This window comes from Camarhynchus parvulus, chromosome 5, assembly GCF_901933205.1.
Source record: "Camarhynchus parvulus chromosome 5, STF_HiC, whole genome shotgun sequence".
Taxonomy (NCBI): domain Eukaryota; kingdom Metazoa; phylum Chordata; class Aves; order Passeriformes; family Thraupidae; genus Camarhynchus; species Camarhynchus parvulus.
The window spans coordinates 50,035,149-50,179,327 of NC_044575.1; the positions used below are offsets into that span (position 1 = coordinate 50,035,149).

The 144,179-nt window shown below is 39.6% G+C and overlaps 1 protein-coding gene across 3 annotated transcripts; it reads right to left on the bottom strand.

Moving 5' to 3' along the window:
- Positions 1 to 2,125: 2,125 nt before the first annotated feature.
- On the bottom strand, positions 2,126 to 115,766 carry BEGAIN (brain enriched guanylate kinase associated). Of its 3 annotated transcripts, XM_030949856.1 has the most exons (8): positions 115,398 to 115,766; positions 75,601 to 75,690; positions 61,897 to 62,058; positions 60,250 to 60,306; positions 55,655 to 55,721; positions 11,069 to 11,176; positions 7,392 to 7,475; positions 2,126 to 4,161 (listed from the first exon to the last, which is right to left on the bottom strand). In XM_030949856.1, the coding sequence occupies exons 1-8, from the start codon at positions 115,409 to 115,411 to the stop codon at positions 2,788 to 2,790; spliced, it is 1,956 nt and encodes a 651-aa protein (XP_030805716.1). In that variant the 5' UTR covers positions 115,412 to 115,766; the 3' UTR covers positions 2,126 to 2,787. The 3 variants fall into 3 exon arrangements, with proteins under 3 accessions (XP_030805716.1, XP_030805718.1, XP_030805717.1); XM_030949858.1 differs by lacking the exon at positions 75,601 to 75,690; XM_030949857.1 differs by lacking the exon at positions 60,250 to 60,306.
- Between the last annotated feature and the right edge of the window lie 28,413 nt (positions 115,767 to 144,179).

Here is a 144,179-nt window from a genome sequence, read left to right on the forward strand (position 1 = left end):
ATTAGCAAACTTACCATCAGATTTTCTAATTAAGGAGAAATTTAAATCTACACATTACAGCTGAAGAATATTTATAGCTATTTTGATTGATTCAGTTGAAATTCATTAATATATTTTTCTGTAACAGAATTCATTACAGAAAAATGTTACAAGGTTATGGACTATTTCACAAAAAACCCTGTACTAATTGGCTGAAAAGGCTGGGTTTAATCTATGTATTAGTGCACATAAATTGAGAAAAAGAGTTAAGTCAAGCATAGAAGCAGACTTTGAAACTGCAGTAGTATGAAACAATATAATAGAACAGGATATTAAATAATCAGAGATATAATATCTAGAAGAAATGTAATTTTGTATAATTGCCAAAGTAGCACTTTAGGTCAAATAATGAACAATATTATAAAAGGATTAGTTCTGACACTGTGTTCCAGTTCATAAATGACACAATTTACTGTTTCATAGCTTACATATTTTCTTAGGTGAGATAACAGTTAATTTTCACCTCTTCCATACAAATCCTTATATTCATTGACCAGAGAAATTAGTGTCTTGCCTTAGGGATTGTCTGAATTTATATACCTGAATGAGTCAACAGTGAGGTTTTTTCACATCTGTTTTCTGTCTTGGTGTTTCAAAGGGGAAATAACAGCTCTCGTGGATCTCCAAGTCAATTTACTGCAGGTCACATCCTGCCATAAGTAGCTCTTGGCCTTTGGAAACCTCATTGTATGTGTTTATTATCGACTTCATGGAATTATTTGCAGCCTGCCCTACCTCTCACACTCACTGTGAGCAAGTTTGGGAGCATAAAATCACAAGGCCTGTGACAGTTTTGTACTGAAATGAGCACCGCTTTGGAGCTATCTCGTGCCTTACCTGTGAGATATTATTTGTGACCATTATTCTCCATGGTGCTGCAACAGACCCTGAAGGAACTGCAGGGACTTGATGCCTGATCTTCCAAAGAGCACAGCAAGTACTGGCACACATCAACAATGGACAAATTTTATATTGTACAAGGTGGAAATAGAGAGCAATGGGAGTTATGCCAAGTGCACTGAATCTGTGGCCCCAAGATGGAAGATACTTATGTGGGAAATGAACAGTTCTGTAGTCCTGGTTTGTAGTCAGTTGCCAGGTAACTGCTTTCAGAGAATCAGCAGAAAAAGTATATTTTCTTAATACCTATTGAGTAGATCATTATTTTAGCTTTACAAGGAGCTAGTTTATATTTCCACAGTGATCCCACTGATTACTACCACATACTGCACTAAGAAAGGTCTTTCCTCATACATGAGCTGTCAAGAGTCAGTATTTTAAGTATAGGATATGTGAACATGACTTAAAATAATTATTAAATATTTACTGCTGCATTCTACCTCTCACCAAGCAGGAATACTGAAGCTGGGAAGAAAATCTTCAGGATTTCCCTTTCTCTCCTTTTTGTTTTTCTCCTCCTTTCGTTTTGCTCTCTCCCTTTTCTTCCTGTCCCAGTTGTATACTCCATAATGGTGAAATGGTGAGAAACAGAAGAATTGCTGGAGGAAATGCCAGAAGTACAGGTAAAAATACATCTTCTTGGACTCAGGAGTAAAGGCTACAGATTTTCCAGACTTACCTTAGGCTTCAGAAAAATCACTGTTAGAAATACCAAGCTGCATAAGAAGAAAGGGCAGCTGTGGAATGTAACAGTCCTAAAGGCATAAAAGATTGTGTCAAGTATGTGAGTTAGAGAGGAGGAACTTACATCACTGGTTTTTGAGTAATTTTCTGCTCTCATTCCGTATGCAGAACCCTGTCTAGTGAACTCAAGACTGTGGATAAACATTTTTTTTTTCCCTTGCTTACTTTCAACAGGCTGATGAGAAGTCATCCTCCCACACCCAGAGGCCACAGGCTGTGAACCAGTTAAACTCTGGGGCTTACAGAGAAAGAGAGACTCCTTTAGAAAGCAATCCAGTTCAGGAGCTTTAGCCATTAACTTTTGCTGGACTGATGCCCCTCAGAGCAATTCCATGTTCTACTGAATGAAGAGAAAAACAACCCCAACATATATCCACTGGTGTCTTTTATTAAGTTATGCAAAATACAGTATTAATTATGACACTGCATGCATTTTAGACAATATAAATGCAAGCCTACAGAAAATGTGACAAAGAAACCCTCAATTACTTTTGAGGTAGTATACAAGGAAAAATAGGAAAGCAGAAACACAGTGGATTAAAAGAACAAAATATTAGTATCACTTTGTGCATACATTAGTCACTCATAAATACATTTGTATGAAATAACTTAAGATACAATTCCATTCTTGTTAAAAAATATACTTCTTGAAATTCACCATTCTTGGTTTTTTTTGATTTCACATGACATTTTATGGTATTTTATCAGGTGGGTTTATTTTTTTGTCACTGTCATCATGATTTTACCCTTTTCCTCCAAGAATTTAGGCACAGATGGCCTCATGCACAAAAATAAATAAGAAACCTGCTTGAAGGGAAAAGAATTCTGCTCAAATAGCTTAGGATAGTCTAATAAATACATTTTTGTTTATAAAAATATTTCAGGTTTATAAAAGAGGGGAGGGGACAGTCTCCCATGTGGAAAGGATGTCAAGTGAAAAGTGCTGTGTAACGTTTTTGAAGAGATTTTGTTTTAAACATATAGTACCGTTATGAATATATATTTCATAATAATCCTGTTTCTTAGAACCTTATGGTTTACTAGGAGCATCAAATGCTCTTTCCTTCCCTTTGTTTGCTGTCTTATTGCCATGTGGGGAGGTGCCTAGTTCAGAAGGGTTCCGTATAACTGTGCTTTTGTAAGGCTGTCCTTCCGACTCAGCCCAGTGCTCCCCGTCCGCTGGAACTGCGGCTGTTTGCTGTGAACCCCTGGATGGCTTCCTTGATCCATGGAAGACTGGTGGATTTCTGGAGCCTCCACTGAACTCTGATTGAGTGACTCTGCTGAGCTGTTGGGGCTCACGTCCACGTATTCTCTTTTCAATACCGGGCTATTTTCGATGTTTTTGCTACTGCATAACTGGACGGTGATCCTTTCATTTTTTTGGTCTCTTGGTTCTTTTGTTTTGTAAGTGGGCAATTTGTCCTGTTTACAGCTTGTGCTGATGTCAATGTTCAGGCCACTGTCTGTTCTCAGGAAGCAAGAATCCACAAGTCTGCTTTGGCAGATGTCATCTCCCTCTGAGCAGCTGTCTGCTTTGTAACTAGCATAGATGGGGCTTGTTCGACTGTCCCCCTTCTTGATGGGGCTGCTGTAGTACTGCTCTGAGAAACTGCAGGGCGACAGCCTGCCAGCGTTCCTGTAGGAATACGCTCCAATGTCCTCCACGCTCAGCTGCCTCCATCTCCCTGGCAAGTCTTCTTCTGAAAGGTGGGTGCTCCTGCACTCGTTCCTCATTTTCTGGTTTGCCAAAGCCTGCTGTGGTGTTATGGCTGAGAAATGAAAAGGTTCGTTTGCATACGGGGGCAGAGTCCTGGTAAAAGTGGGCGAGTTCTCGTTGTCGTCAGCGAGCTCCATGTGCTGCGCGGGCTTGGGCTTGGCGAACCTGGGGCTCCCCTGGTGCTCGTACCCCGCAGGCGACTTCCTCTCAAAGAGCTCCTCGCGGTTGCTCATGTAGATCGCCTGCTGGGAGGCTGTCAGGGTGTTGGCTTGGGCGTTCTCCTTCTCCTCTGACGTGACGCTGAAGCTGGAGTAGGAGCTGGAGGTTGGCAGAGAGGTGATGTACTCTGGGAAGGCTTCGTGGGAGAAGCTGGAATGGAAACCGTCTTCTTCCACGGTGCTGTCCGTGGAGTTTTGGGAGCGCAGGAACCCCACGTCCTTCACCTGCGTGTCCACGCTCTGCCGCCTCTCCCTCCTCCTCTCCTCGGGGCAGTAAAGGGCCGTGTCACTGCAGTAGATGTCAGACTTGTACTGGGGTCTTTGTCCCACTTTTCCAGCAGAGTCCTGAAAATTGAGATCCCTCGTGGATGGGCTTGACAGGTGTGAGGACAAGCTGTGTGGGTCTGGTTTCTCCAGCACTTTGGCAATGACACAGGTGGGAATGGTATCGGCATAGGAAGTGTGGCACAAGGGGACAGAGAGGCTGCACCCGTGTTTTTCCAGGTGGATGCTGACTCTTTCCTGAAAGTCAGTTGGCAACTGCAACATAAAGAGATGGCAAGGAGAGAGGAGAAAAGGGTACATGTCAATAGAGGTGTCAGATGAGTGCTGTTTATGACATTACACAGCTCACCATACCTGGTTCTTTGTGATGGCCACAATCTTTGTGCATTTCTTGAAACAAATGTAATCAAATGCATTTTGTTTTTTACTTAACATTTCTACATCTTCATCTGCTTTTGCTCACGGATAACACTGTGAAACTGAAATGTTTTCTTCCAAATTAATTCAGGTTGGATAGGAATGATCATAGAATTGCTCAGGTCAGTAGAGGCCTCTAAACTCCTCAAGTCCAGCCATTAACCCTGCACTTCTTGGTTTATTTTACTGATGTAAATAAAGTATGTAGTAAACAACAATCTTAAAAAGGCAGGAAGGGAATTACAGCCGACAGAAACACTTTCCAGACTGTGTGCTTGGGTGTGATTTGCAGTTGCAGTGTGGGTGTGCAGAGGTCTCTGTGGGAGTGAGAAAGGAGGAAGAGATCATATCTATTCTGTTCTTCTTTTGTCTTTCCTCAAGCTCATCTTGTCTACAACCCCATGCCAAATTGGCTCCTGCCCTCCAGCATCACCTTTGATAAACAATGCTGTTTGAAGATGCAGAGAAGCTGACTGACACTTATAGAAGAGGCACTGGCTGCTGTGACAGGATTATTCCTGTGCTGGGAAGAAGCAGATCAAGCTGCCTTCCTTGCCCCTTCAGCTGGACACTGCTTGTCAGATCAACCATCCACATAAGCCTCAACACACTGGCAGAAAAAAGCACTAAGACCTGAATTCACATTGTGATTCCTGTGACAGAATTAATCAATAAGTCTGTTGTGTATCAGAAATCATATAGGTTTTTTTTTAGAAAGTCAGGACCAGGGCTGTGGATGATGGCTTCACCTGCCATTCTGTCATGTGGACCAGAAGAGAGAGAGAGATGACATTCCTTAGTGAAGCCTACTCAGGTATCACCAAGCACGCTTTCCTGACAAATTTTATCTGCCTTGCTCACTTGAGATCTCTAACAATGATCAGAAAGCAATATGAGACAGGTTGTCTCTCCCTATTTCTTGCTGGAAATCAGAATTTTTGGATGCATGTTTGGAATAAGTTTTGAGTTTGTGATTTTGTTAGCTCCTTTGATATTCCTGTTGGTTTATGCCACTTGGGAATTAATCCCTTTGGTGCTGGGCTGAACTGTGATTTATTCAGCACTTTCTTTTTATAACTAGAAATCAAGTTCCTCTTTACAAAATAATCAATGGTTAACCTTATGACCTTAGCAATCTCACTTCCTCCTTAAATTTGTTCCTCTAGAGGAGAGAACACTACAAATACCTGCAGTTGTTCCCCTTCCCACTATTTTTGACAAAGGAAATTGAAGGTACCTGCTCCTTGTCATGGCCTCACATTTTGTAAGACATGGAGATCCTCTTTTAATTTCATTGGGAAGTTTTTAAAGCTATTTTAATCCACAAACCTCACCATGTTCAAAATATGGCATGTAGTGAAATGACATTCCTGTTATTTGTAGTAGGATGAGTGTTTTTTCAACCAACAGACCTTCCAGGATATTTTAGATTAATCATTTTGTTGCTAATTAACTCATATGTCCTCCATTGGAAATAAATGATATTGCCAGTCTGCTGGCAGGCAGCAACATTAGTCATAGTAAGTACAGATGCAACAAAGATTGAATAAACAGGTTGTAAAATAGGCCTGGTGTAAAAAGCCATAGAAATGAGGAAAAGAAATACAGTTAATTTAATGTGAAAATGCTGTATGGGGCAGCTCTTATTTTAGTATCCTGTAGCACCACTATTTGATCTGTTTTATACATGTTATTAAGATTATGAAATGTGTTAAAAAGAACATTATTTTGTGGGCACTGCACTGGAAACTGGAATTACTAAAATGATACTACTATCGCATTACTATATTTTACTACAGTTTAGGTTTCTGGATAACATACAATAGTTTATCAGGCAATATTTGCATTTTTAAAGAATTTATTTGCTGTGACAGCACATTCACAAGCTAAATTAATAAATGCTTGGACTAATGAGTGAAGATGCCTATTTAACTGAGTATATGACAGTCTGGGCAACTGGAGGAAGATCTCACATTTGTGATAGTTCTCTGCAAATAAACAATTAAATGCTTTAAAGGTCCTAATTAGAACAGGTAGGGTGCTTTCAAGTGTGAGTAATGTAATGGTAATTCCTTGATAAAATTTGCTAAGGGAAGTCAGTTAACAGGAAAAAATAACAGGACCAAGATAATGGTTAATTGGGAAGTTCTGTCTCTGTTCCATAAAATCTTTGTCTGGTAGACAGAAGAATCTTGCTCCATCTTTATTTGCCAGGGTTGTTCAGTGCTCTGAAGCCACCTACTGACTTAGAGATGGTTTGTACATTCCAAATTTAATTTTGCAATATTCCATTGCAGAATTGCACAAGTGGGGCCATTTGGGGGGATGATGTTGACCTGATGGGACTGAAGAAGGAAAGGCTATTCCCTGTAACCTTCACTGAAGGTTACTGTGTGAGGAAGGTGCTATTGCTTTGTGCAGGGCCTGGATCCCTAAAGAAATGTCTTCTTTACTAAGATAATATTTGCCTCCCCTTTGTGGAGCCTATTCCTCAAGCCTCGTTTCCTTGGAAGCGAGGATTATTAATTAAAGTCTACACCTTGGAAATCAATCACTCGCTGCTCTGGTTTCTTTAGAAAAAGATATTTGTTCTGGCAGTCCATTTTAAAATTCGGGTTTGGAAACTAGCTGGACTGGAAAATAGCTTCAGGAGGAAAATTGATTATATCAGAATCTCTGACGCCTGTGGCTTGTCATTTCCCTGCTCTCACCCCACTGCTCCTGCACAGCGTTTTGCACTCTGGAGTTCACAGCACTCCAGCGTTTTACAAAACCTTTGCTTTACAGGCAATCAGTGCAGACCCATCCTACGGGGTAGGAGAGGTCTGGGGAAAGAGAGTTCTTCAAGCTCCATCATGGGTGGAACAACACCACATTGGTGCTGTGATTTTGTCAGCACCTCCCTCGACTGCACAAACACCAGCAGGTGCACGACACCTCCTGCAGTTAAAGGAGGGTGTGTGGAGGAATAAAAGCCTTAAGGGCAAACAAATTCTGGAATTGAGACACGCAAAATAACCTGTTTTCCATACAATATTTATGTCATAGAACAAGTTTGGTCACATTACCTCTGAAAGTTTATGTGCCCTGTCATAGTTCTTGCTGCACTGGAGAAGCTGAGCAGCTAAATTGCAGTCCTTCCTGTAGAGCTCCTGGAAAAAAACAAAAAATAACCTCTTCTTTAAAGCTTGCAAAGTGCTTGTGGCTTTCAGCCTTTCTCCCATGCCTGATCAATCTTTTCAAAATTCACTTTGGGGAGATTTGGAGCATACCTTGATTTCTAAACACAATAAGATGCTTTGTTGTTTCTTGCACAACCTAGAGATATTTCTTCCTTTGCTCTGTGAGGGCTGCTAAAATTACTAAGAATAAACTTTTGAGTCCTGTTACAACAGGACAGTAATCTGCATTTCAGAAGATGGATATTTACCATTAAGAACTGAATTCTATACTGTTAACATGCATGCTACTGTGAAGGCTAAAAAACCATGATCTTTTAAGCAAAAAAGAAAATTTTTACTGGCTATTATCCAATTGAGCACTAAAATACTACTTTAGAAAGCGCTAAAATAATCTTATGAGACTGTGGGAGAAATTAATTACAGAAATATACGTTGTGTTGATTTTTTTAAAAGGGAGACTCTCCTTTTGATATTTCTGGATGGTTCCTGGCTCCTTTAATATCTTGCAGAATGCAGCTATAGAAATATATTAAATCTCACTGCAAATATTTGATACTGCAGAATAGAATATTTTCACTGGGCAAGAAATCACCGTGAGAATTCCACACAAGGAAGGAGAGAATTTAAGCAAGCTTCTTATACTATCTTGGTATTGAATGGCTCCCACAGCCTATTTAATGGGAAAATTCAGCACACAGATTTGCCCTTCACTTAAATTTGATTTAGCACACATGACTCTATAACTGTATCCTTCAACCAGTATCTCTGGCTCCCTGAAGGTAGGAGCTGTATTTTGTTTTTCCTTTTCCTTATCTAGTAGCATTAAAACCAAGGTTGGCTTCAGAAGCTGACTTTTTAGGTGGGCAGAGATGAGATATATGAAGCATGAAAGTGCTATGAGCACTTGGCTGTGTTAATCTCTAAAAATTAGTATGTGTTTGTAGACTAAAGGTGTGGAATACTGATATAATTTGGATTTTCTCTGATGTTGATGTCATAATTTTATTGCATGCCAGTTTTTATGGCAACATTAATTCTCTTAAAATCTTATAAAGAAATTTTCGGTGAAAAAGAAAGTTCCTCTGTTTTAAAGGACAATTTTAAGGTATTCTGTAATAAGAGAAGCAACAAGATGTTCTTGTGAGTCTTTCAGTGATGGGGATAGTTGTCCTGTGAACATTAGTTCATATTTTTTCACATTCAAGCACCTTTAGACACTTTTGTTTTGTGACTTTTTTCCTCTGTCTTTGTGAGATTTTATAAATGCCCCTTCTGCTTCAGATGTACTATATTCATTTATCTGCATCTTAAATTTTATATTAAGACACACTATTTTCATTCCTGAAAAAGAACCCAAGAATTCAATTTAGAAGTAAAATCTGTTCCATGTGCATGTGACTTGGATATGTTGCATATACATTAAACCCAATATATAGTGCTGCACAATGTACAGCACAGACAGGTACCCCGAGTCCCATATGGCCTTTCCAGGCACACAAAAATGGGATCTCTCCAGAACCTAATCCTTTCTTCAAAAGCTCTGTGCCCCTCTTCCTGCTCAGTGGTTGTCATGGAGAGCACGAAAAGCGTTTCTGACACTTTATTTTTAGCAGCTTTAAAAATTACTACAGAAAAAATTACATGTGAGCTACATGTGCCACGTGTACTTTGTTCTCAACCTGCTGGGCCAAGCCATGTGACTGGGGTGACCTTCTCCCCTTTAATGTTTGCCTGAATGGAAATCAGCCATATCTGTGGCAACTGGAACAATAACCGGCAATTAATGCCAGAAGAGTTTCCCACAGTTTAAAATATGTTTTTGTATCAAAAGCATCATCTTACATTTCTGTCAGAAGAGAAAGGGAAAATATAATTGAAGAAAGAAATATTGCTGAGACAAAAAACATTCTCCCCATGTAGGATTCTTCAGTTTATCACTTTTGTACTTACTAGGTATAATATTAGTGGCTTGTTTTGTAGTCCTTTATATTACAATTTGGAATATAACGTTGACTCTTATTAGTGATATTAGACATAATCATAGATGATCCTGAGCTGGAAGGGCCCCACAAGGCTCATCAAGTCCAACTCCTGGCCCTGCACATCCCCAAGAGTCACACCCTGTGCCTGAGAGCTTTGCACAAACCCTTCCTGAGCTCTGTCAGGCTTGGGGCTGAGAGCACAGCCCTGGGGAGCTGCTCCAGAGCCCAGCCACCCTCTGGGTAGAGAACCTTTTCCTGACATCCAACCTAAATCTCCCCTGACTTAATTTTATGCTATTTTCTCAAGACCTGCAAGGGCAGAACTTTGTCCATGGGCCAACCCCAAGTCTGAAGAGGTGGTACTGTTATTTGAGGCCTCTGGACCATGTTCTAGTGCTCAGAGTAAAACTATCAGTACTGAAAACACCTCAAATGTGGGTTCAAACCTGACTCCATGAAGGAGTATAAATGCATGCATACTTGAAGGGAGATTTCTGCCGCTTTCTTCCACCTCTATTTTAAATAAAAAATAACTCCACTGATTTCAAGTGAATTAATTTGGAGTTGTTCCTGTGCTTCCAAAACCTGGATGTAGCCCATTACTTTTACCACACTCCATTACTTATAGCTGTTAGAGTTATAAAGTAAGTCTTTCAACTCAACTTCTGTGAAAGTTAGGGGTCAGATTGGGAACTTTTTACTTCAGTTGGAAAGCTGTTAATTGCACAGGCAGAGTTCACATCAACAGGCATTTTAATGAGATTAAATGCTCCCAGCTATGATTAAGAGCTCATGTGAAATATGGGAAGATTGAATGTAAGATGCTGGAAAATAAGTGCTTACAGAAACATGTCTCCTGCAGATGAATTTTTTATTAAATGTGGAAGAAATGGCACAATAATGAACTAAATGCCTGCAATATTCCTCTCTTTGCTGTCTTTGTAGGTTTGTCTCAGGAAGGATTTAATGAGCTTGTTGCCAGCTGCGCTACTCATGCCATTTTTCAGTAGTGTTTAATGAGATGGAGGGTGACAATTGCCAGAGATGTTCCCTGTTTTGTCCCACACAGAGACAGGCCCATTTTTACACATGAACAGCTGCTGGGGAGAGCCTGGCTCCTGCTCCCTGCAGGAGTGGTCTGAGCGACCAGGCTGGGTCAGTCCTGCCTGCTTCCAGCAGAGCTGGCTTGTGCTGAGCTTTTTGGTGAGCAAAGACCAAAAGATTAAAGAATGGCAGGAAATGTAGGGCTCTACTCCGTGCCTAAAGTCCTTCTGATGAGTCCCCACTCCACACACGTGTCCCTGCAACAGCTCTGACCATGTGCTTGCACCAATTTGCTGTACTGATGGCAAAATCAATGTGGGAATATTGCAATCTCTTAGAATATTTTTTCATCAGTTTCAGGCATAAGAACTGGATTTACAAAATGATGGGAACAAACAAAAAAGCATGAATTTACACTGTTGAGGTGACAGGTTACCTTTTATACAAACATAAAATACTATTCTATAATTTCATGGGAAGCACAAGACCCAAATTTGTTTCTGAATATAATCTCAAAATGAATAATTAAATACTTACATTGTCTTCTGACAACTTATCTATTGTCACCTTGGCTTCTATTAAGTGATTATTGAGTGCAATTATTTCATGGCTCAAAGCCCGTTTTTCCTCTTCGTAATGTTGACCCTGCGTATAAAATGGAGTAGTCAGTGTTTTTTCTACTGTCAGAGTATTTCAGATAAAGGTCCACTGGTTGATGTCATTCTCAAATCCAGAGAAAAGCACAACAGACCAACATTTCTTTTTTCTTTCTTCCTGCCCCCCTCTTATTAATGTTCTCCATTATTTTGCTTAGGAGATGAAGTAAAGTTCTTTAGAGCTATGGAGGTCAGACTGAGCTCATTTAGGAACCTTCACAGAAGGCTCCAGTTAGCCTGTGCAAAAGCATTCTGTTGAGCACCAATCAATACACCCCTTCTTAGTCACAGGACAGGGTCTCTAACATGGAAGAGACTGGAGCTGCTCTTTACTACAAGAATGTTTCACTTAAGCTGTTATTTCCCCTCCTCATAAGGAAGGAAGGACAATATTTAAACAGAAAAGCAGTTGTGTTTGAGCCAATTTCATTTTAGCTGTTGACTGTTCTGGCTGATTTAAAAGCCCTGATTAAGGTTGTTCATTTCTCAAGGTGAATGTTTACCTGATTGCAGGGTTAGCACTCATTAGCAGAACACAGTCCACTGTGGCATATCAGGAAAACAGTCTGATTCAAATTTCTTCCTGCCCACTAATTTAATCTTGTTACTAGTAGGATGTAACTCTTTATTATAAATGCAGAAAGATCAGTGGAAAGAATGAAATGCCACTAGCCCTTCCCACCTTTGGTTTCATTTTGATACACAGTGCTTATTTACTGCTTCTTGTACCAAAAATCCTTGGGTACAGTCATTTATAACCCTGCCTCCAGCCTTACACTGGTGTTAAAAGGTATGGCAGCTTCTGGGTGCTCTGAGATCAAGGCATCCTCTGTGCACTCACAGCTGCAACAAGAAGGTTTCAAAAACATCTTGGGGGTGTTTCAGAAAGGTACATTTTCATAGGAGCAGAAAGTAGGGCAAACCCTAATACATGTCTGTTTTGTTTAGTGAACTCAACCCAGTGACAAATTCTCAGTCTCAGTGGTGCTGAGCAATAGGACAAGAGGCAACAGGTGGAAACTGGAACATGGGAAGTTCACCTAAACGTGAGGAAGGAATTCTGGGCTGTGAGGGTGGCTGAGCAATGGAGCAGGGTGCCCTTAGAGGCTGAGGAGATATCAAAAATCATCCCGGACACTATTCTAAGTGCTCCAGAGTACTCCATTTGAGCAGGGAGACTGGACTAGATCTCCAAGTGGATCTAGTGGATCCACTTCACTTCTAGTCCCTTCCAACCTCAACCATTCTGTGACTCTGTGGATGTCACTTCCCATTTTTAGTTGTGAAGGACTGAAATTTCCCAAATGCCATATTGCCAGGGTCACACAAAAATCTTCTATCAACACACACTTGACATTGTCAGCTAATTGACAGCAAGGGGAATTGGGTGTTTTGAAGTCCGAATGAATATCAAGGTTAATTATCCAGCTGCAAAGCACCAGCCTGTATTAAAGGAGGGTGATTAAATTGGAAGTGGCAGCTCTCATCCTAAGCTGCTATTTAAAGAAAAACACCTTCTCAAATGGTCTAAGCAAACCCAGAGCTTGCTTTAAAGCGTGCAGATATGACTGAAGTGTCTTTGTGAAGGTCTGGGCTGGCCTGCTCTAGCGTCAGTTTTCTGTGGACTGTCTGTTCCTGCTGATGCCAGCCCTCTGTCCTGACAGTCCAGGTCTGGAGGCTGGCGCAGGCTTGACACCTCTCCCCTCCTTGTTCCCACTGATCAGGCACTCCTGCCTGGGGACTTCCTCATGGAAGGCCAAAATGCAGCTTTGAGAGCTTGCAAGGCTCCAACTTTAGTGATTTCAACCAGACACAGGGCTGTGTTTTTAATTAGGCAGAGCAATGTGGTTTTATATGAGACCCTTAACTCTCGTTGATTTTATAGTGAACTAAACAACCAGGCACTTTGTAAACCTCCTGGCCATCTGTGCACCTCTAAAAATCTGTGTCCTCTGAGACTGTGACTGAAGATTACATTTTCAGAGGTATTTAGCTGTGTAATGAGGTAGACAAGTGACTACTTAAGTACCCACAAAAAATATGTCCCCTCAATTTTCGAAGTAATTTCATGCTTTTGAAGGATCCAGGTCCACTGAGTACAGACATAATCTTCCAAATAACCACTTGTAAGGAAGATTTTATCAGTCCTTGTATGACAAGTTGTCATACCAGGACAGCTGACTTGTAGAACTCTGTTGCTCTAAATCTCTCCGATCTCAGTAACTGCTGCTCTTGCCTAGCCAAATTGAACTTTACTCATTCTATTTTGCAGTTCAGGAGAGAATATCTGATCAAGGATTTATAGTTTTCAGAAGAGAAACTAATAAGGCAGCAGATTCAGGCATTGGAAGCACTACTTTCCACTGCATTTGAGTAATGCTGAATCTGGCTAAATTATGCTTTCATTTTATTTCACTTATGATAACGTTTGGATGACATTTCCCAGACTTTTTATCTACTCAAGTGTGGCTTTTAAAGGTATTCTACATTTATTGAACTGTAAAACTCGCCTCAGTTCAGATTTATGCTGTACAGGTCAGCAGGTGGACACCAAAGTAATAAACACCTCAGTAGTGCTGTGGAGAAGAGGGAATAAGAAGGAAAGGCCAGTCCCAATCTTCTCCATCATTATTAGTTCACATCTTTCTCTTGAAATCAGTGTCATTGACAAGAGCAAAGAGTCTGTTTCAATGTGGCAAAATGAGGTAGCCTGAAGGTGGGCAGGACACTGAAATCCTTTGGCATTTTGGCCACATATTGTGTGTCCATCTTTGGAAGTTCAGGGCATCAGGCAGGCATTATTGTGGAGCAGTGGTGGCAACAAGAGGACAAAGGCTTAATCCTGACACCACCCATGGGAGAACAGTGCAGCTGGAAGAGACAGGATGGTAGTGTTGGATCACTGCATTAGAAGGACTGCTGGTCACTGGGGGCTGCAACTTGAGCTCTCCACTTGCAGTCAAGCAATTTTCAGCATCAGATGTCAGAGAGGCATGAAGGGAGGATGGGAACCATAATATCAATGCTATGATCATGAGTTACAAATATAAATGCTTATTTTACTTGTAACCACTTTTGGCAGATCCCTCTATTTCTGGTACCTTATAGAAGCTTGGTCCTCCTACTCTAGCATAAGGCTTGTGACCCCTCCTCCCTCCTTTTGGCACTGCTTTCTGCTCTGCAGGTGCTAACACCCAATCTCTCAAAACTCAGTAGTGAATTAAATCAGTGGTGTTATTGAGATGCCAATAGCTTGCAGCTGGGCTGAGGTTTCCTGAAGTCCACTCCAAAATGCCAGAGCTACAGACTGCAGTGGGCTGAGTGGCTGCTGGATCCTTGTTCAGAAATCTTTGTTGAGTCAGCTCTGTGCATCTTCTGCCCCCCTCATCCCCTGACACAGAGCCAGCACACAAGAACACAGCTCTGTAGCGTCTGACTAACACAAGAGAATTACAGTCATGTGCCCACATCTGAGTCACATCAGATTTGTTCTGCTGGGTGAATCCAGCAGTCACAGCACCTAGGCTGGGGGCACCTTGCTCCTCTCCTGGATTTACCATGACCCTCAGTGCATCCTTATCAGATCTGAGGAAGAAATTGAATAGCTATTCTTCACAAAGGAACCAAATTATATAATAAAGTATATAATCTCTGTCTGGAACCCTAGGGCCTTTTTTATAATTTGCATCTATCACAGTGAAAACATCCTTCATATATATATATATATATATATAGATCCATAAAAATATAAGTTGATGCTTTCAAAAGTGTTTGGTGCCATCTAGTCCCTACATCTAAAATCTGTGATATAAGTGGGGTGAAAAGAATTTTGCTAGGTTGATTCAGCATGAAATAATTCATAGATTTGTTTATTAATTTTAAAAGTAACAAAAGCTGGATGAAAAGATCTGCTTATCTTGCATATTAGTGGATCCATAAAGGTTACTACTCTAGTCCTTCAGCAGAAATGGGCAGGCTAAAAGCTCTCTCTCTCTCTGGTAATCTTTCAGCCTCCCTTCATTGCTTTCCAGCAGCTGGAGGGTGTCCTACCAGAAAGCAGTGTCAGCCCATTAGTCAAGGCTTGGCTGCTTGCTGTGGTCTCTGCTGTCCTGAGGGAGCTCTGGTGTGTAGAGTCCTTTGGAAAGCAGCCTCAGATTTGCAAATGGGAAGAGCTGGTCTGTGGAAGTGTCAGACTTTTCAAACATGGCAAAGTAAATCTTGATGTTCCTGTAAGGAATGTTCCTGTGGATGCAATTTCAATGCTACAGTGACAATAATGTAATGGTGGTGCTGACCAGCAAGGTATTAGTGGGCAGCAGTATTCCTTTGGGAATACTTCTTAATAAGTAAGGCCCAAATGATAGACAGAAAGAGAGGGAGAGACTTTTTCTGTTACAAATACCACCAGAGTGATACTGGTGTCCCATTCTGAATGCCTTGACAGAGGCTTACTACAGTGTTTTTGGATGAGGAATACAGGCAGAATTTTGTTCCCTTTTTTCTCTACTGCTCTACTTGTCCAGGAGGAAAATAACACTCTGACAGGAGAAATTCCCCACCTTTGTGGACCAGTGTAACACTGCTAACTCAGTACTTTTCTCCTAGACCAGCAGTCACAATCTTTTCACTGCTCATGCTTTGAGGTATCTGCTAAGAAAACACACGGCGTTGACTGTCCTGTGGATTGTAGCCAGCAAACAAGGGCTGACTTTACAAGTGGGGATATACTTTCAAAACAAACTCTGTGCGTTTTACGGTGATATTTTATAACCTCATTGAAATCATCTTATGAAGGACAAAACTGAGCAGCTGAAGATGACAAACTGGGAGGAGCGGCTGGTACAGCAGTGGGTGGTGCTGCCCTCCCCAGGGACCTCACAGGCTGGAGAAATGGTCTGACAGGAACCTCTTGAATTTCAACAAGGAGAGATGCAAAATCCTGCACCTGGGAAGAGCACCCCCTTGCACCAATGCATGCTTGGGGCCACCCAGCATATCCTGCAGCTTTTCAGAAAAGGATTGGGAGGTCCTGGTGGGAACCAAGTTGAGCACAAGCCACCAGTGTGTTCCCTTGCTGCAAAAAGGGCCAGAGGTTACCCTGGGCTGCATTAGGCAGTGTGGCCAGCAAGCTGAGGGAGATGATTCTTCACTTCAGCACTGCTGTGGCCACAGCCAGAGCACAGTGTCCAGTTCAGGTTTCTCAGTACAGGTGGATAAAGACTTATTGGAGAGAGTCTTAGAAATGGCCAGGAAGACAAGGGATTGGAGCATCTCTGGCTGAGGAAAGACTGAGAGAGCTGGGACTGTTTAGCCTGGAGAAAACACAGCTCGAGTGGGATCTCATCAAATGTGAATAGATATCCAAAGGGAGGGTGCAAAGAGGACAGAGCCAGGCTCTCTTCAGAAGTGCCCAGTGACAGGACAAGAAGCAATGGGCACAATACCAGTGGCACAACACACGAAACTTCAGCAGTGCCATCTGAACATAGAAAACTCTTAAACTGTTGAGGGTGACTGAGCACTAAAAAAGGTTGCCTAGAGATATTGTAGAGTTTCCACTCCTGGAGATATTAAAAAACTGTCTGGTTCTTGATGACCTGCTGTAGGTGTTGGAGCAGGGAGTTTGAAGCAGATGATCCCTTCAAACCTCAACCATTCTGTCCTTCTGTGAGTTCTGTGATGTATGGCTACCACGTCTCACTGCTGAGATCACTGGGGTGGTTGTGATATAATAGTTTAAATTTCTGTTATTAGCAAATGCTGATATTTGCATAGAAGTAAATGCTCTTATTGTTATGGAGAGATGCTTTAATAAACAGCTAATACATCTCTAGATCCTAATAAAATTGAGAACAAGTATGTATGGAAGTTTACTTATGTTTTTCCCTGGCATTCCATCAAGATCTCAAACAGACCCCAGATTTGACTTGGTATGTGTGAATGCCTGTCTTCTGGAGTCAGTGATGCAACATCTGGTTATTACTGATAATTACAGCAATCATGGAGGATGTGAGTGTGTTATCTACCATGAAGAAAGGGCCCCCAGATGCCCTGTGCATTCCCAGTGATCGTTCAATGACAGCACTTCAGTGATGAGTGAGGATGAATTTGTTTTATAGCATCTGTCAGTACATATCTTGTATGCTGCTGAGAAATTAATAAAAACAACCATTCTTGGTGGAGTGGAAGATTGGGAGATTATGCAATGGTCTCTCCCACCAGGTGTGGAAATTTTCAGTGTTGCAGAGGGTACTAATGTGGGTTATTTCAAGGTTAGGTGAAATAAACTCTTCCTCCCATGCAGGTGTGTCATGGTCTCAGCTGAGCAAGTCAGTGGTCAAACCAAGGAACCTCTTATCTTGTAAGCAGAGTCTTAAATAGAAACGTATGTGGTGGTGGGCCTGGCTAGGCCAGGGTTATAGCCAACAAGGTAAAGAAAACAAGAATAAAAAATGTGGTGGAAATAAAACCTTTTTTCCGCCTGTAACTCTGAAAGTTAACAGCTGCTCTATTTGCAGTACTTCCCTGCAGACCATATGCATAACTTGTTTTATCAATTGGCTCATAAAGAAGCAAAAGATGGTTTAGATTTGCAGGAATTACTGGATATTCTCTGCAGTAATTCCTGATTTTAAGCATGTTAGTTTCTGCTCTGCAGGTCTTCATGTTTTTATGGCAGATGTTCTGCAGGCAGATGTGTCTGTTTATGGATGCTCTGTGTGAGTTCATCTGCCAGTGAAGAGCAGTGGATATCCCCTACTCACACTCACTTGCACCCATGGGCAGGAACTGTAATAAAAGGAGTGAATTGACAAGATCAGAAGAGCAAATGATAATGAAAGACTTTTCAATGAATAATGAGATTGTATCAACTGATACCAGTTCACTACATGATCCTTGGGGTGCAGGATTTGGTGCTGATAATTGCAGCATGAAAGCAACGTTTAATACACATTAAATTTTTAGTTTTACTTCTCTGCTTAACAATCTTATTTTGGTTTAACAGTAAAATGAGTATCCAAAGGAGCTGTTCACTTACAGATTCACTGAACCCACAAGTCTATTTAAGAATGTGCATCTTTACAAGCAATAGAGGAAAAGAGCCAAATGTTTTGCAGATTTATGAGGTAATTCTTTATCAAGTTACAAACAAAACTGCAGGAATGTGTAGGGATGTAGAGGCTGTGGCAGCATCCTGATTGCACTTCATCATCTACCACTGTCTCATCTTTGCTTCCCACTGCAGTAATCCCCAGGACACCCATCCTTGTCTCAATACCTCTTCAAAATGCTAATAGAGCCTGGCTTTCAGGAATTCTGCTACATTATGGTAAAGAGCAATGACTAATTCATTATATTTATCCTAAAGAATATTAGATATTTATTTAAAGTGATTTTCTGTTGCCAAGCTGCCAAGGTTGCAGACAAGGCTGCATTCTTCAGAGACAAATGTATGGCACCATGGATTTGAAAACACTCATTTTTATGAGCAGGTCTGAGAAAATATGTTGTTGATGTGTCTTTTGCCTTAGGCTTTACCTACTGCAAAAATCTATGTCATGTTGGAGTTCTTCCACATAAAGAAGATAGTGGCAAGAAGATTATTCCAATGTGACAGGCCTTTCTTATGATGAACACATGGGATAAAAGGAAGTGACAGATGTATGACTCTTGGGTTGGCTCAGGAAGAGACTGGATTGTCTGTCCTTGCCCACAGCTGAATTATTTTTTTTAATTTTATTTTTTAACTCCTTCTAGGAGCTCAAAAAACAATTTAAAATAATTACATGGTCATCGTGTAATGAAAGGAATGGAGACTTCAGCCGAGCTAGTGGTAAGGAGCAAAACATTTTGCAAAAAGAAAAAGGAGTTGTGTGAATGGGTAGAAAAGGAGAAGTTCCTCTGCTGCAGGCCACACAAGATGGGTTCTTCAGCCTTTTAATTTGAAGCTGTCACTCTAAGGACTGATTGCCTGACATTCAACCTTTCCAGCAACAGAGGCTCCTCTGGAAATGGAGAAGTTACTGGAGACTGGATGCTACTTAAATGAATACTTAGATGGTCTAGAAAGAGGAGGTGGTACTAATTTCTAGGAGTAAATAAGTAAAATGATCTAGGAGGAAAACTGTCATGTTCTAAATTTTGGAATATTCATTCATATTAATTGCAGATTATTTTAATATGCAAGTGAATTCTAATTAGAGTTGACTACCTAAACAAGGACAATTTCCCAACCAAATAAAAATAGTAAGGGTTAGATTATTTACAGTACTTTACTCTTTAATAATTTGTTCTGCTCTAGGAATTTTGAGATTCATATTCCTGTCACCTTTTGACACTTTTTAATAATGAGTTGTTTAGAAGAAAACTTCAAGTCCCTTCCTTTCCCCCTGTGACTAAAGGAATGGTTTATCTAAATGCTTTCTTGGGAGCTAAAGTATTTCTCTTTTAGAAGATTTTTCTCTGCTGTATCACACTCCTGTGGCAAGGCTGACTTTTCCTCTCTGGGTTCATCCCTGCACCTGAGTGCCCAGGATCTGTTCTTGCAGTGAGGAGCTGTGATGAGCTGGATTTGTGCCCAAGCCCTGCTTGGACCCTGCACAGCCCAGAGCCAGCCCAGCAGCTCTGCCCTTCCCCAGAACTGCTCACAGGGGCAAACCTGCTCTTATTGCTGCAGCATTGCCATGCCTTGGGCTTCTCTCTCCTCACCACTCCACATCTTGGGCTCTTCCTCCTGTGCACTTTGATCTTTCTAAATATGTCCATGTCCAATGTGTGCATGTCTTTATATTCTGTTCCCCTAATCTCTTGTATCTGTTCAATATACATTGAAACATCCCCTGGGATATTGATTAGGAAGATTTGGTGAGCTGTCTGAAAAATTTTAAGTGTAGTACAGGGAATAAACATAATATACTTGTGTCTTTTCTGTGTGAATTAGCCTCTCTTTTTTTTTTTTATTAAAATATATCTCTGCTATTTACTTTGTAAAATCTCATGTTGGGTAAAGGTATTTAAGGTTTGGTGTTTCCCCCCCACCCCAATCAACCCCAGATCCTTGAGAACATTTTGAGAAAATCCCTATAAGCTCTTTTCAAGGCAAAGCAGGGGAGATCCATTAAAATAAAATACTCTGTTCAAATATCCAGCCCCTCAGACCCTGTTAAATTGTGTCTTTTTGGCAGCATCCCAATTCAAACTGTCATAACCAAGTATAATGACTACATTAAATAACTATTAAAAAATATAGAAAAGGAAACAGCTACTATGCAAATTCCTTGAACAATGACAGAATTTTGGTTCCAACCCTGCTAGTACTCATTACTTTGTCTCTTAATGCAGTTTGGGGGGTTGGTGTTGTAGGTATTTTTAACATGGATTTAATGGTGGCTCTGGGATTGCTGAGGAGCCCTGCAGGGAGGGACAGGTGGGGCTGTGCCAGGGAGCTGCAGTGGTGCCTGCTGCAGGTCGTGGTCACAGAGGCTCTGCTGGATGGAGCCACATTTGATGCCCACAGTGGGCACCCTGTTTCTGCTCACAGTGTAAACTCTCCTGGCAGAAGCAAAGGCTGCAGAAGGGATTGCTTGCTGCAGCTGATTGAGTTTTACTATAAGGGAAGTGCAGCACTTCCTTCCCATCTGACTGCTGGGATCAAATCCAAGGAAAATTAAAGATGGATATATTTTTGTGAGCAAGCAGATAGGAAGTTCACTGCAGTGTGTTTCTTGTGCTGCTATTCAGGATTGTCACTTTAGCTGTTGCCCCAGAGTTTGTGTAGATGGGAGAGACTGCCTTTTAATCAAGAGAAATGTCACAGCCTTTGTTCCATGTCATAAGATCAGCTGTCTTGAATCAGCACTCCTCTCCTCTGTGCCATTTCAGAGCTTTGCTGAAATTTCATTCTTCTCCTTAATATCCTGAGTTGTACTGTAACTACACAATCTTTTTTTTTTTTTTTTTTTTAAGTGAATCTGGTGTTAAAAGGCTTTTGCTGGCACATAACAGTTCATGGCCCCATCAGCTGTGCTGGCACAACTCTGGCCATCCTTAACACCAGACTGACCCTCAAAAATTGAAAAGCCCTTTGTTTGGGAAAGAGATATTTTAAACTATTTTTTCCATTAAGAAAAGTGTACATGGATTCAATATCCTTAGTATTTCTCCATGGCATTGAGAGATCTGGCTCACAGTTTAAGTATTTTCCAATGACATCCCAAGATTCAGTTTTCTTTTGCCCTGGAGCCTGGCAAAAATTTGAACACTCTGATTTCCTAATTCCATTTATTATAGCTATTCATATATTTCCTAATAATATTAAGTCTCTCAGGTATTCTTTTCACAGCAGCTTAGAAATATTAATATCCTCTTGAGAGAAGGCTAAAGCAAACCTTCCCTTATTTATATGTCAGGGGTGTCATTGCCCAGGTCTAAGCCAGCCACCTTCCTGCCTTCATTCAATCAGCATAGAGACTTCTTCAAAGCATGAAATTCCTCATTGCATGGTGACTTTTTGTCTTTTTTTGGAGGAGCACCTCTCCAAAGGAGCCTGCTTCTCTCCACTGGCTGATAAAGATGCTGAGGATAATAATGCTTCAGACATACACGTGTAAAATAGACATCTAGCATGTAGATATCTAAAAGTAGGTAAAATGAAGTTTACTTTGAGTAACCAGCTCAATGACACACAAATCATGTTTGGCAGAGGCAAGGATTGAACCCATATCTCCCAAGACATAAATCTAGCAATTCATGGGAAGTTTGCTTTTCTGGGTCTGTAACTGTCCCAGGGAAGAGCAGCATGAAGAGATTTTGCAACTAATGTGACTCTAGCTGAGACAGGCTTCAAGTACGTTGATTGTAATGACCTGTTTGATGGGAAAACCTCAAGAAATGAAGAATATGCTATTTCCCTGGATACCTGGAGCTCTATGTCTCTTCATGTGCTAACAGCTTTCTCCCTTTGAACAGGTGTGGAACCTGAGTGTACTTCTTGTTTTGTCTGATTAAAAAGCTGTCTGATATTTAGCATTTTCTCTCTGTGAAGACATTTATATTAGACAGTTTTCCTTCTCCACTGCACTAAACATGTGATCTGCCTGAGTCTCTTGCTGAGGCAGCTTCTTTACTTCTCAGTCTTTCCAATTTTCAGACAACCTGAATGATTTTACAAACCCTCTAAAAATTGCAAATATCAAAACTTCAACCACTGTCTTCAAACTGAGCTTTCTTTTGTCTGAAGCTGTGGCAAAATTCTCATTCTGCTCTATTCACTTCTGTCATGGTTATACAAATACTACTGTTGATATTTCTGTCATGGCTTGCTGCTGGGTGCTCACGTGGAATTGTTCAACCAGCCTGACTTTCAGAGTCAGTGACCCTTCCTTGAGTTCCTCCTTTCCAGAACACACCTTTACTTCTTCCTTCCCATTTTCTGAATTATGGTTTGCAAAGCACCCTCATAGATTTTATACTTTTAAATGTCTAGTGAAAGACATCTTTTGACTGAATGGGAATGTCTTATGGAAGGCACTGTTCATTTGAATTGATTTGCTTATCAACGTTCAACAACATTGCTCATCTTTTTAATCTCATTTTACCAGCAATAATTTTGTGTTTACTTTTAGGGCAGTGTTGAAAACATAGGTTTGTGCTGAGACCTGTACCAGTCACTGAGCTGTCCTGATCCTGCCCTCTGAACAGACTCTTTTAAATGGAAATACCACAGTGCCTGCTACTTTTTGAGGTGACTTTATCTGCAACCCTTCTGCTAACTGCTTTTGATATTGTAGCATGTTTATTTAGTAATCACAATGATATGAAGTGGTACTTGTCAGTTCTTACTATCCAAATATATCTACTCAATTGCCTTTACAAAAGAAATTGTGGTTCATTTAATGATTTTTCCTAAAAATATGTTGACTTCCATTACTTATACTCTTCTGATTTAATTTTCCAGTAGCTGAACAACATAAACAGTGAGTTTGTGTTTTCTACAACCTCTATTTGCCCCATTCTATGCTTGACCTCTTGGATGTTGGTACAGTTGGTTCAGAATTATCTCTACATTCAGAATCTTATTTAAAATTAACATCAGCTTAACACATTAGAATGTATTTCTAATTTAGTTTGGAGTAGGAAGCTGGGAATCTGTCCAGCTGGTTCTTTTATGAATCTTAGGTGGAAATTTATGTAGGCTCCTGTTTTTTATAAGAAGGATTTTGCAAGTGTTTGCTAAGACACATTGCTTAACATTGTCTGTAGTTTCCATTGAATTTGGAAGTTGGGTTGCAATCTGTAGTAAAAAAAATGTTCAGCCTTAAAGCAAAGAGTGGCACAAGGGCTCTGCCTCCCACCAAGGGCAGCCAAGTGAGGAGGGAAAGGTGCTGATCCTTTCCTGGCTCATGTGGAAAGGCAGGGACTTGAAACGCCATGAAATGGCCCAGCTAGGTCAGAATGAGGCATTTCCTTGCAAACCTGGTACAAGAAGCACATTAAAGCTCCTGCACACTCAGGAGGGAGCTGCTGCACCTTTGGACTGCACAGAGCCAGAAGGACAATATGGGGGAATCTTTGCCCAGCACAATTGTCCTTGAGGGTTGAGGTACCCCAACAGCAGAAGCATTCAGTAAATCTCTGGGTGCTGCATAGAGAGATTTTGGAAATTTTTTCTCTCTTTTGGTAATCTGGGTTTATTTCCCACTTCTTTAGGGGATGATCCTTCAGTCATGGGCACTGAAATAATTTGACAACTATTTCCTTCCTGCCAAAAGAATACAAAAAGCTCTGGGAGCCTGGTAGGTAAACTGTTCTCCGCCATTAAGAAAATGAGATTTAATGCCTTAACCAAGTCCTCTTGCACCGTGAAGAATACAGCTTTACTGGTTTATGGAAAACACAAGGATTGTGCAGGTTGTCAGGCCCCTGAACCTACCAGAAGAGGAAGGAAAAAGACTCAGAGTTGTTTACTCTGTTGTGCACTCTTTAACCCTTAGGGCTTTGATCTTAGGAAAGAACTTTAGAGAGACTCTTTTTAATCATAGTTGAGGATGAAATGAGAAATATTTGACAGTGAATAGACCCTACAAAACTGAAGATTAGAAGCCAGACCCAAATGCACCACTCTACAAAAGCCCTTATCCTTCTGGTCCTGTTGATTGCCTTCTGGTTCCTTAAGATGTTTCTTAATTATGTTCTAGGAACATAATTTTAAATTCAGTGAAACTTTTAATCCAGTTAGTCTGATTTTTGTCCTCATTGTTTATGACTCTTGTTTACGACTTGGTTTATTGGCTTTTGTTTTCCTTGTATTTACACACTGCTCTGTTTGAATTTATCCTCTACACAATGTAGTACACTGCACATACTAGTTGTCTTCAGAATTGACATCTAATTTACTGGTCCTTTTTTTAACACTTCCTGTCAAAACATCTTATGCTTGAAGAGTGCAGATATAATTTGCTTTTCAGCTTCTGAGGTTTATTTATTGAGAGAAATGTGCTAATGTGTATGGACACTGAAGAGCTGTGTTGATTCTCATTAGTGATAAGAAATTTATGTCAAGGCTTTAGACAAAATCTCTGATTGTTAAAATGGTTCTTTTATCCCAGTTTTTAGCTCCATCTTTGAATCTTAACAAATATCCTTCCTATTCTGCCACTCCAAAATAAGAGAATGAATACTTTCCCCAACCATGAGTACATTTTGGGTGAGTTAGAGGCCAAACTTAGGTAACCTGACAGCTAGAAAGTGATGTTGGATGCCTTTGCATTAGACTCAAGTTTCATCAGAAGTCATAAGAGCTGTACTAAGAGATAAGGAAATCCTGTTCATTCTGAATAAAAACTTTTAAAAATCTTCTTCTGTAACGTGCTGTGGTAAGGAGACCTCCTGATGTGCTCCAGAATCTAGCTCCAGTGAATGTGTAAAGTCATCAGCAAAACAGCAGTTTGGTTCTGTCTCAATTAATCTTAAACCACTGTAGGAAAATATAACTTAATATAGATGTTTAAAATTCTTTCAAGTATATTTTAGTCGACATAGGTAGGAGGAAAAAACTGCTTTCATTGAAGGCAATAGAAGAGTTATACTATTTAAACCTCATCACAGCCTGTGCTAACTGGTTTTGGTGCTAAAACTAGGCACTACTGGAAGGTACAGAAACACTTCCTACCACTCTGGCAGGATTTCAAAGTCCATATTTTCCAGCAGATTAGATACAGGAGGTTGATTCTAAGCAATGTCTTAATTGCTATTTGATAGCTAACAAAGATGCAGCTTAAGAGCTGGCAGGAGATGCCATGGCAGATTTTAGGTTCTCCAGATCTGCCGGTGTGAAGATCCAGGCATTCATAAATAATTTAGCCAACTCAGTCACAACAACTTGTTTTTTTAATAGTTTTTCTATACCAGCAAGAAGACCACTGTGATCACTCATCTGATCCATCTAGCTCATGTAATAAATATTTCAGTCAGCAATTCTTGTGCTTGAAGAATACAAATTTTGTTTTCTATTGGTAACTGCTAGAAGAACCTGCAGAAAGCTGGCTGACACTTCATGAGGAGATTGTTGCCTAGCTGGGGAAGGCTGAGGCTGACACGTGTCCTCTGCATGTCCTGGCTCTGTAAGAACCACCCTGGAGGCATCTCAGTGCTCCACGTGGCTGAAGGTCATCACCAGAGCAGCTTGTTTAGTCCTGGGCTTGGCATCTTGTGAGACTTTTGAGCTGTGGTGCTCTGCTTTGAATGGACATATGAGCCTGTCCAGTGTTCCCTGGGAAGTTCTTGTCAGGATTTACCCCATGCCAGCCTCAGAGAGAAGAAAAGCTGCCCTTGAACAAGGCTTAGACAACTGTAGGAAAACATAACTTAGGTCTTAGGTTATTCAGGGCTTTGTCATGAGGGTGGATGGGTATCTGAGGACTATAGGAGGAATGGAAATGAAAAATGCAAGTGAAACAGCGAGATCTTTAAGCTGTACAACATGCCATTTTTACTGTTTGTCACTGTCAGGTGACCATGGACATGTTAGAAGCTTAGAAATGAAAACCTTAATGTCTTCTTTATAGGAACAAAAGCCCCTGAAATGTTCCTACTACAGGTGACTCAGCTTCTAGTTGCATTATTTAGAGTCCTATGATATCAGTCTGCTGCTATGGAAGTGCAATCTATACCTCCCCTTTTCCACTGGTGTGTCTTTACAAATCCTAAATCTAATCACAATCATCAAAAAAAGTCCTACAGAGAGACTTCTGCAGTTTGCATTCATCTTCATCCACCTTTGCAGCTGCCTCCAGCAGTGTTTTCAGTATACACCAATGTCACAGACATCTTTTTCATTAAAAATCCTTTCTTTAGGATCTTTCCTTCTGAGAAGCCGTGGCCTCAGAAACAGATGTAAACAATGGTTATCTGCTGCTGTGGAATGCAACAGGTCCATCTGGATTGGCCCATCTTGGATGTTTATAATTAATGGCCAATCAAGGACTGAGCTATCTCGGACAGAGTCTGAGAGAGCTGCTTTTGTTGTCATTCTTTCTTTTCTATTCTTAGCTTAGCAACTTCTGAAGAAACATTTCCTTCTTTTTATTTTTAGTATAGTTATAATGTAATATATATATATATATATATATAATAAAATAATAAAACAAGCCTTCTGAACATGGGAGTCAACATTCTTGTCTCTTCCCTCAATCAAGAACCTTTGTGACCACTGTCACACACCAGAACTGATGGTGGCTCCTTTCTAATGAAGGCTGGAACCATATTTGCATTTCTAGTCTATGAAAAGACATTTCAAGAATACCTAAACTCTGCTGAGGGATTGTCTGGGAGATGTGGAGCAGCGTCAGAACAGCAGTTTAAGATGCTCAAGTGCTCTGTGAAAAGGAAGGAAGAGGTGGAAACAGAACCTTGCAAGTTTGAAATACATGCCAAGACAGAGCCCTGTGCCTTGTCTCAGGGCAGGATTTTAATGATTATGTGATGCAGGTGCAGCAAAAAAAGCTTAAATTATGGCTTATCTTCAAGATTCCATCAGTAAACCACTGAACAGAAGCTACACCTCTCATATCACTTGAACAACTTCTACACCTCTGGAAGGTCACAGAAATGCCTGGAAGGAACCTCAAAGATCATCTAGTCCAGATATGTATTTCTTTTTGTTGTTGTTGTAGTGTTGCTTAAATAAAGTGGCCTGAACATATTAAAATATTCAGGGATTATCTCTAAGGCTCATTTCACATTATTAATCTGTTACTGTGAGGTTTTTGTCAAACTGACACTACAAAAACTCTGATCTGTATTTCAAAATGCAATGGACAAATCAATTTTAAAATAGAATTTGCTTTCCAGGTTTAAAACTGAAAGTTATTACCCTGTGCTTATAGCATGAATGACATGCACCACATTTCTTTCAAGAGAGGATTACAAATCAGCAAGCTCATTGGGATAAATTATGGTGCCAGAGCAAAGTTGATGAGAGAACCATTTTATTATTGTACCACTTGTTTGGAGGATGAACAGGAATTTCCAAATTAAAGAATCAAGAGCGTGTGTGAGTAAAATCCCTCCAGCCTGAACCTCTTCATAACACTGATGTTAATTTCCCTCTTCTCTCAAATTTCATTTTTAAAGTCACTTTTAATGGCACTCTTTAAAGTGGAAAAAAATATGACTGGCTATTTCTACAGTGATTGCAGATGATGCCACCTCCTGACTACTGGGAAGAAGTGTTGGATAAGAGTCAGAACAGAAAATGTGTTCATTTTTCAGCTCCCCAACTACATGAAACAGAACTTCCTGATGATATTTACAGGCCCCATTCTCAAAGTTACTCTAAGTTATTCTGTATATTAACCTGAGCAGGGACCTGAAAGCCATATAGTTGCCCTGGTATTTCTAACTATGGAAAATGAAGGGTTAACTGAATATATTTGGAAAATGAATGGCATGAGAGTGCAGAGGAGCTAATTAATGCTCCTGCCTTTTCAAATGCCTGTTGAGACCAGGACAAGAAAACATGTGTTTTGCCCTTTAAGAAAAAAATTGAAAACAATGTCAATTATGACAGTAGTATTGGAAGAAAAAAAGCAGCTGCCATATGGTGTTATGGCCCACACAGGCACTACAAGGATGATTTTTCACTAAAATGAATAGAAATTTACTGATGGGATGTTACTGCTTTCCCTAGCATTGCAGTAGTACTTGAGAGATTTATTCATGAACCAGGACCCCAGTAAAGAGCAAAATGCCATGTAGAGAAGAAAAATGAACAGATCCCAGGTTCCATGGGAATCAGCCCAAGCATACCTGAGCCAAATATGATTTTCTAGTAGAAAGGAGCCTGGTTTTGTTTGTTAGGAGAGCCCTTTAGGATTTGTGCTTCAACATCTGCGTCATTCTTTTGAATTCTTCCTTGAAACACGACTCTTGCCAAAGACAGAGAATTCTTTGACCTCATCAGCTGCTGGAAAATCTGTCAAGTTTCTGATATGTCAGCTGATATTTATACATTTTGTATGAACAGAGCTCAAGAGTGATAGATGGAGAGTGCTGCCTTGCACAGGAGATCTGTGCTGTCTCAGAGATGCTGATGCTTACCTACGTGTGGTTACATGGTCATGCTCAGAAGAGGAAAAATAACTTTTTGTGCTCTATTTTAAGCATTTCTCTGTCTTTGTCTGGATATAATAATTCTGTATCAAAACTGAGTATGTTGATAACTCTTGGTGTCTCCTCTTAGCCTTCCTATTTGTTTTGCTGTGGTGGTGTTCACAGGGGTCCCAGGACCAGGGAAGGATGTTGACTCCATGTTTCAGAAGGCTGGTTTATTATTTTATGATATATATTATATTAAAACTATACTAAAAGAATAGAAGAAAGGATTTCATCAGAAGGCTTGCAAGGAAAGGAAAAAGAATGGAATGATAACAAAAGCTCTTGGCTCTCAGAGTAGGAGCCAGCTGACTGTGATTGGCCATTAATTAGAAACAACCAACATGGACCAATCAAAGATGCACCTGTTGCATTCCACAGCAGCAGACAATCAATGTTTACATTTTGTTCCTGAGGCCTCTCAGCTTCTCAGGAGAAAAAATCCTAAGGAAAGGCTTTTTTATGAAACATGTCTGTGACGCTTTGCTTTGCTCTGTCCCCCCACTACCTCCTCTTTCAAACAACCAGCCTCTGTCACTTTTGCCTTAGCCAGACTCAGCCTGCAGCCAGCTGGCTTTCAGCTCACTCCCTGACTTCTATGAAATATTCTGTGGATTTCTCTAGCTTAGATTATTTGTTGTAAGCCCTCAGCACACCTTTATTTTCACTTCTGGCACAGAACATGGTCCCTGAAAGAGCACATGATGTGAAAGAAAAGCTGTCATCCACTGCTGAGTCAACACACTCAAGTGTGTGAATCCAAGGACAGAAGTCCTACAACTGCAGAACACTTCCAAAAATTTGGCCTTTGTCTCCATGAGGCATGAAGGTCTTTGGAAGTCTGTCACTGTCCATATAAAGTCGTTGAATACAGAACAATGCTTGGAAACCGCTGAGCTCCCAAAGAGAACTGGTGAAGGCCAAAGGTGCATTGGGCTAGAGAGGACCCCAGGAGTTAATGACTCTCCCTCCTGGCAGCTCCAGCTGGGCTGGAAGGGCTGACCCTAAACTGATCACACTTCAGCATCATTGTGATTAAGCAATGGAACTGAGCCTAATAAAAGTTGTTCTAGTCCTCTGGGGATTTGCAACCTTTGTCTAATATTCAGGCTAAATTTATTAAAGGCTAATGAGTATCCATTTGTTATTGCAGCAGAAGTGTCTTTTAGTTTAAATAGCTTTTAGCCTCTGCTAAGTTTACAGAAACTTAGACTGATGAGTTTATAGGAAGCAGTCAGAATCCCCACAACTTTTATTCTCTTAGGCCGCACAGGCCAGCATCTTTTAATCTCATCTCAGAAGATAAATTCTTCATTTCCTTGATTATTGTAGTTCTGTTACACAGTGAATTAATCTTCCTTGCATCTGGATGCCTGAGACTGCATATTGTATTCCAGATGGCCTCATCATGGTCTTGTTCTCTAAAAATGCCTCACAAGGGACATCTGAAACCAAATGATTTTTCCAACTATGATTGACTAATCAAGCCAGAATTTTATTGCTTTCTGGCACCTCCAGTGGGCAATCCCCAATTTATAGCATATTTTTTTCATTAGTTGAGAGCACAGTTTTGTCCTGCCTGTGGGTGGGAACATGTCTGGGCAAAGTGGGGAAGAAAAGTGCCTTTGCTGCTCAGTAAAGTGAGTGCAGTCAGTGGAGTGACAGAGACAATTTCCCCAAGAAATTAATTTGTGTTCTATCTGATGCTGAAAGTGCCAATCTATTCCTATTGACTACAGAAGCAACAAGGGAATTTCACGTTCCTAAAACTGGTGACTTGGATAGGTGGGCTCAGCCTGGCCAAAGATGTGCACTGCAAAATTTCATCCTCTTCCTATGAGCCAGGGGCACCCATTCTCTTCTGTGCTTCCCAGTTCCCACCACAGCAGCACAACTGATGGGACTGATACAGGACTAATTGTAGGAAGGCCTTATTATATTTGCTTTCTCTGATCATACAACTCAGTTCCCTAGAAGGACAGTGGTTCAGCTGCCTTTTCTCTTAGCATGATCACATCCTGTTGCCATGTGGTAATGTTCTGTTTTGTATCTTCTGTATGACTGTGCTTCACTTCTCTTTGTGCTATCCTGAATATCAATTTCTTAATTATCCTTTAAACAACTTAATTATCCTTTAAACAAGAAAATTTATTCTTATGCTACTATTTACACAGACAAGGTTTGTTTTGCTACATGTTTTGGTTTCCATTATGTAGTCTAACATACCTTGGGTTTTGGCAATTATTTCTAAGATTTGTGACATACAAGTTTCTCCTTCCAAGCCTCCCAGACTCTCTGTTTATTCAAAATATTACTTGCATGGAAGTTGCTCATTCAGTGAATCTCAGAAATGTTCTATTCAAATTTTCCTTCTAATCTGCAGTACATAATCCTGTATCCTTGATTTCAAGAGCTTTCAGGCCTTTTTCACATTCCAAATTGTTGAATTCTTTAGTCCAGTTAAAACAGCCCTTTTAATTCCCCTGAATTGTATCACTCTAGATAAATATTCCTTTCTGATATTTACTCTTAAGTCTAAAGTCAGATCTGCACATACTAAAATAAATCTGATTACTCTGTTACTCTGTTTCTGAGGTCTCTCTCAAAAGAGAAAAGAGTGTTTTTCTATACATTATTTCCTTAATGGCAACCATTTGAGTGTTTCCCCAAGCTAGTACTGGTTGAGATTCTCAAACTACCTTTCCTTGGGGTGGATCACCTCCTCTTTACAACTGCATGGACCTTCCCTGTGCTATGGTAGTGACTAAGCAACCTCCTTTAACTGCATTCTCTGCTCTCTGTGGAAAACATATCCAACAGATATTCTGATAAAAATTAGAGGCGAATAAGGAAGAAAAGAAATGAACTTGCATTCTGCTACACTTCTAACTGTGGCTGCAACTGTTCCCATGACAATCAGTGAATTAGTTTCAGTCTAACCAGTATCACATATTTCAATTTACTGGATTTTAGTTACTTCTTCTGTTTTATTGGGAGAACTGTGGAACAAAAATCTTATATCATGGGAACTGTTCTTTCAGGCCATTCACATCACTGTGAGATGAACAATTTCTCAGTTCTCCTTCCAAGTTTATAAATACAGCTCAGACAAGATTATATCTCTTGTGGGGAGAGAATGAAATAAAAGATAGGTATTTTTTACCCAGAACTCAGTCATCTAACTGTGTGACTTGCAACTAGATTGAAGTAATTGCACTGAAATTATGAGGTGCGTAACAGCAGAAGGACTTGGAACATTTAGGGATTCATTTTTTAGGTTTACTGTGCTATCCACAGCAAGTGATTATCCCAGCTCTGATTTTTCTTACAATTTCTTACCCATTCCTTAGGTATATGTGTCATTCCTAATAGACCAGAGACTGAAAAGAGGATCTTTAAAACTCCAGATTTGAGCCAAAAGTGATCCTGTAAGGGTAAGGCTTAAAGCAGGCTTGTGTCTCCTGGTGGCATAGAGAGGATACACATGCTCATTTAAAATAAACCATGGGCTTTGGACTTTGCTTGACAGCTTATTTGGTTGACAGTTTGAATTTCTGATGTTCTCTTGTGTGCTCTCTGTCTCTCTCTCCTCCTCTTCTCCTTCGTTCTCCCTCTCCTCCCCACTGAAATTAAAGGTAGGACATTGGAGATTTGTATTTGATCATCCAGCCAAACCTCCCTGAGACATGGTTTCTTTCTCAGTTTGTGTCTTGGGATTCTTGGCTGAAAGTAATTTTATCTCCTTGAACCATGTTAAAGCAGATTTGGGATTTCAGCTATGCTTGTAGGAACTAATTAATAGGTCATAAACATGTTATTGGAAGGAAATGTTTATCCCTAATTTTGAAAATAAGGTAAATTTGAAGATTTCTTCAACCCTCACAGGAGGAAAAAAAGTTTGCTACAACGGCACTTGTATGTACCGTTTAATGAGATTATTTAATCAAGATGATTTTGATTTGAACATTATTGTTTTGTATGGCAGTCTAGAGGGACTGATCAGTCTGAGATTCAACTTCCCATGGATATCCAACAACCCTTGGCTGCAAAGCAAGATGGCCTAGTAAACTACCTGGGAAATCTCTTAAGGGCTGCCTCAGAGCATGGGGATTAATCTTGAATTTATATTTCAGCTCCATTTCAATTCTTTAACTCTTTGCTAACTGGAAAAGAAAATAAACCTTTACTGCTGTTCTGCCATTCTATGCAGGCATCTGTGTATTTCAAGCACATAGGAATTTATGTAAAATACAGGCTGGTGATTTAAATTGGGTTTAGGAAGAGCACTGGGAAAGGCTAAACAAATAAAATGGAACTAGTTCATTCATCATTTTAACAGCATTTAGCTTGCTCATAAAGAGAATGGCAGCTTCTATTGCTCATGCAAGGACTTATGCCACTATTAAAGAATGATGCTTCAGCTACTGCTGCTCTAAACTGCAGTGTATGACAAACCCCAGTGGACAGAATTCTATTTAATGGTTAGCACCTAAATGCTAACTAATAAAGCAAAGTGAAAGGGTAGTGCTTAGAAGCAACAATTGCAATATTAAAACCTGATTTTAGGGAGAACAATAATACCTTAGACAAAACATTTGGCTCTGCATGTTAAAATGTTAGATGCTTCCAGATTAAAATCTGTTGACTTTTACAAATTCATGTTGCATTAAAACAAAAAGATGTAATAGGATTAAAAATTCATTGAAACATGACTTCTGCTCTAAAAACTTAAGTGATATGACTTAGTCACTGTGGGGAATTCTTCCTGGATACTCTCCTAAGTTTTCCTAAACTCGTCTCTGACTTTCACCAATCTCTGCATCCAAGGTTTTAAAGAATATCCTGTCAAATCATTTCGGCTCCCACAGATTCAGGACTTCTGTTGCAAAAATGAAGGGTGAGCGAGAGAGGCAAACTCCCTGGTTTTGGCCAATGCCCTTTCAGAACTCTTCCCTTCAGAGAACTGCAGTGTAGAGAGCTCCTGCATATTTCTCCTTTGTGAAATGGGATCCCTGGGCTGCTGATGTATCCTGTAGTCTATTTTTGCTCTGAATCACTGTTGTACCTCATGGGAACTGTTCATTCAAGGCAGGCAGTGCAGAGAAGTCACCCAGACAAGGACCCAAATGGCAAATCCCTGAGACACTTTGGTGCTGCTTCTGACACAGAGTGTTCAGTTGAGTCTACAGTTACAAACTGAACACCATTCTATTCTAGAAAGCTATTTCCTAGATGAAAAGCTGAAGTTTGTCCTTAATAATCTGACACTGCTTGAGAAAAAGAATTCAACATCATCGTTTTGGAGATCAAGCATCATGCTGGGTAATTTTCCACTGAAAAGCAGTTTAACCAAAGCCTTTCTACCAGTTTTATAAAAAGTCTTCTAGGCTTTTATTTTCTCTTCCCACTAAGTTAAAATTACTCTCTCAGAGAACAAGGTGAGTGTCTGTCTATCTTGGATGTTCCCAGATCATATCCAAACTCTTATGAATCTTTACTGATACCTTTATTTATGTGTTTCCCCCTTGAGAATAGTTGGGGAGTAGCTCCTAACTGGCTGCTGAGGCCTCCAGTACAAATGGAGTTGCAATTTGCTAATGGGCTATGTAGAAAAGGATGGGTCAGGAAAGGCTGTGGAAGGTGAACATAAGAATGGCCAGGTAATGTATCTAACCAGGGAGGAATGAAAGACAAGCTTTTTATCTCTCACATTTGTTGTGTTTTCATGGTTCATCCTTCTGGCCTAAATGTTGCATCAGCTTATGTTATCCAAGCCATTTTAATGAAACCAGTAAAAGGTCTAAACAAGAAAAGAACTGTATTACTCAAGGCAGGGGCACATCTACTCCACTATCTGGTTGAGAGCAGAGGTGCCCAGAGTAGTGTACAAGAGCAGACCAAGCACAGAGTCTTTATTTCCCAGAAAATCCCCCAGAGTCCAGGAATTTTTAATTAAATTACTTCCTTACTTATAGCTGATACTATAACAAAGTAGTAATTTCTTATTGCTTTCTTAATCCTGATATGATTTTAATATTCATAGTATCCTGTGGCAGAAAGATCTTTACCTAGGTGCTATGTGGATAAATTCCTCCCCTGTTTTGTTTTGAATCGATCACTTGCCCCTGCCATTTGATGCTCTTTGGTTCCTTTATTGGTTATGATGAGAAATAATTTCAATTTACTTGTTCCTTGCTTTTTTAGGCATTTCATGTGTCTTTCCTGAGATCTCCTCTCTCTGCCATTTCTTCAACAAACTGGAGAGTCCTGTCTGTATATTTGCATGGAACATGCTTCAGTATTCTCATCCTGTTGCTCTTCACAGTATTTTCTTTTATTTTATATATTTTTGAGGTGGACGGACCTAAGTGGCATACAATCATCAGCTTATGGATGCACCACTGACTTTTACTAAGGGGCCTTAATGAGGAAGATGGGGACAGATATTTTAGCAGTGCCTGGTGTGATAGCACAAGGGGTGATGGTTTTAAACTAAAGAGGATAGATTCAGATTAGATATAAGGAAGAATTTTTTTACTATGAGGATGAAACACTGTCATAGATTGCACAGAGAGGTGACGGATGCCCCGTCCCTGGAATCAACCCTTCACACAAGGTCAGATTGGATGGGGGTCTGAGCAACCTGATCTGGTTGTGGATGTCCCAACTCATTGCAGGGGGGCTTGGACTAGATGACTTTTAAAGGTCCCTTCCAACCCAAGCCATTCTGGGACTCTGTGATAGCAGTCAGAATAGTTTTAAGCTGGTGGTTTATCAGAAATATCTCTTATATCTCAAGCCCATGAGTGGTAATAGCTGGTTATGAATCTCTCAGGGCATGTGTGAGGTTATTGCTGTTCTGACATGCTGTCAGTCACTGCTTGGAAACCCTTCTGGGGATTGTTACCATCACCTTTTAGCCCCATCTGACTATCTCACTGTTGTCATTGCACTGATCTACTAATTTCTACAGGCCATCTCTAAATCCACACAGACTTGAGATTGAATCTCATTTTTTTCCCTCACAAATGGACCACTTATACATTTAATTTCTAACCTTTCAACATTTCTTAACAAGAGAAAAATACAGATTTATAAGCAACATTATCAATTAAACCATAATTTAAATGTAACCACTCATGTCTTCTGTACCTTTTCTACATGGAACATTTGTTTCAGGTACAGTGATTTTATAACAATAACAATTTCAATGCCTTTGTTCTGGCTTCAGTAAGCACTGCAAGGGACATCACACATTTCTGGGGCAGACAATGTATGGGTATGGAGCTATGGATCTAGAGTCAGCCAGTTTGCTGAGATGTATGATTGTGTCATGTCTGTCCATGTGTCACGTCTGTGTCATGCTGTGTCTACACCCTTCTTTTTTTATTTTGGAGAAGTTTTGTCTTTAGCCATTGAAGACATTGCTTCTGGATCCAGCAGTCTGCTTGATATCCTGTTCTGGTTAAGTGCACGCACTGCCAGCTTAAGGGTTTAATTTCCCTGTTTTGCATAGTGTTTGGTTGGAGAAGAAGTAAGAATAATTGGGTGCAATAATGGTCTGTTCATGCCTGCAAAGTAAAATGAACACATTCACAGCCTCACTTCCTTCTGCTGTTGGTGCAGACTGTTTTGCCCAGGCTGATTTGCAGTGGAAGCTTATCTCTGGGTTCTGGCTGTGAGAAGAAAAGTAAATAAGCCCAAGCAATTAGCGTAATGCTCATGCAGGTGCAAAGAGCCTGCATAAAGCCCTATTTACTCTTGTCTTCAAACCCCCTTAATCATCATTGTGGAGCTTAAGTTGTACATGAGGCTTTTGGGTGGTGTATTTCCCAGACAGAGTATTTGAGTGCTTCTATTTCACTATAGAGATCCTCAGCCCTAGAGACATATCTGGTACCAAAATAACTCTGAACATCTTCTCAGTCCTTGATGGAATGAGCCACTTCAGTAATGAGTGGACAAGCTGTAGAGTCTCCAAGGTCATTTGAAAGTTTATAGTGCTGCTTAGTAGCACTGTAAAAAAAAAATCAGATCTATGTAATTCTACATACAATAGGTAAGTGTGACAAATGTAAAGTGGGAATCAAAACTACTGAAAAACATCCACACTACCTTGGTAATTATCAGAACATCTAATGAAGTGTAAACCTTTGTGGAAATCAATATACCACTGGGACTGTCTTTTCTGTAATTTAATATTTCTTATAAAATTATTTTTCCCTAAATTCCTGGTGGAATTTACTTTTGTTTGCTTGCCCTAATAATATTTTAAAATTGAGCAGTTAAAATGTTGGTGAGAGGATTTCCCAAAAAAAGCTGTATTCATGGTACTGAAATTCACAATAACTGTTTATTTCTTTCTCATGTGGTGCATCCTAAAAGTGAGGGATTTATCTATTAAGTTTAGATTAGTGGTGGCCCGAGGGGATAATCTCAGGAAAAAATTCTATAATATTTTCTGCAACAAAACTCTTCCTTTAAGGACAAAAACATCACAAGGCTATTGAACTGATGCTTGTATTCTCTGGTAAACTACAACAACAAAAAAAGGCAATTTTATCACATTTATTAAGAAAAGCTTTAGGTGAAAGCAAATAGTTGAACAATGTGAACGTTGTGTACTTTATTTTTGGATGAAGGATTTGTACAATTGACTGAGTCGTAGATTTTAGAGTTCAAAGATAATATTTAATCAGCTAATGTAATCTCATCTATAAATTAGTTCATTGAATTCCAGTCTTGCACTAAGACCAAAATATGTGTTGGCTGAGGAACATCTATGATTTATGCAAGCTTATGCTCTTGTGTGTGTTTTTCTTTTTTATCTTTTTTCCCTAAAACATGATGTATCTCAGACACAGAATGTAAAGGTAGTTGAAAATATTGAGCATTTATCATCATCATCTTCCCTGGTCAGTCATTAAACTTAGACTCCATCTGCTATCACATGTCTCATTAGTTTACATGCTTTTCTCATGGTGTCTTCTCTTCCCAGGCTGGCAGAATAACACATTTTTTGCTCCCAGAGGGTATTTACAGGGAGTACAGAGAAAAGGTAGCTGGGGAAATAAGAGAGAAGAGCCATCATCAAGTCAGTCTTTCCATTCCCCCTCTCCCTTTGGGAATTGAAGGCCAGCCTCATATCTGAGTATTGAAACTGGTCTAGATATCTCACGGAGGTGGGCCATATTGGGATTTGGAAGGAGTTGTAGGTGATGGGATAGAAAGAGGCAAGAAGGTGTTCCAGGGGGATCTACACAAGAGTCTCAGGCTTCTGAGCTCTTACTCCCACTCCTCAGGAGTACAGGACTTCATCTCTCCTCACTGCCATGTAGCTGACAATCCCTATAATTTCCTACAAGAGCCCTCTTGGTCTCCCTCCTTCCTTTCCAAATTCCTGGGAGTGCGTAAGGAAGGTGAGATGGGAAAAAAGAGGGAAAAAAAGGTAAAGGGCATGGAGTGGAGGAGAAAGGAAACTGTGGAGGGTGCCAGTGTGTAAGGCTTCCTGATCCTGGTACTACAGATAGTAGCAGGGACATTTGGCTTCTTACTAAGTGTATTGACCACTGTCTCACTTCCTCCATGGGCCACACCATAAATGCATGCCCTGCAAAGCATCTTCTGTTTCCCATGTCTGCATTCTCAGCCAGAACCCCAGCCAGAAAACTTCAAATCTTTTCTAGAATCAAGACTTCAGGTTTGGGTAATTTTGCACTCAGTGGTATTATTTACCCAGAATGATGACTGAACCCTGGGAAAAGGGTAATTTTGATGATTGTTTGTTTGTCACGCAGTTGTTTTCTTCTAATTACTTTTACATCTACCATTCCAAGTCTATCCAATTCCAAACATGCACTAATCTATATAGTTCCAAATCTCCCCACTGGTGCATTCTGTCCTTTTCATGGGGAAGTGATACATCATGTGCCTGAAATCCTGGAGTATCTCAGGCACATTTCTGGTGTAGAGCTGTATGTAAGCAGATCCAGGTATAAGGAACACTAGCAAGAGCACCTCACTAGGTAGCTAGTTCTATATTCAGGCCATGAGTAATATCTGAATCACTGTATAATTGCTTCAAAGAGATGCAGAAGCCAGCTGCTACAGAATATGGAGGATAGTAACTACTGGCCTTCTTGGGAGTGTTTGTAGTTCTGTACTCAAAGTATTTTCCAGTTACGAGTTCATGTTAACTTGACATGTGAAATGTAAGGTTTACTTGCCCTTTACTTTGGCTTTGTACAAATATGTTCAAATTATCCTCTTTTATTGATAGTGCAAATGTAAGGTGTGGTTTCAATTATCACAAAGAAATTGATCTTGTAGACCCCTGATTGCTAAATCTTTTGAATTACTTGATTTGCACACTTGTTTAAAAAAAAAATTAAAAATTAGGGGAGATGTAGTTGAAAAACAAATATAAGAGTTGTGGGGTTGGAAAATGAAACCGTCCTTTTCCATCTTGGACATTTTTCATTCTTCATTATGGCAAAACAGATGTCTGAGTTTCAGCAGAAAACCTAGATGATTTCTGACAGTCACTCATGAATAATCACTATTATGCTCAAGAAAAGGGTGAGGGTTTTGTCTATAACACATTTAACACAGGCTCAGCTCTGCTGAGTTGAAAAGCAGTGACTAAGTTGGAGTTTTTCTTTGTGAGCATACAGCAGCTGCAGAGATCTGTTCTGGGAAGGAAATCTGGTGAACACGGGGAAAGGTGGAAAACGTCCATGGAGGTGATAGGACAGCCACAAATGGGAACTGGAGAGTAAGGAAGAGATTCTTCAGCTCTAGTTAAGCAGCTTGCAGTTCAACATCCACACTTTGAAATAACAGGAAGTGCTTTGCAAACTAACATCTCCATAGGACAGATCCATTCCATGGAATGCATTTTTAGCCCTTTTTGTAGGAAAATTGCCGGTGAAGTCACACAAGATAGCAGAAGAAGTTTTAGGCTGGATTTAGGTGAAGTAACACTAAAACCCTCATGGAGTGCAAATTAATTGGAATGAATTTAATTGGGACCACCAGTTTACTGGGATATCTCCTGGGGAACAGATTTAGTCTAATGAGAATGGATGGCAGTATCTACTGACTAACTGGGAGAGAGTTAGCATGTATTGAGCTTAATGGGAAGGGCTCTGGCAAATCTCAAAATGTGTTCAAGGCTTTTCCTAGCTCAGAAAGATAAGGACTGCTTTCAGTTACTATTGTCAGAAGAGATTTTATTTAGGAATGGATCCTATTCACACTGTTTTGCATGCAAATTCTTCCTTCCAGCAGCAGATTACATAATTGTGATATAATGAGAGAAATCCATATTTTTGAAAAATCTGACCATCTCTCTTCCTGCAGTAAAATATAATTAGAGATAGATATGAGGTACTTTAGCAGGGGAAGGAAAAGCAATTCTCCTGTCAATGGGCATAGCAGACAAGACAGGATTGACAGATGCTTGTGATATTTTAACAGCTATATTCCTAGACTTTCTTCACTGTCTGTATCCGTTTGGTGCTAAAAAATTATTCCTACTCTGATCACTTTAGGGACTTATTATATACTTAAATTTATAGAGCTATTGAAACCACAGCTAAATCAAGTATAAAATTTTGCCTTCAAAGTTCCTTTGAGTCCCACGTCCAAGACACATCTCCTATCCTTGCTTGTACTGACTTTTTGTATCTTTTCCCTTTGAAACAAACTGTGATCCTCTAAAATTCTTGGCATCCCAATTTAATATAATTCAGAATTCAATATGCAGTGTATGATGTCATAACTATACCTTAATATCTACTGATGTTGCCCTTTAATTATCCTTAGTTGCTTGTATAAATTCACTTTAAGAGTTTTACTTTGAGTTAAAAACTCTCTCCTACTAGCAAAATGTCCTGCTGAGAAAGTTTTGGTTTAAGATCTCCCTCTGTTTAACTTGGCTCATGCTTAAATATTTGTACTGTTGAATTTTAATTCTTTGTACTGTTCCCAGGGATCGAGGGCAGAAAAATCTGAGTACAACAATAATATGAATGATTGATACAGCCTCTATCAAAGTTGCCAAGTTCCTAATCTCAACATTTGCAATGTTAATGTTTTCTACAAAATTGTCAGTTATCTTGTCTATTACAGTATTAAATAACTCTGGCTGCCAGAGCCAAGCTGTGCAGAAGTCAGCTACACAGTTATTAAACACATTAAAGTAGAAGATATCAATATAGAGCCCTTCCCTTCCTTCTGGCACTTTCATTTGTTGCAGGTGTTTGACTGTATTTCAGGAGTTCTAGTAGAAAAATCCATGTAAACAGTTTACTCTCCGAGGTCCTGTTTTACTGTAAAGACAGCAGTTTACCCCAGCATTCTGCTCCTTTTTCATTTCTACTGTCAATTCCCGTTACTTCTTTCCACTTCACAATCCAGTGCACTCTTCCAGTGTGAGGCCAGACCTCCTGCTGACAAACTGTGGTCACAGAGAAGCCATTCCTATTTTTTCCTAGCTATCATTTTCCAGACATCAGGCTGCTTCCATTAAGGCTGTCAGTCATCTGAAGACTCCTTGGATTCAACCCCTCTATCTGGACTCAGAGCTTTTTCTTCCCTGTCAGTGATGTCCTGCTCTCTCCTCGGCCCACTGTAAGAATGATTTCTTTACTTTTGTATCCACACTGTCCTCTGTAGGTCAAAAACCAGTCCTGTTTGTAACTGGGCACCTACTGAGGCCATTTTTATTGTGTAGCTCATGCTCTGCCTTCAGCTTTCTCACTGACTCTATGTGTTACCAGGACAAAGGTGCAGCACACACTTCTAATCTAGGGGGAATGTGAAAATACAGCATTTCCTACTCCATAAGAAGTGGTGTAAAATTGCAAGGATTTTCAGGCTTTTTCAGCCTATACAAAGTGTGTGTCACAAAAGAATAAAAAAAGATAAAAGCAGCAACCCCTGTAGTGAGCCGTCCAACCTACTATTTCCTTCAACAGCTGTATGCTGATGTGAGGTAGAGTTTGTGATTTGAATAGAAAGTAGGGGTCTCATTAAAAAGAAGGATTAATCCGATTACTGAGTGATTTTCAACATGAAAATGTTGCATGTGAAAGTTGACTTATGTGCCTAAATCCATCCCCTGGTATTTTGCTATTGAATCCCATACAATATGTTTAAAAATAGCTATTGAATTTATAATACAGGATCTGCCTTGACACAATTAAACCTGATTGTGCAACTCTTCTTCTTCAGCCAAATAATTGTTTGAAAATCACTTGATGGCACAGTAGCAAGTCCTAAGTAGTCATTTAGAAGACAGTGTCAGGATTTTTGATCTCTTAGCTGTGTTAGAAAATTTTGACAACATAAGCAAGAGCTGCCCATCCTGCAGTATTAGGGATCTCTGCAGAATTGCTGAGGGTATCTGTTGTTGGTGCAGGAGGAGGTAATAGAGTCTGAATAGGATGGGAAAAGATGTTTGGGCACACTGCAAACTCATCAACACCATAGGATACAGCAACTCCTTTCAAAACCCAAGAAGCTGCTACAAAGCTGAGCTGACTTTACTGCATTTTGTAGAAGGAGGACTGCAGGCCAAGATGTGAGAAAGTGGAGAGGCTCAGGAAATTTTTAAGAGGACCTTTGTAGAAATGACCTTCCTCTGAGATTTCCTACAACAGTTGAGACCTTAGAAGAGGATGATCAAAGCCCTTAGAGCTCATCAGATTTTGATTTAAAAACCTGCAGGCTTTAGGATATAGAGACACGCTTCTGTGGGTGTATAAAGTCTTTGTTCACTTCAGGTTAAATCTGATCTCTACTTCATAATGAATCCAAGCTTTTTTAACTGTCAGTCTTGGTAAAGGAACTGTTTTGTTTTAAAAATCACTGCTGGAACTACAGGAACAGCTAAACTAGGAATGACCAAAATATAACTTTCTAGGCCATTAACCAGTCCAGTTACAACAGAATATGTTTGGAGATGCTACTTGTACTGTCATCCATATAACACAATGTCCTCTCACCCCAGCATGTTACCAAGCACTTATTGGCATGAAACTTGGATAATCATGCCTGGGATATGATTATATTGTTTAGATGATCTATGTAAAAAAACAACCCCGTGAAACTCTCCTCATAAATGGCATAATGCTGGGCAGCTATCTGTTAGTGCTGCCGTGCTTAATAGAGCCCAGTAAATATGAAAAATGTATTCAGAAAAGGAAGGATCTTCACACCTTTGAGAAAAGTTCTGCATCCTTAAGTAATGATTCCTGACTTGCTTTTAGTTATTGTGCTGCTGTTCCCAGGTTGAAGCACAGTTTTCAAGAAAATAAGATTTCATGGTACAACTTTTTAATGTCTTGGACAATATGCTCTACTTAAATTTTTGAAGCCTTTGTCTTTTGGTTGGTTGTTTTTTTTTTTTTTTTTTTTTTTTTTTAATTTTATTTTTAAAGGATTCTTTTAAGTGTATTTTTCCTGTAGGACAAAAAGAAGAAACACAGATATCCAGGGGGAACATAGGGATTCATAGCTTTGAATTATGGAGTATCATCATGTCACAGGAGTCAGGTATTCACCTCCCATAACTGAAATTGATCTCACCATCTACAAGAAAGACAGTGGATAAAGCTGCTTGTCTAGTCTCTAGTCTGTGGAAGAGATGTGCCCAAAGGATGCTTCTGTCTACAGGCTTAGACACCTGTTTGAAGGTGGCAGTCATGCTGTAGAGGTGTTTCTAACTCTCACTGGAATAGAGGGGAGCCTAGGGACCAGCTGAGTCCTCATACTTAATTAATAAGCTAGAAATAGGAGCCATGAAGCGTAAGTTTTGTTCTAAGCTCTGGCTACTGCTTCCTTGTATTAATTTTGCTAAACCCAAAAAGCTCATTGACTTCACTTCCATTAGAGAACTAAAGCCAATGCACACTCCTTCATGCCTAGTAGGTAAAATATCAAAGTTATTGTTTAAATTCCTTCTAGTTACATGGACCCCAGCTACATTATTATTATACCTACCTAGTATTTTACAGGTTATTTTCCTGCCCTTTACCTATTCTCTATAATAAAAGATATTACCTATCTTTTTTCCTTCCTTTACCTATTCTCTGTGTTTCAGATCTTATGACTGTTATTGACTGCTACCAGTTCTTCTTTCTACTTGCTACTTGTACAGCTTCCATTTTATGCAGAATTTTTACTTCTCCTAAAGTTTTTTAATTATAGGTTTCTAGTCTTTTATTCCTGGATGTGAGATTTGTTTTTAGCAAAACAATGTGAACAGTGATTGATAAGTGTCTAAAACCTTTTTTCCCAGATGGCTTGCTCAAAATAATTTGTAAGATTCACTCCTTTGCCTTGAAAACAGATATCATTTGTTTGGACTTTATTCTGTATGCCAATATAAAATGTAACAAATTCATAATCTCTTTCTCTTAAGCTACAACTCATTTTAGTTCAAAGATGAGTCCCTGCATTTATTGTAATGAAGACAAGGAGCTTCATGTTTAATGCAGCATTTTCTTAATCAGGAGATTGTTACTATAATTTTTTGAACCACTGGTAAGAAACTCTGTACTGGCTGTGACCATCAGCATAGGTCATTAAAGCTAAAGATGACAGAGTTTTCCCTCCTGTGTGCTACAAACAGCTCTTTATAGAGATTATGCACAACTTGTTGCAGTGTTATAGTCTGTGGCAGGCAGAGACCAACATGAGATCTACTTCTGCTGTCTATTAATATTTGAGTTATATTCAGGACTACTATTTTAGAGTTGCCAGGCACAATACAGAGTGCTGTTCCCAAGCTCTGCAATCCATTTAGTCTATCCCAAACAAGCTGCATTAACCATTTTAGCTGCACAAATCTTTTCTGTGAGCTTGAGTAATTTTCTGTCACCAATGCATATACACGCTTCTAAATCTCCTAGTTTATTACTAGATTCTTAGTTCTGGCATATAGGCAGCTGAAGAGGCTCTTTTCATACAGCTTGGTGGCATGGTTGGTTTTATCCTTGACACCTTGATTGTGTGGCAAAAGAGAATACTTCTTCACCTTTTAATCCCCTTTTTGTTACCTAGGTTGAGGCCTGGCTGGTGTAGTTCACCAGTTTCACAGGCAAGTTTTTCCTATTTGCTGTAGATGAATACAGCTAAACCAAGCATCTTTTCCTCACAGCAAATGGATGAGGATTCCACAGAACCCAGATACTCCACCTAAAGCCATATGCCTTGCTATCAGCTCTCTTCCTGCTTTCTATTCTGTTTTCCATCTAGCATAGCCAGGCTCTCTGAGCAGGACTTGTATGAATGGCTCCTGTCTTTCAGCAGTCTGCTGGGAAGAGTTTTAGAGACAAAAGAGCAAGCTGGCATTAACACCTGTGGGGGACAAACCATTCAAGTTCCTCATTCTAATCTCTGAGCCTTTAGAACTGGATAAATCGGCTTAAGGGAGGGTGTATGTAGTTAAAATGCTGAAAGAAGCCGGCAGATTTGTGCTTCTTTAGAACTCTCTTCCAAAAGGGCTTCTGGCCTGTATTTCTTCCTCCTTATGGAATATATTCTCACTCTTTATTCTTTATCTCTGCCTATTTAGCCAAAAGAAAAATTCCTGGAAGTGGAGCAATAGAAAACTGAGCAAGACCATGTAGTGAGGATTTATGAAAAATCTCATTGCAGCAGATAAAGGCAATTACATGTGTCACCAAGGAGTAAAATAAGCCCTGCTCAAATGGAATTTCTTCCCTTGATGTTATATTTACAGAGCTCTTGCGTCACTGTAGCTGGGATGAAGATGCATTAATATAACAGCATGAAAATTCACAGAGGAGCAGAGCAGGTATTGGGGAATCATCCAACAGGGACAGAATACTGCAGTCACCCTGAGAAGGGAAGAGGAGACATCTGCTTTCCCTGATGTTGCACGGGTCTGGCAGCATCTCTCCTGCCTACAGTCTGCTTCCCTCCTCAGTGTGCTCTAGGAGGAAATGGTAACTGCAAAAAAATAAAGGGAATAAGCAGAGACATTCAGACTGAGGAGGAAAACATCTGCCTTCTCCAGCTGCTGGCAGGGGTTGCTCCTGGTTGCAGGGCTCCCAGAACTCCAGTCAAGGAAAGAAGGGAACAACTGCCCTGGGGGTGTCTCTGGAGGAGAGTTTTGCTTGCTCAGCTTCCTTCTTGTGTCAACCCCATAAAGTCACATGGATTGAGCTTTACATGTCAGAAACTTTAGTGCAGCAGGTTGACACAGCCATATTTTCAATTCTTTGCATTTTGTTACAAGATCTTCGAGTTCTAACAAAACTAATTTCCCCCTGAGACACCTTTCATTATAATTTTGAGTTGGGTATTGAATGGCTGCACCCTATTAGAAGAAATTAAATCTATCTTACTAAGATAGATTTAATCATTGGCAACTTAAACTATAATTTGCTTTCCTGGCATCTTGTATAGAAATCATAATTTTACTTTACTAAGCATCTTTTGTCTGTTTAGTCACTGAAATATTTGATACCTCTCTGTAGCTATTCTAGAAATTTGAAAGAAAAATAGCTAAAATATCTAAACAGGAAAGTACCAGAAGTTTTGATAGAAATGCTAAATAATCAGCTAATTTGAGACAAAAACATGGCCATGTTGTACTGTGTTCACTTCAATTAGTCCCTTCATACAAAAAAATTATATTTTGGTACAAGACAGAACATATTACTAATTCAATATCACCCAATATTGGAACAAATTTCATTGAAATTACTACAGTTGGTGTATAAAGATCCATTCAGTAATTTATGCTTTAAAAAATGCATTGAGAGACTTGGGCTAATTTTATTAGAGGTTTTAATTCAGATTCTCTGTCTAGTAGTTGGGTAACTGTGAAAGAACTATTTATTAATTTAAAGCTCATACAGCTGATTGATGCATGCTAATGCATTTAAGATTTAATAATCACATCTTCCTAAATTGAATTGTATTTGCTCAGGCAGAGCATATAATTAAATCAAGTCTTTTGTAATCCTTCTCATGCCAGATTATTCTATGGTACATTGGGGAAGAATAGTCAAAAGAGTGAATTGAGTTAATTTAAGCTCGTTGAAAAAATATGTGGTTGTGTGAAAGTTTAGTATATCAATCATTTTCCAAAATAAAGAGATTCATTCTTCCATACAAATGTTTTGCAATAATTAAGAAGTGTATAGAGGTAGCAAGAGTTAAAATACAACTAGAAAGGAATCAGTTGTAAGAAAATCCCCCAAATTTCTACAGTAGATAGTGAAATCCTTACACCACACGACCAGAAAGCCACTTCAGACAGTTGCTCTCAAATGCTGTTATGAAGAATGAAGATATCAGTGGGCAGACAGAGAAAACAAAGCCAAGGTATGCCTAAGAAATCAAAGAACAGAGGAATGAGATAACGCTTTACTGGACACTTCATTGTGCTTGTGTATATATTGTCAGCTGTTTCCAAGAGCCTAGAAAGGGTATTCCAAGACTATAGGATAAAAAAAGTGGTTTCAATGAGTGGGAAAAATCAGTTAGAGCTGGGGATGGATTTCAAGAAGACATGCCAAGAGAAATACAAAACAATAAAGGTATTTTTCAGGAAAGAAATGTATCTGGCAGCTGAAATTTTTATAATCGATTTTGCCTCTTTACTAAAAGGATTGTAAGAGGAGGAGGATAGAGTTTAAGCATGTAGAGGTTAACTTGTTGAACAGCTTTTTCTGATTGCTGGGGACCTTCTAATAGGATAAAACAAGAGCAACATAATTCATAGTGTGATCTTCAAGTTTGGCATTTTCGTCTTTTTATGATCAATCAGAGGAACTGGATAAATGGATGTGCTACAAATGTATCTTCTGTGCCCATAATATTTTAGAAGATCTATTCTAAAAAGCAGTGATATGGAAATAAGCAGAATCTTATTCTCTGATAAATGAGGTGTTACCTCAAGCCTGAATTATTGACCTGATCTAATTTGTCCATCAGAGTTAAATTATAGAATTCGTCCTTTGTAGTAAGCAACACTTGCTTCTAATTTTTCTGATTAAATATCACCTGCAGGAAAATCTGATTTCTGTCCTTGATTTCCCAATACTATAATTTTGTTAAAGATAACATCATGGGGCTGTATTGTTTTGTCTGAGTACTCTGATATCGTGCTCTATGGCATTTCACTTCAAGAATGATTTGCTCTTAATGTCATATTCAACCTTGTATTAGCAAAGGTCTTATAAAGATTTGTTTCCTTGACTACCCCATGAAATGTAATTCCATAGCTGTAAAAAGAAAAAGAAACTTTGACACTGCTGTTTAATTAATGACGTATCACAGCAAGAACTCTGTTTAGCAAAGTGCTGTCAAGGTTCTGCTTGTGAAGTAAAAACATGCTTTTCTTTCTGTGCAAGTGATTTGTAAAAGAAATGCAGGATAATTACTTTTCTTCCTGGTACAACAAGTACTAGTGTTGATCTTTAATGTTTCTTCATGGGGGAAGCCTGCACTGGCTGAGCAGGGTTTGTCACTTCACCCAGCACTCCAGCTCAGCACTGACAGCTGCAGGGTTTGCTCCCAATGGGAAATAATGCCAACCTCCATGGCATACAGTGTGTAAAAGGACATTATGATGAAATCTCCTTACAACTGCACCTCCTGCTAAAGGTCTTCTTGTCACAGTGTCATCTTGAAATATTCCTGAGGTTTTCAGTTCAGTGCATGTCCTGTGTCTAACATGAGCTCAGGGTAAAGGCACCTGTCACCTCTCATTCAGCTTTTTTTCTTTAATGCAAATCTGAGCAGCAAATTTAAATTATAAACAGGGATACTTTATCTAAATTCAATGAATGCAAGCAAACCTGGCCCTAGGCTGGAAAAGGGTCCTGCCATTCCTGGCCTGGGTTCTGCTTAGATGTGCTCTCTGACATAAAATATGGATGAACAGAGTATCACTACACAGGCTGGTTGCTCCTCTAAGCAGGAATTAGCAGACTGCTCATCTTTTTCAAGTGCTCAGGAATTTGCTCCAGGTGCTGAGTGTCTTTTGTGACAAAAAGTTTTTTCCCAGTTTAGAACTGTTTTATTTTGCTGACTTAGGACCTGTTCTTTGGGAAACCAGCAGCGCTGAGGATCTGTTGTTTACAAATGAACATAACCAGTTCATTACCTAACCCCAGTGACAGCAGGACAAACTTGTTGGAAGCCAGAGGGTCGTTTTACTTGCCATCAACTTCCTTGGTTTTCAACATCATTGCAATTGTGCTTGGAAAAGGTGTCCTTCCTATCATCTCCTTAGAAACCTCTCCAGCCAGCCAGTCAGCTCCACAGCCCATGCTTTCTACTGGCACTACAGATGAAGTTGACAAAATGTGCTTTTAGTATTTCCTTGTACCTATCATCTGCCACATTTCACATCAGTGGTATGCCTTGCCTGGATAGAGTTCTTCCTGATAATAAAATTCTAAATAAATTATAGCTGGAGGGAATAGAGATGATGTTGACTGATACTAATTCCCAGAAGTCAGTGTCATAGTATCTTCTGAGACTATGTTAGTGACAGGAGGCTGAAAGAAGAAATGTTTGTTTCTCGAGGAAAAAAAGAAAAAGAAAGAAGTACAGGATTAAATATTACACCTCTAGTGAGCAAAGCACATTATGCTGGAGGTACATGCCACTTGTGATAATAAAGAAAAGGTCTTATGATGTTGATGATCCTTCATATCTTTAGTACTGTTCTGTGAGCACAAAGTATGCAACCAGAAAAAGAAAATGTACTAATTCATCTTTCTCCATTCCTCTCTTGATTTTCGCCTCACAGAAGTCATTGTCTTATCGTGATTAATTCTGTAATCTCTCACTTACAGACTAAAGGAAGTAGTTTTGGATTCTGTAGATGCAATACTATTTCCAAAAAATACTTTTTTTGTATTTAGAAAAGAAATAATATGTTATGAAACAGATGATCTATGGTGACCTGGAATAAATAAGTTGAATGGTATTTACTCACTGACTACCAGTACTCTGCTTGTACATGCTTTTCTTTCTTTTTCTTTCTTTTCTTTCTTTCTTTCTTTCTTTCTTTCTTTCTTTCTTTCTTTCTTTTTTTTCTCTGTCTGTCGCTTTCTTCTCTTTCTTTCTGTCTTTCTTTCTTTCTGTCTTTCTGTCTTTCTTTCTGTCTTTCTGTCTTTCTTTCTTTCTTTCTTTCTTTCTTTCTTTCTTTCTTTCTTTCTTTCTTATAAACCCTGTCTTTATAATTTTCAACTTATCTGCAATAGGAGATAAGCAGCTGGTATTGTAAAGTGGATCTAAGAAAATGTAGGAAGTTCTTTGATTTTTTTTAGGCAGTTGATTTGGTTAGAGAACACCTAGAACTTATTTATAATTTCTTATAAATTTGCTTCTTGATGACCTTGGCCAAGACATGTCACTCTTCTATGCCCTGTTTTTCACATTCACATGTGACACCAGCTTTTGTGAAGGACTGAGATTTGAAATGCCTGCTATAGAAGGACTTTCCAGGCTTATTCTTGTTCTTGCTTTCCCTGCCATTGTGGTAAATTGGCAGATAATCACAAAGGACTGAGGCACTTACAAGAAATAGGTCAGAAACACCCACATCCCATACTTATTTCTGTTTTTTCATATTTGAAAACAACAGATTTTTCTGTTCCCTGCCAGTCAATATGGTATCCCTAGGGGTTGTCCTGAGAGACAAATCATGGAGATCAGGATGAAGAAAATGATTGAAAACCTCATGTATCAGAAATGCACATCAACAGCCAAGAGATAAGACACGTTAAGAAGGAGTTTTGCCATCATGCAACAGAGACAATGTTGGAAGTGAGAAGTGCCCATTGTCACTTTACAGCGTCCTTAGGTTGCTCATAGCTGTGGAAGACGTCCTACTGAGAGGGACAGACAGAGCAGAAGAGCCACATGCCTTTTGGAAAAATGGAAAGTAGTTTCCAGAACAGTCTCTCAAGATGTCATATTCATGTAGAGCAATTTGGGAGTGGCTGGGCTGCCTTAGGTGTCTCTTGGGAAGAGGACTGGGCAACCATCACTAACCACGTAACAATGGGCCAACAATGGGAGGTGCATCTCTGCTCAGAGAGAGAAAGGACTGAGGATGTCTGAAAGGCTGTGTGCTCATGCTCATGTTCCCAAATTACCCAGGAGAATTCATTCATTTGACTGTTAAACTCATGGACCTACTCAGTCAGAGCTCGTGTAGTTCCTACAGGTGTTAATGTGTGTAAGTCCTATTGCCTATTTGGCAATATTTTTAACTTGGAATATGAGTGTGAAAAGAGTTGGTGAGAAATTGACATCTTGAGCACAAAGTGCCTGTAAGCATAAAACCATGTAGCCTCAAGTCCTCCTAGAAATGCATTTCTTCAACTGCTATTTTTATAAATGACTTGTTCCTGTGCCATTTACGGTCATTTCCTTCCACAGAAATATTATTTTGCAGTTTAGTCCATAAAGCACAAACCTTCTCTGGCTTCTGCCTTAACTAACCAACCAGTATAAATTTCTCTTGAAATTCACAGCTGTCTTCATTGAATGTGAGTAAATGAGCCTGCCAGGTTGAGCTGACTCTAAACTTTCTTGTCTTTGGGATGCAAATCCTTTTAAGTATATTTAGGCCATCTCTATTTGATTTTCATGGGACATGGGGGAGGGAGAGAAACGTCTTCTTCCATAAAGGAAAGAAAATTAAAAAGATGGGCTTGAAATCACTCTGTTCAAAGTCACTATCAAAGTCATCATGTTCCATTCAAGAATCCAAGGATGCTGGGCTTCTCTCTTCCTTATGTTTGTGTGAGAAAAAGGATTTCTCTCCATTGTTTTCATCTTTCACTTATGATTTAAACCATATTGGGGTTGTGACTGATAGGTATCACAAGAGACTTGTGTGCATTCTAGCGACTGGTTCAAATTCCAAAGCCAAACAGCTGGTACTTAGATGTTTTTAATGCCTGACTGAAATTTTTCATCAAATTCCTCACCATTTCCCATATTCTTTACCTTCCTGGCCTGGATAACCAGCAATCTGCTTCTTTTAAAATAACATTTCCCTGACATAAGGTCTCAGAGCAACATTTAAAACTGCCCAGCTCATATTTAATTCATATTTGGATTTCCCCAACTGGAGGTGCTTAAGTAAATATTATGGCCAGCAAACTGTGAAACCCCAGATATTCAAGAGCTTGATAAATAACTCTAAATAACATAGAACATAAAGTATTTGCTGTACCTCTTAGTCCTCCTCCAACTCATAGGCAGAGGCAGAAATGGGATAAAAACCAGAAAGTGCTCAGAAGGTGCAGAATTTCAGACATGATCATCCTTAACACAAATCCCTCTTTACTGCTTGTTTGTATAATAATTTCTTCCAACTTTATGGCAGTCTCACTCCCAGCCTGCCTTAATGTAAATGAGAAATCAGACTTTGGTGTGTAATATTCTCAAAGTTCTACGGTAAAATTTAGCTGTAAATTTTGTACATTTTTTATTGCAAAAATGTAAGAGTTTTCATCTTGACAGATCATAAAACGTATAATGCACTGTGTGCAGAGGGCTGGTGCTGGCTTTGCAGAGATGGAAACCAGAGCTGATACCATCCAGCAGTCTGTCTATCAAACTTTGTAAAAAAGGCATATTTTAGGGTGTTTCTGGATAATAAGGTCTCCTGAGCTCTTTGCAGCTGGATTCCTGTGATCATGTTTTCAAGAACATTCAAAATACAGATGGAGGAGGAGAAATGGGTGCAATTTTCATTAGCAGTAGGGTTTATTAAGCAGCTATTATTAGGCACCAGTTCTTCCCAAAAGAGGATACTGTTAAAAATCTGGCTTATGGCATTAAAGGTAAAACTACAGAACTAACTGCAACCAAAAGCCTTAAAACTTCAAAAGCTTTTTAAAATACATTGCTTAACTCTAGAGAGGATCTAATGGAGAATACAGCTGGATTGAGATCATATAAAGTATTTTTTGTGGTTGGGATGATTTACATAATCTACTTGTAATTGCTGTTTGTGAGCAGCAGGACCATGGCAGAGCAGGCTCCAAAAGCTCAAACAAGTGTAAAGGAAAGTGAAGATTACTGATGGCAACTGGAACTAAATATCATAAAAAATTATTTGATTGAACAGTGCTGTGATGGAATCACAGTGCAAAATGTGAGGACTCTGCTCAGTCTTTTCCCACATCTTAATGGAGAAAAGAGTTATTAAGATTAATTATTTAGACAGACAGCCTGTATATTCCACTCCTTAACCAGTTCTTACAAGACTAAAGAAATCTTCTCCAGTTGAAGATACTTGCTGTAGTAAGAATAGGAGTTTTGTGAGGCATTACAGCAGAATTTTAACTCTGTGCCACATTCCTCTGCTGTTCCATGTGTTTAGTCTTGCCCAGTTTAATACAGCAAGCTCTTCCCTGATTTCAGGATTGCATTTTTTAGCACTTAGCCAAGTCAGACACCATGGTTCATTTTTATGTTTATACTTCAAGTTCTGATGTGACAGAGGTTTCAATTGGATACCATTTGCTGTGATCAGAAGTGTGCTTTCAAATATTTTTTAAAATATTTTATAGATTAGCACCCAAAAGGAAGAAGAGCCTAGAAGAAAAGTAACTGCTTCATCAGCTTCTTTTCTGTGACTGCTGATGAATTAATGATTATTGTTTTAAATCTCTTATACCAATAGCAGGCATGAAAGGCTTTAACATTCAGGGTACCAAAAATGCTAGAAAAGGGAGGTCACACTGGAGTCCTAGACGAGTTGTAATGAGCAGGGACCAGCCATGGGAGAGGGGGAATTGTGAGTCCCCTGTAAGGGCAGGGAGTAACTCACCTCCTGGGAGTATCCCATGTTATCTGCAGCCAAGGGGAGCAAGGCACCTCCGCCTGGGGATCTTTCTTTTCCTACTTGTTGAATTTGAGCCCACCAAATAGTAAAAACCTGTGTGTGTGTGTGTGTGTGTGTGTGTGTGTGTATGTATTCACATGTGTGTATATGGAGGGATGGGGTAGGGGAGAGAGGGAGAAAGTAAACACATGGTTTATATATTTGGATTTGTCTAAGGGTGGAGAAATCAAAAGTATTTGATTTTATAATGACAAACAAAACAAAATAAGAAATACACACGGCTGTTCCTCCTAAGCAGGAAAGGGAGAGAAAGGTATCCAAGAGCCCAGTCCACCATAAGCTGCTGATCAACCAGACCAGCTGTTATTTAATTTAACTGTCTCTGAAGGGCTCTTGGAGTGCCCTGAAAATCAAAAGGTTTGACTTATCTAAATCAGATATGGTACTTTCTTCCTCATCTTTTTCCTTTTAATGGAGTTTCTATTTGACATTTCTTTTGGTTTGTTTTTGTGTCTTCAGTTTCAATATTTCAGAAAGCAAAGCAGTCTGGAGTTAAGTGGTATACAGAGCCTGATTGATCTTCTTCAAGCCTCTAAAGCTATCTTCAATGACTGTCATATTAGTGGGATAAAGAAAGGCACAGTGCTCCACAGGACTGGTTTTCAGTTTTTCTGTGCTGTGCTCTGAAATAATTTCTTAAGGATTTAACTGGATGCTGAAACAGCAGTTTAAAAATTCTTTGCTTTGATCTGAAATACCTGATAAAAACACATGGATTTTCTGGAGTCCTTCTTTGGCTGTTTCTATTATTTTTATTTCATTTACCAGCCTGAGTGACTCTATCTTTTGTGGTGCATAGGTAATAAATGTTGGGCTACAGCTGAAGACAAAATCCTGAAGTTATTTGGGCTAAAAGAAAAGCAACAAAGGAGGAGTGGAGAAAAAAAGCAATAACCTGAGAGCAAATGTTATTTATGCTTTCACAATGTTTAAACATATATTTATGAATAAATGTCAACTACAGCCCAGCTAATTTTGCCCTGTTGTTAGCCAGTTGCAAACCCTATTCATTGCTAGCTATGAAATAGGATTCTGAGATAAGAATAATGACATTTTCAAAAATTTTTTATTAGTAAAGGCTGGTGCCTCTCCTGTATGCTATAGTCCGTGCTTACCCAAAATCCACAATAAGTTGCTCCCCCCAATCCAAGCTGCTCATCCATGCAATTGCCACCTGAGATCTTTGGAAGTTCAAAACTGTCATTCTCTCCTCTCCAAACATTCTACTCACATTCCTTTGTAGTTTTACCCCTAGCAGTGAGCACAGTGTCCCAACATCATCAGCAATGAGCCAGGGCCCCAATGGCTTTGCCATTTCTTTTTGACACCTTCAAGCTATTTTGAACCAGTGGTGCTGTGTCTTGCAAACTGGAGCACACAAAGGCTGCAGTATTTTCCTCAATTAGCCTGTGGCAGTGACACTGACATTGTGGTAGCAGACACATGCAGATTGGAAATTAATATACTGAGCTTGATAGTTACAAAGGAATTTAAAAGTCAGGCGACCCAAACTCTATTAAATCACCTAAAAAAAGCTGAGAGGAAGTAGCTAAGAAGTATGAGAAAACCTTGGATTACCTTATTTAAATTTGGTACTTAATGTAAACATAAATAATTAGATCCCGTGAAGTTATTAACTAAATTAACCAAAATTATTTTAAAGGTACAATTTGCTCAGCTAGATCATCAGTCTAGGAAATCTCTATTTAAATTGGTGGAGCTATGTCATTGTACACAGCTTGAACTCTTCATCATGGTATCTTTTCTAAGCATAACAGCTTTTAGAGCTTGAGGGTGTTTTTGTGACAGCTACATACATGTTTTTCCAATGACTTAAGAACCACAAAACCACATTTAATATATTAAAAAAAAAAAGCAGTTATGAGAACTTACCATTCTGTAAAGTTTATCCTCCAGATCCTGATTAATTCTTTGTAAGGCTAGGTAATTGTTTTGTATCCTAAAACAAAGATGATATCATGTAACCGAATGCATTGCTTTTCATTTTGTTTTATTTACCTGTATTTTCACATCAGTACAAAACCTTGGCTTGCACTACTCGAATTCTATTTGCTTATCACTCCTGTTACCAGTCAGTGGTTGCCTTTGAAATGCAATTACCACCTGCTTCCTAAGCAAACTTCCAAACTTGTCATATTTTCTTACTATATTTAGCAGCACATTCCAGCAGGAAGTGAAGATATGTTGGTGGTTCTGCACTTGTGTGCCGACACAAGTTACAGCCTAGGAACTTGCACAAGGTAATTACAGTTTTGCATCAGGCTCAAGAATAGTATGTAAGAGAGGAAGCTTGAGCTCTAGGCTGAGGCAGCACAAAAAGATTTATTGTGAAATCGCAGCAGAATCCTAATGACTGTAGCAACATGTGGGCATCAACATGTGCCTTAGAACAGAATATTTCTTCTTTCAACAAAAGTTCAAGAAGTTGCCTATTTTTTCCAGGAAGTATATTTAGATAGCTTAACTGAGAAAAGATGGGTATTTATTTTAATCAGCACTTAGGGATTGAATGAAGTCACAAAATGTGGCTTCCCTACTTATTCCAGAGCAACACACCAAAGAAAAGTTTCAGCCTGCATATCTTTAGGTTACTTAGATGGCATTGTAATGAACAAGCTGCACAGCCTGTGGGAAACCCACTGGAATTTTGGTAGTAGCTGCAGTTTTATGTCCACAGAACCTAAGGAGGATAGGTCCTTGTTCATTAGTACCCATCACCTCACCATGATGTATAACAAATGTAAAGCAAATGTTAGAAGCTCAGCTGTGAAAACTTTGTCTGAATAACTCTATATGGCTGTACTGATCAATAGGTCAAAGTATTTTCAGCAGTGAGGAGATTTTAGGAAATGTGCAAGTGTTTTCACTGGAAGAGTGAACTCAGGTGTAATCCACATTTATACAGGAAAACACACTTCCTCTGAGAAGTCTGGATCTGGGTGTAGTTTCTGTGGTTATCAGGATGGGACTGGGATTAAAGAAGTCTCTTTGTTTATCATTTGGTTAGGAGTGGCTGCTGAAACTGGAATGATGTGTTTTCTAAACATGCCATAGCTGCAAATCAAAAGGTCCAGCCCACCCCTTCTTGGCAATGTGATGCTTATCTTGGCTTCTGTTGCCATGGAGATTTCCTTTCCAGTTAAATTATAGGAATTCTCCATTCAGGGCAGACCAGTGGCTTGCAGTGCCCCTGTTAAGGGATGCAGAGCTCTGGCTGGGTCTCCCAGCACTGCAATAACATCTGCTGACAGACTTGAGAGGGGATGTCTGTGCCAAGGACATCTGCTCTGTGGATATAGATAGTGACATCCCCATGGGTGAACCTCCTCAGGGTACCAAGGGTCAGCCCACAATCAGGGCAGCCATTCCAATATGCTCTGGGGGAAGTCTCAATGTTGCCTATGTTTTACAGAGCTGCTGAGCAGAGACTTCCTTCCTGTGAGGAAGATCTGTGGTAAATAGTGCGTGCCAAGGCGGTGACCCAAATGGGCTGAAAATCTCTGAGACTTGTACTGTGAGACTTGGTCAATGCTCACCAACTCTCACAGTGCTATTGTGTTTGTGTCCAGGTGACTTAAAGGATTGACTGAAGTTTACAATTCCCTGCATTGTCCATGCTCCTCACAGCATTACCACTAAGCCTCTCTGTAGACATTGATTTGTGCAGCTCTAGGTTTACTTGGGATTTTCCCATCCATTTAGCTGTCAACACAACAGAGACAGATTTCAGGGTACTCTGTACCCATCTTTTCATGGTACAGAAGAAAGCAGAGATGATTTTGATACAAGGAGGTTTAAAATGGCTTTGCCTGCAGCTACTCAGCACAAATATTTTGTTTTGCTGGTAAGGATGCATGCCATGATGCAAGAAGAAAGGATTTAGAGAAGTCAAATAGTGCCTTCTGGTTGAGCCTAGAAGTGCCCCAGCATCTTATCTGTCGTGGTTTATAGTTTTTGTCTAGTAAAGCAAAATAGAACAGGTTAAACTTGCTTTGCACCCAGGCAGTTTGTGGTTCAAGTGGAGGTGGTGTAAAAACTGATTTAAACATTAGCACCTGCAATGCCCTAAAAGTTTGCATAGGTTCAAAAGCACTTGCATAACTTCCTGAAAGTAAAGGGGAGAAAAAGTGTGGTTCAGGGTTCTTCTAGCCCAGGTGCCCCTGCACCACAGGCTGTTCTGCAGTGGTTACTGATGTGGACAGCTCAAGGGAGACCCTGAAGGTTCCCTTTCCGTAACTTGGAGACCATGAATAAAACCAGCAGTAATTGCTGCTTGGATAGCAGACTTATCATGGTAATAATGGGTTTGTTCCTCAGCTTCTGTTTTCATTTTTTCTCTTAAGATAGATGATTTTTCAATGACAACACTTCCATGCCATAGATGGTGGTAGAGGGTTTTGCAGGAGTTTATACAATCTGCTTCTCACTTTTGTAGCTTCTTTTGCCTTTACCCATCATATTTTTGCCTGTTGTATGTGTAGGTGAAAGTAGCCCATAAACTCTAGCTCTATAACACATTCATTTTGGACTGAGAAAATGACCACCTCCCAGTACAAGCAAATCAAATCTAATAAAAAATCCACAGTAAGTAGGAAGCTGAGCTTTGAAAGTGTTTCTATTGAGAACAGTATGCAAAAGTAGTCAAAATAAGCACAAACACATACACATGTACACAAGCACATACGCATGCACGTATATGTATAAACCCCAAATTGGAAATTCACTGTGCCAAAGGAAGTGTCAGCAAATGTAGGTGGCAAGGAGAGAAATGGACCCAGAAATACATGGAAGAAAGTGTTTAAGGGATAAAAGAGGAACAGAGTCAGATCAATCTTTAGGCAAAACTGTACAATAAAGGGAAGGGGAAATAAAAAGTAGGAAAAATTATTCAAATTTGAAAATGATCTGATGAGCAAATGGTAACTTAACCTTGTTTGCAGAAAAAATACACCCAGACAGGCCGAACATTGTGAAGTATGAAATATTTTAACTTTGTAAATCTAGTCTTGAAAATAAAATGAAGGGTTGGCTTCGCTATGCTGCAAAACTGCTATAAGGATAAAGTCATGTGAATTGATAATCTATTCTAGTGTGTTGGTGTATTTTTGTGTTCTTCATGTCATTAGGAGATACTCATGTCACCTCAGGTGCACATATGTGCATCCATTAAACAAAGGTTTAGATTCTTGACCAAATAAGGGCCTCATGAAAAATATTCTGACCATACTGAACGTGTCAGGTGTCTGTGCTCCAACCCACCAGACAACAGCCCCTAAGGCTGGAGATCACCACTGAAGAGGGAGTCTGCAAAAGCCTCTATTTCTCTGCTTCCACTCAATCTCAAGCCCTCTTAAGGCCAATACATCTAAAGTAAAACTTAGTCTTGGGATGACTTTCTTTAAAGAAGATAATTTCTTCTAGAGTGTAGTTAGCTTTGAAAAGTGACTCTTGAAAGAGTAGCTTCTTGTTAAAAAAAATTTCGTCTCTCTGTTATCACAAGTTATACCAACATTCTTACGAATACAATAGTTTTTCCTCCAGTATTCCTGTTCAGAACACCCCTTCAGTCTGTGAAATGTCTTGCTTTTGGTGAAATAATTATATGTGTGGGCTAATCTCAGTGCTAAATACATCCTTTTATGAGTTTACTTCTCATGTCTTAAAATAACTCTACTTTCTGGTAAAAGATATAATGGGGACCTCATCAAGTTGTTACCCAGGGCAAGGCCTCAAGGAAGAAACCCAAAGTGAACTTTGGAGTCCAGATGTGATTCCAAGTTTGGATTTTGAAATTTTTTAGATTTTAACTTATAAAAGCTGTGCTGACCATGTCAGATAAGGGACCACTGCAAGGAATATGAAATCTCCTGTCTTTTCAGTCACTTTTCAAAGCTGAACCTATGCTCTACTGCTGTAATTTTCAAATCTAGTTAGCACTGTTCTCCCACTGAGAAAAAAGAAAGAGACCATGTCTGAATGTTTGTAGAGAGGTTGAAAACTTGACCATTGAGCCACACAAGTGACCTCCTCTCTTGAGTAAAATCGGGGAAGCCTAGCAACAGCACAGGCAATTCTGGATAAATTAAGACAAAGACTTTCAGAAAGGTTTACAAAAGGATAGTCATCCAGCCTCTTGGAAAAAAAAAAAACCCTGCACTTTACAGAAAAGGAAATTTAATAACAGAAATGTTCACCAGTGTACAAGTGGGATCTTGTTTCACAGGGTCTATTCATCTATGGGGGGATGAATTTCTCTCCCTGTGCAGTGAATAAAGGAAGAGCCACATAATTGAAACTAATTCTACTTCTTTGTTTTTCTCACACTGATTTTCCTCTGTGACATGTTGCTGACAGGCTTTTGGATGACAGGTTTTTTCCAGACATTATCCTTCTCCAGGCTGACAAATCTAGATGTTCAGCTTGCAGGATGCCTTGCTATTCTCAATAGAAACATTTTTAAAGCTCACCTCGTAAAATATTTTTGGCTTCCATTATGATATGTCTTCAGGGGAGTAATCACCTGCCTGAAACATAATTTTTAATATAAGTTTTCTTCATAATATGGTACAATGTTCCATTAGAATATTGGAAAGTCAGTTCTGCTAATGTGATGCTCTGGTGTGAGTTCTAGACTTGGCTGTGAGCCCCTGACCTGAGTTTCAGAGGGTGCTTAACTCATTGGTGCCCAGTGCAGCTGATAAGAGGCTCTCTACTGAGCAGGGAGCCCATCTGATTTAACAGAAGTGGGATGGACAGCCCCTCTGCTGCTTTATGGCAGCTGCCCAAATTGATGCTGCAAGAGAAAAGAGCACCAGTGTTCCCTGTCCTGGAATGTACTGAAGCAAAACTACATCAAGAATGAAGTTACTTTCAGTGGCTCTGCTCTAGGTGAAAAAATAGGAAAAATATTTTTGACAAGACAACTAATTGGAGAACCTCCATACTGCTCTTGATAGATGTGTGTAGATTTCAAAATCACCACAACATCTGCATATTTTAGTCTCATTTTGGGAAGCATCTCCAGTTAGACAAGCATTTAAGTTATAAGACCACACTAGGCTGTTTTCTAATTTGAGATCTTGCAGACTCATTCTGTTTAAAATTTGCATAAAATGGTTTCATTGACTCAGTTTATTGGTGGTTTGTGTCATTGTTTTGGTTTGGCTTTTGCCTTCCACAAGGAATGAAAAATATTTCTTTGGGTATTGCCCTGGAATGATTTATTCTGAATTTTATTTTGAGTCATCCAATGAATTCATCAAATTGTTCTATTAAGATATCAGTTTAAGAAAGGCTCACAAGACATGAAAATACATTCCTGTGTAAGTGGATAATTCTAGTTTCAGAAGTTTTGAGAACGAATGCAAAAGTGGATATTAAGTATCATGATAAATTTTAGGCTAAGTCTACAGACCATTTTAATCAGTGCCAGGAATGTCAGGAGCACAAGCTTAACATAATTTATCACTAACATTAACTAGGTTCCCAATTTGCAGCAGCACTGTACCACAGCTACAACAGTTTTAAATAATAGCTTTTCAGCATCATTCCATTGTGCTTGAGACTAAAAAGGAGATTATTTGCTGTACTATAATGCAAAATGCCTGAATGTTGTTTCAATTGAACATAGTCTCAGCTATGAGTGATGGAAAGCCAAATTCTATTCTCTTGTATCAGCACAATGAAGTCTAAACAAAGAAAATTTGCAAAGTCATGAAATAAAAGATTTATCTATATATAGAGAGTATAAATAATATATCTATATATATGTAGTGGGTTTATAACTTTTGTGCGTGTAATGCCATATGGCACTACCCCGCATGTATGTTTTTACGTAAATAATGTCATATTTGCACACATATAGGTGCATTTCTAGTTGCATATTTGCTTTTAGTACAAAGACATCTTACATATCACATGTAAATACCTTTATGTGGCATGCAATATATATTCAGGTAAATGAAATCTATATATTAAATACAAAACACAATGTGTAATTAATAAATAAATCACGCATGTTTGCAACTGTGTTTGCTTTTACTTACATAAATCTTTAATACAGCCACTCTTAAAATTCCAGTAACTCTGTTTATTTCAAAAAGTTCATTACTAACCTTCTCAGTTTTTCAGTTACTTTTTCAAGTTCCTCCTGAGCACGTCTCAATTCTATTTCAAGATACTGACGTGTAGAGTCAAACTCTGTTTCAAGCATTTCCAGCTTATGGGTAGTGTACGATAGGCGCTTTCGTAATTCCCCCTTCTGTTCTTGCAAAGTACTAGAAAAACAAAGACCACAGCTGTAGAATTTAGCTGCTCTCAAAAAGCTTTTCATGATCCACTCTTTGACCAGTTCCCTAGAGTATAGCTTGGCCTCCAGCCAAAAAAGTGTGCTTCATTTGTTTACTGCACTTTGAAAATCTTCTGATTCAGACAGCTGACTATCTTCCATCTGTCCTTTCTGGTGCACTTATTGCTACTACCTCATTAGCCAGAATGGAATATGTTGTGAAAGAATCTTCATTAAAATACAAAACACAGTCTAGAGTTTGGTTTCACACAGGACCTTCCATTTAGAATTACCTTACCATACTATGACTGAAGCAGCAAGTCTCTATAGAGCAGCAACAATAAATTATGCAAAAATATTTCCTTGCCTAAAATCCAAATTAAAATTCTGTGGAGGAAGAAAGTTTTGTCTTATTTTATTCCTTTTTTGAGACCTTATTGTTCAGCATTTCATCTGGAGAAGGGTAATTAATAATATAACAATTTTAAGGTTGTAGATCTTTCCCATTTTCCCCCACTTATTTGGGAGCCAAGGCTTTCCAGACTCAGGTGTAACCCCTAATTTTTCACAGCTCTTTCAGCACTTATGCCCTGATTGTAAACTATCTTCAGCTACAGTCTTACACAAAACAAAGCAGGAGACTCAGGAGAGCCACTTGGCATATGCCTTCTCATCTGCACAATGGAGTTTTTTGTGTCTTTTTCTATTTAGTTTGCAAGCTCTTCAGTCTTCCAGCATGTTTGCCAGTTGAACAGCATGATGGGATTCCTGCCAGAGCTGGGATCTCTGGAGATGACTGGAACTTGGTTCATACACTGCAACCTCGTTGTGGAGCTGATCTCTTGGCTCCAAGAGGGACCTTTGAGGCACTGTGGAACTGGGGTCTGCCAGCCCCTAGACACAAAGTGCTACCACGGGATGCATTGTGAATTGCCTTGCTTTTTTTTAATCATATGGTAAAAATAGTTCTTCATAAATGAATGGCAAATCTCGATTCCCTTTGATGTCAAGTGAGTGCTGCCATCAGCTGCAGTGGAATAATATTTTGGGTCTTTAATTAGACAAGAGAGTTGGGAACAACATGTCAGTCTTCAAGGAACACTTATCTGAGCTGTCTACAGCGTGACTGGCTGCTCCTTCACAAGCTGTGATAGGAGCTCAGTAAGTTAATGCAAAAGCCTTACAATTGCTGCTTGCTTGATCCATGCAGCTCTGAGCTAGGAAACAGCCCAATGTTTGCCAACACGGCGCTCTATTTCAGCTGCACATATTGCGTGGTTGCAGTTATACTTAGATTACCACTTGTGGTTAAATTCCCTTAAAATAATATACTCTAATTCAGACATTTAATGCAGCTCCACTTAATATAACCATTTAATTTTTGTATTTCACTTGGTGAATTAAACTCCAAAGTTACCTAGGGAGCTGAGAACCCGTGCTGCTCATTTCTACGTGTCCTCATTTGACAATGTTGCCCCATCATACCAGGTTTCACTTGCTCTGCTTCTGGCCTGTTCCTGCTACTCCTCTGCTCATCTTGGGAAACAAGAGTGGTCAGTTTTCCTTCCTGTAGCCTGGAAACTCTAATTTTCTTCTGTAAAGTGGCAGTTACAGTGTCAAAACTGCTTAGAGTGAAAAGAGATATGATCTCAAGTCTTCTGTTGGTCTAAAAATCTAACTGCCAGGATTTGTACAAGAAAACAAACTGCAGGTCCTGCAGCTATGATTTTGGATAAAAATGCCCAGGCTAACACTGCTGGACAAGTGCAGTTAATGCAAGTTAAGCCCGATCAGGGAAGGTTAGAGCATCCTACTGCACTGGGAAGTTTGTCCTGCACTGGACATAGGGAGTGCAAACTTTGTGAGGAAGAGGAGCTATTGAGGTACAAATATAATGGCAATGCCTGGGATGTTTAAGTTAGTAATAGCTGGAGACTGCTTAGTACAAGAGGAAAAAAGGGAAAGTTAATCACCTCCAATAACTTTGTTTTCTACAATCTCATGTAGGTACTTGCTTTGGGTCTCAGTTGAGAGAAGAGTAAGCAGGAGCAATGAAGTAGCTTCTGCATAGGCCAGTGTGCCTAGGCCTGTCTATGCAGGGAAATTTGGGATTAAAAATCTGAGTTCTGGTAAAGCTTGATCCTGAAGTAGAAGGCAGTGCTGGTCTGGAATGCCAAAATGTGCTTTTAGATTCAGATCTGGACATTTTGGTAGGTTTTGGCAGGCTGAAGCTTATGCTAGAAGGATAAACTTCCAGCTCACTTTCTCCCTTGAAGTTCTTCAAAGTATTCGAATGCTTGAATTCTTAGCTTTCAGAATGAGATTATTCAATCAATTAAAATCAATACTATTCTAGTGAAGTTTACTGAAACAGTCTGTATACATGGACTCTTCCACATGATGTTTTGGGTGGTAAACCACAGGTGTAACTTTGTTCAAAAAAAGAATAAAACTCCACTGATTAAAGCATAACTCAGGCAGCTTCAAAGATGAAAGTTATTCTCAACCAACAAAACATAATTCTGAAAAGATCTATTCATTTCCACCCATGCTGGAAAGATGGGGTGACATTTTTAAACTCTCCCAAACCTAGGAAAATGCCTCCTCACTGTGTATTTTGAGTCATCTGATGCATGCTAAAACAGCTGGTTGTTTTTAAGAGGTTATATAATTATTTCTAGATAGGAAATAGTTCCTGATTTATGATGGGATTATTTAAGATACAATAGTAGATGCATAACAGTGAGCCCTTATTAAAATACAAGTTATTAGATGGAAAGGCAAGAATTTTAGAAGGAAAGAATTATGTTCTGACATGAATATGCTGAGTGGCAAAAAACTTACAGTCACTTTTATGGAAGAAGAAAAAGGAAGAGAGAAAAGACCCCAGTTGGGAAAGTGTTAAACCATCTGCCTTAATATTCATCTTGAGTCAAGCAAGTTCTGGAAAGAGCTAACTTTAAGCAATGGCACAATGAAAGTTATGCTTGTGAATGGCACAATAGGGAAATTTCCCCAAATCTTAGAGTGTAACCATTGAATGGGTACTAATAGCTGTTACACTGAGAGCAGATTTCCCAGGATTCCCAAGATGGCTTTGATTTCTGCATGATTTGATACATCACCAGTTTGAGGTAAACCCTGTTGTTTTCTCTTGATTTTGGTTCTATAGGAACAAGTGTCTGCGAAGCAAAGGCAAAGCAAGGAGTGAAACAGCAGAAAGAATTAGAGGATGTAATGTATCAAATCCTGCATCTCTAATAACAGGATGAGAGTTTCAATTTTTGTTTTGTACTAATCTAAGGTACTTAATGAGATTTTTCTTTATTTGTTTTGCTGGTTTTTTTTTTTTTTTTCATATATCATGAAACAGATGTTCTTTCTTTGGAAACCTTCCCCTTACCATTATCTTCCAGTGTTATCACATAACGACATGCTTGGATTCTCATTTCTTATGCTGTGTTGTGTTTTTTGTTCTAGAAATCTGAAGTTTTCATGAGGAGGTCTTAATTTTGTTCTGTACCATTGTAAATTTGATAGTGGTAATTTAATCAGAGTTGAAAAGAGGGAAAAGATAAAAAGTCAAAACATGGAGTCACAAAGTCAATCATTGAGCATTTTCCCTTTTCTTCAATCCAACCAACCAACTCCATAAATTAGCTGCATTTTGTTTCTGCTTTTCACATACCAGTTAATTAGAAAAGTTCATGGCACAATTTTTTAAAGCTACTAAGTCACTATATTTGGTTAATAATTTATGTCCATGGGGATGGTTGATCCCCATAGTTCTTTAGTTTTATATATATGTAAAACTAAGAAAATAATTAAATGGAAAAAAGCACAGGCAGGAGAAAGGGCAGGACTTACTTGCAAATAAAAAGTATTCTGGTAGTGCTATGTCTTAGCTATCTGGTAGTGCTATGTCTTAGAAAACACAAATCCTGTATTCCATAGTCTTCTTGAAACTCTGACAGCTTTAAGGAGTATGGAACTACAGGGCAGGCTCAAAGGTCCTGTAGATTATTCCACCTTTAGCATAAGGGGTTGCCTATTCCTTTTAATGATCTCTAATATCCTGCTCCTGTGACAATCAGTGGTCTGCAAGTCATTACCCACCTTGCTTCATTAAAATATTTCTTTAACAACAAGGACAGTAAATACAATATTAAATATTTAGACTGGTGAAAGAAAACCCTTAAGGGAAGCAATTTTCAAGGTTAATAAAAACAGGTCTTTAAACTTTCCAAAGTGTTATTTTCACTGATTAGCTCTGTTTATATTCATAAAAAGTATAAAATAGATGAAACATATATTTGCACAGAAATTTGTGCTCACAAACATTATCTCAGCCTGCAGCTGTTGGTCAGGGTTAATCTGTAGTGCTGGCTGGAGAAGCTCCAGGTGAACACATTCCCACTGGATTTCAGACAAAGCTGAGATGCCACATGATAAGGGCCTATTCTGAGGAAGGTGTGCTGGCAAACAAGCAGGTTTTCATTGTACCTGTCTGATCTTCTGCGAGCTCCTCTGCCTGGCAGATGGGCTGATGACAAAGGAGTGCTGGCACGCAAAGCTGGGGGCGCTCAGTTGCCTGGAGGCCAGATGATTTCTGGAGCCTTCTCCCTTCAGGTGGCCCACAAAGAGGGTGCTCCCTGAACCTTTACTCCATAAGAGTGATGTCTATGGGTCTGCCCCATCAGTGGAGCATTCCACCAACCCCATATCTCCACCGCACTGGCCAAACTGCTTCAGCAGCCCTTTCCATGCCTGCCTGCCACTTCAGGGCTCTGGCTTTAGATGGTTCTGCAATGTTGTTTAAAACCAGAGCAAACCCTTTTTTTTCTGAACTAGGGAAGTTCTCTCTGAATGGACTGATTACACTCCTTCACACTGCTCCTGAAGTGAGTGAAAAAAATTGATTAATGGTTTTAGGAGGGAAAGTAGCAGTGATAGATGCCCATGCCATATAAATACTGAAAAACACCCATATCAAAGTTCTGATTTCTGTCTAGTGAAACAGTCATTTTAACGCAGCTGTGAAATCCTAAGTAGAAGTAATTGCATTTTGTGGGTAAAAAGCCTGTCTTGGAAGAAAGAATGTGTAAGAAGGAACTAACCTGGACTGGTTTTTGGATCTCTGAGTTTTGAACATGGCTTTGACAAAGGCTACACCACTCAAGAGAGTTAAGACAAGACTGAGCTTGCCTACTGCTGGTCAGTTTTGGCTCCTGTTCTTAGTCAAGAGCAGGCACCACCAGGATGAAATTAATCTGACCTATTTTAGAAGCCTACTTTTAGATGAGCTGACGCAAATCTGGAAGTCTCCATTTCCGTTCCTTACAAAGGGAATCGAGTCAAGTATCTCAGACGCAGACAATCACATCTCATCAGATGACTCCCCCTCTTCCTGACTCAGTTCTGTGTGTATGACATGAGGTAACAGTATTTCCTTTCTTGTTTGCTTAGATGGTGTGGGGGCCCACAAAAATGAACCACTAAATGCTTCTAAATTGTTTATCAGATCTGCTTCATGTCTGTGATGTGTCACATTCTAAAAAAAAACACTTCATAGGATCAGGAGTTTGGAAGAACTGACAAAAATTTTAAAAATGTGTTCTGAACAGAATTTCAAAAATAATGTTTTCTTCTTTCACCCGGTGGGGTTTTCTCTAGGGAAAGGTCAATAACAGTCAACCATATGAGGTGTTTTCTGTGAAAGAGGATAAAGATCAGGAGAGGGTCTCTGGGAAAGGCCAAGGGAGGACCTGTGCACCCAGTGATGCCATGCCAACTTGGGCCACTGATGACAGACATGGCAGGCAGGCAGAGGGCTCGAGGCAGCTTTGTGACCTTGGAAGCCCTTTCCCAACACCGTGAGTCTGCTGTGGATCTCTGCAAAGAGATGGGCTGTTTGGCTCAAGGAAAGCAGCCATCCACACACCTGCTCTTGTTTCGGATTTTTGGATGCAGCTGATCACCACAGAGAAGAATATCATCAGCCAGGCAAGAGGCAAGGCTCTGGGAGGCACCCTCCTCACCTGTAGCTCACACCCCAGGGAGCAGCAAGGTGGGAGCAGAGAACTCTGGGGATGTTCACAGCTGGCAGAGATGCCAGCAGGTCCTCAGCACTCCTGGGTTACTACTCAATGGAGCTGGACTGCATTGACAACTTGATTTTGAAAATTCCCAGGAATTTTTGGCTCCAGCAGCTCTTGATGACCCATGCCTGGTAGCCTAGACTACCCAGGATTTTTCACTCCAGCACATCTTTGCTGGACATGACTCTGGAATGGGTCTGCATGTTGCCCTAAGTAGACACGCAGCAAGAAAGGCACCCAAACCCCAGCTTAGGAGGAATAGCTTTGAGATGACAGTTGTGACATTGAATCTGACCCCTCAACAACATTTTTTCAAGTTGTAATTGTTGGGAAATGAAGTCAAAGCATTTTACAAGTGTTTTCTAGATTAATGAAAGGTTTTTAATGAAGCAGTAATTGGATTTCTATGTTAATCAAGTTTTGATTATGTGTTACATGCTCAGGGTCACCGTTTCAAAAGGTTAATGCCAAAACTATCTTTCTTGTCTGCAGTTTTTGTGTCTAAACCTGCTCTTGCTTTGTCTGATTAGGAGGGGGATGGGATCAAATTACAAAGTCAAGATCCAGAGTCTGAGAATCCAGCTACAGACTAGAAATTATAAATTTTATTGAGGAAAAAGATTACATGCTGCAGCTCAGACTCAGAGTCAAGCTCGCAAATCCCAATTTTCTTGCACTCTTTATTAAGAAGTTTTATTTGTACTTAAAGAAATCTGTTTAGCAAACGTGTATCCAAGTTCTGCAATAGGCATTTTTCTGTAAATTCGGGCTCACACAGACTTTGTTCAGCTTACCTATTTAAAAAAAAAAAATTACCATGGTCTATCAGGATTTTTTCATTATAGCACATCCACCAAATTTCTCCATTACTTTTGAAGAAATTACTTATATGTGAAACTTTGGAGCATGAACAGTTTGCCTGATCCAATTGCATGCAGATCTCTCTTTCCTGTAGATATATATACAAACATTTAGAAAGACAACTTTTGCAGGAGTTTTTTAGCAAGTATTAAATAATTTGAATTTTCTTTGCAGTACGTGCTTTCAAAATAAACAACCTGAACTGGGTTTGGATTATGAGAAGGAAGGCCTGTACATATGTTTCAAAACAAATGTGTGGGTGATCCAAATCTGGAGCTCAGATAGTTTCCAAATGACTGATGGACACATAAAACAAGTAACAGAGTCCTTTTCTTAGGTTCTAGGCATTCTGACAGAATTTAAACCAGAGGAGGGGGAGCCTTTATCAGAAAAATTAAAGGGAGTCATTTGGAAGGGAGGTGGGGAAAAGATGTTTAGCAGTTGAAGTGCCAAGTGCTGTGGGATAGATCCTTACCATGAAAACCTGTTTGAGGCACCTGCAGAGTTCATACAGCTAAACCAGATGCATACCTGGATATTGGAAAGTAACTTTTCTTTACTTCGGACATGAGTACCTCACTCTTTCATAATTCACACAACTAAAAATTCAGACCTGATATATCACATGGTAAATGTGTCTAAACTGTACTGGCTTTATTCAAAAGAGGTAGAAAAGAGTGGTTTCCCTTCAAAATGAAACTGCATTATGCTTTGGTTATAATGATCTGACAGTCCTCCATTGCAGAAGGATGCCCTCAGTAACAAATAACAGAAGCCCACAGACACATCTATCCAACAAGAGCATCCAGTATTAACTGAAATATCAGGTGATTAAGATACAAAAATTCAGTTATGTGTTGACACGCAAAAAACCCTTAGAGGACCATCTGTCAGCACTGAGTTGTCTTAAGTGAATGCCATTATTGTCAGTGAAACGTGACAAGATCTTTAAAATGTACTCATAATAAAGGCATACAAGTTTTCCTTTATTTAAAGGTGCTATCCATAACCTAAGGCTCTGAATGGGTTGAGTAGAAATACCACAAATAAAATTTCAGCTTTCAGAAATAGACACTAAAGATGTTTTGATTATTTTAAATGAAGTTTTTCAGCAGGCATTTTTGATTCCCCCAGTGTACTGAAAAATACCACGGGCAAGTGAAAATGAGCCATGAGAATCCAGACCTGTGACCAGGGAGTGTGTAATGTGCAGGGCACTAAGTAAGGGTACAGAGCAGCCCATGGAGAGGGAAGAATGTGGATTTACAAACCAGGATGTGCACTGGCACTGCTTGGTGCAAGGGCAGAGCAGAGACTGGAGGGCTGAGCCAAATCTCTGAGCACTGATTTAATACTCCTGCTAACTTGATTTGGAACTGGAATCTTCCAGATATGCTTCTGTCTCCTGTTAATGAGATGACCATTTTTGCTTATGAGACACTTCTGAGGTTGAATACCTGAGTATGTGAGAAATGAATGCAGTGCACAGCAAAACAGCAGGAGCCTTGTGCCCAAATTCAAAGGTGACTAAAGCAGAGGGAAGGAGTGGAAGCAGCAGAAATTGTTACTATGATCTTTGCCTTCTTCCAAGTTGCCTCCTAGTGCCTCTATTAGGCTCTCCTTGAAGTGGAAACTAATTCTTTTCAGCTCTGGCAGGTAAACTCTTAGTAGCAGTGGCTTAAATGCAAACCTTTAGGCTCAGTAAGGGATCCTAAAAAAGTTAATAAGGACTGTGTCTGTTCAATTTTTTTCTCTGTATTGCTAGAAAATGAAGGGACGGAGAGCTGGAAAATATGGGTCCAAGAGAAGAAAACCAGCATGGGATTCCAGAAGGGATACATGCTTTCTGGCTGGTTCTATAGAGGTAGGAAGGATATGTTTATTTTCTTACCATAATGAAAGACTCTGTTCATGTTCATGCCCTGCTTCATATTTTCTGCATTGTTCAAATGTTGCCTAGTGCTTGGAGAACATCTGAAATGAATCAGCTGGTTAAACTGGGAGAGGAGGAAGGAAACTTCTGGTGTGGCAAACTTCAGACAGCATTTGTGCAAGAGAGCAGAATCAGAATGAACCTGACCCTTCCTAGGGATTAAGGGATCTTCACTGCTTTCTGTCCAGACTCTGCTGTTCCCATGAGCCTGGAAAAAGTTTCACCCCTGTGAAAGCTGATATGTCCTGGCTTCCCAGAGGGTAATAAGTTTGCACAAAATGTTTGGATAGCAGCAATCGTGAGTTGCAGTGTAAAGTTGCAGGGTTCAAAAGGGTAAGAAAACCAGCAGCAAAGGCTGACTGCAACAAATAGGATATAACCCAGGCTACTGGGGGGGGGTGGGTTGCCTCAGACAGAAAGTTATTTGAAGTTGTTGAGCAGTTGTTGTCTGCTTTTTAATGTCTCTCAGAATCCTACCCGTCTGCATTGCATCTCACTAGGGAATCCAGACTACCGAGAGGCGATAAGAAAGGAGAAAAAATAGTAAGGTATTGAAAAACTGAGGAAGCAAAATTAGAGGTAGACTTCAATTTGTGATTAGAAAGCTAAAGAGAGCTCTCCAGATGATTAAGCAGGCTGCCTTCAGTTGCAGTAGCTCTCCTTACAGCTTTGAGTGGCCAGCTTCTAGATTGCTTTGGTTTGTAGTCATGGATAAGCACTCCCTCTGGAAATTACTGAGAGCAGCCTGCCACATCAGCTCACAAGCTTATAAAGTTATATTTTAATTGTGTTATTAAACCTTTCTCACTTTTGTTTTTGTCTGTTTATTTCCCCGATTCATCTGGATCAAGCTGTGCTGGAACAGAAGTGTGGTTCCTCCTGAATTGTGCAGTTTATGTGTAATAGGAATGTAATGAGAATGGGTGAAGCCCACTGGCCAGAAGCAATCTGAAATTGATCTTACTCTTTCTATTAAAGGACTGAGGTTGGAAGTGTGGTAGGGGAATACTGGAGAAATGTGCTTTAGCAGTAGGGATAGAATTTTGTTCCTATTTTATTTGGTATAAAACACCGAGACATAGGTTAACGGACAGAGGTTATAATTTCTGTTCTCATCTACACTATTTCCTTCCTTTCCCAATCCTTTTCTCTTTTCTTTGATTTGAAATTCATCTTTGTCTTGCTCAAGGGACTCATTTAGGTGTGTTGGCTTAACGCTTTCATCAGAAAGGTTATGCTAAGGAGCTGAAAAAATCAAATATACTCTTCTGGCTCATGAACCAGTCAGACAGAATTGCTACTGGGTCTGGAGATGCTACAGCTTTTTTCCTTTATGAGCAGTGTATATTACATTATTTGAGCAAATTACTGAATTCTCCTTTTGACCATATCTGTTACAGTTGTGCTCTGATCCTCTTGTGTGACTGAAGTCATGCCAGACAGAAGCTCCTGTTGTGTCTCTATCTTGAATCCATAGGTGCTTGCCTTTAAAACAGTGCCCATGCTCGCCAGGTGTTACTCCTAAAGAGCCCAGGTGGAAATGCCGCTCCTGCCTGGAGTGAGAGGCAGCACTGCCCCTTCAGACACCTCCAGAGATCATGGGTGCAGCCAGTTCTGCTGCAGCCTCTGCTCCCTAGCACTTGGTTCCCCTCACACACAGTCACTGTATGACATTGCTCAAGTGACCTGCCAGAGAGGTGAGCTCTGGGCACTTTCCTGGAGGGCTTTCTGGCTCCAGTACAATAGATCATTGGTTTGTTAACATGGGGCAAACAATTACATTAAATAAATTAGCAATTTGATTTAATAAATTGATTAAATAATACTCCTAAGCCAGGACACACCCAAACTCTCAGCTGTGCACATGCAATTCAGATTCCTGAGGGAAACTATTACTACACATAGATTCATATATAAAGTGTTGAACAATGGGAGCTACTGGCTCGTACCTGAATGAACTTATTTTGCCTGAATATTTCAAGATATTTTTAGTTTTCCTACAATAACAAATGATCCTCAGCTCTTTGATCAACTTGATATTACAGCAAAAGAAAAGAAGAAAAAAAGAGAAAGGAGTTGCCATCTGTCATCTGTGGCTAATTATTTCAAGCCCTACCTTGTTTTATACACTGCAGCACACTATTTTGGGACTTGTTAACTGAGAAGTCTTCTACTCTGCAAGAGTATAAATGAGTTCACCTCTAGCAAGTTCCCCATGGCTCAGCATGTTGTGCCATCATTTCACACAACTTCCCTCCCAGCTGAATGTCATAATTTATTAGTTCAGTATTTTATCCTACTCCCCTGGCTGCACTGGCTTTTCAGTGTAAAGACTCTGGTTTGTCACCTTTTTTTTGTGGCTGTATGGGAAAGGAGAACAGGAAAAGTTGGAACAGGACTGCATGCCTCCAAACTCTTGTTACCAGCCCTGCACCTTGACACTGGCTCTTGGGTAGCTTTTAGAGCGAGCCAGCAAATGAAAGATCTCTCTGCAGTTTGGAGGGTCGAAGCCAGGCAGCAGGTGTTCCTGGAAAAGCTGCTCACACTCTTCATGTGAAAAGCAATGCATAATGTGCTCCTCCAGAGGGGACCCAGGAGCCCTTTGACTCCACCTCCCCAGCAGATGTAGCACCCAAGGACTTTTACAGAGTGAGGAAGCAGATTCACTACTCTGGACTTTCCCAAAAATTCCTCTTGTGCATTGAGATGTGGATTACATAAACACAGGCTATATTTTTTTTTCGGTTTTTTTTTTTTTTTTTTGGGCATCTTATAACTGAACTACTTCAACATTCTGGGTTAATCAAAACTTAGGTTTTTACTAGAAATCTCTTGCTGATACTGTTACTGCTTTCTCATTAGTTTTTAAAGGTTAAGGTGCATCAGATCAGGCTGGGTAAAATAGGACCTATCCTCATTTTGTAAATGCTGACACTTGTCATACTCACTATTTTTCATTTTACCAAACAAACATTTGGGTTTTTTATGAGTTCCTTCAGCTAGGTGATATTTTTCAATATAACTAGAAAGCAAGTTTTCAGATATTGTTTTACAGTCTGGATATGTTGAAACAGTGAGATTAAGATCTGAGTTACTCAACAGGAAAGAAACAAGCCAGCTTTCTGGAAATACAAAAATTTCTCTAAAAATTTAGATCCTTGTGAGCTTTTCAAAAGGCATGTAGGCAAAATGAAAATTGTCTTTCAATGGCTATTTATTTTTATTTTTTTTATGAAATGGGTAAATAGGTTGAGCAAAATTTTGGATTTGTGCATTTTCAGTTGTATTACACTTGGAAATAAACTGTGGTATTGTCCTCTACAAGAGTAAGCTTTTTTAATTTCATAAGTAACAACTACAAGTAGACCATAGTGGTAGGGAAAAAAAATATATTTTAAGTGAGACCCAGGGAAAGATGACTAAGTATCATCCCAAGACACAGAGATTCCATGTGGACATCCATTTTAAAACAGAATGTAAGATCAAGCTCAGTGATTATACCATGGATGTGTGAATTTCTTCCAATTTTAAAGGACTTTCAAATATTCAACCAAGTTGGAATTAGGGTTGAACATTTTGTAAAAGAGTTTTCTATGCCTGGATTGTATTTCACTTCACTGGTCATCTCTTGCTTTTAGCAAGAACAAGGAGCAGAGCAAAGCTTTTTTTGCATCAAGATCTTCTAAACCCAGGTAAGAGTAGAGTGTACCTGCAGAATCCCAGGGGAATGAAAAGCAGGATTTCAAACCACTTTTCCAAGATTGCTGGGGTTTTTTTGCTCCACAGAGTGTAGACCGTGTGAAAAAAAAATAAAAAAGAATCTCACTTATGTCTTTCTTACACTATCAGCACTCTTAAGATGAAACGTCTCACACATTATCATCTTGTATTTAGAGAAAATCAGTAGACTGCAGGAACCAATCTGAAGCTTACTCTGTCTTTATTTTTTTAACCTAATCACTTTTTTACTTTGAGATATATTACAATATATTGAATGACATTTCTTCTACATATCTGCCACTCGAAATAAAGCCAAGCAAAAAGAATAGACATTGAATTCAGGAGAAAAGTAGAAGAGAATTTAAGCAAAATATGGAAAAATGAGTCATTACTTAAACTTATACTACATGCTGCATAGAAATGTAAACCAGAATCAGTCATAACTCCCCCATTCTTTCAGTGTACTGTACCTATAGCATTGAAAAATCCTTAGTCCAGGAGACTCAAGATTAATGTAAACCTGACAAAGGAAAGAGAATATATATACATACCAGCAATTAAGAAAGATGGGTGAACTGCCCAGATAACTGTGGTACCAACAGTGAAATGTAATGCACTTGCATTGTCAAACTACTCTATCAGAAAAAGAGATTAACTGGTATGAGGCAGCTGTGGATTTTGCAGCTTCTTCAACACCTTTCAGGTTTTATGCCTGTTAGTAACAATTATTACAGGCTTGGCTGAGGCAAGCATCTAGAGTACTACAACAAACAGATCTGCTGTTACTGCCCTAATCCAGAAAACACAGTGGAGCTGAACAATGAGAGACCACAGACTAACATGAAGAAATGAAACATTTTTACGGACATCAGAAAGTTAGAAAGAAAGCATAACTCACAAAACATCACTTATTAGTTACCTGTCCCAGAGAGTAGGTGAAGATTTTGCGAGCCTGCCCTGGAGAATTCTAGGTTGCCATAGGCAGGTTGGCACCCAGGAATTTCGTACCCTGTAGCATGAATAGAGGATAAACCATGGCTAGGTATGGCTCATAAGACATACGAGTGATAACCCAGCTAGATTTGCTTTGTATCAGAAGGCTATGGCACAATTTGATACTAATTATTGTGCAGGATATCTTACTTTAAAGCAGTATTAAAATTACAAAACAGAGTGATGCTACAGCACATATTTAGTAACTTGGCTGAATTTTGTAGGGCAGAATAAGCATTTACAATTGACCTTTCGATGGCTCTAAATGGGTGCTACTCCATCTATTTTACTGCAGAAGCATTTGGTCTTAAGATTTGTGAATCAAGCCCTTATATTTTTGCATTCTGAAAACATCAGTTTAAACAAATTTGTGCTTCACTGAAAGAGGGTCATCAAAATTTCTTCTGAGCACCATAGTGAGAACATTTTTAACAGTGTTAATTGAATCTGGGCTGAGGTTCAAGTCCTGTATACCAGGTTCTGTGCTCATCTACCAGCAGCAGAACAATAGCTAAAAAACGTTTGCTGGGAAAGAAAAGCACAAAGAGAAGCAATCTGAACTAGCAATAGAAGCTATGAATAACACACAGCAAAAGCAGATCCTGAGCCCAGGAGAAGGACGAGGCAGGAAAATTAGCAATGAGAACTGTTGCCCAACATTAGCATCAAGCAATGCTGGTAAGACTCACAACAGTCTGTGCAGTCCTTAGTCAAGCAAATCCTTACTGAGGTCAAAGGTGGTTTTTCCTGAGTAAATTCTGAGTAAGGACTAATGTACTTGGCCATGCAGAACACCTCATAGAGTATTGCTTTATTCATTTGCAATATCAGAAATACAACACAACATTCCTTGAAGGACAAACTTGGTGAAAATCAGTTTTTCCGGACGCAAGCATATCTATATTTATGAACCAGAATCTTTGCATAAACTTTCCCTGTGGTCAGTGATCACTACACATGCAGAAAATCCTACCCTCTGGTATTCACCATCAATTACCAGTGGTTACTGCAAAGTAGGGACCTTCTGGTTAACACATGTAGAGGTGGACACACCTTTACATACACGACATATTGCAGGAGAGCTGCAGAGAGCAGCAGAGAATTTTAGTGTTCGTGGGAAAGGATAACCCTGCTGAGGCTCTTACCACTGCTCTAAGTCTGCCCTAGGTTTGGCTTCATGTCAAGGACTGCTGGCAGCAAGCTGATGGTCTTTGAGACACCCTGAGGAAAAGCTGTAAATGAATGCCAGCATGTTGCTTTAGTTATATCACTGAGTTGTACCTAAGGAAAAAACATTTAAGTATCTTTTAACTTCCTCCACATTGGACTTGGATTTAGTATGTGAAGACACACAAGGAAGTAAAAAAAAAAAAGTGAGGGCCTAAGTATTAAGTGTTGTCATCACATGAATGTACAGCAATATCAACTTTGAAATCAAACTGGGGTGAGAATAAATCTTTGCAATATAACACCTCAGTACTGTTGGTTCTGCAGTGAACTGTCAGCATGACTTTGGATTTTACATTTTTAACAGCTTTTCTCATGTTTTCAAACTGTAAATGCCATAATCAATAAGTGTGTACATATTTAATACACACAGTTCTGTAGCACTTTACTGCGCATTTGCATTCTCAGCTATGGATATTAGGTAAGCAGTCAGTTGTAGAAAAACAGTTATGGAAATGATTTTTACCTAGACCTCCATTTTGTATTTGCATACTTTTAGGTACAAAATTGTAAACTACTTATAAAAGTCACCTGAGCAATCTTAATACTGAAAAAAAAAGTCCAATCAAACATAACAGGAAATTTAGCCACAGGTTTTTCCAGAATGAGCAGAGGTTTTTCAAGTGAGTACATTTTGCATATAAGAAACTATATGCACCAGGAACCCTCTGTAGGAGTGTTCTAATGAAAAACAAAACTCGAAAATCCTGAGATGGCTTAAATGAAAACATTAGGCTTTTCAAGCCTGCAAAATTAATTAAATTTGGGCTCCTGGTGCAAAGAAGCCATTTGAGCACTGAGAAATCTCTGCTGCCTTCATATCCATTACAAGTTCTCCTCCATGTAGTCTTAATCCAATATATCTCACACCTTTTGCTGATATATAGAAAATGGCTTTGCTATAGGTAACCTTGACAAAATTTTTTAAGCCTGTGAGATGTTTTGACAGAGATGGGAGTGGTGTAAATTCCACTTTAGCTGTTTGTTCAGTGTGTTTCCTGTCATCATTTTTGTAGTAAGTCACATGTAATTGCTCCATAAATGAGCTAAGACAGAGAAAAGCTCTCTTCTCTAAATGTGGTGGATCTTTCAAAAGCTCCCCAAAGGGATTTAATAACATCCTGTCTCACATAATCAGTGTCAGCTGTAGTCAGTCTAATCCTATTCTCTTATGCAAGGTCAAAAAATAATTAGTAATGGTAAGATTTATTTGCCTGATACTAAACCACAAAAATTAATTTGTCAGCCTCTGCAGTTTACATGGATATTGTTTTAGCATTGGCAAATAAGAAATCAGCAAAACAGACAAACATTTTTGTCTAAAGCAACTGCAAATTTTAAAGGAAACAAAATGGGAAAAGCTCCCAGTTCTGTTACTGTGTTGTTTCCTTTCTGAAACAACAGTTGTAAGAAATATTAAAGTATTGTAAATAAGAAACCAGCCTATTAAAGAAATATATTGCAGTCACTCCAGACAATTAGTAGTTTACTACAGGAAAAGTATCAGTCTCAAACAACCTGATGATAAAGTTTTTCAGATTATCAATTTTTAAAACTACTTTTCATTGTGCCAAGGCATGATAAAGTAACTAATTTTTCTCTTCTTTCTCCAGAGCTTCACTTATATATCACTGATGTGATTGAGACCGACTCCACTGTCAGGTAAGGTTGGAATTTGGACATACTTGTAATAGTCTGTGTTTTCTTGTCTTGTCCTAGAACATGCAGTATGTTACTTCAAATATTGTCTGTGGCTCGTCTGGCAATAATCATGGAGTCTACTTACAGACATATAGAGAATTTGAAAAATAAAAAAGACATGGATTTCTCAGTGAGGCATGATCAACACTGTCTAGAGAAGAACAGTTCATCAGTTTTGGTGCCAGAAGGTCATTGTTCCACTGTGCCTGGAATAGATACATGCAGACTGCTGTGCCTATTTAAGAAATAATTTTCTTAAAAATTAGGAAAATAAATGCAATGCCTCTTATGCTCCCCTCTCCATATTCTATAGATGGTGAATAATTTTTTTTTTCAGTTCTCTCTGAAACTGCAGCTGAAGATGGGGGGTGAGAATCTGTGAGAGAAGCCATTCCACAGAAGGAGGGGCAGGAGGTGCCCCAGGAGCTGCAGCGTGGGCAGCCAGGTGCAGGCCATGGTGAGAGAGTTGTGCCCCAACTGCATCCCAAGGGAGGGACTCCACACTGGAGCAGGGAGTGTGAAGAGTCCTCCCACTGAGGAGGAGGGAGTGGCACAGACAATAAATAAGTGATGAACTGACCACAGCCCCCATTCCCATCCCCCTGGGACACTTGAAGGGAGGAGACAGATCAGAGTGAAGGAGGGAGGGGTGGTGGGAAGGGGTTTTAAGACTTAGATTTTATTTTCTCATTATTCTACCCTGATTTTATTGGTGATAAATTGATTTCCCCAAGAGGGGTCTATTTGGCTCATGATGGTGATTGGTGTGTGATCTCTCAGCACATGAGTCTTTCATAATATTTTCTCTCACCTCCCTGTCCAGTTGAGAAGGGAAGTGACAGGGCAGCTTTGGTGGGCACCTGGGGTCAACCCACAACAGGATCTATTTTACAGTCCACATGTCTATTTTACACATTTCAAATGCAAATCTGAAAGATTTTTCTGAAATGTGTTTTCAGAAGTTGGAGAATTTTATGGTTGCTCTTTGGAGTGGAAGACTTAGAGAGTAGATTTAAGCAGTCTTTAAGCAAAAGGCACCCCAAATCTTACACCTCTTAAAGGGAGAAGGGTTTTCTGTAAAGCAGGAAGGAATGTATCCTGGTCTAAATTTTAGCTTAAAGTCAGTGATTTTTAAGACATGAAGGGGATTTGAAAGTCACCCTTAAACTGGGTTGCGCTATTATGATTTCTGTTCTTGCCCAACTTAGCCCTATTTTACCCCGCTACGAACAACTTAAGTGCAGGAACTGCTATTTTTGCTTCTATTAACACCATGAAGCTATTTTAAGGGCATGCTTTTATAAATACTAATAACCTGAGATGAAACATTGAGAGAGCAAGCTGGGAGAACCACAGGGACACCTCAGAACATACTGTCACGACTCTACATCCCGTCCTCATCGAGAGGGCACGTGGCTCTGATGCTGATTTAGCATCACAGGTCTGCAAGATGCTGTCAGCTGTGCTTTCCTTCTACCTACTTTCCTACCAGTCATGCCAGTGTAGGTAACCGGCTGTCATCTCCACAGAACAAGGGGTGAAGCTAATAAAGATGTCAAACAATCCATTTTCTGTGAGGGGGTGGTGGTTCTATTCCTGGAGTTACCAGAACTATCCACGGCCACAGCATTAAATAGTGTAAAACTGCTGCAGGGACTGAACAATGTTCAGTTAATGAATATTTTCAGTGTAACTCCCTGGCTGACAAGCAGGGTCCTATGGAAGCATGCATCCCACCAGCTGGGGTATTTTGCTGGGACTGGACCAATAGCTCTGCAGTGCAGACACAGATGCCAGCAGAGTGTGTGAGAATATAGGGAGGCTGGGAATGTCCATGAAGCAGAAAAGGGAGGAAGATGAGGACACCTGCAAGCAGGGAAGTTAATATCTATTTTATGACAGTATAGGAATACATAGATGTTGCTCTGCCAGCTCAATTTTACACATTTTAGGAGAGGGTGTTTCTCTGAAAAAGGCCTGCTGGCTTCCATACCTCTCATAACTTTCTGATGAGGCAAAAGCCCCCACTTTTTTTCACTCATCCTATTTCTTGTCTTTTTATTTTTGCCTCACTCTTCTAAAAAGCTCCTGCCATGGCTTCTCTTCATCTCCAGCTTTGTCCACCAGTTCAATCCCCAAACTAGATGTTTCTTGCATGGCCACTGTCTCCTCTTGATGAATCACCTGCTGCTCCTGGTAAGAGACCACTTCCATGTGCCTTCTTGGGAAGCCAGATACTAAAAATCCTTCACCTGCCATAAAGGGTTAGGGAGGAAGTCTTAGTCTTGAAACTCTAGGATCAAGAACAATTGACTGAGATTGAACCTATGTGAGATCTAGTTTAGAAACTAATGCTTTTGAAGTGCACAACTTTGAAATTTTATAAAAATCATAGAACTACAGAACGGTTTTGGTTGAAAGGGACCTTAAAGATCATCAGTTTCAACTCCCCTGCCATGGTCTGGGGCACCTTCCACTAGACAAGGTTGCTCAAAGGCCCATCTTACCTGGCCTTGAACAATTCCAGGGATGAGGCATCCATAACTTCTTTGGACAACCTGAGCCTCACCACCCTCACAGCAAAGAATTTATTCCTAGTATTTGATCTAAAATTATGTTTTTCCAGTTTAAAGCCATTCTTCCTTGTCTTATCTCAATGCCCTTCACAAATGTTCCTCTCCAGCTCTCCTGTAAGCCCCCTTTAGGGACTGGAAATCCTGCAGGTCCTTCTCAATCCGTTCTCTGCCCAGCCTATATTTGTGCTGGGGATTGCCCTCAGCCACATGCAGGACCTTGCTCTTGGCCTTGTTGTACTTCATGAGGTTTGGGGCCACCTCCCAGCCCTGGGGCCTGTCCATGTCCCTCTGGATGGCATCCCTTCCCTCAGGAGTGCCAACCCCACCACACACCTTGGTGCTGTCAGCAAACTCGCTGAGGGTGTGCTGAATCCCACCATCCGTGCTGATGGCAAAGTGTGAAACAGTGTCTTCTTTATTCCCCACAGAGCTATTTCAGCTGGCCCCGTGTTAAAGCCAAACTACTGGCTGCAGGGTCTGGAATTCTTTTGTGCTGCTTTTCAGGTGATCTCCTACTGACATGTGATCCCCCTTCAGGCTCTGTTAATGGCACCGACATCAGACTGGAAGTGGGACTGAGATTGATTGAGAGGAATTTCCATCAACTTGGCAAGCCTATGCTAATTATAACACAAATTTCTGACACTCTGGAAAGCTCCTTGGAATATTTTACGTATCAGCTGCAAAGTAGGCTGGATGAGGGCTTCTTAATGAAGAAAGTAATTGGCTATTTTTTTTTTTTGAGTTGATCCACCTTTTTTCCCTGGTTATATTTTCTGAAATAGCTGAGGCATTTTAACATAGAAATATGGCTTGCAACATTCCCATTGATACAGTCAGAATTTTGCAAAGCATTAAGAAATCTGTCAGTGAAACATTTTGGGTGGCCTCAGTGATCAGTAACGCTGCTGGGTCACCACAGCTCCCTTACCTACCTATTTCTCCACCTAAATTTGTCAAACCATGTGGGTGGCCTTTTGTGAAGTAAATGTGTATGAATATGCATACACATATGTGTATGTATATGTATGTACATGCTTTAAATCTACTATTTTCAGGAAATAGATGAGGAAAATAGTGCATAAAGGCATTGAACTGTCATGCTTGGGCTATAAATACGTGAATGAATAATTATTACTCTATTAGGCGGGTTGACAGAGCTGCTGTGGTAGAATTGGAACTATTTGCAATGTTTAATTTTGTTTGTTGACGCCTTCAAATAATTGTGTTGCCAAAACACAAATTATATTTCATTCAGACCCAAGGCAGTCAGTTCAATAGAGGTGTATGAACAAAATATAGGGATTTATGACTAATGAATAAATGAACTTTCTGTTCTCAAAATGCTAAGATGACTTATTCTCTGTGTGAAAACATAAACTAATCAGTTTTCCATAAATTTCTAATTAACAACAGGCTCTTAAAAGTATCTGTGGAAACAGCTCATATTTTTCCAAACTTTTGCTTTATTTCATTAATGAGGTACTCTAGTTTGTATATTAATATCCAATATTGGCTTTAATGTAGTGGGTTATTGCAACAAAATCCAAGATTGTGAAGCTTTGACTGCTTGATGACCACTTTTTTTGGTATCACTGTGGCATTATATTGTGGCTATATGACTTCACATTTTGTCAGTCTTTAAATGCATGAAATATACTAATAGATCTGAAATTTAATAGCTGGCTGAGTACAATTTACTGATTATTAGATTTGCAGGAGAAAAAAGAAACAGGTGCAGAAACACTCCCTCCTGCAACTGCAGAAAAATATGATAGGAATTAGTCATTCAGTATCTGCATGGAAATAATCATAAATTGTTAATAATATTTCATTTTGAGTCTCCTTGAGATGCTGATCATCTGCATATTGTGAAAAACATCATCTGTACTGACCTACAAGTTATAAACCATTGCTTTAAAATAAAAAGTCACTCTTTGAAGGGTTAGAGATTATCCTTGCAATTAATTCAATGACAGCTGATAGCTTGTATACTGCTTAAATGATTTTTGTTATTTCCAGTGGGAAGCAATAGCCATAAATGCATTGTATAGGTGCCAAAATATACCTGTTGTTTGTGGACATTTCCCATTGGAACTCTACTGCTAGTGTGGTTTATATGCCTCCAGAAGGGTCAGTATCAGCAGTGGCTCTCCAACGCTGTCAGTGATAATTCACAACAGCTTCTCTGAGGTATTTATTTTTATGATGAGTTTTTGCATAATGACAGGAAACAGTTCTCATGAGGAATGGTTTTCTGCATGCAGGAAAACGAATATCAAATTGACCTAAGGGTTGTTCTTTCCTCCATTTACACTGGGTCTTTTTCTTCAACCAGCTGAATAATAGTTGTTTCTAATGTAATTAGGCCATCACAAATAATTTCCTCCCTACCTTTTCTCTATCAGAAATGCTTTGTCCCAGTGTCCCAGCAGCAGATCCTTTTTTTTCACTTTTTTTTTATGGCATTATTTCAGGCAATCTTTACAACACTGCAGCTGTCCTCTCTGAGTGCATTTAAACCTTTGTTCCAATGTGGAGAACATTATGGGGTAGCTGTCAGTAAGTATCAGGTTGAGAAGATTTCTGTGCCTATGTGTGACTTTTTATCAATCTAAAGGACTTGGATTTGAAAAGTTATTTTAGTTTCCTAGTATGGAATATTAAGATGCTTAAGGTATTGGCTGCATAAATTAGTAATATATTAAAAGCTACCTTCTAAATCCTCTATTGCCAGTGTAATTTTCCTTTTCCCCCAGTTTTCAACAGTCTTCCTTGGAGCCTCTAAGTTTTGGAGCTTTAGATAATCACTGACTCATTTTGTCATCTAGGAATGCACTATGTAAGAGGTCTTTTCTAAATATATGGATGTATTTACTGCCTACATCAACTGTGCTTGTATTTATATTTCATACCTTTTCCAAAGTCTGCTGTGATGATTTAAAGTAGGGGGATGTGAATGTGTGAATAAAATCATACTGAATATAGAGTAGGATTATCTTTACTGAGAATAGAAGGTCTTTTGTGCAAAGACTCGTCTGTGCTTTCAGAGTTCCAGCAATCTATGCCTGGTGCCTCCAGAGAATCTAATAATTACAAGACATCCCTTTAAAACCACACACATTTTACATGGTAAGTAGAGTAAGGCTGACACTTAGGACTCTAACGTACCATACCATAAAGAGGTATCCTAAATTATATCTGGTGGCTCAGGAACTTTCATTTAGTCACTGAATGCAGTGCTAAAACGGCTTTTAGGCTAAATGTCTGTTTTCTAAGCAGGTTGAGTAAACAGTGATGTGAGGTGTTTCAGCAAGAGAAGGAATGTTGGCATGCTGGGGAAAGGCAGTGATGGTTTTGGGAACATTATGCAGAATTTCAGTCACCCTTTTTCAAGAGAGAGATTCAGTCTGGAAGAGATGCACAGAAAAGGGTTTTTCTGAGACCTGAGGCATCTTAGAAAACAAACTCAAAGGAAAGTTTGTCTGGATCAGTCTAAAAAATGAAAAACTGAATGGGGATATGGCTGATATTGTAAATGTAACAGGGAAGGGCAAAAATTATTTCCTCTAAAGAAAAGTGAAGGCTTAAGAAGAAAATGATCATGATTACATCTTCTACTGGAATTTTGAAGATTTCTAATGATAGAACATGATTCTGAAACAGCCTTTCAATAAGAGTAGCAGACAGAGAACTTAGAAGATGGAGTACATGGTTGCCTGTAAATGCAGATTACTGCCCCGAAATGTCCAGGTTCCTAAATGTCCTTTTTTCTAATCTGATTTTTCACAAAAAGGCTATTGTTAAAAGATTTTTTCTAACAATGGATCTCAGCCCTTTAAGATGTCACTCCCTTCAGTAATTGGTACTTGTGGGAGAACAGAACAGGGCACCATAGTAGTACTGCCAATGACTGGAGTCAGAAATGGAAGAAATGTCATTGGAAAAACCAGTCCTACCTTTCAGAACCAGATGCAGCTAATGAATTTGTCATTTGATCTCTGCTAGCAGTGCATTTATCAGTTCAACACTTTAATGTGTTTACAATACGAATGCTCTGCTACAGAGCAGTTGAATTTACAATAGAGAATACTATGATTACAGAGATAAAATCTAGAGAAACATTCCCAGGAGATGCTTCTAGGCAGCTTAAAATCAATAGAAATGATGAGTATTTTACATCTCTTCAGACTTGGTTCTGATTTTGACTATTACAAGCCTTATCTTTTACCCCTGAAGAGCATGGGTGCTTTCACTGTGGATAGATTTCTGTGTTCTTTTTGCTGAGAAAATTAAGCAGTGAGTGATCTGCTTCAGAAATCTGCTCACTGGAGAATTGGTAAATATGCATGAAAACAACTGCCCTGGAGTATAATCTGAGCTATTTTTATGTTACAGTTTGGTAGGTTAGGAGAAGGAATTAATTAAAACAAGAGAGATTAGACTTCAGAGCTTGTTTTTCTGACTCTTCAGAAACCCAGTTGAGGCCTCTTCTTCTTGCCACCCCAGATTTAGATTATTTTTGCTAAATTCTGATTTTATTGAAGAATTTATTCAGCAGTGACTATACCTCTGGTAAAATAATTCAGTGAAATTGCCTGGGCTAGCTAGCATGAAGTTTACCCCTTGTATATCCATGCAGGTTGTCGCTGTCCATCTTGCACTCTGTGGGGCTATTTGAATTGATTCTTTCTAGTTTTATGTGCCTTCCATTATACAGGGCAGATTTTCTGTTGTCTTAGGGTACACCACATTCATTTTGCAGGCACTTCTCTATGCCAGGCACTGTTCTATTGGACCCTTGGGTATGTCAAATAAACAATACAGCTCCCAATATAGAGACAATCAGCTCACTTTTCTGTTGCTTGACTTGCTCCCTTACCCTTTTCCTTCTTCTCCATTTAAAGTATGAGTTTATTTAGGGAGAGGAAATCTCTTAGGATCATGGGACAACAACATGCAGAATAATGAATTCTTATCTCAGGATGGGACCTCAAGTGTAAAGAGGAAAAACTGAGAGGAAAATTCTAGTGGGGTCACTTGAGTGGAGGATCTTTTGAGAAAGCAGGAAAAAGACTAAAAAATCATCCAAGGGATGGCAGCCTAAAGGTGTGTTAAAAACATCCCAACACTCTCAGATCTGCTCAGTGTTATATTTCAAAATAGCTAATGGGAAGATTTCAAAATTATTTCATTATCCTGCACACCAATTTAAACCAGACAAATATCAGTGAAACATCTTAATCCAGAATAATGCAGGAAACAGAGCTGACTCAGAGGTAAAGAAAATGCAGAATTTCACTGCTCTGTGGATGAGTGCTGTTGAGGGAGATGGCAGGGCTGTGGAGAAGCAGGCATGGTGCTCCTGCTTGTGCCAGGACAAAGGGCCATGACCACTGCTGCCTGCAAGAAGGATGAGCAAGAGTTTTTAGTCTTCTCAGAGCATCCCTTCCTTGGGCAGTAGCAGGGCAGGTCTCTGGCAAAGGCAAAGCAGAGAGCTGCCCCAGCAACTGCAGACTTTGTCTAAAGCTGCCTCTGCAAATCCCATTCCATTTATTCCAGGGCTCAAAACATGAGCTGTACCAGGCCCAAGGGAAAAAAAGTGCCGCAAAACAAAATTGCCAGGTGTGAGCAATCAGAGCACAATTAAATCTATTATGAATGAAATAAGTTAACTCCTTAAAAAAAATAAACCTTAGCTGTTGTGGAAGGTGTCCTATTTAGCAATTAAAAGATGCATATGTTCAAGTGAGTCTTATTACTGCTTGGCTAACTCCTGTCATGTGCTTCTTCAAGCTTTCTCTTGCCAGAATAGACTGTGTGGCAGAAAACAGACTCAGTTTTCATCCAGATGCACATCAGTGAGTCAGGGGCATGAGACAGACTGCTTTCTTCAGTGTAGACAATGTCTGCCTAGGATAACAGCTAACTGATGGATGCTGTTAAAATCAGAGAAACAGAAATGCAGAACATGTAATGGTGAGCATCTGATCACATGGAATAGAGCTCCCAAAGGGAGGTCATAGAGCACTAAAGGTGGGACAGGCTCAGAAGCAATACTTGGCTGAAGTGCAGGCCCTGTTTTCAAGCCATGAGTACAGAAGAATCATTCTCTCTAACCAGTCTCACAGACACGCAGAATTTGGGGATCTGGAGTGCCCTAGGAGGTTGTGCAGACACTGATCTGCCTGAGGACAATGGCCAGGCTCCCCAGCATTACTGGGATTTCTCTGCAAGGCAGGAGGTTCAGGTCCTTGGTGGAGCCTGACCCATTCATGGTGCTTCAAACCCCCCTACCCCACAGGGATGGGAAGTGCAGAGTTAGCAGAGAGCTCAGCAGCTGTGACTTCTTATTTTAAAAACCCAGTGGTAGTGATGTATATCCCACTTTCAGTGGTTTGAGCAGGGAGCACTGTTTTATTTCAAATTGAAGACCTTAGTCTTGTTTCTACTTTTTCTCAGGATATGCCCTTACTAGGTGTCTATCAGCTCAGATTTTCATGCCTTCCACTTGAGACTGGGTACTGGGTAACCAAGAGTACAAAGTCATGAATCCAGCAAGAAAGGAAGCAAAAAAATAAACCAAAATAAAAATCACTTCTATATATCTCCTTTTCCTATATACTGTATTTGTCTCTTCAGCTGTTTAAGGACTCTGGGTTCCTTTTACAGGAAAGTCCCCTCTGGACCCAGGGATCAGTTCTAGAAGCACTGTATTTTGTGCCCAGAATACGATTTGGCTCAGGCAGCAGGAAGAGCAAGCATGTGTACTTTAGGTGCAGTACACTAATGCTGGCTAGGCTGTGCAAACAATTTAAATTTTAACACGTTCCTTTGGACTTGGATGCCAAGCGCAACTGATTGTTAATTGGGCCGGAGGTTTGCAACAGCGTTAGCTTGTTATGGCACAAACATGGGAACCAGAAGGTCTGGTCTGGGAGCTGGTCCTCTCAAACAAGAACACACAACATGTACAGGAAGCCAGAAAAGCAGAATTTCCAGTCTGGTAGCGGGGCCAAGGCACAGAGAAATCTGGTTCCTGCTTGTGCAAGCCTTACCGGTCACAAGCAATTAGAGTGAAATTACCAGCTCAAAGGGTAACATTCTATCCCTGAAGGATACTGAAATTCTGGGCCAGTCCTCAAGGGCTTGGAAGACTACCATGTGGCCCATTCAGCCAAATCTTTTAGGGCTGCAGATGTCAAGTGAGCCTGTAAATAGCAGACTGTACTTGCTTTACTCTCATGTAATTTTAGAGTCTCTAACTCTCCCCTGGTCCCTGCTAAAAGGTATCATTATCTCCTTTGCCAGAAATGTGCTGCTGCTTAGTGGCTGAGTAATGGGGGTTGTCTCTGCAAAATAACAGCTTTAGGATCCTGCCAGCTCCACACCAGAGCTGCATCCTCTTGGCTTCTACAAGTGTAAAAGTTATTGCATTAAATCAGGATAGATTAAAGGATTGTCTCTTGCTTGACTTTTGAGTTGGGGAAAGCATCAAGCCTGATAAACAGACACCACAGCTGAGCTAATGCAAATGCCAGGAGTTGGGCAGCTCTTGCTGATGAGGTAAGCATCCTCCCCAGCCCCCATCTGCTGGGTGGTATTTGCAGAAGCTGGTGACTACTTAATAATGTTATAGTCTGCAAGGGACCTCTGGGAATGTGAGATGAGAGAGGAAGTGTTTGTGGGAGAAAGAAGCACTGAATAAAGATAGCTCATGTGAGAAAACAGCAAGTCCTCAATTATCAAGATAGTTTATTCAGAACAGTTTGTGTTTTCTTTTTGATCTGACATGTTCTCCTTGCTTTATAGAAAGAGAATTTTGGGAGCTGAGAGGCCACCTCCCCTCAGTTTCACTGGTCTTGCTTGTGCGTTGCTCATTCCTAACATCCCTTTGATTTCCTCTGCATAATGAGAACTGAGAGTATAAAATTAAGAGGTTTAACTTCCCCAGGTCCTTATATTGCATTTGTGTAGGACAAGATCATGGAAAGGAGTGGAATTTCTGTACTGCCTGAGCACTAAGAGTAAGTAAGGAAGTAAGTAAGCACTCTGCTGCAGGAAGGCTGACAACCTTGACCATCAGCAGAGCCTGCTCTAACTCCCTGCTAACCACTGCCCTATTGCAACTGGTGAATATCTGATCTCTTGGTATTAGAATGCAGAAATTTTTTTACAATGTATTTTTTTCTGTATGTTTCGCCTCTGAGCATAGATAAACAGTGTGTTTCATTACTCATTTCAGCAGCTGCTAGTCACTTTCTCTCAATCTATGGTCTTTCAGAAACTGCACTCCTCCATTGCTATTGGAAGGCTTAGGCTTGATCCTGGCAGCTGCATTGCACTTTTAGATGAGCAATCTTCTCCAATACTTACAGAAATATCCAGTTATAGCTTGTTCTAACAGAATCTTTGTTTTTTCACTCTCTTTCTCCCTTGCAAAGTGTATTTTGGCATCATCCCTGAACTTCCTACTGGCAACTACCTCTTTGCTGAGAAGTGACATCCTTTCACGCTCTAATGCCCAGTATCTTGTTCCTGTCTTGTTTACATGTAATCCACTTTTAACAGCTCCAGACATCTTGGCAGGAGGGCCAAAGCAGACTCACTAGCTGTATTTCTTGGCCTTTTTCTGATAAGACTTAGACTTGTTCTGTTCCCTATGGACTCTGATGAGTATGGAAGAGAAATTTAAAATCCTCTTCCTTTTCTTCCTTGCGGTGTTCCAGTGGAACAGGAATGGCCGTTCCTGCACTCTGGGGAATACAGACAAGTTAACTGTTTGGATAGCAAGAGGACGGAAGGGTATGGGGCCAGCAGTGCCCTGGGTCTGCATTACTGGGAGACACCTGGGAGAGCTCTGTAGGAGTCTAACAATTAAACTCTAAAATTTCTCTGCCTTTGTCTAACAAGCACATTTTGATACCTTAGGTTTAGTTTTTGCCCTGGTGTAGATAATATTGAAGAGACAATGGGAATCTGGGATTTCTGCTTTGATTTCATGTGAATTCTCTGGCCAAACCTGTGGCCAAAGTTAAACTTTATTAGTAATATCTTATTACCTGACAGAATTTTTATGCTCATAGATGACTGCTTACTATTATGTATTTATAACCTGGTAGAGCTATGACCTGCTACCTTCTGACTCCTGAAGACTAATCCAGGCAGATGATCAGCTCTATCACCTCATTATTCAGACCTGAGTTAGCAAAAATCCCTCACATATTAGAAAGTTCTGACAGTTGGCCCCTTTTTGATTGTTTTTCATTCTCAATATATTACAGAACCACTGCAATCAACCATTTGTCTTGGACAATTACACAAAGATAAGGCTGTGGAAATGGGAAACTGAAAAAGAAAAAAATTAAGGTTAGTTATGTTTTCAGCTAGCACATTTCTGGTTTACAGCATGACTTATAAAGAGTTTGTACACTGAATATCAGTATAAAAAGTGGGAATAGGTCACTAAAACTGATGTCAGTCTGTGCACCCTGTAGAAAGCTGTGTGACCACTTCAACCTTTGCTAGATACTTCATTAGGTCTTAAGGAAAACAAAACGAACGAATAATTTCCATTTTATAAAGATTTCACATCCTGGTGTGAAAAGGCCTTTCATTTCAGTCAACTCTTGCTTTCTGATTAACTCCCATGGGTAGTGTAAAAATATTAATAGATTTTTCTATCCTCACTGTACTGATGTTCAATCACAAGCTTTTTCCAACTCTGCACTTTTTTAGAGGACAGTAATTCATTGAAGCCATTCTTAGCAAGTTGATGTCAATCTGATTACAATTAACAATACATTCCATTTCCATTTCCCACTTTCAAATGAAGTTGAATGATGGCAGTACAAGTCAGAAAAGGGATTTTAAATAAGCTGAGGTCTCTCTAGATTTCTATGAATACAAGGTTCATTCTTTTATGGTAGGCAGAAATTTTTTGTACATATCCCAACACTTTTCTGTTCATTTGGAGCTGACAAGGTAAATGAGTAATAGAAGCGAAAAAGGAAAAGTAGATGCAAAGCAAATGCAGTTGTCTGGATTTATTGAGCCCAGTTGATGGTGTTGAAATTATTTTTTCTTATTTTTCTAGTAATTCATTTTGTTCAGGCCTGCTAGTGTATGTCAAACACAACATAAATGAATAAAGAAACCAACCTTTCTTATTCATCAATAGATAAAGAAATAAGCCTTATGTGTCAATAAAAACCATGTACTCTAAAATTAGTGTGTCTACTGCAGCTCAGAATAATAAATAGAGAACAATTTGTTCCCTTTTATGTAAATTGAATTTAACTATCAATAAGAAATATAGCAGCTTTTAAATAAAATTGACAGTTCCACTAATTTAGAAGATGGAAAAACATGAAAGACAAATAAGGAACTGGCAAGTGAACCACCCCAGTTGTGGGGAGGTAGAACACATATGAAATGTTCTTGGGGTATGCTCCCAGCAGCACATATGGCTACCAAATCCAGGCTGTGATGATGGCAATGGGCCATGGGAATGCTTTTCTTGGAGTCTTTGACTAAAGAGAAACCCCAAGGAAAGAAAACTCACTCCCAGCATTGACTCCCTATAGCATTTTCTGGGGACTGTCTGAAAAGTGCTCGAGACATACCATTAGGTTTCACCAGGCTGCAGAAAGAGGTGCCTGAGAGACCTCCTGAGCCAGCTATTGGCAGCCTGTGCTGCTCCAGGTGAACAGGCATGGGGAAAGGTCAGAGGAATCCCCATTTGGAGAGCCTGGACTGAGGCACAAAGGTTAATGTGTAGGAGACTGGATACAGAGAGGGAAACCAAGCACACTCATTTCTCCAATGATTTGCTAGGTACTCGTGCCTCCTTGGACATCACAGCTGAGATGTGTCTTTCCTGGGGCAGTTGTATTCTCACCTTTCATTTGCAGCCTGGGAAAGGAGCAGTGAGTGAGCTCTGTCAGTCACTCCATCCCTCCTAAAGCAGAGACCTGATGAGCCTGACACAGTAAAGCCCAAGGTCACCTGCAGAGGACCTTCTGGATGAACCCTCAACTCACAGGGCTGACATTACTGAACCCTCAGTCACTTGTACCAGGCATCTCTTGGCTAGTGGTATTTCATTCTGTCTTTAAGGATTGTGTTACGAGTTTAGGTTTTTCTCCTCATTCCATTTATTTAGGGTGACTGGAAGTACTGAGAAAAATCTGAGATAGAGATATTTTAAGTATCTGCAGGCTTGGAACAATAACTCCACGGTGAAGCATCATGGGTGTGAAATACTCCAGTATGCTAATTTAGATGTAAAGCTGCGTTAGAACTTGGGTGCTCAAGGTCAGGGTGATGTGCAGAACCTTGGGTAAAATCTGTGGGTTTAAAACTGAAGTATTAGTGGCAGACTGAAAATACTTCTCTTGTGGTACATGCCAGACATGAAAGTTTTAATTAAGTAATGTACTTTGGACCTTTTATCTTTCCACATTATGTGCTTCTTTTTACTCTATTTGGAAACTATACTTGTGTTGCACTTTTGGCAAGGAAATCTCTGTATTTAACAAGATTGATGGTTGTGTTGCTGGTTCTCCCCTGTGGCCCTGAAGCACTTTGGATGTTTGCAAATGCCAAATGAGCCACATGAAACACTTTCAGGTATATGCTGTGGCAAACAGGCTACAAACACCATATTTGGGCCAAATTAGCACTGCCGTGTTGGCCAGTGAATGAATACATGGATATTATTAGAAAAAACCCAGTACAGTGTTTACCTCTTTTTCATCCATGGGAGAATCCTGTACTCACAGAGGGACCACTTATGCCACTTCTGCATAGCAGTTTATAGCAGAAATATAAATTTCTGCTATAAGCAGAGTATGTCTCATTCTTGTACTTTACAAATGAGATTCACTGTCACAGGAAGTATTTGCAGAATGCAAGAGGAGTGCTTACTTTTCCCAATCTCTGCCATCTTTGACATTTCAGAACCACAGCAAGGAAGGCAAATATTTGGACCCTAAATTATGAGTGCCTTCTGACCTGCTGTTTCACAAAAATGGGACATAGTAATGAATGTGTAATGGATACTCAGTAGTGAATTAGTAGTGCTAACAGTGCTAAAGGTAAATGGTTTATTGCCTTCATCTCCCTTTTCTTACTGTTCAGGAGTAAAGAATCATCATGCTTGAAGGTAAATCAAATCTGTCTTCTGTGGTGCAGTGGGCTATGCATTTTATCTCTCTCTGGGCTAGATTATCTGCCCTCCAATGTGGCTGTTAGACCACTGCACTTCTTCTCTTCCTTCAGTTTCTCACCTAATCTCACAGACAATCTAAACAGCAAACAAGACACAAAAGCAGTTAGAGAAGGTATCACAAATTTTACTGTAATGCAAGACTGAAATCTGAAATAAATACTTTGGGCCACAGGGATGTGCTCCCTATCGCGTTCTATAATCCATTTAATCAACTGATCAGGATTTTTCTTAAAATTAATTTCATTTTAGTTTTTAGCCCCATTTTTATGGTTACAAATAGTCTTTCAACTACAAGACTAAATGTATTCCTGCTCATTTATTGCTCTTTCTTTTTTTTTTTTTTCTGTACCCATGCTGTCCTGGAGCTTAAAGCGTTTATCTACCTCTCTGCTCACTCATAATTTTGTCTACTCATAAAGAACAAGATGGGGGTGGGGGGGAAATGAGGTAGTCAGAAAAACTACTTGTGAATAACTGAAGTTTAAGAAGGAATTTCCTTGTAATTGAGATTATAGGTGAATTTGAAGATTGACCTTTTCTTCTCCTTTGTCCTCCCTGTTGCCTCAAGTCAGTTGCATCTACTGATTTGTGAGATTTGGCTCCAAAGAAAAGAAATTGCAGAAATCCAGCTGAGGAAAACATAAGGACAACCTGCAAGAGCACCCTCATATCTCAGGGGTGAGGTTGGAGGGGACTGAGGAGGTCAGGACAAGTCTGGGCAGAAGGGCTTGACCAAGAGATATCTGAGGTGAACACTTTTGCTCTGTTTCTACCTCAAGGACTAATCTCTTCTACTTGAACTCTGGATGTTTTTGCTCTTGTCACTAAAGCAGTTTTGTATTTTCAGTTAAGATTGGATAGTAATTTTGGTAGTTTTTTAAACAGGACTTGCTGATGGCTGCTGTTGGCACCTTGCTCCCTGGGTTCCCCAAGAGAAGGGTGTGCTTGTTTACTGTTCCTGAATGCAGAGCACCTTTATCACCACACTAACAATGCAATGAGGTTTTAGTACCTCATTTCTCCCAGTAAAGATGAAAGCACTGAGTCAGAGACACACAGGCTCAAAGTCCAGTGTCAGAGCTAAGATTCTCCTGCCCCTGAACTCTCTGTGCAATGGTGGTGCGCCCCTTGCCCCAGGTGCCCATGGTTTTGCCATGTGTGCAGGTAAGGCCTAGGGAAGTGACTGTGAAATTGAAAAGGTTTCAGCAGAAATAATTTCTTTGAAGCAGGTTTTCTGCATAAACGTCTGCATGCTCCTCAAGAAGAAAAAGATCCATCCCTTCACTTAAGCTAAAGTGGTTCCAAAGAAGAAGCCTGTTCTTCCTTGTAGCAGAAACATCTGTGTTGTAAATGTCAAATCACTGCAAGATTTGTATTTTGATGTCATTTGTAGCACAGACTACAACAATTTTTCATTCAAATAATATATCTTGGCTGGGAAGCTGATAAGCAGTCTCTGAGATTTAGTTATCTTTTTCTTTCTACTCTGCAGATACTTTCTGTGTGATTTAATCCCTTCCAGTCCCAAGGAAAAGCTTTGATCTTCTCATGTATTCTTATGAGCTGCACCAAATAATCTCCAACAGATTTTTGGTGTCGTGACCTTTGCTAGTGTTCAATTCTCTGCCTTTGCTGGTCAAGTGAAGGCCTCCAGGGCAGGTTCAAACTTTTGACAGTGGATGGCTGTACTTCTCTGCTCTGGGTCACATAACTCACCTTCACACAATTCAGTCACACAGCTCTCCTTCCTAGTGGTGCCACTGACTTTTCTTTCATTGTTGCTCTCTGATGTTCATTAAGTTTTGTTTTTAATAGTTCACTTCGTCCTCTGGCAGGGATTCTTATAGTGCTAAAGCCAAGTAACCTTTCTTCCTCTTTAGTCTGAGCCCAGAAATGAGATGTTCACAGACTGAAAAGGTTCAACTTTGCATGTTGGGGAAACAGCATTTTTGTGAGGTCAAAAAGTGGAAAAGAATCTTCATTAAACAAAATTCAAACTAAAGACCTACATCATCCAAATCAGCCTAAAATATGCTGCCTGGGTCCATGGGATCTTGAACAGGGATTTTTAAGATTTCCTTACAATACTGTATGAATATTAAGATCTTTTTAAGAAGGGATTTTGGATAGCCTCTGGCTTTCCAAATAAGTGCTTCTTATAAACTGAAATTCATATAAAAAACTTACAGTGAGAAGAGGGTAAGAAGGCACAGTGATGGACAGGCTGATTACACTCTACTGGATGACCTATTGATTGGGCAGTGCATCCAGTTCAGCATGTTTAATCATTTTCCACTTTGCACAGGCTGCTTTATTGCCCTGAGCTGGCACAGTTCTTGCCTGCACATCAGGGTGATGGAATACAAGCAAAGGGTTCTGAGCAATTCTTGAGCTTGAAGAAACAACGTATACTACAAGTAATAATCAGTTCTGTACTGGGTAGGTGTCTACAGCTTGGTAGTGTTGCTTTTCTTTGTTTGTTTGTTTGGTTTTAATTGTTATTTCATTTTTCAGTATCAAAACACTTAAGAGCACTTAAACACTGCCTGAAACCACACTGTTCACGTCCTTTCATAAAACATGACTGTCATCTATTTACTAGTAGTTACAGCAGAGCCTCAGCAGTGCTAGCAGAGATGACTGGAAAAGATGTCTGTGTTAATATAATAAATGCCACTGTTCAATTTCAAGCAAAAAACAAATTTACACAACAACATGTCACACATCAATTAATTTTCTCCCTTGCTCCAAGCTGTAGCTAATCTGTGTATTTGCAGCACACCTATTACTGCACTATTTATAGACATTTTCAGGTTTGGTGTTTAGAAGGGTTTGATATTCACTTAACTAATTGGGCAAAATAAAGACTATCCAGTTTCATAAATAAAATAACAAAAATGAAGAGTAACCATGTTATTCTGAAGTACTAGGTGACCTAAGTTAAAATGGAATTCTACACAAACATTAATTATGCTGTGCGCTTCCTGCTGAGTTACTGTGCTCAAGAAAAATTGTTCCTTACAAGTCAGTGCAAGCTGTCATTTCAGTGAGTATGTAGGGGTTTGTAATGGGCTGAAATGTGCACCCTGATGTTTTATACAAGTGACTTCCAGAATTCTGTTCCTTTTAGGCTCTGAGAAAAGACTTCTGTACGGTCATAAGAAATGTGAGGCCTGGCTTCCTTTGCTTTTTGGAAACAACAGTGACGCTTTACCTAAAAATATTTTTTTCCCTGGGCAGTGGCTCTCAAAAGTTTGGTGTTTTTCTTCTCTCATCTAAGTGCACACCATATTTCATGCATGAACATAAGGATATGATGAAATCTAACAGTGGCATGTGCAGACATGGCATCGGTCACCCAGATGACCATGGCTACAAGCACAGGTATGGTATCTACACAGGAGAAGTGAGTTTGTTTGTATGTTCATGTCTGCCTACCTCTGTCCTCAGCCTAAAATTCCTAAAGGAAAATAAGGAACTTGCCCCAGTCATTTTGATATTTCTGTATAGAAACACTTTGTCTCTTTCTGGTAAATGCTTTGCTTTAAACAATAGAGTTTCAGACCCATATAATTACAACTGATTGAGCTCAGTGTTTATCAGAAATTATTCTGCTGGATGACATCTGTTACAGGGTAAAAAAATAAATACTTCTGTCCTCAAACTGAACCATGTAAAAGGAAAAAAATACTGAAATTAAGTACATGTGCAGTAGATACAGATGTTGTCCTTTAAACTCCCATTGGAGTTTAAACTTCCATCCAATGGGAACTTCAGCGTGTAAAGACTGTGAGTCTGTAGAATCATAGAAAAAAATGGGTTGAAATGGGCTTCTGAATGTCATGTGGTCAAACCTCATTTTTCAAAGCAGATTCAGCCAGACCAGAATACTTAGGGCCTTGCTGAGTCAAATTCTGAATATCTTTAAGGATGGGAATCTCATAATCTCTCTAAGCATTCTACATTACTCTTCCTCTCTCCTATTGTCTGGTCTCAGACGATTGATTCAACCAGACTTAAATCTGACCAAAATGCACACCAAGAAAAATGTTCCATTTAGAGAAGACCAAAACCAGTGGCACTGCAAAATTTTTGTCTGTTAGGAAAATCATTAGTGAGAACTGGATAAGAGGGGAGAGGATTTGATAGCAAAGCACTAAATCTGTTAGAGAATGTCACACTTTCAGGGCTGCCTTGCAATTTCTAGTGGAAAGTTTCAGTGGAGTAATTCTTGCTTAGCCTTTTGTGTAGACATAGAATCTCAGAAAAGTTTGGTGGGGATGGGACATCTAAAGGTCATCTAGTGCAACCAAAGCCCCTGCAATGGGTAGGAACATCTTCAACTACATCAGTTCAGAGCCCCATCCAACCTGACCTTGAAGGTTTCTATGGATGGGATATCTACCACCTCTCTGAGCAACCTCCGCCAACCTTTCACCAACCTGCTTGTAAAAAAAAAAAAAAATATATATATAAAATTTCCTTTAAAGGACAATTTAATTTTGTTTAGCCTAAATATAGCTTGAAATCATTTATCCTCGTCTTCTCGCAATTAATCTTCCTAAACAGTGTGTCTCCTTCCTTCTTATAAGCCTCCTTTAATTACTGGAAGACTGGAAGAAAGTCTCCCTGGAGCCTTCTCTTTTCCAGGTTGAACAAACTCAGCTCTATCAGCATTTCCCTCTCCAAGAGAACATGTTCACCTTATGACTAATTGAACAGAATCAGTCTTCCAAAGGAGTTTATCTGGTGTTTAGTTTGCTTCTTGTTTTCTCCACTGACATTTTTAATAGTTTCTGCCTGGCTTATGGCACTTTTTTCCTACTGAAGAAAGGGGGGCAACTCTCTTAGGATGGAACCTCAGAGCAGTTGGCCATCCCATTGCATGACAGAGGTGATTTCTAGGATCCAACTCTGCAGACACTGATGGTGGCACTACTAGAATAGGAATAAAAAAAAAATCACTGTGTGCTTGTCCTCTCAGTGCCTTTAGTAGCTGCTGCACAGTGAAGGGTTGGGCATCCTTACTTTTTTCACTAATGTAAAACTTCTGCTCTGAATTCAATATAACTACACAGGACTAAGGAGGAGGCATGTCTGCAGCCTGCAGTAGAAAATCCAGTTTAGTCTTTGTGCTTTAGTATCATCAGTGGTGTACTGCAGGAATGGTCAGAAGACAATAATTCTTCCACCTGTGTTTTTTATAGGTCTTCCCAGTGCAGCTGCAGTGTTTATTCATTCTCATTCCAGTCTTGTCTCCTTCAATATCCTTTTAATTTGATGCATGACACCTTCTCTGCCAGAGCAAAATGCCACAAGCAGGCAAGGTGCTCACTTCTGAGGAAAAGCAGCCTGATCTGCAAGTCACTTTTTCAACCCCACACAGATTTTAAATTTTTTTTTAACTCTCTCAGTTGGAAAGATGCAGCTTACTTCTAGTATTGCAAGTGTAAGCAGCTCTGCATAACATTAATTTCAGGGAGAACTTTTCAGAGGGTATTTTAGGAAGACTCAGCAGCTGGAAGTGGATGTGTCTATAAGACTCATGTACAATGTACCCAAGCCTGACACATGAATAGATGCAGTGCTGGTACAATTTTCCTCTTGGAAGCCATGAGAAGCTGGGATTGTCTGTCTGGGAGCCACAGATAAAGAAGGAAGGCAGGTGAATGCCTTGGCTGAAAGCTGTAGCTACAGAAAAGGGACCTGGAGTGCAGGATTCCCACTGCAGAACCCCAGGACCAGGTGCTCTCTGTGCTGCTTGATGGCTTTGGGCTTGGAACAGCCACCCACAGGCTCTCAGACACTGGGCTAGGGGTGCTGCAGTTGCTGAGCTTATTCATGTAAGTGCTGAATGTTTTGTTTCAAATTACATGCTGAAAATGTCCATTTGTTCCCATTTGAATATACTCCATTCAAACTTGCCAAGATTTATGTTCTAAAATGGGAGATGATGTCCCATTCTTTACAATCACTGTATTAACACTCAAATAGTCCTGCTACCCAGCTGGAGAGTCCTTTGAACAATCACAGCACCTAAATATGGGAGATCCATATCAAGAATGCAGTTTATAATGCAGAATTTAGAGTCCAAACAGCACTTCTGACAATGGGAGCAAAAGATGCAAGGGTCAGAAAAAGTAAAATGCACTGTTTCTTTCCATGTCAAAGCAAAGAGAACAACTTCAAATGTGAGCTACGCGGAAACTACTGCAATGCCTTATTTATCTAACAAAGACTGAAGTAACTCATGAGCTTTTAATGACGTAGAATCAAAGAGCAAATATTAACTCTTATGCAATGAGTCATCTGCAGATCTGAATCTTCCTCTGGTGCCCTACTAATCAATAAACTCTCTTGTCCTGCCTGCACCTGGTATATTTGAATTAGATAACCACTTGATGGAGGTGCCTCATAGTTTTCTATATCCTTACTTCATGTTGTCTTTTTAGGCTCAAAAAAAGCTCTCCACCATTCCCAATTTACAGAAAAAAACTGAGGCCTAAAAATGTTAAAGGTAACATTTATACAGTCCTTGAAATCTTAAATCTCCTCTGAGAGAATTGCAGTACCTTTTTGCATTTTTTTTTTTTTGTTTTGAGAGATTAAATATTTTTCTTAAACTAGTCTGCTTCATAGACTTTCCTGCAAAGTTGCTTCCAGCATGGATACAAAGTTCCCTCTTACTAAACAACCTTCTTGGTTTCTTTTACCCTTGCCTTTCAGACCTATAAGGAGTGCGTGTGTGTGTGTGTGGTATATCCCATGGCATCTCCAGATTTCTGCCAATATCCACTTCTGCTTCCTGCCTCTCCTGCCTGGGTGCAGGATTGAATGCCTCAAGTTTTCCCACATGGCAGAAAACTCTCATTGTTTTGTTACATCCCTCTAAATGCCTGCTTTAGTTTTCCCTGCAAAAAGAAAGGAATCTGAAAGTCTCTTTGATTGATGCCTCAATCTGTCTTTTCATTTCTTCTGCTGCTTGTTTCACCTAGATTCTGTCACTGATGATTTGCTTTTAAATGTAATGGATAAGCTTTCCAACCATCCATCTCCTCCTTTAACTACAACTTCTTTCCGTGCATTAATGACTGAAAAGTTACATTTTCATTTAAAGTGAATTTGCAAAGCAACCTTTAGATAATAGGCAGTTCTAATATTCTGACATTGTTGAAGCTATTATAAGAATAAATCAAGAGGAAACTCTCCTAGTGCCTGCACAAAATGGGGGGAAGGATAGAGTAGAGGCCCCAATACTGTGATGCTACACAACAGCAATTACCATAAGCTGAAAAGGGCATAGAAATGGTAGCTAGAATTGGGCTTATCTCCCTGAAGTTGAAAGGTGTCAGAAAGAGGGGGGAGGAAACTCCACTATTGAAGCTGAAGTCATGCTAATTGCCTTCATCTCACCCTGTTTTTCATTCCTGATTGGATGACCTTTTTTAATGCGCAGGAAAACATCAGAATAAATCATTCTGAAGATTACCTGTAGAAACAGCAGTAATATTTTGATCTGAATGCAGCTGAGTCTGCTCATATTGGTGGTGGATTTAGCTCAAATATACTTCTAATAATACTTTTCTTGCAAGAATATATGCAATGATGCTTATCCAGTATCCCCTAAGTGATGTTAGGAGCCTGTATCTGCACAATGAGTAGCACTGATTTTGCAGGGATTATTTGTACTTGGGGTCAAGTTAAGAACAAGTTTTTGTATCTGGATCCTTCTTCACAAGGGTTCTCTGCTGTGGAGAGGAAATGAGAAGAAAAACAGTCTTTTTGAAATAATTTGTGAGACAGGGAAGAAGTACGCAGCTCCTTGTGCATTTTGATTTGGCTGAGGAATGTTCTGCTTTGGAACTTGTCCCTGCTCCTTGGCAGACTGAAACTCTTCATTTCAGAAACAGTTATTCTGCTCTTGGAGCAAGAGCTTTGCTCCCTTGCTCTATGTTCTCTGCCCTCTTTATCTTATTGCAAAAATATCCCTGTATGTGGTCTCTTGGCTTTGACAGAAACCCCTCAAAGAACTTGGAGAAGTCACTTACTCATTCTCAGCCTTGTCTTTAAGAGGGCAGCAATACTTGCAGGAGCCTCAGAGGGTTCTTGAGAGAGGGATGACATCTAGAAGTGCAAAAGTTCCTTTGTTGGTCAAACAAACCTACACAGTGAAAGCAATGATTTCAGATTTCTCTCTCTCATTGCTGAGCTTCTGCTCTTTGTTCAGGGAAGGGTAGGCAAAAAGGTATGGCTTTTATTTCCTTTACATTACATTTCCAATAAAACATTTACAATGTGAATGCTTTGCATGCTGGTTTAGAGGGTTTTTTAAAATGTGACTGATGTTCAAGTACGCTAATGATCACTCACACCACTGTTATTATGCAGGTAAGCAAAGTGCCCACCTTTACAGGGCCAACACTGCTGTACAGCTGGTGAGAGCCATTAGTAACTTGACCTTCCTGTCTGATTTGTACTTATGCATCTAATAATAAATAATCACGTGTGGAAGAGTCAATGGAGAAATAATGTAACACACTCCTTTTAGTGCCCTAATTCAGCAAAATAAACCATGAGAAGCATTTCAGTAATTTACTATAGTAAGTGCCCTCAGCAGCTTCTGTATTTCAGCTGTTTGGTGCTACAGCATGAAGAAAATTATTTTGGTAATTAGTTATATTGTTATTTAATAGTTCCGAGACAATATTCTATTTTTTCTTTGAAGGAACAGGCCTTTCTTTCTCTATCTCCCTTCCCCATTACAAAAATTAGTTTATCTATGAATCTTTCCCCTTGCCAAATCGTCTTTTTTTTTTTTCTGTTTACTACTTTCTCCAAAAAGTTCCCAGATATTGAAAAACAGCTTTTGATCCACAGCTGAACTGACGGAGCTGCAGGAGACTCCCTCTTCTTGCATCTCTCTGAGAAAGCCACAGGAATAACTGGGCTGACACAGGAGCACAGATAGGGGGATCAGTGGTGACAGCACTGCAAACTGACACTGCAGAGGTCTCCTATGAAACCTGGGTTTATGACCACCTGGGCCTCAAGGGAAACAGGAAAAGTGAAAAGGATAATGAAAGAGACTGGCATTCCCGCAGAATAGTAAACCTCAGTCTCTGAAGTTAGATGAAAAATAATCTCTGTTAAACTTGCATGTCCTTAGGCATGGAGTTTTCAGCTGTTTCTGAAGTAATATGATGAAAAATAATAGTCTGAGGGTCAAAACTGGCATGAGAAGGAGCACACTACTTCCTGGAAGCACTCAAACTGAGGTGACATAAATAAGAGAATAATCTCTTAAAAACTGCTGGGTTGCAAAATACCAGAGGCTAATGTTCTGTAGACCTAACTCAACATTTTGGGAGGGAAAGGGTGAAGCTGTTGATGGAGCAGGAGGAGAATCCCTCCAGAAGGCAAATGGGTGGGAAACCATGAGAAAAACACACCAGACTAAGGAGAGGTGGGGAGAAAGGCTGGAGACTTCTGCATTTGAGTGTAGGTGGCTATGACCTCAATAAGAAAGACACTTCCCCCAGTGTCACCCTCGGTCTCAAAGTGATTTTTATTCCTCCTGTTCCAGAGGAACAGACTGTCATCACTCTTTTTTTCTGTCTCACATCACTCCCTCTGTGGTACTATTTCTTACAGCCTTAGCAGGAAGTGTCTTGTTTGCATATACCTCTTATAATAAACAACATAATTTCTAGCTTACTTAATGCCTTCAGATTTTGTGCTGTCTCAGTACTGGCTTTGCTGCCATTGTCCTTTCAAAGTACTCCAGTTTGAAGAAACCAAAATTTTGTCTCTAACTTTCTGACTGTAGAGATGTTTTGGTTTTTGGTTTTTTTTTTTAATTTACTTAGTGACTCAAGCTCCACAAAGTACCATTCTTACTTCTCACCAGCTGGTGGTCCATATGCCACTGCATCTCTACTCTTGTAAATACACGTCTGAAGTCATGCTCATAGATCAGACTTTTGGTGGTTAATATGGCAATATGTTAAAATGTCAAGCAATGCAGAATGAGTGAGTCAGGGGAAAAAAATAGAAGCAGTATTCTGCACATTTATAAAATTTTCCTTCTAAAGGGCTCCCAGTGGTCTGCAGACATCAGGGGATTCCTGCTAGTCTGACAGGGTCAGCAAGGGCTGGGATTTGGGATCCACAGCATCTTGATAGAAGCATCTCTGGGAGGCAGTGGCTCCCAGCTTCTCAATGTTGTCTACCAGCATGTTTAAACTAAATTAGGAACAAAAAATACAGTCTGACACATTGCCCATGAAAGATTGCCAGCTTCTAACTCCAACTCTTCATTACTCTGGAAAGAGTGGTGAGTGTTCTGTGAGGAGATGGTAATTTGTGACTTGGTGCTCAAAAATGAAAAGAAAAAAAAAAAAGGAAATCCTTTGAACTTTGACTTTGCTTCAGAGAGCATCCTAATGACTGTGGCTGCAAACTGTGTCTGCAGAGCAAGACCATCAGAGGCTTCAAATCTCTGGACCTCAGTCCATATTTTCAATGCAGTCATGGCAGCACCTTCACCACCTGCATTTCAAGCAGAGGTACAATCTCTGACCTCTCATTCTTCCTCTTTTCATTGCATAATTGCCCTTAAATTTGGCAATGACTCTGCAAGCCAATGCCCTCATTTCTAGTGCTGAAGAAAGTAGCCAGGGTAAGAGCAGAAAATGCAGCTAACAGCTTTCTAAAAAAGAGATGCCACTAGTAAGGGGATAATGGTTTTTGTTGATTTTACTGATTCTGCTGTTAATAACAATGCATTCTGTCCTTGTGAATGTTATAGTTAACCAGTCTCCAATTCAGTGGCTCACAACAAAAGTATAAGGAAACAATTATGCCATAAATCCATGCCACAGCTGCATGCCAACTATGGGTGCATGAATGCAGGCTTATAGCTGGAAATACTCTGGATATGAATGACAGGAGCATCATGTGAGTGATTTATTGTTTATATAAATGTTAAAAAAAGTATAAATAGCATAGCTTTATAGAAAAAAGAACATGTTGTTTTCTTGTCTCTTTCCATTGTACATTAATATCTCTGCAAAGCTGTAGTGAACTCTTCAGCTTCTGTGTGGTCTGTGCAAACCAATATGTAATGTAGCTAATCTATGCATAATGAGGTAGATAACACTCAAAAAGGAGTTTTGGTTCTGGGAAAAAATTGGAGTCCTCCAAGGATGCAATAATAGATTCATTCAGTTACTTAGAATTCAGCATGCAGCCATATCTATGCCTATTTATATCTCAAGATGTTTCCCAATATTGTGCCTATAGAGATGATGAATAAGGAGATGGGATGGTCTACAAATCCAGGCTGGCAATTTGATCAGAACTGTCTGCTCTGCCTGCCATGATAATTAGTAGTTCAGTGCTATAGGAACCTTGAGATAAAAATCCTAGTAGACTTTGTTTTTTACTGTTTTAGGATTTGGAGTTCTCTTTGGGGGATGCAGATGAGAATGCAAAGTAACTCAAAGCCACAGTAGAAAAGTCCAGTCCACATTGTGTTACTGAAAAGCATTCATTAAAATTTTACTATCAAAACTGTAAGTCAAACTTTCCATGTTCATTGAGTCCAAGTAAAATGATGCTTATTTGCTTCACATTCTTAGGTTATAATAAAAGTTGTTTTCCACACTGGACTATGGGAGGGTTATCACTGCCTTAAAAATGAATGATATTAGATGAAAATAAATGTTCTTAAAAGCAAACTATATTGAGCCAAACTGTCTAGATTAACCCTGTTTTTCTCAAACAGCCCCAAGTCACTGTGTGCTGGAATTAATGGGACATCTCTCTTGGAGGTTTTTTCTGCTACATTTAGATGATATTCAGTTCTAGTTTGTAAAGAAAACCCTCCAGAAGCTCACAGCATGTGAAGCCTGTCAGTTCCAGTAAGTGAATCTGCTGAGGCTTTATCAATTTAAAAAGCATAACACAGTTTTAGGGAAGCAAGTTGAAGTCTACAGTTGCTGTAAAACCCTGCATCAGCAGCTTTGTCAAGGCAGAGAAAGAAAATGTTCTTGTTTTCAGAAGTTACCATTATCTAGAACTTTTGGCATCATATGCAGTAGACAAGACAGCTTTAGTCCTCTGAACTGACATTTGTTAGCAGAGTACCTGTTTAGTGCTATAATTTAATGTATTTTTAGTTTTTCAGAAAAAAAAAATCATGACTTTTAGGTTGTGATTTCTCTTGTAGATTGAGAAGGAGGGAAGAGGGGCAGGGAGGGAGGAAAGTTGCTTTGTTGCTAAACAGTATAGGTCAGCTAAATTTGGTCCAAAGAAACTCACGTCAGTCTCCTCTACCTATGACTCATTTCTTCTCTCTCCTGCTCATATGGTTTGTTGCCAGAGCTACCCCTTGAGTTACACAAAGGACTAATTAACCTTCTTCATGGAAAAGCCAAGACTCTTGGTCCTTCCCTCCCATGGAACTGTGCTCTGCTGAGTATCTCCAAGAGGCTTCCTGCTCTTGGTGCCTTCTGGAGAGAAAGAGTTTAATAAAGAGCATTTGATGTAAAGACAAGACAATGTCAGCATCTCATGAAGAAATAAAATAGGACCAAGCCATGAAAACATGCTTTGGGAAGGCTCCACTGCTGGGAATGCCATTTTAGCAAGGGGGCTGCAGTGGTTCCAGCTGCAGAGCAAGGGTGCTCTTTTGCCTTCCACAAGTGAGAAAACAGAAAATTCCATCATTCTCATTTCCTTCATCAGCCCTATTTACCTGGGGACCTCTGCAAGCTTGTCAGGTAAGTAGGGGCCCCAAAGACTGGAATTAACTGGGCTGTTCTAGACTACATTTTGAAGTGCGGCCTGAAAATCTACTTGGAAACCTGCCCCTCATGCCCACTGCACTGGGTGACATTGGTACAGCAGGGACAGGGATGAGCCAGGAAATTTCTTTTCCAAAAGGTTTGTGAAGGCTCAGAACTGAAGTGGAACTGGAGAGGTTCAGACTTGTCAGGGTCACGATGCTGATGTGGCTTGAGATTGCAGGTGTTTCCTTCACTGTGTGGCTCTGCCCAGAGCTGTGTTTGCAGGGCTGCAAGGAGATGGCAATGTGGGATTTGAGGGCCAGCTGCTGTGCAGATTTGGGCAGAAATCACCCAGGCCAGTCATGCACCCCTTTTAGCAACAGCCTGTCTTTGAATTCAGCACTGGGAAGAATTAGGCCAGAGGACCATCTGGGGATGTGGAAAAACTTCCTGGTCAGTTTTGTGACTGGGACAATCAATTTTTTTTTTTTTTTTTTTTTTTTTTTGAGGTATGATGTTGTTTGCAAGTAATTACTTAAATATTATTGCTGCTCTGTCTTTCATCACTCTGCTTGCATTGCTTTGGGCTAGTTTGCTGTTTTTCTCATTTTTACCCAGTCTTCAGAGTATTTGACTCAATCTTTCCTTCTTTATTTCTTGGTCTCTTATCAATCTAAATCTGAATGCAAATACAAATAAAGGCATCATTTTTATTCATAAGCTGAGTGTCAAAAATAAACATACTGTTTATTTTGAATTTGAACAGAACTGTTTCAGTGCTATAAATTGTTTGAATGTAGCCTCAAAAATCCAACTTCCCTATAGAAAACAGCACTTGCCTCATCATTAAGGATGAGTTTCTGTCCATGAATGCACCTTGTCAGTAGTTTCACACTGAAATGGTAAGAATATTGGACAAGGCTACAAAATATTTATTTTTCAGCCATTCATGGATCTGCTCTAAATCTTGGAATGAACTTGGTACACCTTGGTCTGGACTGCTTCTGATTAACTCCTTAGAAACTTCTTAACTTCTTCCTTGTTACAGAACAGAGACAGGCTTCACAAAAAGAGGAAATCATATCTCAAATGGCAAGTGACCCAGGAGTTACAAACTTAGTTAAATATGCACATGCAAAGTCACATGCCACACATTTAGTGCCACTTAAATGTAATTTCAAACACTTACATCTGTAGAACTTCTTAGCAGTAAGACCAATTATGCAGATACATAGGCAATTTCTTTTTTTATCTGTAGACTACTCTGTGCAAGTAAAGCATTGAATACTGTGTTAATTTGTGCAATACCTTGGTTAAGCCAGCATACCTGAGTTAAATAGAAGCAGAAGAATTTAACACCTTTTAAACTAGAAAGCATAGAAAAGAGGAGTGCTGATTGCTTAACTCTTCAATTTGCCTTTCCTCTTCTTGGCTGCTGCAAGAACGAATTCTTGGGTGGTATAAAGGGAAAAGATTAAGTAGCCATTCATTGCTGGGAATTCCAGTATAGTTCTTGAAATACCTTAAAAATAAAGCAGTTTCTTAAACTGATCCTTTTATCTAAGTGGCAGTTATAGCTAACAGAAACATAAAATGAGCTATTTGCTCATTTGTATGGAAGCTTCAGAGTTAAGGCCCTTTGCTCTGACATGGATATGAAACTAGCCTTGAACAGCAGGCAGCAATTTGGAGCTGCTGAGTCATGAGAGTTTCTTGTGAACATGAGGGTCTTTGTAGAACAGCAGTGACTCCCTGAAGAGCTCAGTGCTCCCAAAAAAATTTGAAGCTACAACATCCTCCTCCTCTGTCTCTTTTTTCTTTTGAAAGTGGGAAAAATCCAGGCAAGGTGGTAAAAATTTGCATTTTGCTCTGAACAGCTGAAATGGCATTTGTGTAGTCATGGTGTCCTAGTATGTCATGTAAGCCAGTCAGCCACTGCTTTGCCAACATGCTGCTCAGATACTGCTTGCCCTCTGAGATGCAGGTCTGCTGCATGAGCTGTGTGTATATGCTCGCTTGAACACAACTTCTCAATTTTGGTTTGTCTGACATGGTGACAGTTGGGCAAGCTCACAATGAAAATTTGATTTTTCCATGGCTTTCAGAGCTTAAAAAATGCATATATGGAGAAAGTCATGCTTTAAGGAATGCTAGAGCTGCATGTGACATGGAGGCCCTCACTTTTATGCCAGTACAAACATTACTACAAACCAAGAAATGAGCAGTGACTCTACACTGTTCAGTGAGGCAGATCTTATTTCTCCTGGAAGAGTTCAATAACAACAGTTGTGCAGTTCACACAAGCAGCAGGATGATCATACACATGAGAGGAATCCTTCAAGGAGCTACAGACACTTATGATCCTGCTGTTCTGCTGGAGGGCTCTGTATATTATACAATACTCCCATTCTTGAATTCCAAAAAGCATGGTTACACCTCAATATCTACTGTCTGTTTTTCAGCACATTGTACTTCATGCTAAGCTGGCTTTAGATCATCACTAAAACATAAAGACAACTCAGTCTTTTCAATTTTTAATATGAAAAGCTTAATAGTTTTGATATACTTCAGATGCTTTTGATTTTTAAAGAACACTGCATCAAATGTGGTGGTACAGGTTTTATTTGAATGCATTCTAAAGTCACTTGTGTGTAAATCAAGAACTGATTGGTAAATTAAATTGCCTAAGCCATGCCAGCAGCAGCAGAGCTGGAAATTGCAAAAAGCCCATAATAAAGTGTTGCAGACAAGTTGTCTCCTTTCTTTCATCAGTCTGTGAGCTGTGGCAGCAGCAAGCATTCAAAATCTACTTGATTTCACCACAGACACACTTAAGTGCAGTTCACAAACTGTACTGTCCTTGAACCATCTGGGGTTCATGGCATGAAACCTCTTATATCCTTCAGCTTACAAGATGGTTTTGTTACTGCTGCAGTGGCTGCCACTGTTTGCCTTGCAAGTTGCTGCTTTCAGTGTTCAGCACACACCCCCCAGTAGCTTTGGTCAAAGTGCTTACATAAACTGAAGCCTAATAGCAATAAAGGGGAGGCATCCAATTTTTCCACCTTTGAATTTCTTAGAATCATGGATAATTGTGTCTTTGGAACTTGAAGGGGGAGAACCCAACAAAAGAAAAGAAACTGTTCTGTAAGTTCTGCTCCTTATGATACAAAGTTTTGAACTAATCACAAGCACTATACAAAATGGAATTTTCTTCCTTTTTTTTCTTAAATATTTGTCTGAAATGCCTTCTTTTATTTATTTTTCTTTTCTGAGAAGCTCATGGCATTGCTCAGTGATGCATTTTGCCTTGCAAGAAAGGGGTAGGCAGATCATTATTTGTAAGCTAGGCATCACTGAGGTCCAGCCTCTTCCCCATGACTCACTGCAGCTCCTGGCTGATGGCATGGCTCATCTACTCCTACCTACTTCCTGGGTCTCTTCAGATGTTTGCTCATCTCCCACTTGTCCCTGGAGGCCACTTTACACAACTCTACCTGGTTTCATTCAACTTGAATCTGTTCTGCCCTCTGTTTCTGTCATGTTCCTTGTTTGGTGGATGCTTTTCCTTCACTCAGTATTTATCTAGAACTAAAGGATGCTATACCACAACACTTGTTACATCAGCTGATGGGGATGGTTCCTTGCATACTGACATCACTGCCTTTTAGATCATTCTCCCAAGCAGCAGACAGAAGCTCAGGGCACAGGATTGTAGCATAGCATAGCATCAACACTCCTTCCTCAGCTGAACTAGTGCTGGTTTGACTGACTAGCACAGGGAATAGTAATAGTGGAAATTAGGTGTGACAAGCTGCACAAGCATACTGTGCCTCAGACAGCACTAACAAAATTCTCAGAGGTACTGGAATAGGTAGATCAGCACGGCCCTGAGCCTCAGCCCATGCCAGTTCCAGGGCTGTAGCTCCCCTGGAGGCTGTGACTATATCTGTGTGTGTCCATTGCTCCCACTGCTATGTTTGACAACCACCAAACTCAAAGCTGAGTGTAGTCTCAGGGGGAGAGATAGAGACATGTGCTTTAGCTACAGTCACACCCTGGATGGCAGCAGGAACAAACCAGATGTGCTGAAAACAGCATGGCAGGGCTGTCACTGCTGCTGGGACTGCCTGGCAGATAAAAACAGCTTCCAAAACAGAGGGGAAATGAAAACCTGGTTTACCTGTTTGAATATATGTTGGGCAGCTTTTTTAACCTTTTCCTTTTCTTCTCCATCTTTCAAAATGCACCCAAAATTCACCCAGCTTGATGACTTTTTTACCATCACCTCTAGTGACCCCAAACTCATAGCCCTTTCATGCTGGCTTTTCCCTATGCTCTGTTTCTTCTGAGCTTGCCCTGTTCCATCTCTTTGCCTGTGTCCACAGCTGGGGTTTCACATCCCAGCATCAACTAGAGCCTGAAGACACTGCTGAGCAGATGGTGGAGCTGCTTCTTGCACAGCCCTGCTGCTGTCCTGTGGCATTTTGCTTCTGTACAAGGCAGTGGCTCCCAGCATATCAGCTGTGGATGTGAAGACCAGACCTAGGGCAAAGTAAACCATGTTTGTTGGTTAACTTTCTGTGAAAAAAAATCCTCCCCTCGTGTTCAAGTATGTGGTAAAATTAATGTAGATACAGGCTGAGAGAGGAACAAGGACAAGGTGGGGATGGCAGGAAATTGCAGTGTGTTCATTAGCATATGAAGAGGGCTATATTTATACCAAGTGCAAGGAAGGCAGCATGATCAGGTGGGCATTTAGGAAAGTATTTACATTTCCAGCAAACCATGGCAGAGGCTTTTCCCTAGAACTGCATGTGCCTCTGATGTTCCTTTTGAAGAAACCTATATTCCTTCCTTACCACAGATGAACTCAAACATGCTTGAGAAAAGTCCAAGTATAAAAATTCAAGAGACTTGGATCAAGCTGCTGACTTTCTACCAGCTGTGTGTGCAAAACAAACCACTTTGCTTTCATGTGTTCTGAAACAAGACCTACAGTGAAATAAAGATGTTACCTCACAGGTTCCTTGAGACACAGGTCACTTTATCAGAGATCTCTGCGTACTTAGTAAAGTGCCCCTACTGATGCTACCAAAATAAAGCAATCCTCAGTTGAGGAATACCATGATTATATTGTAAAGTGGAAACTCAGCCTTCTTGGGGGCACTGTGAGCCTGGCAGCTGGTCATGGCAATGATGTGTCCTGTTTTGTGTACTTTTAGATATACTGTTCAGCCTGTTGTGGATCCTGAAAGCTTAGAACTAACACTATTGATTTATAGAGTTTCTGAATTGTCACTGAAATTTTAGGAGTGTATTAAAAAAAAAAAAGAAAAGCTTTTATTGAACAATATCTGTCTCTTTAAGTGACATTTCCTGTGGAGTGACATACTCTTCAGTGTAAGGAAGCTAAGAAGCTGATCAATCTTTGTGTATAAAGTATTTCTAGAGATCTGTTTTGCCAAACCTTACATCATCCTCACTCAGAAAGTTTGACTATTACAACCTGTATTTCAAGCAGGATGGAATGGAAGCAAAGAAAGAGTAGCCAGGAGTGTGTACTGGAGTTGCAGTGGAACTGGTCCTTCCTTTGCAATTTTTAACCATTCTATGGGCTCAATGTGAGCTAAAGGAGTAGTTTCCAATCTACTGGCAATTTTATGTGCCAGCCACCACAGACATACAAGACCTCAGGCTTGGAAGACTTGTGCTTCTCTTGCATATGTGCACCAAAGATAGCACACTGCTGAGTCAAAATAAGATAGTATAGGTATATTTGAAATTCACTTTATTAACTAAGATTTTCAGTCCTTGTTTATAGACGTGAAAAAGAACCAGATCCAAAAAACGGTATTTAAAAGGCTGGAGTCAGAAGTAATTATTGCTTAAAGTGACTCTATAACCATACACAGCCAACCTACATAAGTGCAGATCCTCAAGAGGTTTGTGATTAGTGGTTAGCTTTACTCCTGCCTAATATATTGGTACCTTGAAATATAATAAACACTGTACTGCTAAGAATCATTTACAGTGAAAAGACTTCATTGCAAAAACTGATTATTTTCTAAGTTTTAGCACAAAATTGCATGTTTCTACTTCTAGAGGAAGGTGTCTCTGTGTCAGGCTAAATATTGACAACCTCCCACCCCTGCTTCCTACTTCTCCTTCCACACATAGCTCAGCGACAGCAAGCCCCTGCTGCAAAGGACAGCATGTGACATTGCAGGTCACAGCAGCTCCTGGGTCTGCAAGGGGAATTATTGCCGCCTTACGTGAGACGAATCACATTGCTCTGGACACATTCTCAGTGAAGGAATGTGACAATCAGACTTGTATTACTTTGCACTGTTGCTTGTGCTGCCTGGCTCAATGAATTTTATGGCTGAACAAAGCACAAGCTACCAGCAGACCAATGTTTCATTCACCCCTCTCTCTGAATGGGCCTGGCTGCCCCAGTCCTTGGGGATGCCCCAGATGAATCCCCATTCTCCTGGGGTGAGGAATGTACAAAGCTCACCCAAAGATTTACAGAGCTGCCTTGATAAAATGTTTGGCCCTGTGGGCTCTCAAGGATTGTCATCTGTTCTTATTTAAAAGACTCTCTTCTCTTGAAGAGCACTGTGGAATGCAAACCTCTATTACCCTGACCCTCAGAGTTTTCAACCTGGCTTCACTGTCCTGTGGTTATGCTCCTTGCTCCTGGTGTCCTGTTTCTCTAATAAGGCTTTTTACCTTTTTTCTCATTGCAGAACCCCTTTCTCCTCCCTCTTTTGCAGGAGCCTTGTACCCTCCATGAGCCCCAGCTCCACAGCTGGTGTGGGCTCACCCTCTCGTCCTTGGGCCAACACATCCCAGCTGATGTGGAATGGCACATCCTCAGCTGGTAGCAAAAAAGAGTGGGGAAGGAGCTGGGCACAGGAAATAGGGCAGAACACAATGAATGTGGGAATGGCTTTTCCATATTACACTGGTTTCTGCATACAACAAAAAATACCTCTTTCCTCCCAGCCTGCCATTTTCCTCTCGTTTCTTTCTTTCTTCTCCTAGTTTCAGGTTATCTCTCTTCATGACCTCTCTGAAGCCACTGTGGTTAAAACACAGGGTAATTTGTTTTTTACCTGGGTACCACATTTTTGTAAGTTTAGAAAAATCTAATTTTCTCCAGGCTCTGAGTTTATCAGCTATTTAAGATAAGGACTCCAGATAGTTTCCTTAAACTGCCAAGGATTCTGTCAGTTTGAATCCAAGGGAATGGGATGCAAATGGACAGGGAGCCTGGAGAAGTTTGGGATGGAGCAGTGCAGCTCCTGCCCTGGGTCCTGCTGGAGCTGCCCCAGCCTGGCTTGCTGCTCTGCTTGGGAGCACAGGGAGCTCTGGAACTGGCCTTGCACCTGCTGGGCTGATGGGGATAAAAACCTCTGCCAGAATCAGCTTTTGCACACGAGAATTTTTAACAGAAAATTTTAACTAACTCCTGAGAGAGCCTGACCCTTCTCTTTGTGGAGTTAATAGTGAAGCTCCTGCTTCATTTCAGTGGGGCAGGGTCGACTCTTCCATCTGTGTAGTAGGGAGTACTGAGGTAAAGACTGGCAAGCCTGTCAGCTGCAAAATTGTGGTGCTTGGAAAATGGAACTTTAGGAATGTTGATTTTCATTATAAAAAATTATTGGGTTTTTTCCACTACATTCTGCTCATTCTCCTGGGCTCTGCAGCCCATTCTTGCAAGAGGCAAGACTAAAAGCAGAGGCCAAGGCATGCTCAGGAAAGTATTACAAGGGTTAGACTGCATTGTGCACGCATGCTTATCCAGCAAAGATGTAAATATAAATTCACTGGCATCTTTCAAGAGAGTAATTCATGACAGAAGTGTGCATACACTATAGGTGATTGTTTGGAATTTTTATTAGACACCAGTCCACATAATGAGGCACTTTCTCAGGCATTACTCAGGAAAAACTCACAGCTTTAACATTATAGTACTTAAATACATGAAAATCCATAATACATTGCAGTTTTTCTTTCAGTACAAAAGTTACAATACTTCTGTTGTCATGAGGCTCTACAAAAGTGTATAAGTGCTTTAAAAATACATTCTTAGTAACTTTTGGACACACAGCTTCATGTCCACTGTAAGAGACTTAACCTCCTTTGTCTCAAAAGAAAAACAGGATTCTGTTTCCAGCCCAGAATTCATTAAACACTTGATAAAATTTCTGTTGTTTTGCATTTGCCCAGCTATTTCTTGAATTTCAGAACTTTCCTGCATTTCTAATAACTCAGCATAGCCATTCCAAACTGCAGGAATCTAAAAAGTTTTTCTTGGACAAGAGTTGTCACTAACCAGAGTTATCAGATTCAGAGAAGGAATTTAGGCTTGTCAGTAAAACCAAGTATGATCATGGCCAGTGTATTTGATTATGAAAAGAAGTTCCATAAAGTATTTAAAGGGTAGTAAAAAGTTAATTTCTTACCTATCACTTTGATAATGTGTTAGTAGACAAGGTTTTACTAATTTTCAATTCATTTATTAAAAAGGGCTAGAATGCTTTCTGCTTTCTTTTTCTTTCTCAACAACATACACAAAAGCAATATCCCCCAAAGCAGACTTGCACTAGGACATGAGATGGAAAACTTATGTTATAAAACCCATCTCCTTTTGCTTAAAGCAGAGAGATGTGCTGAGAAACTGGTACAGTATGACAACATTCTAAACACAGAGGAGACAAGATTTATCTGGCTGGTATACAATATAAAACAAAAATCGAACACCAATGTTACAGTGCTATATTAAAACAAACCACATTAATTAGATGCTTTGAAGTCAAGCCTATATTTTCTTCAGCTTTTTCATGAATTATTGATCCACTTTGCTCATTAAATGGAATGGCAGGCTCTTGCAGTAAATGGACAAGTGGCTACAACATTTATATAATCAAATACGCTCTGCATCTGGCAATAAAACATGTTTGTGTGTAAATCATGCTTTCTGAATTGACATCCCTGCAAAACAGATTTACTAGAACAACCACATTCCTTTTCTTTTGTCTCTAAAGCACAGCTTGCCTTGCATCATCATGCAATCCACTATTCTACTCTGATCGTATTAAGGAAAATATTTTCCAAGAGCCTGTATTGTGCATTGTGCAACAGAACATTTCTTCTCTATAACGAGATGTAAATAAACTGTCTCACTTACCTTATTTTCTCCATTTCTGCCGCAGAGGCCTACAAGAAATCAAATAATAGGAGCAAGTGAATGAAAGAAAACATTCACTCTGCAGATTTATGCATAGTTAAGGCTTTCCGAATGCTTCTCGGCAAGTGGCTGCGAAGCGCGGGCGAGCCAGCCCCACATCTGCACCAGCCGAGCCGAGCAGCGGCGGCTCAAGTGGGGAATGGAGCGGAGCGCAGCGGGAGCCCGCTGTACCCACGAGCCATGGGCACCGGAATGACTCAGTTGTAGCGCCGAGGCAGAGAACGGGGAGGGGAAAAAAAAGAAGGAGAAGGGGAAAAAAAAAAAAAAAAAAAGCCCAAAAGCAAGCAGCAGCAAGTAACAGGTTACTGAGCCTCCTGGGTTTCCCAGGGAAAGTTGAATTGCGGTGCTACCCTCGGTGCGGTGGGCATGGCAGCGGGCTGGGCTGGCGGGGATTGACAGTGACTTCATCACACGTGAATTCGGAGCTCAATTCATCATCTTTCGCTGAGCCCGACAGATGGAAGGACACGAGCTCGCCTCCTTCGTGGGAGTTTCGAGTAATCAAATTACTTTCCTCAAGTAATACACTATCTTGACAATTAGCATGTGAATGCATGGAGGCGTCTGGTTAACCCTGTCTGTGCCGCTGCCCCGCCGGGCTCCCGCTGCCCCCGGCCCGCGGCTCGGCTCCGCCACGGAGCGAGAGGCTCTGCCCGCATCCCCACAGAGCCGGCACGGCCCTGCCTGCTCATTCCATTAACCTGCCTCGGTTCTTTCCGCTGTGGAGATGCTGTAAATGCCTGCTTGTCTATAGCCCGGAGATTCACTAATTTCTCCAGCATTACTTGTTGGCATAGTCTTGTTAACCCTTTGGTTTCCTTTTTTTGTCATTATCTCGTGCAGATCCTAAATAGCTGCTGCCATTTCATTTCAGCACAGCACTGGCACAGAATCTCATCAATTCTCCCAGTCCCGCTTTATTGTAACTAAAGAATGAGCACTCAGAGCAATCCTGCAATCTCTAGAGCCAGATAAATCCCAGCATCACAGAATCTCTTATTTATACTCAAAGCATTGGCCATTAATCATGAGCACTTTAAACCTTATTGATTAATGGCTAACAATCATATTTGAGTATGAAATAAATTAAAGATTAAAAATAGAGAATGTAAATTTAATCAGTTAACCAGCAGGAAATTTGTCAAACTGCCTAATAAAACATCCCAAATGACAAATTGTTGGTTTTTCATTGGGTCACTTGTCTTCCCTTTTTCTCATGTACTTTTGATTTGCCCATTAGAGAAGCTGTCGGTCAAGTTGGTGTTTGCACGGCAGTTTCTGATGTCAAACATTAAGGATTGTAGTCATGCATCATAACTTGGTAGGCAGGAAGCGAGCTGCAGGAAAAACCCTCCTCAGTTTCTCAGTAACATATGTAATGCTTGCTTACATGGTCCTTGCTACGTAAACATGTATTGCATACCTGCTGTGTTGGAACCACAAGGTTGTGTGTGGAATCTTGAGATTAAAAATGTAACCCAAGGACCCACAATTGCTTTCTCTAATTTTTGTCTGTCCATTGAATCCTCCATATTCTGTAGTACACAGGAAATAAATTCAACATTGCTGATCAGAAAATGAACCACAGAGGCTTTCTCACTGGGTGTGAGAATCTACTGGCAGACCCACTGGCTTGCCAGCTTGGCTCTCCAGACATGAGCTCTCCAACACTCATCATGGTCTTTAATTTTTGGGGAGATGACAGTTCTTTTGCATGGCTGCTCACTATTTGCCATGAACTCTGGGAGCTGCTGTGAAGACAGGGTACTTAGAATACCTGATTTTAGAGCTTCTATTACAGCAATATGTGCAGCCATCAGGGGAAGATACCTGGCCTTGCTTTTGCCTAGTGCTTTGAATAATGCTGCACTCCTGGGGTCAGTGTGGGGGTTGCTTTGTGTGATTAAATCAAAGTATTGAGAAGAGGAGCTGTAGACTAATGTTTTGGTGATACTCATCTGTGAATGCAAGTGAGTCATTGGCTGCCAATCCTGACAGGAAATTAGTGGGGAGAAAAAAGCTCAGCAAATGCCTAACACCAATTCAAACAAGAAAACTAAACCAAGCTGCAATTGCTTTCCTTTTTTTTTTTTTTTTTTTTTCCTGATAGGGCTGGGTTTTTTACCTCCTCACAGTGAAAGCTCTTTGTTCCATGTAGTATGGCCATTTTTCCTTTGGACCATTGAGGATGTTCTACTCTGCCTTTCCCTGGAAAGTTGTGCAGTAAAGGGATGTCTCTCCTCTGATCTGGAAACTTTGGGGTCAGATCAATCCTCCTTGGGGAGGATGCTCTGCCCCAGGTCAGAGACCTCTCTGGGCTTCAGCACTGCAATGCTCCATTACATCTTTTGACAGGGATCTACTTCCAGTAAATAGGTAGGAGCACAGGACAGGGCTAGAGCCTGGATGTTCTTCAGCAGACTGCCCTAGCTTTCAGCCTAGACAGTCAAATGAGCGTAACAGGTAGAAGAAGTGGTGAAAACAGAGTCAGGAGCATTTGTAGAAACATAGCTTTCATCCCAAGCAGTTTATTTTCTCAGATAGCTGTGTCCCTTAGAAAAGTAATTTTTTTTATCCCCCTTTTTCCTTTTCCTTCTTCTTCCATTCCCTCCTTTTCTCCACATTTTTTTCCTTTTTTTCCCCCCAAAAAGCCTAAACAACTCACAACTATTTTAAAAGTCTGTGGTTTTCTGAAAAAGCTCTGTAATTACAAGGTGACATTTTTACTAAGGCAGAATTGCTGCTCCTAGCCAGATCCCTGCCATTGATTTAGCCTGTGGAAGTTTAGAGGTTGCATCATCCTCCCACTGCTGTCTATGAAGGCTCCTATCTGAAACGTCTTTCTAAATTGATTCAAAAATATAGTCTAAACAGCTCTGAATTGGCCACTTTAAGGACAAATCAGCAACAGACAGAACAAGAGGACACAGTCTCAAGCTGCACAAAGGGAGATACAGGCTAGAATTGAGGAGGAAGTTTTTCACAGAAAGAGTGATCAAATACTGGAATCATCTACCCAGGGAGGTGGTGGAGTCACCATCCCTCGATGTGTTTAAAAAAAGACTGGATCTGGCACTTGGTGCCATGATCTAGTTGAGGTGCTAGAACATGGGTTGTACTGGATGATCTTAAAGGTCTCTTCCAACCTAGAAATTCTGTGATTCTGTGATTCTGTGAAATCTTGTCCTCAAACTCTTATGGGACCTATTTCAAGCAGATAGACTGAAGTAAAGGCTGTTGCAAGAATGTCCTTAATGGTAAGTCGTCCATAAATTGTTGCTTGCTAGTGTGTTGGTTCATTTTAAGTGATTCTTGATGCCTAAACTGAGCAATGATTGAAGCTGTGTGATTTTTTAAATTAAATATTTTAAATTAAGATCAGTAATTACCTTTAATTATAAAAATATCAGATGTGATTTATTTACATGGGGTTTTTTTTCAATATCAATGCTGTATGACTAAAGAATTTATTTAATTGGCCTAAAAATAACAATTTTTGCTTTTAATAAAAAGTTTGGTCTGAGTAGCTCAATAGGCTACATTTCTATATACAGTCTCTTTACTTAAAATACTGAGACTTAAAATACTGAGGTTTGAAGATTTTAATTTTTACAGACATGGTGTGGCAACTATCCCTGGAAGCACTTTTGGGCAATGACTAATAATATTAATAGAAACCTGATTTTTTTCCAAGTGTTTGAAGGAAGCAAATGTGATAGACCAAACAACTCCCAAGACTCACCTTTTTTGGAAGTGTTAAACATTTAAAAGTACATTTTTGAGCAGATATTGAAATAGAAGTCAATTACCTTTCTTTGTTTTTTTAAATCTAGTTTTTTTTAATATAATCCCCCACCCCTCACTTATTCTAGATTGCAAGTTGACATTCTTTGGTATTCTTTGAGAACAAAGTAATTTGCTGGCTTGAATGATAGTATAGATGCTGTTAATGGAAACCCCAGGAAATTTAACTGAGCTTTTTTCCCTCTTTAGAACACGGTTATTACTGTTTAGACAGCATGACAACCTCTGGGTTGTTTTCAAGTTAGCAGAGTGAATGAAGGATACTGTGATCCCCTGATTTTTTATTTTTTCATATTTCATTATTGAGTCAAACAAGCTCAAGACAATGGCAGAATATTCTTAGTCATTGACATACATAAAGCTTAGTGTAGTGATCCAGTTATTTGGGTTTTTTATATAATCAGGGTCTATAGTACTGATTATTGAACCTAAGTAATTTTTAATGAAAAAGTCATGCTGATGATCTATCATTCTATTCAGTTCACATTGTGTTTATGCTTTATCTCCTTTATGATCCCTTTTTGAGGGATAAGCAATCATGGGATTTCAGATCTTTCAGATCTTTCAGATCTTTCAGAATTTCCTTCCTCTAAGATCTTGAGGTTAATTTTCATCCTTCTGCATCTGCCCAATGTACGCGTGAAAAAGAATTACCTGGAGGTGAATTTTTAATTTTACTTATAATCTTTTTTTTCTCCTTGGAAAAAGCTTTTCATTTTAGAGGGAGGGACTGGACCCAGGGTCTGGCTCAGTGCTCACCAAATCTTCCTACCATGTTTAGTGACTTTGGAGTTGCACATTTGCTTGTTGCTACCAGAGGTACCAGAAAAGAAAGTGTAGCAGGGACTTACTGCCACTCATTTATTCTTACTGTTTACTCAGACTTGTTTATTATTATGGAAGTTACTTTTATTTCTTTGTTGAGGAAAGCTGTAAATGAGAGCTCATTCACAACAAAAGTTGTCTGGATTTCTGGCACATTTGTAAACTGTCACATGTTTTCAATCCAACTATATTACTTCAGCATTCTTTTCTGCTCCCTGTTGTACTAAAGTTTTATTGATAGAAACTACTGTGGTCCTTTTCCCTTTCTTTTCCTACAGAGGACAAGAGTTAAAGATTGGATTTAATAAAAATTACAGACTACATGATTTGATAGGATCAATCTTTAATTAGATGTTAATCAATTTGTAGAGATTTCTTTTATTTGCTTTAAAGTACCACTCAGGCAATGCCTGAAGAACAAGTAAAATTTAATCTATAGAAACTTTAAAAGAGCTGGAGGAAGTGTCCATTTGCATTTGATTGTGTTGAATGTATCTGATTGATGTTTACAAAAGAAGGATCATCTTCCTGTAAAACTCTTGCCTGAAATTTTCGTGTAGGTACCTAGAAAATTGAGCCCAAATCTCCACAGTTGCCACTGTAATAGATATTTTGCTCAGAAAGCATGTGCTCTACACCTTGGGCCATAAAACACCTCCACTATGCTCATCTGAAGGTATTTCATGTATGAAAGGTGAAGAGGTTTAACACCGAGGGAAGAAGGCAGAAGCTGCCAAGGATAAGAGCCTTTGTCCTTTCCATACTATTGAACTTGTAGGAGCCACTGAAATGGAAAACATTTTCTCTTGGGAAGAGGAATGTCACACATATTAAAAAGAATGGGAGGGTTCCATTAAGCTGTGGAGGGTTTTCACATTGGACACAAGGAAAAGCGTTTGTCAACCAGTTTAGACTTAGCAACCACAAGTAAGGCATAACACATCTCTCCACACCACCAAGAGTAGCATTGCATTTTCCCAGCATTCCCTCCCTTACTGGGACCAAATTCTGGTGTTTCTTGGGGTGAAAGAAGAAAACCTCCACAATAACATTAAGTTACAAATGAAAACTCAGATGTTTGGGACAAACTGCAAACAGCAAAAATATGGCTATGGACAAATGGACCTAACTCAGAAAACCAAAAGATAAATTGTCTTTTTAATTCTTAGACCAGATGATTAAGTTCAACACCCAGAATTTTTACACTGCACCAGAACCACCAGTACTCTGTCAAGCAATGTCCATAAGGCTGCTGGGATCCATCTTGAAACAGGTAGATTTACCCTGTTTTTTCTGAGCCTTATTAAATTGATTGAAATTGGAGGGTGATTTTAACCATGTTAAATTTTGTATGACCAGTTCTCTCTTTGATCTCGTACCAATTTTATGTTTAAAGCTTATTACTCCCACCCTGTTTTTACATTCCCATACACATTTATGAAGAGATGTTTTATCTGAGCAGGAAAACAAGATGTGATTCTCTGACTGCTCTCAGAAGATTGTACTCCTTTCCCTCAGTCATTTCAGTATTCCTTCTCTGGACCTGTTCCAAATTACCTTACATCTGATTTGAAGATGGGTGATCAGAATATACATTATGTACAAAGCACCTTGGCAGTACCTTGTATGGTGGATGTATGCTTCAGTGACTCTAAAGAAAATATATCTGCAGTGCATCTTAAGCTTGTCTCAGATTTCTTGTGGTTCTCTCTCACTTGAGGCTCACAGCTGTTTTACAGTCTAACAACACACCTGGATCTCTGTTTCTCTGCTGCTGACAAATGATGAGCTCCACAAAATAAAGTATTGATGTGGATATGTTGTGTTAAAATTCCATTACTCTGCTTATAAATAAACCAGTTCTTATATGAGCTTCCTGATTGTTGTCAATACCTTGAAATGCCTTTATTATTTAGGCAAACCTGTTTATTGGCTCAAAGTCACTAAGAATTATTTACAACAAAATGTGTCTAAAATCTTCTTTGAAAGTTCCAATAATCCCTTTCCAACATGGCAGTCTTCCATTTTAACATTTACATAGGCTTTTCATTCAGATTAATCATCTTGAATTACTCTCTATTTTATAACTTTTAGACAGTAATTCTCAACTGAGCACTTTATGAGCTACTTTGTGCAAATCTAGATAGATCATGACTTGTTCCCTGGGTGTGAAATTGCTTCTCTTAACAAAAAGTTACTTCTGCAAAAATTGTCATGTTTTATGCCACTTTTCCTCATCCTTGATTGCTCAAGTTGCTTGACCATAAAGCCTTCGTTTCACTTCATGTTACATTTTCTTTTCCCCACTTAGGATATATTTGTGCCATTGCACACAGAGAAAAGTTTTGCTTCTGAGCTTGCCTATTCATGTGTCAGTTGAGCAAGATTTTGGTCTGGGGATTACTGCAGGATTCTTGACATCAGCAGAGTGAATACTAGTAGTTTGCCTTAATTATGATGGTTTCTGTTAAACCTTCCTCATCCTTCCTCAGATATCCTCCAAATATTCCCTGTTAACTATCATTCATACTGAAAGATGAGGCAGAGAATCTCCTTAATAACTGGACAAGATCTAAGTTTTTCTGACCTTCTGTCTGACCTTCAACATACAATAGGTCTTCCTTCTTTCTTTTTTTGTTTTGTTTTTCTGTCTGTATAGTTGAAGACCTTTTCAGCACTAGTGTTCTAAAAATCATTAGCAAGGTCTGATCTCACTGAATTTTGGCTGAAACAGACTGGGAAATAACCATAACAGAAATAAGATAAAAAGAAATATTGGGAATTTTTCTCACAACAGGCATTTAAATTCTCCATGACACATCCTGCATGTGTGAACATGTATCAAATAGCAACATATTAAATTGAAACTGCAACCTAAAGGCTTGTCTTTTGCATGGTTGGGAAAACATAGCATTCTCAAGCTGTTTTATTTCCTAATATTTTAGAATCTTTATTTTGCTTCCTTAGTTTCTTTTTCACTCTGTAAAGTCTCAAAACCACATTCCCAGCAGGGGTAAATTAGCAGAGCTCCACTGAAGTGAAGTCTTGCTGATTTATATCACTGGAGGTTCTGCTTTTAAATGGTTGTTTCAACGACTCAAGCTGATTTCTGTCATACCCAGTACCCCCAAGTAGCATGAATGCTGTAGTTTCTCTCAAAAAATGGTCCCAAAAGAAGCTACACCTCTTCTCCATGTCACTGGGCAAACCATCCAGTGAAACCTGAGCAAAAGACCATTGAAAACAGTGGGCTTCCTGCCTTAAAACAATAGTCCAGACTTCACTTAAATTATTTGGTATATTTTTGCTGAATCTGATTATTTGAACCTGTGCATGTAACTACTGTGATTAAATGCTTGGCTTGTGGAAAACAGTCCTTGTAGTCATCAGCAGAGATGAGGATCCATAGTGCTAGGAGCTGTACAAACTCCTCAAATGAAAAGGAAATGTTCCATGACCTGACCAGCTCGAATAGGGACAGATGTGTGCAGTGGTTTTGTTTCCTTTATGGTGCAGCCACACAGCAGCACTTGTGACCACGGATTGATGAACTGTTTTCTTTAGAGTTGTTCATCATCCTCTGATGCAGTAATATTAAAAAAGATTAAAATAGTGAGGTGAAGCCACTCTGCCCAATCAGTCCTCTGTACTCTTCAGTCCCATCCAGTGTGACCCCACCAGCAACAGTGTAGCTGTAAATGCTGTATGTGAGACTGAGGAGATAGAGTAAAATGCAATCTAGGTGACTGAACGGACTCTTATGTCTCCTAAACTAACACATAACACTGCTAACTGTGCGTTGCCAGCACACATATGGGGCTGTCTGTAACACAGACTGTGGTAACTGCCATTACACACGTGATATTAAAGCACTTGGCTACAGCAGTTGTCATTTTAAAAGCTCCTGTTTGTCAATAGATAATAAGAAGTGGTGTCTGAGACAATCAGGAGTAACTCCAATGTCCTGGTGCACTGACTCCTGACTGGGTAGATATGGACTTGTTCTGGGTGGGACTAAAGCTTGGCTCACCATGGATGGCACATGAATTCTAACATAGCTGCTCCTAGAAACTTCTGTGTTTGCATCTTTGTATCTCTACATATGTCCCTGCATAGTGAGGATGTTGAAGATGGAAAGTGGGAGCAAGAGATGGCGTGAGAGCAGAACTGCAAAATTCATACATCCCACACTTGTGGAATTTTGTTTGTTACAAAACATGCATTTTATACTCTAACTGCATCCATACCTGTGTAGGTGATAAAAGTAATCATATGGGGACCTGTCAAACAAAACTTCACCTTTAAGTTTTGTTGTTGTCCCTAGTTCTGTACCTTGTGTTCAGAACCACCCCTAAGGGAAAGGTTCTGAGGAGGGCAACCAGAGTCCTAAGAAGCCAAAAAACTTCAAAGCAAAACCAAGATTGCAATGAATAAATATATTTGTTATTCAAACAGGGTAAAGATGGCTGTAGAGAATGGAAATCTACCATTTTTCATGTTCAGTGCGGATTAAATAGGAAACAATGGATTCAAAGTGAAGACAAAAAATGTAGAGAAAGTATTAGAGGTATTATTTTAATCACAGAGATAGTTATGCGCTGAGGAGATTTCCCATAATAGCTGTGGCATATTTCATAAAGATTGGAAGGATTTACACATAACTTTTCTTTCTTGGGGCAGGAGGACAGACTAGACACCTTTTGTGGGCTTCCTGACTCTCCTGAGTCCATGAACTAAGGCCAGTATAAATCAGTGCAAATTTTTCTTACAACAAATGGAGTTTTCTCTCTGCTTTACTGCCTTTGACATGAGTCAGTTCCCAAGGCACCACTGCTTCCCTGGGACCTGTACACTGGGGACTTGAGCAGGTCTCCTAAAAGTAGGACATTTGTGTTTGTGACTTTTGTCACTTGTGAACTTGTCTATGGACAGGCAAGAGTAAACTAAACAAGGTGCACCAACATACCCAGGCAATGTCACAGATATTTCCTTCAAAAGAAAGGCAAACTTCAAAGCTTTCACTTCTCCTGTCACAACACTGGTGGAAAACAGTATCTGTTTATTGATTCACCTTATTTTTCATCCTACTTCCAACCAACAGGAGTGGGGCTTCAAAGTCATACCAGTGGTGTTACATCTATTTCTGGAACAACAGTAATTCCAGGGAATAAAAAGCCACAGCCTGTGATGGATCATTTGGATTTTTGCCTGTAATTGTTTAAGAGAACTTTACTTAAGCAATAAAAGAATGAGGCCAGAGAATAATGCTAAGGGGAACTTTGATCTTCCTCCTTCAAACCAGCCTCTTCACCAAAGGAATAGGAACTTCCCAAAAGATAAAAAATATCTCCCCAAAGCCAGAGCAGACTAGAAGGGAATTAGGATGCTACTCGAATGAAATGAACTTTTTCTAGTCACAACTTTGACTTATGTGCCAGGAAAGTATAAATATGGGGAAACAAAAAGATCATATTCCTAGAAGTGCTGTTGGTTGATGCTGCTTTTCTTTTTATGCCAGTCCAAAACCTGCCTTGTACATTTGTGCCCTCAGTTGTGCTAGAGCACATGCAAATTATGCATCTGTAAAACAGCCATATCTCAGTCCTTCTCTGTTAAATTGTAATGTCTTCTGCTATCCACATGGAGGTCCAGAGATGAAGAGGGATCATCATATATTCCTATATATATCTATATTATAGGTGGATGTATTTATATGGGTAACTCACTTAGAGCCTTAAGATGGTGAATATTAATTATCATCAAATTAATGTGCTAGATAAGACAGAGCTTAGAGAAGTACCTGTTCTAAAGAAAGCTCAAGTTCATTAAGGGAGTCCCAAGGCCAGGCAGTGTCAGTTAAAAGGCAGAAGAGACTTGAACTTTATTCTCCCAAGTTTTTAACTAATTTGCTAACATCATCTCTTTACTACTTTCTAGGCAGGGTATGAAAGTAAGAAAACTCCTTTTGCCAGCTTCCTCTGCACTCCTGCTTGAGCCAGGCAGGTTCTCACTCCAATATTGTCTAGGAAATGTTTCCTAAGCTGTAGTGATTTTTGTTTCTGCAAAGCCACACTGTTACTGGTGTGTGTCAGCATTGCTGAGTCCACTGGTGTCACTGTAATAATTTGAAGTATAATATAAGGTGACTTTTATGCTGGACTTGGATGGTGTCTTAATTGCTACAGGGTCATCAGAGGTCTTTTTATTTTCACTTCACTGTGCATTAGTATTCTTCTCAGAGGTTCTTTTCTGGGAGTTTAAAGAAGTCTGTTCTTACTCCTACACAAAACGTGGAATTGCTAGGCTTTACTGTGGAGACATTAAATCAGACTCTGGAGATTCCTTTGTCAAAAAGGAAGCTGCATTGTTAAAATTACATCTGGCTTTTGCACGTGTCACATTTCACAGAAGCATTGAGCTTGTATTATCTACTGGCTTTGCCTGCAGTCTTTCTTCACACAGTGCTATTTTTAGATTTTCATGCTGTTGGAATTCAATAGTCTAGTTGTCAAGGCAAGCACAAGAAGATAGTTAAGGTTGAATTTGTCAATGATTCAGCCATGTTCATTGCTACTATTACTATAGAATCTTACCATAGTGGGGGACAAATACCACATTTAGGACATGTAATTGCTTGGAACTGTCAGGTTTTAGATTGAAATTATAAAGTGCTTAAATATAATTAAATTCCAGATTTGAATCATTACAGGGTAAGTAGAAGATTATCAGAAGATTCTGGGGGAAGCCATAGTTTTTTCTGAAGGGAATGACAGTCACCCACACTGTGACTTCAGCTAACATTTTACCCTTTGTCCTCTCTCCTGCCCCTTTTGTCCCCATGGGCACTTTCTTTCATACACTTTTTGTCTTAGTATTCTCCTTTGAAGGAGAAAAGAGTTTGGCCATGGTGCTAGATGACGACAGTGAAGGATCAGATCAGAACATTGCTCTGTCCTGGTGCATGAGGAGAATTGAAGGCATTTGCAGTTAAATAGAATCAGGATTAAAATCCATAAAAAGGCTGGCTCCAGTCACCTACAGATTGGGGTTTAATATTGTGGTGTTACACTGAATAACTGAAAAGCCATGAATGAGAAAATAGACATTATTCTTCATAAGTGAATACCTTTGTAGCATATACCTATTCAACCCATGCTAAAGGCAGTGATCCAGTAGAGCATAAAACTGATACAGAGATCTGATCGCAAGTGTTGTTTCATTGAAAATAGCATGCTCTTGTGCCTAGCAAAGCTCCTGGATCATAAAGAATACAGAATTTCTAAAATCACCAGATTATAGACCTCAGTGATTTCCAAGATTCTTACTATACCCTCTCAGTGACCACAATAAATGACTCTGATTTAGCAGATATGGGATATCTCCTCTAATTTAGTTAAAATTAGGAGATGGAGTCAGTGTAAAAACTCTGCTGTGGCACCCCTACTTCTGCCTGCACATGTTCTGAGATGTTTGGGTGCCAGGGAGACCAATGCACTCCTGTTGCAGTAGCTGTAACCTGGGAGATGCCAGAGGTGCAGGTGGCAAAGGATGTGGTTTGAGGGTGCTCAGGGTGCAGATTGTCTGCCTGTAAGGCAATGGAAATGCTAGGGCTGGGGATGGCCAAACTCTCCCTCTGAACTGACTTAAATGAGTTCAGCTCTTCCTACACTGGCAAAAACTTGTCACCACGCTGGAAACAAGATTCTAGATATCAGACACCCAAGGTACTATTGATTAAAAAAGGATTTAAGGGTGCCATGTTATAGATACAAGATAAATACCTACTTGGAGAAGTCCTAGGACTCTTAAATTTTCCTGTTGTACAAACTTTAGTTCAAATCACAATTTTTAAACAATAAGCCATGAACTTCAGTTGTTTGAGTGCTGTCTGGCAGGAAAACCCTGATTATTGCCAGTTTGCTCTTTGCAGTGTGGAAGATTTGCAGGATGAAACAGCAGTCTCCTAGCAACAACAGATCCTCTAAAAATCTTCTCTTTGATAGTTCTTAAAATATGTTAATGCCACTAGATATTGCAAAATAAAACATTGGGATCCACACCTAATGAAAGAAAGAATTTTGGTTTATATCTTCAGTCCAGAATAACAATGCACTAGTCAGCAACAGTTCTGACAGTGACTCAACCTAGTTTGGGTTGCTAACCATTTTTGTTTTGTTTAATTAGATCTGCATTACTAAATCCCAGTAGTGCAAATGCTTATACTAATAATTGTTTATATGAGTAGTCCCAGTGAACTTCATGTGACTATTTATGTGTTTAATTACTTGCTGGACTGAAGATTTACTGTCTGAATTTTATTGGGCAATATTTTAAAGGACTGCTCCTCTCTCTTCCCCTGGTTATCTACAGGCATCTTATTAGGAGATTATTCTCTGACAATTTTTTATGCACATGCTGAGAAATAGAGAGTTTAAATCTTGAAAGCAAAGTTCAAAGCTCACATTCTTATGGGAGATTTTGATTCAGCAATTATCTCGTCCTCAGAGCATCTACAGAGTGCCTCACCCCTCCAAAGTGCAGTAAATCTTTCAGGGTGAGGCCCTGGGAGCAGGAGAGAAATAAAAAAGGAGCAAGCATGTTAATCAATTCAAATGCCTACTATGAGGGACAGCTGCAGTGGTGTGCCAATAGACATCAAAAGGGCTACACAGATGTAAGCCAGCCCAGGATGCAAGACTCTGCATTTAATGTAGAATCCCAAAGGATTTATTCATGCTGCTGCATTGCTATTTTTAATGAATGAAGCAGGAAGGACCATGGTGCCAGGCAGAACTTATTGTAAGGGAGTGAAATTCCTATTTCTGAAAAATAAGGAGGAGAGTTCACAAATGGTTTTTTGTCCCCCCTCAACCATGCCTTTCTGAAGAGACAAAAGAATTAAACAAAGAACTGCATGAAATAGCTTCTCGGGAATCTCAGAATTAGCAAAAATTTATCTTCCCATATGGAGTTGGGTTATAAAGAACACATGCATGCTAAGTCTCTGTAGGGCAGTGGGGATAGTTAGACAATGTACAGCATTTCTCATCCATTTCCACTGATTATTGTTTAAATGGCAAAGAATCTCATTAGTTTCATCTTTATTATGTTCATTATAGAGGCTTCGCAAAGATGGAAAAGGCTTTTCCTTATTCCTCTTACAGGCAAGGAATAACTGACCATTTGTGGTCACAATATCTGCTTGGCCTATTTTAGAGTGAAAAGAGAGGTGATAGAACAGAAGTGAAGCACTTGAGAGGCAGTGTCGTGTCTGTCTCCTCCAGAGCAGCCCTGCCTGAGCTCTTGAGTGCAAGAAGGGAACTTTCCTTCTGTTGAAAGCATTTCTATTTGTAGCATATTGAAAAGAGCTGCCACTAATTTCTATGCATGTAATCAGTGAGTGAAGCTGCAGCAAAGTGGAGGGGATTCTCCAGGTAATGAGGTTCTCTGTAACTGAGGACTATGGTCTTCTTTTGAGGAGTTGTAAGCAGGTATTTCTAGATCTTCCAGATCTCTTAAACTGCTAAGAAATATTGCAGATATCTGGTTGTGCCCTTGTGTGGAATTCTGACATTCAGAATCTTTTTAGAAGTTATTGCAAAGGCAAGGTAATTTCTTTCTGTGAGTTCATTGGTGTGTGCTGTCTATGGATCAGCCACTCAGATGATTACTGTAATGGTCTCAAAGAAAAGCTTTTTACAAACTTTATTTATTTATAAGTGAGATTATAAGCAAAAAATGAAGATTGTAAGTAGGCTTAAAATAGTTAGACAATGTATTGTTATTTTTATCCTACCCCTCCTCTATTTTTATCCTACCCCTTAACTAGCAAAAATGATGATGGAATTTCATGACTGTAAAGAAATACCTTTTTTCTCTACTCAACAAGAGTTTGTTTCTTTATGCCTGCATCACTGTTTAGCACCATAGTACAGCTTGTCCCCAAGTTTGAATTGTTGTTATAAGGCAGACAGATTAGGCAAACTGTACTCTTTTGTGACCCCATAGTATTTCTGAGCCACAGACCATATGTCAAGCAGTGCTGTTGACCAAGGTCAGTCAGCCACCTATTCACGTCCCAGGTGGCTGCTGTTGAGATTATAAAAAGGGACTGAAATGTAAGGAGAGCCTATCAAAAGTCTATAGAGAGAAGAAGAATGGAGAGGTATCAAATAATGACAGTGTACACCTGCAAACTTGTCATGTTGCACTAAAGAAATTTGTAAGAGAAGTATTATTCCTTTGCAAATGTGTCTTCCAGTGCTTTGCTAGGCTAATGGTGTTCTGATGAATACCTGACAAAGAGCTGGGGAGCAGGGGTTCTCACTTTTCTCAACCTGCAGACACGTTACAGAACTGCTCTCTGTCTCAGGAGGTCAACAGAAAGTCACCAAACACTGAGTGTTTCTAGAAGAAATGCTTCCAATATGGGCCAGGGAAAGCTCTCTCTTACTAAGTGTCAATGGAAGAGACTGAGCAGAGCCACATCAAAGTGACTTCAGCCACAGTGTCCCTCTTAATTATTTAAAAAATACTTCTGGATAGATACAAATAGAAAAAGAGGGGGACTCGAGAGGATTTTGCTCCACTGGCAGCAGAACTGCTGTTCTGAGGGTGGGTTTTCTTTAGCTGTCCTTATTTCAAAGGGGCTGGGCAAATTTTGAACTCCCATCACTGCTATGGGAGCATGGCAGGTTTGGGCATCAGAAAGACAAATGGCATGAACAAGAACAGTCTTGCAAAGACTCAAGGATATTGCACAGGCTTGGAGAAACAAACATCTGAACGTGACCCTAATAAATGAATGAATAGTGCTTTATAAATAGTGTCACCACATGCTGGCTTTCCAGTCAAGGTTAAATGAAGACAAAGTGACTTTTAAGAAGTCAGCTCAAAAGGGAGATTGTGATTCAAGCAGCAAAGAAACCTTGTTAGAAACCTTGATTCAATTCCTTCATCTACTTCAGATTTCCTTACCAGTAAGCTTCTCAAACCCTGCTATCACCAAGATAAATAATTGCACTCACATGTGGAGGTTTAGGGTCTAAGTGTCCATCTATCCTACAATTTACAGTTTACCAGCACCACAAATATCATTGTTTCTTCCTGTATATTTATGTCACAATCATACAGTGACAATTACAATCATAATTTTATTCCAGTTAGGAAAGCTGTATTATTACTGCACTGATTACATGAAAAAGACAAGGATAATACAACTAATAAGGATTCAACTAGTTAAGCTCTATAAACTGAAATATATTTTGTATCTGTCAAAGGATTTATTTTGCATTTAATTTGCTTTTTTCTATCAAAGAGGGAAGATGTTGCTGTGGTTCAAGACATCATCTAGTTTCACAAATCTTGCTTTTCACTTCATTCTTTGAGTGACAATGGGACTATCCAGGAGATGGATTTGTGCCTTAGTGTCTCTGCATTGATACAAGTAAAACAAAGATTGTAAACAAAGCTTCACAATATCACAAACAGGGAGAGAGAAAAAGAACCAAGGACTGTGAAATCTTCAGAAGCAAAAGGAGATGGACTCAGTTAAAAAAAAAACCCACAGACAGTATCATATCTTTAAAACACTTATGCCTTACTATGGCAAGGAAATGGGGCATTAAATTAGGTATAAATTAAACTGAAGGCACATTTATGTTGGTAGTGGTCTCTGGTGTTACAATACCGTTGTGAATATAAAGCTGTAAAATAATAGTCCTTGTCCAGAAATAAACAAAGGGAGGCTAGGCATCTGACAAATGCTTTGTAGTGAAGTAGAGGAATTTTAGGGCTGAGAATCTGCCTGAGACATTAATCAGGGGTAGGCAGATCGATAAAGAGTAAAGCACATAAACACCTACAAGATATGTAGGGGCAAATAACTTTCTGAGTGGACAAAATAGGAAAAGTCACAGGGAGAAGTTCAGAGTACAGAATTGTCATCTCATACAGCTGTACATTTCTTCTTCAAACAGTGAAAACCTGAGGAACTCAAGTAAGAGAACCAGAGAAAGGATTATCCCCAGTGTGGCAGAATACAGAATCCATTGAACTAAAAAAATTATATGAAGCATAAAATAAAAGGGAGTGAGATAATTAACTAATTAGGGAAGAGTTAAAACGAACATATCTAGAAAATCTAGAAGCAAATGGAAAAGATAAGGCATAGCAGAAAAAATTTTGGTATATAATATTATGACATTTTTGAAGTCAACTTACCAAGAGACTTTTTTCACAAACACTGTAGGAAAATGTCAGAGCCAACCAAAGAAAGCCCTTCCTATGATATCTTTTACAACTGGGAAAGGATCTAAATTTACAGACTGAAATTCTGGCTCTGTTGATCTCCTGTGTGATTTTTGATGTTTGATGCAACTGCTTCCAGAATTCCCTCCAACAGGCATATTCCTCTAGCACAGAGAATTCTCTTTAACTTCCAGTTTGGTAGTAGTGTTTATCAGTGAGAAGATGACATCATGCTTCTCTCTCTTAGACCAAAGGGAATAGCAGGAATTTGCCTGTAAGCCTGTACCTCAGACATCACTAGGACAGGGCTGTTGGGATCATCTCTTTAAGGCTGCAGTGAGGCCAGTCTAACATCCTGGCTATGACAACAAAGCCAAATGAACCCTCTGAAAGAAATATTTCATGTTGCCAGGTCATTATTTCAAAAAGAAAAGCTGCTTTTTTTCCTCTTTAGAGCAATAACTGACACACATGAAATGAGCCAGTCAAGTTTTATAGGGAGAATTCATACTTTTTATTACACCAGTTGGTACATTTCTGAACAGCAAAGAGAAAAGCCATGACATCACTGAAACTTTATTTGGGAGAAACAGAGGTTTAAACACAAAGGGTCTTCATTGTTGTTGCTTTCTTTCCCCAGGTATATCACTTGGCCAATAGAATTTCTCTTGTTCTGAAAACATTGCATTTATCCTTATATTATGAAAGCTAGAATAACACTGCAAAAATATGTGGCATTGATTTATATCCTTCCATATTTTTCTACCACTGTATACAGTTGCATTTAGCTTGGTGATGACCTAAACACTCCCCTCCTTCCTAGTTTTCCACATCAATGATCTCCAGAGTTGCACTTTGGAATTCAATGTTCCTGGTATTGTAGCATCTAAACTAAAAGTCCTACCCCTGATGTTTCACAAGAAAATGAATGAAGTGACATAGTGAGTGATTGGGGAAGAGCTCATAAGTAGGAACTAACTTTCAAATTCCTGCCAGGTAGAATTTGGATTATGCCTTGCTGCCTGGGGATTTATATACCTTCAGATGAATGTCTGACTTCACTCTGATTCCTACTGATCTTTTCAGACCTCCAGGTTGTTTTGTGACAATATGCTCCACATGCAACTTACTCTATTTAAAAATCACTTTTGATCAGTTTTGATCTTATTGCCTTTCTGTGTCATTTAAGTCTTTCATTCTTGCATTATGAAAGTAGAAAGTGGAGCACCTGACAATCATTTTTCTATCCATGGTTTTGTATATGTTTCTCCTAAAGATAATGTGTTCTTTTTGCTGTCTCTTCCTAAAGGAGTCTTTTAACTTTTAGTTCATCTTTCCTACAAGCTTTCTTTCTGATTGTTGTTGGCAAGCTGATGATCAGAATTATTTTCTGCACTCTAGACCATAGTTATATGGTCAGAAAAATTACATTTTCCCTTGCCTGTGTAGTCTTTTAAGTACAGCAGTGTTCAGCAGATCTTACTAATGGGTTTTCCATGAGGGTTTTTTTTGTTCCTGTCTTTTCCCCGACAATAAATTTAAACTTCTTGTCACCAAGCACACTTGGATTGTCAGTATTGAACTTTGCCTTATGCTCTATCTTCTTTAGTTCTCCTTAAGATCTTTTATCTACTGATTTTTCTGAATAAATTTGTGCATCTTTAAGGGTTTTTCCTTCACTTTTCATCTCCTTTTCCTACATTATTGCTAAAGTATGACTCAGCAGTCCCCTTTATGTTTAGCCTTTAACTTTTATTAACCTTTTTGAACATTTAGCCTTAAAATTTCTTTTTCCTAGGTTGTTTTGAATGACAAAAAATTTTTACTTCTCTTTTAGTCATTCCAGGCTTCATTCAGCTGGTACACATCTCCCTGGGACCTACCAAATGTGGCATATGTAATCTTTTATGACTTTAAAAAGCCTCTGAGAAGGAAAAATTGGAGAATTACACACCAGTCAGCCTTGCCTCTGGTCTGGAATAGCCATGGACCATATATTCATTGAATCCATTTCCACACACGTGAATTTCTTCAGTCACAGGATAATTGTGTCTTTCTTCAAAAGCCTGGAATTTTTTCAGTCTTTCTAAGGCTGATCTTGCTTTACTCTGTGCACAGAGGTGAATATACCTCTTTAAAGTTCCATCCCATTTAAGTCTCAAGTCCAAGGTTATGTTAGATTAATTTCAGCTAAACCGAACGCCTCAATCCCCAGTAGCCTCTGTTTTATAGTCTCCTAGTATGATCTTAGTTTCCTACACCTGGATGTATAACTTTATCATTGACTATTTAAATGTTCTTTCAGTAGGTTAGAAGTGAGATCACTCTGTCCTGATATAATTGTTTATCACACTATGAATATTTGCATTAACCATGAATTAATCATGAAAAGTTTTCCTTGCAATCACCAATGAAAAGGCTTAATACTCTTAGGCTTGGCTTTTCAGATCCTTGTAAGGTGATTTCCTTTGAAACAACTCTCTAAGGAGTTGTTATTCTGTTTTGTATGCACTGCAAAGGTGTTTTATTGCCATAGTATAGCTCCATACATTTTTCAAAAGAAAGCATCATGTCATATTAAATCAAATATCCGTAAAAGACTGTTACAGCTGTTCTTTTAAATTCATCAGTCCTTCGGGGAACTTTGGCCAGAGTGTGAAGCTGACACTGTCTGCAGGGATGGCAACATTACAGTACTTCTTATCAGAGTGATGGCATTTTATAGAACTTTGAAAAACCCAATTTAATTATTTCCTTCCAACCTGCTGTGATTATGCAAGACTCAAACTGAGAAATAAGCTGTTACACTTATTGAGCATCATAAGCTGAGACTCAGGCTCTGTGAGGAATTTGCAATGCCTTCTTTTGGGGGTGTCCTTTGGTCCTTGCTGCTAAAACTGGGGACTTGATTGAAGCACACTGTACTTCTTTCTGCACTGGGCAGCTGTGTTTTGTTTTCCTTCCCATTAAAAGATTGACAGAACAGTGGTAGTAGAGGGAATAGAAACCCAAGTCTCAAATGGTACAGAATCAGGATTACTGGGCACTGGAAGTTTACTTGCCTGCCAGGCTGACCAGCTCACAAGTGATGAGATTCCAGAGAAACATCACAATTTTTGTCCTGAGAATCAATCCCAAACATACTCCCTCTCCCTCCAAGCTGTACCTGTCACATGCATCTTATCCAGTTTGGGAATACATCCCAAAGAATGAGGACAAGTGGTGACTCCAAGAACAGGTGAGTACTCTCCTGCCTGTTTGTTTCATTGCCTGACACATCAGGAAGCACATTCCCTCACAGTGAGTGTTTGCAAGATTAGGTTCTCAAGCCCTACTACTTTGCCTTTGACTTCACATCTCAGTAATGAGTAGTTCCACAGTGGCTATAATGCATAATACATTGATAATAACAGCACATGTATCATTAGACTTCCTACTTGCAGTATTTGTCATAATCCTTAAATCACATTTCTTCACAAATAAATAAAACCCAGCAATAGATAATTTCAGGCTTTTATGTCAGAAGCGCACAAAAAGCTATAGTTCTTTGAACACTTGGGTTTGTTTGGTTTTTTTTTTCCTGAGTTCTCTTTTAATATTTTGAGAGGTAAAGTATTAATATAAAACAGTGACATGGCTGTCAGCTAACTTTTAATGTATTTTAATGGAGAGAGGTAGAAATGCATCACTGAATAAAAATAATTTCTTTGAAGAGCTGTAGGCCCAAGGTGAACGTGCAACACCCCATTGCACCAGTGGTAAATAAAAAATGCAGAAATATTAAAGAGAAGCAGAGCTGTGAAAAAGGTCTGCTAGATCAGGTATTTGGGGAAATACAGATGACAACTGGAAAATATTTTAATGGTGCACCTATCATCTCTGAAGGCAATAGATGACAGTGGAAAGAAAGATAATAAAAAGGTAGATTTATTTCTCACAGTAACAAGTTCTGCTGCACTTCTACTTAAATTAATAGTTTACAGTTAATCCAGACATGGTAATTTAACTGCAAAACTGCATTACAGGGGTTTGAGTGCTGTACTTGACATAGAAATGTAAGATATTTTTAGTTCTGAGCTATAAAAGGAAAGTGCAAATATAGAAAGTCTGCAACTGAACTAAGTCTGAACCACAACAGCTTTGCAGGCTGCAAGTCCTGCCAGTTCTGTCTGGCAGAAAAGGCATTGACTGCTGGAAGACTCAGGACCAACCTGAGACAAGACAGCAACATTTGCCATGACATGCAGTCATTCTACATGAACAAAGTTTTCAGGGGTTGACAGTGCATTGACATTCTCCATGGACCTACTTTAATTTATTCATAGGAATAGGTTGCCCGGGGAGTTTGGAGAGTTACCATCCCTGGAGGGGTTCCAGAGGTATCTGGGTGTGGTGCTGGGTGATGTGGTTTAGTGGTAACAGGGCCAGCAATGGGTTAATGGTTGGACTGGATGATCTTAAAGGTCTCTTCCAACTTTGATGGTCCCATGGTTTTGTGATTCTGTTTTATTTTGTTGCATCTGCCCCAGCTGGAACTACATAAGTACAAAAGCATAATTTCTGCAGGGAGAGAAATTTAGATGGTACACAAAGGTGTGAATATGTTCATAGATTTAGATGCCCTTAAAAAGACTAAGGAAGACAGTATAGCAGATTTATATTTTCACATCTAACACCTTTGTTGGAATATCCTGTTATACTTGATGCTCAAGGAATTTCCCTAGAAAACACATAAGTGCTATTACTAAGGTGTACAGAGTTGATGCCTTAATCTGGAAGAAAAATAATGAGGTTATGTCATAATAGGGTGTAAGTAACTTTGGAAACAATCAATTTTACTGGTCTGGAGCAAAAATTATCAACTGCAATACAGAAATTTTCCTTTCAACAAGCTGAAGCAATTGAGAAGCTCATCATTCCCTAGCTACCTTAGAGGGACATATCCATGTTCCTGTAAAATTCTATTGCTAGGAGGTTCATAAACTATGCTAAGTGTGAAATAATAAAAAGGTATTAGTGACACAATTCAGTGTCAATCTCTGTGCTCTAGTAAAAAAAGGAAAGTGTAGAGTCATTTGTGGAAACAGGTAATTCTTTTGGTGAATGTGTGTCTAATTTAGTTGACCTGGGAATGACGCATGCAAAACTGCCCACTGGAAAAGGACTGCTCACTATAAATAATTTTAGAAAACTGAGGAATGAAATAAACATGTTCATGCCTTGGAGTATTAGGGCAGTAAGCACAAGATTCTGTTGTCCCTCAGTGCCTCAAGAGGGACTCAAACAATGCCAGACCTTGACCTTGCTGGCCAGGCTGCCCACAAGGTTCAGAGACTATCCCGAGTTGGAATGGACCCATCAGGGGTCCAACTCCTGGCCCTGCACAGGACACGCTAAAGATCACACGAGGTGGCTGAGAACAGTGTCCAGACACTCTGATGGGCTTGGTGCTGTGTCCACTTCCATGGGGAGCCTCTTTCAATTCTTAGTTGTTTTCTCTCAGATAGAAAGATATTCTAACACTCATCATAATGTAATTATCTATTTAATTATCTATTACAGGAAAAGATCCCATGTTTTCAGTTGCAGGCTACATCTCACAAGTTTTTAACAAAAACCAAAGCAAGGCATAAACACTTCAGAATAGCAAGAACAGAAACACTCCTAAATATCATAGATTTGATAAGTACTACAGGGGGCTAGGAAAAATTTCCAGCATACATTAGAATAAGGATTCCTCATTTTTCTAAGGATGTTTTTGCAACACATCCATTTTATGAGAGGATCTTGAAACACTAAACAAACTGATTAAGAGTTATTTTTATTTTGCAGCTGGAGAAACTGAGGAACTGACAAATTTGACCCTTACCCAAAGTTACACAATAAAGCAGTGGAGACAATTGTAAGAAAAGCCAATTTTATTCCCTATAAATCTGTATCTAAATTTACCTACATTTTACCAGAATGTTTATCTGGAAAGTAATTGTTGGCACAATAAGTAACAATCATTGGAACAGCTGTGGTGTTAACAATTGTTGTTCCACAAAAAGTAAGGATTTAAAAGACATTTGTTAGCCGGTTCATCCTACAAATTACAGCAGTGCATATGCACCTTCATAAAATTCCATTATAGCTTAAAGGACACATACTAATATTTATTATAGCTATTAGGCTTCATAATTTTGAGAAATTAAAAAATCAAGATATTGATCAGTGGTACTAAAATAACTGAGTTACTAGAAGAGTTACCTTTTGTTTTTCTTCTGATGATGGAAGTTCATTAGGAGTGGAAATGAACTTAATACATACTTAATCCCTGCTTGTCAAGATGTTTAGCTAATTATTAAATAGTGTTATTAAATAGTGAGTCAGCCAGAAAGGTTCATTTGTTTCTTCCTTCTCAACTGGAAGCACTTGAAAGCTTATGCAATGGGAAAGTGAAAGCTGAAACTTTCTTCTCAGCATCCCACTCTTTGTTACTCACATTTCCCAACATGGGGGAGAGATGTATTTCCTTCAAGGAAGGAAGGAACATTTAAGATGTGAATGAATGCAAATACAAGAAAAGCAGGAAACCAACCAGAGCTGTCAATACGCAATTTATAGAGCTCAACACTGCTGGGGTAATATCAGTCAGAGACGCAATCACCTGTAAAAGGAATTCCTGCAGACCTGAGCTCAAAAATGAGACATTAGCTATGTTAGTACCCAACACTTGTTCTGAAGGCCTGGTGGTTGAAGAACAAAGCCTCTTTCCTTCCTAGGTTGCTTCCTGCAATGTTAGTTTCTACATTCCAGAACGATTATGAGCAATATGATACAAAAAAGCTACCAGTAGCTTGTGAGTGGAACAGTCTCAGTTCTTTCTGCCCTTGCCTATTTCCAACATAAATAAACGCATAAATAATAATTTGCCAACAGCTTCCCTCCTGCTGCAAGGAAATGTTTCATGTTTGGTTGGAATAATTAACAGGCATTTTGTTATTTTCTACTACCATATGCTGCTTTTCTGCTCTGTATTTGCAACTCCTCATACCAGCTCCTGATTTTGCAGCACTGGGAGTTGAATGGCAGATTGGTTGTGCAAGGTGTGTAGAGAAAGAGGAAGGGGAGAAGACCTCATACACTTCCACCTTAACACTGGAAGAACTTGGGGCTGCAAAGGTCTGCTTTTGTAGCTATGAATGAAGTAAAAAGCCATTTACTTTTAACTGGGGACTGAGTGGCTCAACAAAAGAGCCAAACTAATTTTGTTTTAATTATTTATTGTGTTCCAATTCTCATGACCGATTCTGTTTTAATTGTATTTTTAATTAACTGCATTGATTACAATGGACTGTACACTTCCCTCATGGAACTGCTGACTGGTTTAGCTTCCATTTTGTTTTACTACAACATCACAAAAGGAAGCAAGAGAAGACAGGTTTATCCAGGGAAAAGGAAGGGTCTTTTCTGCATTTTGCTGGTGAATATAGGCACTTATGAAGTTAATTTTAGGAGGATTTTGTTAGCAATTTCTTACTCCATGTACATTTGTTAGCAATTTCTTACTCCATGGGTAACTCTGGTTTTGCATGGGTTGCAATATGGTGGTTCTGTTTCCTCCTTATGATAACTGGGCAATATTTTATCTTTTACTGCTGCTTGGGGATTGGCTGGGTGGGAGTGGCAGGAGGGAAGTTCTTGGCACAGTGCTGCCTCCATCTCTGCTCCCTTGGCACCCCATTGTGGGGCTGGGACTCCCCTGGCTCTGCCGGGTCGGCTGGGGGCACTGGGGGCAGCTCCAGCCCCATGCCCTGGGCACCTTCCAGTGTCACCAAGTTCTGCTCATGCCCTCCGGCCTCTGACTGCTGCTCCTCTGAATATCCTGCTCTCTTACCAGCACTCCCAGTTTTCCCCTTGCAAGACTATGAATCAGCCCTGAGTCTCCAGAAATAGGATGTGTCTGGTGCTCCCCTCGCAGCACCGCGCAGCATCACAAGTGGAGCCAAGGTCTGGCTGGCTGCTGGAGAAATAAGTGGTTGTGAACCAGCTTTGGAATCCTCAATAGCTGCTCATTTTAGCCATGTTCACACAGCAGGTTTTTTACTACAGTTGTCCAGGGAATAACTGCTCTTTGGGGGAAATATCTCTTCATTTTTAAGAGAGCAAGTGAACAGACCTGATATTTATTCCTCATTCTCTTTTGTTTAAAATGCTCTCTCTATCCAAGCAGGGAGCAGAAGGCTGAGACTTCCATCCCTGATAATTCTTGCCCAGCTAACATCAAATATTAATGCAAACAGCTCATAAGCTTGACAGATACAGATGTGATTTGAATAATTTTAGTTTGTCTTTGCAGGTATTGAATTTACTGCCAGAAATTGAGAGCTGTTGGCCAACAGTGTCACAAGAGAAGGCTCTGCAGACTACAGTCTAGGAGCTAGTTGTTCAGCAAGAGGTGCTCCAACACTGGTGTGTCCCGCTCCCTTGGGTTCTTTCAATGTTAAGTTCCGAAGAAGGTTTGGAAATTCCCTTTTGGTAGTGAAAAAGGAAAGGGAGTTCAATGTAGATACACTGCTGATTTGAGACATGGAGAAAACAGTGGGATCTTTAAACAATTTTTGTCCATTCTAGGTACTGAATAAGTGTGACACAGAAAAAAAACACTTGAAGGCTTTTCAACTGAGAGTGAATTTCAATACAGGAAAGGTTTCTTTAAACTTGATAAGTAGCTGCTTACTTTTGGGAAATCAGCATTTTTGGAATTTCAAAAGCATCCTCTCAAGAGTATTACACAGGGGCATAAACACACTACTGTAGTTTCCAACTCAGATAAAGAAGCAGAATTGCATGTTTTATTTACTCTTTGTTGATAGAAAGCAATGGTATCTCAAAAGAAAGGCACTGCTTGCTAATAGCAAATAGTTTTGGTACCCCTGAGACCCTGGTCACAACTAGGGATCATGAACTTATCTCTCAATAAGATTTTCCTATCAGTTTTGCTTCTACCTTTTAATATTTTCCCCCTTATCTCCCCAGCTTAATTTTGAGAATATCATGTTTTAAACTCAAGATTTATGGCATCTACTTCTTCCTTATCCACAAGATGTCTTTTCCTGTCACCCAAACCTCCTGGCACTGAAGAGTTTCATCTAAGAAGGTCAAATTTAAGCTGCTTTTGAAAAGAGGAAGTGGTTGAAACAAATGCTTCTGCTAGTCTGTGAAAATACAATTTTTTTCAGTTTATGAAAAAATATATATTTTATAAATATAAAATAGATTCCCAAATGGGTCCTTCTTCTCCTTATCTGACCTGAGGTCAAAGCCTAAAATTCCTGATATTCTGAGACATGAGTTATGCTGTTGGGGCAGCTAGGCTTAATTTATAGGACCCATATTTAGTATAAAATCCTTTTAAACCACCCCATAATTCATAAAAGTTTATGTTCTTTGAATTTGTTGGGATCAAAGTTTTAATATTATGTTTTCTGATGGGAGACTAAAACCCATGGCTCACCAAGCCTATAGAGGAAACAGAGTAATGAAAATGCAGCTTTGGCAGATTAATGTAATTCTGATTCCCTCTTTTCTGTCCCCAGAATGCTTGCTGTGGTGGGTTCATATTAATAAGTAAACTTTTATTTTACTCCAGTTAGATGTTAGAACACAGTGGGAGTGCTGGAGCAAAGTTACATCTATGTTTCTATTAATTGCATGCAGTACATCACTGAGCAGAATTTTAATAGAGCCGAAAACCTTTTGATGACTGGGAAAAAATATCAGTCCCTAACAACTGAAAATTAAATCAGAGCAACCTCCTGCTCTGGGCAGTGCCTTGCACTTTAATCTTTTCTTGGTAGAGTTCAGAGATTTTCACTATGTGGATCAGGAAAATACTTATGTTAAATATTGCACATGGCTGTGTGAGAGAGTCAGTGCACACCCAGATCTTTGTTTTTATGATCTACCATAGCCATGCTATGGCAGGGCAAAACCCCACATTTTGTAAACATGACAAACGCAGGCTGCTGGATGAAGGAATAAATGAAAAATGAGCTGAAGCTTCTTTAAATTCTTTGTCATAAATAACACTTGTAGACAAAAGCTGGACCAGAAAAGAGAGATCTATTAATCTTTTCTACCTCTTGCTCTTTCACCTTCCCTTGCCTGGCTTTGCAGTTTTCAGGCATCTCTGCTTATGGCAATTGTCCTAAGGCTGTTGTAGCTCCCAGTACTCTGAAAGTACCATTTCTTTCTAAAGGCATCCAAAGATAGAGTACAATTGAGGAGTGTTTTTCAAACTCAAAGGAAGGGGAACAGTCATGTTAACAAAAATCACTGGGAAAGGAACACTAAACATTTCTGATTGCAAATTTTGCTTTCCCGTTACATGTGCCAAAATATCCTGAAATCAATGTGAACTGCATGGGCTCAGATTTTTCTCTGTCTGAGTAGCTGCCCCTCTGAAGGCAAATGACAGCTTTGGCTGGAAAATTATTTTGTTTTCTGGTTGGAGCTCTGAATCCTGTGCAGAAATTCACCATTGTAATATTTTAGGTTTTTTTTTTCCTTTATACAAATATCTCCCTTCTGACTGACTTGCTGCTCTCCTTCTCTAAAAAAGAAGAGGTGAGAGGGCAGAAACGGGAGGACAACTGAATAAAAAACCCTAACTATAAAAAGCGTCATGGTGAAACACTTAATTTCATGGAAAACACATTCTTGTTATTGGGAAGCAGCTCAGACTGTCTATTTTAGCCTGTCTTGAATAAATAGCTTATTCTTTTGAGCACTGGCTTATAAATGTCTGTGCTCTGTGAGGAAGATTTTGATCTAATTTGTATTTGATGAGCTGGGAAGCTGTAAATGACCACATGCGTCATCCTGGGAGCGTCGTAGCTTTGTGCAGTGCTCAACGAGACCAAGGCTCCATTAGTGACCCAACGGAGGTGTTTTGGAGCAGGCAAGGAGAACTCTCTAAACACCATCTGCTCGTTCTGTTGCTTGTAAAACGATGTCACATCTGCTGCTCTAAAAACATTATGCTGATCTCTCCTACAGCACAAGGCTGCTGCGCTCCTCAGCTCTGGGAAAAGGAGTCAGCGCCACAGTACTGGGACAGGAGGTGTTAACTGTGGATGAAATTGCACATGGCCTGCTTGGCTTCCACATCTTGTGACCAAACAATGTCATGGAAAAAAAAAAGAAATTAAAGAGAGGATCCAGCACTCTGCATTTAACTGGTGAAGCTGCTTAAATACTTTGACTGTTGGTCTTTGCTGAGCTACATCTTGTCCCAGCTTGGCTTCTGCTGGTACAACTAATACTACTTCATGCTTCAAGCCTAACGTGGCTAAGTCTTCTCAGAGATTGAGAGGATATATTTGACATAGCTTGATTGGTGGAAAATGAGATCTGTCTTTGATTTCAGATGAAATGAGCTTAGAAGCTACTACCATTTCCTTTGGCCATCAGATTTTATAGCTTAGGCTATTTGGCTGCCTAACACTTATGAGGTGTTATAAAGCTAATTTACCTACCCTGGAAGCTCCAGGTGTACACACTGGTGTATACTTTTGCAATGCTGCTTATTACTACTAGACCCAGAGTGATCATTTCATAATAGTGGTGGATAGGAAAACAATGTTGGTATCAGAGGATAGAGGTTATAATGATGCAATAGAAATCCTTGGAAGAACCAAGGAACAGCAGCCCCAGATAATTAAAGATCTAGTATTTGGCTTTCCACACCCAAATGCAATTGTTAGGACCTGAGATACTTTTTCAGTATTGTCAGACACAAGGACTGTTTTCAGGAATCTGCAGATGCAGGAAAAATAACAGAGTGAAGTTATTAAGGTG

Coding starts and splice junctions, on each gene's coding strand:
- BEGAIN (XM_030949856.1), bottom strand. Junction 60,307..61,896: donor GTAACTGAAAAACTGAGAAG/GTTAGTAATGAA, acceptor ATTATGTTTCAG/GCAGGTGATTACTCCCCTGA. Junction 7,476..11,068: donor ATAAGTTGTCAGAAGACAAT/GTAAGTATTTAA, acceptor GTTTTTTTCCAG/GAGCTCTACAGGAAGGACTG.